The following is a 141170-nucleotide window of genomic DNA, read 5'->3' as shown; positions in this document are numbered from 1 at the left end:
GTCAAAACAGCAAGACCCTGAGCTCCCTCCGGAGTCAAAGGCGAGGGCTGACGCAGACCCCCCGCTGCACGCACTCTTGCCGGGGGTCTCCTCATCGTCTTCTCCCGATGAGGCGGTGGCAGGCACTTCTTCTAATAGCCCTCCTCCGCTAGATCTCAGGGCACATCAGGACCTCCTCAGGCGTGTACCACAGAACTTGAGCCTGCAAGCTGAGGAGGTCTCTGAGATCGAGGATCCCGTCGTCAGCATCCTCTCCTCCGATGCTCCTACTAGGGTCGCCCTGCCCTTTATTCAGACGATCCAGGCCCCAATACGATCTGGCAATCGCCGGCCTCCATCCCCCCTACTGCACGGGGCGTTGAAAGGAAGTACATGGCCCCCTCCAAGGGCTATGAGTACCTCCATGTTCACCTGACACCATACTCCCTCGTGGTACAGTCGGTGAACGAGAGGGAGCGTCATGGGCAAGAAGCCCCAGCCCCCAAATCCAAGGAGGCCAGGCGTATGGACCCTCCTCGGCCGCAAGGTCTATTCGGCGGGGGCCCTTCAGCTCAGGGTTTCCAACCAGCAAGCCCTTCTTAGCCGCTACGCCTTTAACTCGTGGGTGGCAGCAGATAAGTTCAAAGAGCTGTTACCACAGGAGGCGCGTCAAGAATTTGCGACAATTCTTGACGAGGCCAAGAAGGTCGCAAGAACCTCGTTGCAGGCCTCCTTGGACGCTGCGGACTCGGCTGCCCGTACCCTCGCCTCGTGGGTGACGATGCGCCGCATCTCCTGGCTTCAGGTTTCTGGCCTTCCACCGGAGCTCCAATACACCATCCAGGACCTCCCGTTCGAAGGCCAGGGCCTGTTCTCGGAGAAAACAGACCCCAGACTGAAAAGTCTCAAGGACAATCGGGTCATTATGCGCTCCCTTGGGATGCACACGCCTGGGACGCAACGCAGACCCTTCCGGCCGCAACAACAGCAGCAGCGCCGGCCATACCCCCAGTTCCGCCAGCAGCAGGACCTTAATAGGCGCCGTGGCAGAAATGGCAGGCGCAGGCAGTCAAGGAATCAAGGGGGGCAAAACCAAAGCTCCTCTAAAGCCCCACCTGGACCCAAACCTTCGTTTTGAAGGTGCACCCGAGGGCGTAGTACCAGTATCCCCCATGGATCCTTCCCCCCCCCGTTTTCCAACCGCCTTTCGTTTTTCCTCCAGGCGTGGACCCAAATAACATCCGACCGCTGGGTCTTACCCACGGTGCAGACAGGATACCATCTGCAGTTTACATCTTTTCCTCCCTCCCGCCCCCCCACCCTCGTCCCTCTTTAGGGACCCCTCTCACGAGCAATTCCTCCACCAGGAGGTGCAGACGCTCCTCGACAAAGGAGCTATAGAGGCGGTTCCGGAGAACGAGAGGGGCAAGGGGTTTTATTCCTGCTCCTTTCTGATCCCCAAGGCCAAGGGAGGCCTCAGACCTATCCTCGACCTGCGAGAGCTCAACAAATATCTAGTGAAGTTGAAGTTCCGCATGGTATCCCTGGGGACCATTATCCCATCCCTGGATCCTGGAGACTGGTATGCCGCCCTCGACATGCAGGACGCTTATTTTCATATTGCCATATGACCACACCACAGACGTTTCCTTCGGTTCGTGGTCGACCGCCATCACTACCAATTCACGGTCCTCCCGTTTGGCCTCTCTACGGCTCCGAGGGTATTCACAAAATGCACGGCTGTCGTTGTGCCACATCTTCGGCGCAGTCGCATTCACGTGTTCCCTTACCTCGACGATTGGCTAATTCGGGACACGTCAGAGCTGCAGGTCCTTAGCCACGTCCACAGGATCACTGACCTGTTTGCTACCTTCGGCCTCATGATCAAGGTGAACAAGTCCACTCTGCTCCCCTCGCAGAGGGTGGAGTTCATTGGGGCCGTCCTAGACTCCACCTTGGCCAGGGCCCTTCTACCGTTGCCCAGGTTCCAGTCGTTGTCGGCGATTGTTCAGCGCTTGCTGGCAGCCCCCCTGACATCGATACGGACATGCCTAACCCTGTTAGGCCATATGGCGGCCTGCACGTTTGTGACGGGGTATGCACGGCTCCGCATGAGGCCCCTCCAGTCTTGGCTCATCGCACATTACCGGCCGGCAAGGCAGTCACTAGACACGCTTATCACAATCCCCCAGGGGGTGTTGGATCCCCTCAGTTGGTGGCTAGGCCAGTCCGTCGTGTGTGCGGGGCTCCCATTCCACCCACCCCAGCCCTCGGTGTCCCTAATGACGGACGCCTCAGATCTCGGCTGGAGGGCCCACCTGGGAACCCTGAGGACACAAGGCCTATGGTCCCCGCAGGAGGTGGAGCTACACATCAACATGCGAGAGTTGAGAGCGGTCCGCCTTGCTTGTCAAACGTTCTGTCACCAGCTTAGAGGTTGTTGTGTCGCGGTATTCACCGACAACACGACGACCATGTACTATATCAACAAGCAGGGCGGCACCAGATCCTCTCCCTTATGTCACGAGGTGATGCGACTCTGGGACTTTTGTATAGCCCACTCCATTCACCTCACGGCTTCCTTCCTCCCCGGAGTACGGAACACGCTGGCGAACCGCCTGAGCAGATCCTTCCTCGCGCACGAGTGGTCCCTCCGCCCGGACGTCGCCCTCTCGATCTTCCAGAGGTGGACCTCTTCGCGTCCAGGGGGAACAGGAAATGACAGGTGTTCTGCTCCTTTCAGGGCCGGGAACCCGGGTCTATAGCGGACGCCTTCCTTATTCTGTGGACGACCCACTTGTTCTACCCGTTCCACCCGTTCCCGCTGGTCCACAAGGTCCTTCTGAAGATGCGCAGGGACAGGGCCCGCGTGATCATGGTAGCCCCAGCGTGGCCCAGGCAACATTGGTGCCCCATGTTGCTGGACCTGGCCATAGCCAGCCCAGTTCCCCTGCCCCTTCACCTGGACCTGATCACCCAGGACCACAGTACTCTCTGTCACCCGGGCTTCCAGTCGCTGCACCTAGCAGCGTGGCTCCTGCGTGGCTGACCAGATCCGAGCTACGCTGCTCCACCCCGGTACATGAGGTACTCTTGGGCAGCAGGAAGCCTTCCACTAGAGCGACGTACTCGGCCAAGTGGAAGCGTTTCTCCTGTTGGTGCACGGAGAGGGGTTTCCTCCCGATGGAAGTTTCGGTGGCCAATATTTTGGACTATATTTGGTCCCTCAAGCAACAGGGCCCAGCGATATCGTCCCTTCGGGGCCACCTGGCGGCTATCTCAACCTTTCACCCGGGTGGGGATGGCCGCTCAGTTTTCTCTCACCTGACGGTGACTAGATTCCTTAAGGGGCTGGAACGTCTATACCCTAACGTCCGACCCCCTGCCCCTACCTGGGATCTTAACCTGGTTTTGACTCGGCTCATGGGGCCCCCATTTGAGCCGTTAGAACAGGGAGCAAGCCGCTATCTTTCTTGGAAGACTGCCTTTTTAGTAGCTATTACCTCAGCTAGACGGGTGTCGGAACTCCGGGCTCTCACGGTAGATCCCCCGTATACGATCTTCCATAAAGATAAGGTGCAGCTGAGACCGCACCCTGCCTTTCTCCCCAAGGTGGTCTCAGCCTTTCACGTCAACCAGGAGATCTTCCTCCCAGTTTTTTTCCCGAAGCCTCATTCTTCACGCAGGGAGCAACAACTCCACTCGCTTGATGTCCGTCGGGCTCTCGCATTTTATGTGGAGAGGACCAAACCATTCCGCAAATCCCCCCAGCTTTTCGTGGCAGTAGCGGGACCGCATTAAGGGGCTTCCCATTTCCTCGCAGAGGTTATCCTCGTGGGTAACGTCCTGTATCAGGACCTGCTATGACTTGGCTCACGTTCCTACAGGCCGTGTAACTGCGCACTCTACCAGGGCGCAGGCGTCGTCGCTGGCTTTCCTCGCCCGTGTGCCCATCCAGGAAATCTGTCGGGCAGCGACCTGGTCATCAGTCCACACCTTTGTTTCCCACTACGCCCTGGTCCAGCAGTCCAGAGAGGACGCAGCCTTCGGGGCTGCAGTGCTCTATGCCGCTACTTCTCACTCCGACCCCACCGCCTAGGTATGGCTTGGGATTCACCTAACTGGAATGGATATGAGCAATCACTCGAAGAAGAAAAGACAGTTACTCACCTTTGTAACTGTTGTTCTTCGAGATGTGTTGCTCATATCCATTCCACACCCGCCCTCCTTCCCCACTGTCGGAGTAGCTGGCAAGAAGGAACTGAGGAGCGGGTGGGCCGGCAGGGGTATATATCAGGCGCCATGGCGGCGCCACTCTAGGGGGCGACCTGCCAGCCCACTGGAGTTGCTAGGATAAAAAAGTTTCCGACGAACGTGCACGCGTGGCGCGCACACCTAACTGGAATGGATATGAGCAACACATCTCGAAGAACAACAGTTACAAAGGTGAGTAACCGTCTTTTTCTAGCCTTGCTGCGTGGGGAAAAAGCTGGAGTGGCTCCTACAGGCGGGGATGGAAACACCAGAAGGTCAGTGTAAAGAGCCTGACACTTTTAAAATCTCAGGATTTTGAAGGGCCTGATTTTTGATTCACACTATTGCCAACCGTAAGGGTTCTGATCATGAATCAGCAGGTGTTGCACAAAGTTCCTGCTGGAGTAGAGGGGGGCAAAATTTGGTGAATAGTAAATGTGCCCCAAAAAGTTGATGGGGGGTGGGGGGAGGGCACTGCACCTACTCACTAATCTGGATCAGATTCAGCCAATAGTTTCACCTGGAACATGTTTGGAAAAGTCATGGTTGGGTTTGGTTGGACATTTTTTTTTTTTTTTTTTTTTTTTAAATGACCAGTTTTGAGGTTTCAGTTTGCAAAACATTGTTTGGAAAATGTCAATTCAATGACATTTTTTAAATGAAATGTCAATTTAAATCAATGTTTTGTTTTTAAAATGTTGACTTGAATCCCTGGTCAGCGTTTCATGTGACCTGAACCTGGGGGTTTTTTATTTTTCATTTTGGGATGGAAAAACTGAAGCAAATGGGTTGGTTTTTGTTTGTGTCTGTTTTGGCCACTGAACTGAAACATCAAGTATTGTCCTGATCTGTCCTTACGTGTACTCCCTGTAAGCCCAGCCCCTAAGCATGTGTTCCCTGATCTACCAGGGAGCTCACCTAAAACTCACACTTCCAAATATAGCCCTCTCTCTAACCCACAGCCAGCCACAAACATCGTCCTAAACTGCTCCACCCTAAGCACTTCTCCAGCCCCTCCCCCACAAATTGCTGATGCTTCTCCCCCCCTTGCAAAAAAACCCCTGCTGTCTGAGTTCTTCCCCTAATCCACTGCCCTGGGCTCTTCACCGCAATTTCCTCCTGAACTCTCTTCCCCTCCGCTCAAGTGCTCCCCCTTCTTCGAGTAGCATCCCACTGGGTGTGCATGTGCACGTGCCCCTCAAGCCCTTATCGGAACATTCTAGCTACCGGTGCCCATTCAGCCCACACTTACTCCCCTATGCACTGAAGCCTCCTGCTCAGCCATTGGTGCTGTGACACACAAGTCATAGGTGGTGATGCAAGCTCAGCTGGGGGTGCCTGGACCCTCTGTACCAAGCAAGCGCGGTATCTGACATCTGCAAAGCCTGGGGTGTGCTCATTATTGGCACCAGCAGCTCCAGCCACAGCAACCTCAGGTGTGGTGTCAGTACCAGGGTCCTTTCCAGTACCACAGTTCTGATACTTGATGGATCGCTCGGTGTCGGATGAACCAGAGTCCCAGTTGCTGTCAGGTACTGAGCATCTCATGGTACCAAGATCTCAGTCTCTAAGTGACCACTCCTTGGCAGAGGTTTCTCCTCTGTCCTCAGTGGCTGCTCCCCCACAGGAAGATCTTGAGGAAAAAGAAGTGGACTCTGTCGTTCTCCTCAAGTTCTGTTGGAGGTTTTCCTACTTCACCCTGTAGGAACCTGCCCTCTTACAGTGAGGACTCTGCAGCTCCTCAGGTGTGGTGGAACCAGCCCTGTATACAACTTCTGCTCCCTTATGGACCCCCACAATGACTATACTGGGACCTGTGGGCTGCTTAGCTGCAACAATCCAGTAAACTACTGGTACTGTCCCTTAGGGAGACCGGGGTTCCACATCCTCCCTCTACCCTTCCAAGGCAGGAGATGTTGAAGGGCAGATGAGGAAGTCACCCCCGAAAGTCCCATTTTGTTGTCGCTACTGGATGAGGCAGTCATGCTTCCCCCTCTTTCCATCGCTGACAATTTCAGGGCCTTATTAGAAGGGTAGCGAGTGCACTACAGCACCCTCTGGAGGATGTCAAAGACTCGCAGCACAGGCTGCTTGATGTTTTGCACTTCAACACCCTCCAGAGTGGCACCACCTGTTAATGAGGCTCTCCTGGATCCAGCTCAGACAGCATGGCAGAGGCCATGCCACCAACATGCAAAAGGACAACAAGTATATTATGCGCCCTTAAGGACTCGGACTTTGTTTTCCCATCACTGACCTAACTGCCTCATAGTGGATGCTGCAAATGAGGGGGCTAGGCAGCATTTTTCAAGGGCTACCACATGGCAAGGATCAGACTTTTGTCCAGAGGTCCAGTCTTTTCTTACACGTCCCCAATCTTGCAGTTCTGCATCACACACTATCAGGTGGCCATGGCCAAAAGAACGTAACTACCAGTCATTACAAGACGTTTACAGCCTTTATTAAACACCTGCCATGTGACTGTAGTGAATTATTCCAGTCTAGTGTTGCAGAGGGTCAACTGCTGACCAGAACAGCTCTCCAAGCATCCTTAGCTGTTACGGATACGGTTGCCAGGTCTATCTCCACAGTGATAGTTATGCTCAGGGAGGTATGACACCAACTTTTGGGGTTTCCAATAGAGGTTCAAGACACAATAGGTGACCTCCCTTTGATGGTCATAAACTCTTCTCAGAGACCACAAATGACTCCCTGCACATACTTAAGGACACCAGAGCTAGCTTACATTCATTGGGTGTTTATATGTCTACAAGCAGGAAGCATTTCAGTAGGTCCCAGACTGCCCAGAGATCATGCCCTGCTCAGTTCTCAGGGCACCAAAGACCCAGGGAACTCCCCAGAAAGAGAGATTTCAGAGGAAGAGGGCCATCCAGCCTCTCTTCACAACCACCCAGGTGTCATCTAAACAGCAGCTTTGGTGGGTTGGATGAAGGTTCAATTCCTTCCATTCCTCTGATTTTATAGCTGCACCCTCATTCCCTCTGGGGACCGCCGTGTCCATTTTCACCAGGCCTGGGAGTGGATCACCATAGACCAATCGATTGTGATGGCCGGCAGTTTTTGCCACTCCCTTTCACACCCATTCCTGGCCCCTCTCATGGTCTTCTACTAAGGCAAGAGCTGGACACTCCTCCAGCTAGGAGCAATAGAGCCAGTCCCTTCCCCTCACAGGGGCAGGGGGTTCTATTCAGAATATTTCCTAGTATTGAAAAAGGATGGAGGTTGGAGACCACTCTTGGATCTAAGACAGTTGAACAAATCTGTGAAGCCTGAAAAAAACAGGATGGTGACTCTTAACAATCATAATTCATGCTCTAGAGGAAGGAGATTGTTTTTCTTCCCTTTACCTACAAAAAACCTCTCTCCATATAGCCAAACACCCATCACACAGGAAATATCTACAATTCACTGTAGGCAAAGATCATTTCCAATAAAAAGTGATTTTCTGTTGGTCTGTTTTCAGCCCCAAGAGTGTTCTTGAAGGTTCGAGTGGTAGTGGTGACTTACTTGTACTTCAGCGACTGGCTACTCAAAGGCTGCTCTTTCCAGGTGGAGTTGTCATCCAGTAAGAAGGCTCTGTTCTAAGAGTTGGGCCTATAGCTGAATGTAAAGAAACCCACATTAGTACCAGTGCAAGGAATACCATTTATAGGGGCATATATGGACTCAGGGACAGCCGGCGCATACCTTCTTTCAAACAGATTTGTGACTGTCAGGACTGGTAGGGATGATTCAGGGAAGCCCTCAGACATCACGAAGGAGCTGTCTTCAACTCCTTGGCAATATGGTAGCATGTACCTTTGGGATCAGTCATGCAAGGTTGGTTGAAAACTGCCTGTTCTCTGACTAGGGACAGCTTGGACAGACAGGTTGTGGTCCCCTTACACATGAAGAGCTCCCTGAACTGGTGGTGGGAGCAACACCATGTCTGGCCTGTGGTGTTCATAGATTTTAAGATCAGCAGGGATCTTTGTCATCATCTAGTCTGACCTCCTGCCTCATGCAGGCCAGAGCCCTGCCCCTACAATAATTCCTGGAGCAGATCTTTAAAAAAAAAAATCCAATCTTGATTTTTAAAATGGCCAGTGATGGAGAATCCACCACAACCCTTGGTAAACTGTGTTCCAATTGTTAATTATATTCAACCCTTAACAAGTCACACTTCATTTCCTGCCTGAATTTGTCTACCTTCAACTTCCAGCCACTGGATCATGTTATATCTTCTGCTAGACTGAAGAGCCAATTATTAAATATTTGTTCTCTATGTAGGTACTTCTAGATTATAATAATGTCTTCCCTTATAGAATCATAGAAATGTAGGGATGGAAGGGACCTCAAGAGGTCATCAGGTCCAGCCCCCAACACTGAGGCAGGACCAAGTAAACATAAGGAGGGTCTAACAGGTGTTTGTCCAATCTGTTTTTAAAAACCTCCAATGATTGGGATTCCACAGCCTCTTTTGGAAGCCTACACCAGAGTTTAACTACCTTTCGGGTTAAAGTTTTCTCTGCTATCTAACCTAAAATCTCCCTTGCTGCAGATTAAGCCCATTACTTCTTGTCCTATCTTCAGTGAACATGGAGAACAATTGATCACATTCGTCTTTATAACAGACCTTAACATACTTGAAGACTTTTATCAGGTCGTCCCCGCACCCAGTCTTTTCTTTTGACTAAACATATCCAGTTGTTACTGGGGCTTTTTTAAACCTCTCATAGGTGAGGTTTCAAAACCTTTTATCATTTTTGTTGCTCTCTGGATGCTCTCCATTTTGCCCACATCTTCCCTAAAGTGCGGTGTCCAGAATTAGACACAGTACTCCAGCTGAGCCCAAGTAGAGTGGGACAATTACTCCCCCATCTTCCATTCAATGCTCCTGTTAATACACCCCACAATATTAGCCTGCTGTGCAGCTGCGTCACACTATTGACTTGTATTCAATTCATGATCCACTATAACCCGCAGATTATTTCCAGCAGTACTATACCATGCCAGTTATTCCCACTTTGTAGCTGTGCATTTGATTTTTCCATCTTAAGTCAAGATCTTTGTACTTGTCTTTATTGAATTTCACCTTGCTGATTTCAGACCAATTCTCCAACTGGTCATGGTCATTTTGAATTCTAATTGTGTCCTCCAAGGTGTCTCCAACCCCTCCCAGCTTTGTGTCATCTGCACATTTTATAAACATACTCTCCTCTCCCTTATCCAAATCATTAATGAAAGTAGTGAATAGTACTAGACCCAGGATTGACCCCGGCAGGACCCCACTAGGTACACCCTCCCAGTTTAACAATGAACCATTGATAGAACCCAGGTCCTCAGACTCACTGCCATGGGGCTTCTTTGTAGGGTAGACACTCTTTATGCTATTACTCACATGCAGCTCAGAAACAGAAACACACGACTGCTCCACCTAGAACAAGGAGTCACCTTTATTAACCCTCGAGTGGGAAAAAAAAACACTTCGACCCAGCTTCCTCCCCTGAGTGACTGATGTCCACAAGGTTTGCAGAAGGAAACAGACCAATCCAGGATTTCACTGTTTAAACCCTGGATCACCCAGTAACCTGGGCACAAACAAATGTGATTTAATGCAGCCCAATGCAAAGTCATACATCTAGGAACCAAGAATATAGGTGACAATGACAGGATACAGAGCTGTCTCCTGGAAAGCAGGGACATTGAGAAGGAGTTAAATGTTCTGGTGGAAACCAACTAAGCGTGCTCCCAGTGCACTGCAGTGTATAGGAGACATCCTGTGATCCTTGGATGTTAAGCAGAGGAACATCAAGCAGGAGTAAGGAGATGGGATTACTTCTGTATATGGCATGAGTGAGACAGTTCTAGGAGAATACATCCAGTTCTGATGCCCACATTTCAAAAAAGGAGGTTGAAAAATTGGAAAGTGTTCAGATAAGAGCCACACAAATGACTTGCAGTCTGGAAAACCTACCTTCCCCCAGGAAACTAAAGTTCAAACTGTTTAGTTTGTTCAAGAGAAGGGTGAGATAAGACTTGATGACGGGTTTAAGTACCTCTGTGAGAAGATCTCTGATAACAGAGATATTTAAGTTAGCAAACCAAGGCAGGCCAAGGTTCAAGGGCTGGAATTTAAAGATAAAACATTCAAACGGGAAATAGGTACTGGTAGATTTGGAAGGATTTGAGATCGGTAAATGTCAATTTTACTGTACACACAAATGGGTGAAAAGATATTTCCATCAATAAAAAGAATTTACAGATAGGCAAAGTGAGGTGGGGAAGGGTAATGCTGCTTGAGAACTCATCAGTCAAAACCCAGTAATTTAGACTTCTGGGTCAGGCTTGTTGCAAATGGGCTAGTGAATGAATATTGAAAACAGTTATGATTTGACTTAAGGGTATTTACTTTGTATACTGTGACATGATGCTGACAATGGGTGTTTCAATGGTTTACAAAGCTTTACTTTTCTGAAATACAAAAGGGCTTCTGTCATGAAACAATTGTCTGACCCCTCCAATAATTCACCACAACTGTGAACAATTGGTCATAAAAATTCTTTAAAATAAATATCAACTTTGTCCAATGACATGTTTAAACCATCAAATTCTGCCAAGCCTAGAACTAAGTCACAAATTTTTAACAGAATAATTAGCCATTGCAGCAACTTACCAAGTGATGTAGTGGATTCTTCATCACCTGGAGTCTTTTTACATCAAGACTGGCTGTCTCTTTCTAAAGGATACTCTGTATCTCAACCACCAGTCATTAGGCTTAATTAATGCTCTAATAATACCATGTAAAAATTGTTAAAAGCCCATTAAGGCTGCACAATGAAGTGCTGAAGAGGCAGGAAATGTCAGTTATGTCCATGCAGCCTTTGCTCTGCCCTCTGGTTTCGTTGTGATACAGTCCTTAATTCTGTGCTCACAGACATTGTTCCTGCCAAACTCCGGCCTGTTCAGTGCACAAGATGGACTGGAAACAGTGGATGAGGCAGCTGAGTCATGTTTCTTTTATCCTCAGGCAGGAGCCCTGCCTTGAGCATTGCCCATCCGATGTGCTGCGTGATGTATCCCTGGGCGAGATGGAGCTTATCCAATATAGTAAATTCTAGAAGTGCAGGCAAGAGGCCTCTTGTTCCTTTGTGACATGAAACAAGGATGAGTTCAGGATCCCCTGTTGTCTTCCCACACTGGCATAGCCCTGTGCCATCCCCACGCGTGGCAGTGCAGGCATACTCCAGACTACATTCCTCTGGGACACCCGTGCGCTTGCCTTAAAGCAAAGACTGGAATATTGTCCGTAATAGATATAACATGGCATGTAAGAAATACAGCACTGCCCCTTGGAGGAGCCCAAGAACTGCCAGAGACCCATGGTCCATCTTGCCCAGGGCCTCTTTCCAACCGTGGCAAGAACCCTGCAGTGGATAATGGTGGACTAACTTGCCCCAGGGAAGTTTCTCACTGTACCCATCAGTGACATTCCTAGGAGTACCCAGGGTTGTGAGGCCCCTGCCCTTCCTGTGAGGACGTCTTGTCTGGCCCTGCTTTGGATTAACTCCCTGAAACCACCAGCCTCCAGTAGCACAAGAACTGGGTCCCAGGCCTCGCTCTCTCTGTACAGCGAGTGCTAGAAAGGCCCCAAGTCCTCCAAATGTTCCCTTTAGTATCCAGCCCCTGCTCCCCTGAACACTGAGTTACCAGGACCGCTGTTCCCAACACACCAGCTTCTTAACTGGGCCTCAGAACCCAGCTCTGCTAAACACACAAGAGTGAAAACAAGAATATTAGCAAAGAACAGTCTAGAGTGAGTCAGAACATTGGAAACAGATGGTTACATATAAAACACAATAACACTCTTTCTGGAGCCTAACTTAACTACCAGGTTTTTGACCCTCCTGTCTAATGAAGCTTTTCTCACCCAAAGTTCTCTCCAGTGGTTTCAGCCAGGCCTGGCCAACAGCCCTCTTTCATGCTGTCCATTTACCTCCTAGGTGAAGGATGCCAGGGTGTGAGGTTCTGCAGAGACCACAACCCAGATGAGCAGGGTGCGGGATGGCCCGTGCCTCCATGCTGTTACCCAGCAGTGTTAGCACATAAACCCTATGGACGTATCTACCACAGAAAGTACCACCCCAGATGGCCAAACTGACAGCTTCTCTCATGGCTCCTTGTTGGTCCAGGCTCCCTATTTCAGCCCAGGAGGGGTTCCCGGAGGCGTCTGTGCAATAAGATAGACTCCTCCACCAGCTATAGCTACAGATCTGCCTGCCAGCTTGCCCTTGGACAACTGACCTCAGCTCTGAGCCTTGGCTCTGACCCTTGGTTCCTGACTCAGGCTCTGCCCTTTGTCGCTGTTCTTGGCCGTCACTGGTCCAGTCACTATGCCTGACCACCCACGCCCCAGTTCTGAAAGTTTGTACCCCTAACTCCCTCTGTGGAAATGGCCTCAGTGAGGAACTGGAAGCAGCAGGCTTACCGCCCCCCAGCACATCCCAAGGGACACCAGGACCGCAGGAGCAGGCTGACCATCTCCAGGCAGAAAATCATGCATGGTGAGCTCAGGTGATGCAGTTTCTGGCTGAGAATCAGCCCCTTCAGGAACAAGTGGCCCACTTGCTCAAAGAAACCTCAGCCAGGCATGGGTTGTGGCCCTGCTTCCCAAATAAGTTCCCAGGTACCCCCTGCTTGAGCATTTTGATAGAAGCAGCCAAAAATTCCGAGGGTTCCTCAGTCAATGCCACCTATTTTTCCTGCTTCACCCCAGACCTATTCCACAGAGCAGACAAAAGTGGAAGTGTTGGACTGGCCTTCCCTTCTTGGAACAAAATACCCCAGTGGTGTAGGGTTGGAACACTTCCCTGCAAGCCTTCTCAACTCTGCAGTGCTATTCAGCCGAAGCCACCCTGTGGAGGATCTGACCGGGCCGGGCTACCTCGTACACCTCACCTCTCCAATGGCTCACTGCTGACACAGAATGGAATGGGACAGCTCGGCTTTATCTGTTTTGAGGCAGGCTCCAGGAAGAGACCAAGGATGAGCAGGTCTGAGCAGAAACACCTACAAGTCTGGATGCCTTCATCAACTTGTATTGACAGCCAGTTGTGTGAGTGAAGGGAGGAGAAAAAAGGGTATCACAGCTGCCCTGTCAATACCCCAGCCCCATCATCCGCAGACCAGACCCCTGAGTCCAGGCAGGTCAGTCTGGCTCAGTGGCATCTGACCACCAAGGAGGAGGCGCAATGATGGTGTAATAACCTATGTTTTTGTGGCAGTGAGCCCAGCCCCAACTGGCTGCCTGCCCTTTGCAAACACTAGCCCGGAGAGACGTGACTGGAACGTGCCCTGGGCCACATAGGTCCTCAGCATACTTTCAAATACAGATACAGTTACACATTCAGGGTGAGTCCCGACAGATAGGTCCACACTGGGCCCTTGTTGATTCTGATGCTGATGATAACTTTATAGACACCAGCACAGCTCAAGCTGTGGAAATCCCCGAATGGCTGAAATCTACCCTGGACCTCCTAGAGATGATAGTCTGGTCACTCCTGTCCCCAGGTCTGATGGAGGAAGAGACTGCATCCCTGGAAGTCACCATCCAAGGAAACCGAGCGACACTAGGATTCAGTGCAATCCATTACCTGCATTTCCCACTGATACTCAGTGTCTTGTTTCTGGCTCTCTAAAACGCCCAGGTCGTCTGGTGGTAACAAAACATCAGCTTCCCCTACAAATTTTGCCAGCAAGTCTGTCTGCTCACAGCCGGCTGTGGGTCTTTGGACCTGGATAGACCATTCTAGCATGAGGCAGTGATCATCTCAAGGAAATCCCAGGCACTGGTGAGGGGTCAGGTGGGTCCATGCTCAGGATTGACCCTTGATCTACCTGTCAATAGCAAAACTAGGGATGTTTTTGTGAAAAATAATGCAGCTACCCTACTCTCGCACTGGGACTACAACTGTCCCATAAATATGTGGTCTGGGGCCCAGGCCTTTTAGGGTCAAATCTACACAATGTCTAAACCAGAGCCAGCCACCCTACATATGTACCCCTTATCTCTGATCCCTGAACTGCTAGACCATGTAAGGTCTTCTTGGCTATCTACGAAAATGGACCTTTGGGGGGATGGTTGTAGCTTGGTGCACATCTGAGCAGGGGATGAATGGAAGACCACCTTCCAAATCCATTACGATCACTTCGAGAACTTAGTGATGGCGTCTGATCTTACAAACACCCTGGCAACCTTCTAGCACTTTAACGACGTGTTCTGGGACCTCTTGGACCAATATGTAGCCACCTATCGTGACAATACACTGTCAAACTGCCTGCAGTGACTCAAGAGTGAGAGTAGCAACCTCAGGGCAGACTGTTCGGAACCAGGGCACAAACACCAAATTGGTTGTGAATTCTGTACATGGATTTCACCCACCAGTTATCAAGTGTAAACTCCTCAGGCCCTATAACAGCTAAACATGGAGTCACAGACAGTCCTCCTTGGGTACTCCAGTCTATCTGGCTACCCAGGTGAGCTTACCTTTGTGATAGATGGTCCCTTACACCAAGAATCAGAGAAATATTCAAGTTATTCCCAGTCCTAAAGGATCAGTCACTTAACACAGGTCAATCACTCCTTAGATCTCACACCAAAGACAATGCTCGTTGCTAATCCTATAATCCATGTGAAGCTTTATTAATTAGGGAAAGGAAATGAGAGTTATGTACAAGATTAAAGCAGGCAAACATACACACACCCAAGTTACAGTCTTAAGTTTCAAAAGGTAAGAGAAGTTTCCATAATAAGCAAGCTCTATATGTCTGTTTGCCAGAAGCTGGGAATGGGACACGAGATGGATCACTTAATTGCCTGCCGTGTTCATTCCCTCTGGGGCACCTGGCATTGGCCACTGTCGGCAGACAGGATACTGGGCTAAATGGATCTTTGATCTGCCCCAGTCTGACCATTCTTAGGTTGGCTCACTGAAAACCTGTTTTTCACCTCAGCTGAAACAGGCCTTATGACCATAATTTTCAGTGTATATAGATCACTCCTCACAAATCAGGCTTGCATGCCTTTCACTGTGATAGTGTGACCCACACCCCAGTGCTTATGTGAGTCCTCCCATCACCTGCCAGCCCGAGGATACCCCTGCAACCCCTCAGAGCCCCTCGGTGCCCCTTGTCAGGTGGCACTAAGAGGTGTCTGGGCCCACCTCCAGCTAATCTCTGGCTCGTGCCCTGAAGCAGGAGGGCTTAAAGCCCTGATCCACTTGTACGTCGGGTCTAGTATGTGAATGTGGATTATCTACAGCCATCATTGAGCCTTTGCGTGACTCTTCCAGACACGAGGCTTGTGTGCAGGCTGACACAGGACCATCAGCTTTGCCTCATCTTGCAGCTCAGCAGCATGGCCACAAGGGGGAGGCAGTGCTACGTGCCTGGTACAGATCTGGAGCATCCTTCATGCCTGCTAGCAGCGAGCTGGGGCTATGCTATGGGGAGCTGCACCAGCCCCAGAGCTGCCTGCTGGGCCCAGGCCTTCTGTACTGGGAACCTGCCCTCAGCCTTGCCTTTCTCCCTCAACACAGACCTGCTGGCAGCACTGGCACATCACCCCTGCCCATCCTCTGCCAGTTCTCCCGCCCAAGCTCCTGGACTCTGGCCTAGTCGGGGGGTGGTTAAGTGTCTGTGTTTCTGTCCGGGGATTGGAGACCTGCAGCAGGGTTTGGCATGTCGCCTGAGGAGAACAGAGTGGGTATGAGGGTGGGTCTCAGCCGGGTGAACCCATCCAAACTCACTCAGGCATGAATCCAAGTCGTCACCCCAAGGACCATAAATCCCCCTCCTCCTCCTCAACACAGCATCCCCATGGCTTCTCCAAACCCTCAGCAATTAGCCAGTGTCAACTGCCAGGGACTAGCTAGTGGTCTAGCCAGTGGGCCGTACTGAGGACTAGCCAGAGGGGCAGTGCTCTCTCTGGCTAAGGTCCATTCATACAGCTGTGGGAACCTCTGCTCTGCAGGAATCGGATAATGTACCGACTCCACACAGCCCCAATGTGCCTGGGGGGAGAGATGCACCAGGTCAAGCCTACCCTGAGCCCTCAGTAACCAATGTAGATATTAACCTGCCTCTTCGTGTAAATATCTACTGAACAATGAACACAGGGTTGCTGTATTCATGGCCCTGTGCTGGGGTGATTGGTGACTAGGGTGTGGTGAGGAACCAAGCAAATCACAGCTTCTTTTCAAACTCTTTAAGACAGAAATACTCCCAGGAGGTGCTGGTGCTGCCTCTTGGTGCTGTCTGCAGTAAGCATGCCCTGTGGGTGCAGTGAAAGCCAGTGGCAGGTTATAACTGGATGTAAATCTTGCCAGGGTCCCGTTCTCCTGACGGGGAAGTGGAGGCCTGGTGCTAAATTGGAAAAGACTGAAAACTAGGGAGATCCAGCTTGTTGGGGATGGGTCCTGCTTTGAGCAGGGGGTTAGACTAGATACCTCCTAAGGTCCCTGCCAACCCTGATATTCTATGATTCTATGAAAATGAAGGGGTCGGGGGAGAATAGGGTGACCAGATGTCCTGATTTTATAGGGACAGTTCCGATATTTGGGGCTTTTTCTTATATAGGCTTCTATTACCCCCCACCCACACACCCCCGTCCTGATTTTTCACACTTGCTTTTTGGTCATCCTAGGGGAGAATCACAAAGAAAAAAGAAGAGCAAACTCCAGTGGCTGCTTGCCACAGAGCCCAGGTCCAGAGGACAACGAGACAGGCCATTTCTAGGTTAAAGTTCCTGGAGTTGAGACTCCCTGGATCCCATATTCATAGGGGGCTAAGGACCCAGTAAATGCTGGGTCACACATACAGCCAGCCACGGCCCAAGGGAGTTTGCCTTCCAGTGCAGAAAATAAAATGATGCAGAAAATAAAACTTCCCAGCCAGAGAAGAAATGGCTGAGCAGCTGCCTTTTGCTGACAGCAAGACACTGCCTGAGAATCACAGCACTGATGATCCCAGCCACTGGCACTGGAAGGGATGGGGATGCAGGCTGGTGAATGAGAGGCACGTGATTCTGCTGCCCTAAGAGTCAGTGAAAAGCCCCATTGATTTTCATGGCAGCCGGAGCTTCCAGCCCTGCATGCCGGGTGTCATAGAAGGAAGGCAGGGAATACAAGAAGTCCCCTGAAAAGGACTCCAGAAGTCATGTCTTTGCATGACAAGAATGCAATGGAGAGGAAGCAGCCAGGAGGACTTCAAAAGGGGCTGCTCAAAGAACAGGTAATAAGGAAAACTCTGTACTGGAAACAGGACAGCAGAAAGGCAACCAGATACAGGGCCACACTGTCAGAGACATAAGTTCATTCCCTCTTGCTGAGCAGAAGCAAGGGTCAGGGCAGGGCAGCTTCCCACTGGAGCAGAAATCAGGGACTCAGCATCTGGGTATATTCTTAGGACAACTTGTTTATTTAATGCTATAGACACCAGTCCTGGAACAGAGATGGTCACAAATGACTCACATCTACTCCCTTCTTTCATGAATCTCAGCCCAACATCAGTGCCTGGTTCACAGGGAGTTAATCTACCTCCAGAATGACTCTAGCTGGAAGGATTAAGGCAGAGAGCACACTCCCTTGCTGCCTGCCATAGCTCCCCAGACACACAACTAACATTAACACATCATTTCTTCAACAATTGACCAGCACTCACACACTGGGGAAAAGAATGCGCAACATTATGTGTAACAGCACCCCCTGGTGACTACTGCATTACAGCCCCCAAAGGAACAGGGAGTAAGAAGGGATTTCATGGTCTTCAGGGAGGACGCAACATGGGTGTTATAAAAGCAGCTACAAAAATAAACTGCTTTCTAAAATCTAGCTTTGGAATACAGAAAAGGTTGGACCATCAAGAAGCCAGTCAAGAATTGGCCAGCAGAGTGGCATGATCAGGCCTAAATTTACTTACCCACAGTCCATTGCTCATGTAAAATCCTGGAGCATTTGGGTTGTAGCACATGCCTGGAATGAAGCAAACACAGCACTGACGTCTGCTCAGGGATAGCACTGACCCTGAGAGCTCTGTCTGGACACCTTAATGCTTGCTGTGATATAAGGTATAAAAATTAAGGGGGAAATCTCTGCAAATGTGTTGAAGCTAATGGAGTAAGCAGCAGTGGGTTTGTGACTGGTACAGAGAAAGTAGATTAGGTGTTTCTATTCATTCTGTCATCTACCTAAGAACAAGGGGGCACTACATTAAATTGAAAGTCAGCACATTTTAAATGGTCCTGTTTGTGCAGTGCACAATTAGCCTGTGGAACTCATTGCCACAAGATATCATTGAGTGCAAAAGTTCAGCAGGATTCAAAAAATTACTGGGCATTGCTACTGATAAACATTTTCTATAAACAAGAGTTTGAGAAGGGATAGATGCCATCAAGCTTCCAGGCAGGAAACAGCTTCTCACTGACAGGAGTTAGGGAGAAACTTTCCCTGTGGAGAAGTTAGCCCATAACTGCAGGCTCTTGCACCTTCCTCTGAAGCAGATGGTGCTGAACAGGAGACTGATCTAGATGGACGTTGGGTCTGATCCGATCTGGGAATCATTTCTCTTGAATGCTGTGGGGCCTTGTTTAGTGGTCACAGATGACAGTCATGTCTTAGAGAGTGATTCTGCTCAGAATGACGGAATCCTGCCTGAGGTTTATCAGAGTGTTTGTTGAAATTGGCTACAAGGACTTGGGATGTCTTGGTCCCAAAGATGAACAGCACACAAAGCTATTCAGAGATTCAAAGACCAGAAGAGACCATTGTCATCTTTTAGTCTGACCTGCATAACAGGCCAGAGAACCACCCAGAAATAACTCCTCCTCGAACTACAATGTACCCATTAGAAAACCATCCAATCTTGATTTTAAAATGGCCAGTCACTCATCACAACCCTGGGTAAATTGTTCCAATGGTTAATCACCCTCACTGTTAAAAATGTGTGCCATATTTTCAACCTGAATTTGTCTACCTTCAGCTTCCAGCCATTGGATCTTGTTCTTCCTTTGTCTGATTGAAGAGCCCATTATCAAATATTTGTTCCCTATATAGGTACTTACAGAGTGTGACCAAACATGCACATCAGTGTAGTCCCATTTCAAACAATCCTACATTAATCTACACTGGGGAACTTTTCATGCACACCAGCGGAGTTCATACAGACCAGTAAGTGTGCAACACACTAGTGCAAATTAAAATTTACACACCTCTGATATGGACTAAAGCCATGGTTCTCAACCACTCAGGGGTCTGGGGCAGCCACGAGCAGGTTTCAGGAGGCCTGCCAAGCAAGGCCAGCATTAGACTTGCTGGGAGCTCAGGGCCATAGGCACCGACTTCCTCTCTACCTGAGGGGTGCTCAACACCCCCTCCACCCCAGCATCACCCCCACTCCGCCCCAGCCCCACCCCTTCCCCTAGGCCCCAGCCTACCTCTTCCCACCCCCGCTCCACCTCTGCCTCACCTTTTCCCTGCCTCTTTCCGTACTCTCCCCTCAGCACACCCTGTCCTCGCTCCTCCCCCTCTCTCCCAGCGCCTCCTGCATGCCATGGAACAGCTGATTGCAGCAGGCAGGAGGTGCTGGGAGGGAGGGGGAATAGTTGATCAGTGGGGCTGCTGGCAGGCGAGAGGCACTGGGGGGAAGCGAGGAGCTGGCTGCCAGGTGGGGGCTAAGAACCAGCTAATTTTTTTCGGTGCCTATCCCCAGGGCAGAAACCTGAAGCCCCACCGCATGGGGCTGAAGCCTGGGGCCCTGAGCCCTGTGGGCCATGGAGTTTTTATAGCATGTTAGGGGGACTCAGAAAGAAAAAAGTTGAGAACCCCTGGACTTAAGCACTGTCTAGGTATGCCCAAGTCATGCCTTAAGTTTCTCTTTTTTAAGCTAAATCATTTGAGTCCTTTGAATCTATCAATGTAAAGCAGGTTTTCTAACCCTTCGATCATTCTCATGGCTCTTCTCTGAACCCTCTCCAATTTATCAACCTCCATCTTCAATTGTGGGCACCAGAACTGGACACAGTTTTCTAGTAGCAGTCACACCAGTGCCAAATACAGAGGTAAAATAACCTCTCTGTTTCTACTTGAAATTCCCGTTTATCCAACTGAGGATCATATTACCATGTTTGGGCACAGCATTGCAGTGGGACCAAATGTTCAGCTAATTATCCACCATAACCCTCAAGTCTTTTCAAACTCACTGCTTCCCAGGATGGAGTCCCCCATTCAGTAAGTATGGCCTACATTCTTTGTTCTATCATCTGCAAACATGATCAATTATGATTTTATGTTTTCTTCCAGGTGATTGATAAAAATGTCAAGCAGTGTGGGGCCAAGAACTAAACCCTGCAGGACCTCACTAGAAATACACCCACTTGATGATAATTCTCCAATTGCAATTACACCCTGAGGCCTGTCCATTCGTTTTTAATACGTGTGTCCATGCTATTTTTGTGTTATTCTAGTTTTTTAATCAAAATGTTGTACAATACCTAGTCAAATGCCTTACAGAAATCTAAGTATATTACAAACATTATTACTTTTATCAACCAAATTTATCATTTGCTCCATTGTTTTGCCCAGGATAGGTATCAGGCTGACAGGCCTAGAGTTACCCAGGTCAACCCATTTGCGCTTTTGAAATATTGGCACAACATTACTTTTCTTCCAGTCTTCTGGAACATCCCCAGTGCTCCAGGAGTTATTGAAAATCAACATTAACAGTCCAGTGAACACCTCAGCCAGCTCTTTTAAAACTCTTAGATGCAAGTTATTTTGACCTGCTGATTTAAGAGCATCTAACTTTAGCAGTTTTTCTTTAACATCTTCCTGAGTTAAAATCAGCCAATTGAGTACATTAGTTAAGAAATAGCAGATACCCATATGAAACAAATCAGCAATTCAAAGTTTCTGACTGTTACTGTGGTTGAAACAAAAGGCAGTGGGGAGAAAAGAAATGCATAATCATTTTGATTTAGATACTTGCACCACAATATACTCAGAGAGAACTTGTTCCAGTTAACAGAAAGCAATGATATGCCTTGCAGAGACACAGCAGAGAAGATATTGCCTGAGCTGCACATTTTAGGAGCTGATGATCTCAATGGATTTTTGGATTTGGGCTTTGATGGAGCTAAAGCAAAGAGCAGATGATTTTCCTGGAGCTCAGGCACTCAGTTTTCTGTAAGGCCCCAGTTTTGGTGTATGCCCAAGTCAGTGGCTAAAATTAGTTACTAGTAAATCTAGTGAGGCTCCTGCAATTCATAACTGTTGGAGCACAATTGCAAAAAGAACAATGTTCAGCCAAAACATGATCTGTCTGGAACATCATGTCAAAGGCCCACACATTCACGGGCAGTTGGGTTGATCAGCATGCCAGCACCATTATCCCCATAGTTGGCATACTGCGGAGGAGGCCAAAGGTCAAAACACTCAGGAGATGCAAATATTCTCCTTCATGTTTTACAACATAGAATTTACCATCTCGCTCAGCATTCTGGAGGCACCTTTGCATGAGGTAGTGTCAGCACTGCACTACCGTGCACCAAGGTGAATATCCATGCCAGCCATGGCCAACGATCAGACCGAAAAGGTGAAGTGATGCCTCCAAGAATGGCAGCCAAAGGGTGATGCATTCAACAAACTCTGCAAAAGCCAAACAAGTAGGAAGGGATGCTGGCCTGGAGCTTTCCATGTCCATGTGTCAAGTGACACCACCACCAGCAGGGTTTGCACCTCTGAAGTCTGGGCTGTCACATTACAAACGATCCCTGTTTCTTCCATTTGTGCTCTACCCACACAGCTAAATAACACATTTGGAGCTTGTAATAAAACTCTGTTTTTCTGCCTATTTATTTCAACAAATACAACTACATTGTACTACTTGGAAAATGACTTAGCTACTATATACTGTATTTACCTGATGACAAACATCGGGAGTAAAATCTGGCCCCACTGAAGTCAATATGAGTTCAGTTCATCCAGGATTTCCACCCAAGTCTTCACTGACTACCAAGCTCAACATGACCCAATATTCTTTTCAAGCATCCACATGTCATTAAGAATACTGACTACTCTGCCTGTGACTGCAGCTACTGGGGGATGTTCTTTTTCCTCCCTTGCTTGCCCAAAAAACTACTGCTGCATCAAAGTGACTAAGGTCTGGTTAGCCATGTCAGACCTAGGGGAAAAGGTGTGTTTTAACATATGTTAGCTAACACGTGTTAAAATTCTAATTCAGACAAGGCAAACTATTCTGTTAGCACTTCAGCTGTCAAGGGAACCCCCCTTTAAACCTAAAATTTGAACAGGTGCTTGAAAACTCACCTTTTTTCCCCCTAGGGAAGACAACATTAATTGCTCTGAAGGCCAGAAGGAATCATTATGATTGTCTCATCTGACTTGTATAGCTATAGCACAGGCCAGAAAATTCACCCAGTAATGTTTGCATCAAGCCAACCACCTCTGTCAGAACTATGACAGATCTTTTAGAAAGACTTCCAGTCTTGAGTTAAAGAGTTCAGGTAAGGGAACAACTTCCTTCCGGATTGCCAATTGTTAATGACCCTCACTCTGAAAAACATGCCTCTTATTTCTAATCTCAATTTCTCTAGCTTCAGCTTCCAACCATGGGATCTCACTGTGCCTTTTTCTGCTCAATTAAATAGCAGTCTGGTATCAGAACTGTATTCCCCACGTTGGTATAGGTAGACCGTGCCCAAGTCACCTTCTCTTGGCTAAACTAAGCAGATCCAGCAGGAGCAGAGAGGTTACTTTCCCTCTGTTTTTGGCACTGGTGTGACCACTGCTGGAATCCTGTGCCCAGTTCTGGTGTCCACATTTTAAGAAGGCTATTAATACATCAGAGGGGTTCAGAGAAGAGCCACAAGAATGATTAAATGATTAGAAAACATGACGTATAGTGAGAGGGTCAGAAAGCTCCATCTATTTATCTTAACGAAGAGAACATTCGGTGATGACTGGATCACAGTCTGTAAGTAGGACTTCATGTGTCATTATATAAGACCTGCATCTGTAATTTTGACTCCACGCATCTGAAGAAGTGGGTTTTTTTACCCACGAAAGCTTATACCCAAATAAATCTGTTAGTCTTTAGGGTGCCGCCAGACTCTGTTAAGTGATGATGGGATCACAGTCTGTAAGTACGGAGCTAGGGAACAAATGTTTAATGGTGGGCTCTTCAATGGACCTGGGAAAGTTATAACATGATCCAATCATTGGAAGTTGAAGCTAGACAGGCCGGAAACAAGGCATGCATTTTGAAAGATGAGAATAATTAACCATTGGAACAATATATCAAGGTTTGGTGACTTCTCCCTTGCTGACTATTTTAAATCAAGACAGGCTGTTTTTTCTAAAAGCTCTGCTCTGGGAATTATTGTGAGGAAGTTCTGTGGCCTGCGTTTTAGAGGAGGTCAGACTAGATGATCATCAGAATGGTCCCTTCCCTGAACTTCTTTCATCTCTCACTATCAGGCAGGTTTGCCAGCCTGGGAGGCTCTTTTCGAACTCTTTTAGTTGGGAATTTGTCCTGCTTTGAGCAGGGGGTTGGCCTAGATACCCCCTGAGGTCCCCTCCAACCCTGATATTCTGTGATTCCATGATCCCTTTCCAATTTTTCAGCATCCTTTTCTGAAGTGTGGACCCTGTTTAGACATCCAAGGAGTGTGTTTGCCCTTTGTCACGTTCAGAGTCTGCTCTCCAGGGTACAGTCCCCCTGTGTATGGCTTGGCTTCGATGTCTGGAAAGGGCTGGCTGGCTCTCGTGCCATTCACCGTCTCTCATAGAGATGCAGTTAATGAGGACAGCTCATTTGCATGTCACCTTGCCCCCCTCCCTCGATCTGCGGCTGGCAGTGACCTCCCAAGTCTGTTCTCCAGCCTAATTGCCTGGACAAAGCGCTTCATCCCCCCCTCTGAACTGAACCTCTCCATGGGCTCTCCGTTACTATAGGGTCATAGCTGCCCCTGCTTTCCCACCCCTGCGGGATGGGCTACCGCTAACCTGACAGACCATCTCCGCTCCCCTCCTTGTCTCTTTCCCACGCCGCTGCTGCGAGAGCCTTCCCCTCCGCAGCCATGGACGGGCAGCCTCCCCCTCTCGCTCCCCAGCAAGCTTCGGACACGGGCTGCGGGGAGGCTGGGGACGGCGCCAGGCAAACCCCGCAGACCAGCGAGCTCGGACCGTGCCCTCCTGACCCGCTAGGAATCGCGGCACCAAGGGACGGTCCCGCTCCTCCCAAACGACCCTACAATAACAAACGCCCGCGGGACCTGGGATGGGGGCGGCCGCGCCCCTCGCTCTGCCCCCGAGCCCTAGGGGGAGAAGGGCTCGGACGGGGACTGGGCCGTGGCGGGACGAGGAGCCGCAGCCCTGCCGGGCACAGGGCGGGGAGGCCCCGGGGCGGGCAGGAGGCGGCGGCTCCGCGTCCCCCAGAGCCTGGCCCGGGATCAGGGGAACCAATGTGGAATTTCCTGGCTGGCCGGGCGCCCTCCCGCTGCTGCCGAGAGGGGCGCGGAGGAGGCGGCGGCGGCGGGGCAGCTCCGCGCTCGCACTGCAGCTTCCGGCCGGGACCCCGCAGGCAGCCGCCGCTGGGGAGCCAGGGTGGCCGCGCTCGGGCCGGAGAGCGGAGCGCGCTGCCCCGCGCGGGACCCGAGCGGAGGAGACGCCGATGGAGGCGCCCAGGGGCCGGGCCGCCCGGCTCCGGGGGCTGCCTCGGCCCGGGCGGGCTGGAGCGCTGCTGCTGCTGCTGCTGAGCTGGGGAGCTGCCCAGGAGCTGCGTCCCGGCGGGAGGAACGTGTGCGGAGCCACCGGGTAGGAGCAGCCGCTGTCCCGCCGCGGGAACCCGGAGAGAGCCGCCTCTGCCTGTTGGAGCGGGGCCCTACCCTGCCTCCCCCCCGAGGGGGGCAGCTGGGGGCGAGGGTCCCGCTAGCCCTGAGATCCCCCTCCCCCGAGGGGGGCAGCTGGGGGCGAGGGTCTCGCTAGCCCTGAGATCCCCCTCCCCCGAGGGGGGCAGCTGGGGGCGAGGGTCCCGCTAGCCCTGAGATCCCCCTCCCCCGAGGGGGGCAGCTGGGGGCGAGGGTCTCGCTAGCCCTGAGATTCCCCCCCCCCCCGAGAGGAGCTGCTGGGGGCGAGGGTCCCGCTGGCCCTGAGATTCCCCCCCCCCCCGAGAGGAGCTGCTGGGGGCGAGGGTCCCGCTAGCCCTGAGATCTCCCCCCCCCGAGAGGGGCTGCTGGGGGCGAGGGTCCCGCTGGCTCTGAGATCCGCCCCCCCCCACATCCCCAGAGGGGCTGCTGGGGGCGAGGGTCCCGCTGGCCATGGCCTGGCCCCCCGCGGATTGGGGCTGCTGGGGAGTCCGGGAGGAGGTGGGGTGCCCGTTCCAGGGGGTGGGTTACTGGCCGCTGGGGATCAGTGGCCCCTCCGGAGGAGGCTTTGGGTGGCTGGGTCCCGCCTGTGGCTGCGGAGACTGGGCAGGCTCTAGCTAACGATCCCCGGCCCGCCGGCCTGGCTCCGACCCGCAGGCACCTGGCTTGGCAGGCTCGGGGTGCTCCTACATCTGTGCACAGCTGCCCTCGGCACCACCTGGGTCCGCGGGGGGGGTCACCTGAGTCGCCCCCGCTGCCACACTCGGGCTGGCCGAGCCTGTAACTTTAGTCGCACGTTTCTCGGCATCCCTGCGTGGAGTTTGCCAGCTAAGAGCTCCGCATGCCTTTGGCTCCCCCCCACCCCTTCCAGCGAGCGCCGCTTTCGGGAGGATTAACCCCATCCTGGGCTACGGTTCTCGGGATGCTGCAGCACCCGCTTCCCCCGGCCAAGCCCGAACCCCGCCAGCAACCGTGTGCGGCTCGCCCCAGCCCGCGGAGCGCCCGGGGCTGGCAGTTCTGGGGAGAGTCCATACAACCCCGCGGTTCCGAGGGAGAAACGCAGCCCAGGCGTAACCTAAAACCCAATGGAAAGGAGGCTCCATCTGCTTTAGATTTATACTCTTGCAAACAAACCCTCCTAGACAAGAGACTTTCCAATTCTGTGGAATTTCTGCACCCCCCCCCTTCCAATGGAAGCATCTGGTTTGTTGGGTTTTTTTTTGCAGGACAAAGTCCCTTTTGTGTGGTACTGCAGGGCGGTGGGGTCTGACACCACGGGTCTGGGGTGGGGGGCTAGTCAGGGGCTGAGGTGTCTCATGAGGCGCTAGGGCCCATGTCTGGGGGAAGGAGAGCAATTGGGTGGGGGTAAAAAAGGGCACCAGAGCTGGTGAGAAGCCCGCCTTGCCCTGCCCTCTGCTGACCGTGAGCACACAGTACGTGGCGATTGGCGACTCCTGGCGCGGAGAAGACAGTCTCCTCTCTGGGGTCACTGGCCCACTCTTGAGCAGGGGCTGGAGGAGGGGCGTTCGGGGTTAGATCGCCCATGGGCTGGAGCAGTAGAGAATTAAGGATACTTTAATTTTGGTTCGAAATGGCCTGACTCTCCTAGTCACTAGATGAGCTGTGGTGGAGCCCACGGAGGGCTGGTATGCCGAGGGTTGGCGCTGTTTCCCCTTCTTGTCTTGCCAGAGTGTCTGACTCCTCTTGCAAGGCCCAGGAACTCCAGGGAGTTGCTAGAGTCCCTGCCTCGCTCTCCAAACAGCTGCTTAGAGGCCACCACTTCCTCCCATTTGATTGTATCCCTGACGCTGCAGATTGTTTTCACAAGCCCAACTGCTCCACAGCGCTGGGTTTGAAGCAGGAGCTCATTTTCAGCGTGCGGCTGGAGGGGGAGGAGGGAAGGGGGTCAGAAGAACTGCCAACAAATCTGACATTCAAGCAGCAGGTTGGTTTGTGGCGCAGGAGCCGAGACCTGCTCTTTGCGGGAAGGAAAAGCCCCTCTCTTTTCTAGCCCCTAGCCTGTGCTGGGAGTGGGCTGCTGCCTGGGGATAGTGCATAGATTCACCTTTTATGTCACGGCCTGTGAGGTCAAGTGAGTCCACAAGCTACTCCAGGAACAACACGCACCTTTCATGGGCTCTCGAGGGGCTTGGATAATGGGCTCATTGAGCAAATCTTCCCAGCTCTAGTGCCCTCGCCTCAAATTACAGGCTGTGTTTTCTAGTGAGACAGTTTATGAACCAGAACAGGCTTCAGACCCCAGCCACGTGCTCTCTTCGGAGTTGGCCTTCTTGCTGCAGGGGGACTAGAGGGTTTCACATTTGCTATTTGGGGGGGGAACCCTCCAATTTTCTGAAAAAAATACCGAGTATCCGCCCCACACCTTCCTTCAGCCGCCTTCATTCCAAAAATGGAACAAAAGCCAGCGGAGAGACCACGTCCAGGCTGGCTCCCCACCACCCCTGGTGTTTTCCAGACGCACTTAAAAGGAGGGACTTGCCTGGAGCCTGCTTCCAGGCGCAGCAATAGCCATATTGTTGTAAAGAACCAGTGCTTGGGAAGTGGAAACAAAATCCCTGCTCCAGGGCAGGCCAGAACTGAGGGAGCCCTGCCTGTCACCTCCCCACTCTCTGTAGGGAGGCCACATCTCACCTGGTGCCCTTGCTACCAAAGTAAACTACATTCCACATGAGGCCTTGAACTTGACCCTTCCCCACCTTAGTGCCTTATTCTGGTTCTGCCTGGCAGGCAAGGTGGATGGGTAGCTGTCTCATTTCCTGGTCTCTGCAGTGGGATTAACCTGTGGAAGCTCTTCTGGGCAAGACCTGTTTATTGCAGAGCCTGTGAAGTGCCTGGTGCCAGGGGCCACAATCTCAGCTGGAGTTTCCAGAACCTAATAGAAATAATCAATATAGGAGGCAGGTTGGGTGGGAGCGTGGGGAGGGGGGCAGCACCCTGGAAAGGGACACTAGTAAATAGTCATTCTCCCCTACCCACCTCTGTAATGAATCCCAGTATCCAATCTGAAAGATAGGAGAGTTGATGGGGACAGGGTGTGTGGGCTGGGACAGGGTAGAGGGAAAAAGGTGGCTCCTCTTCTTCCAGTCTAACTTTCCAGCCTCTCCCCGCCCCCCAATGTTCTGTCCTGATCGCCCACTAACCCTCTGCCCTGCATACCCAGTACCAGTGCCCTGCTCCCATACCCAGCCATCCCCCCACTCTGCTGCTGCCCCCTCACCTAGTCTACCTGAGAGGGACCTGATCTGTATATTTTTTAAATCTACTCATCCTAATGTCAGCGGCACTTAGGAACCCCAGAAAAGGAGGCATACATTTCATGGGAGCTTCCCACCCCTATGCACTGTGGTGGTTACCAGTGGAGTTCCTCCAGGATTGGTCTGGGTACCCATTTTATTCAGTGTTTTAGTAATGATATTGGCACACAAAAAAAAAGGATTGTGACAGTGAAATTTGCTAACGATACAAAGTTAGGCATTGTCAATACAGAGGAGGATGGGCAGGTTCTCCAGGAACATCTGGATGACCTTGAAGTCTGGAGTGACAGAAATGGAATGAAATTCAATAATACAAAGTGCAAGGTCATCCACTTAGGGTCTAATACAAATATCTGCTACCAGCTGGGGGCATTTGGAAGTGACAGAGGAGGAGAGAGACCTGGGTGTGTGGATCAGTTACAGGATGACTCTGAGCTACCAATGTGATGCAGCAATGAAAAAAGCAAATGCGACCTAGGTTGTATCAGACAAGGCATTTCAAGCAGAGATATTGAAGTATTAATGCCATTGTCCGAGGCACTGCTAAGACCTCACCTGGAACACTGTGTACACTTCCGATCGTCCGTGTTCCATTCCACATTAGATGTGTGCACCACGAGCACAGTCCCGGAAATTTTTCCCTTGGTGGTACCCGTCAGGCTGACTCTAGCACCCTCTGGTGCCGCACGCTCATGCGCTGGTATAAGGGGTCTGGCTGACTCCACATCCTCTCAGTTCCTTCTTATAACCCATGACTGTTGCTGGAACTGTTCTTGTTTTGACTGTACTTGGTGGTCTCTGTTTTATTTCATTTTCTCTGTTTTCGTTCTATCCCAGTCGTTTATTTCTCGCTTGGACTATTGTTAGTTTGTTATACATAGTTAGTTGGTGCTTCTTGCTGTTAGCGAAGTTTCATCTGTCCCCAGTACCTCATGAGGCATGCCTCAGACTTTGGGCTTCAAGCCTTGAGCCTTCTGCGTCAAGGCCAGGCCTGTGGGTGACCCACTCTCCAGTTGCCTAAAGTGCTTGGGTGAGACTCATATCGGGGATCACTGTTAGATCTGCTGTTCGTTCAAGCAGTGTATAAAGAAGTGTATAATGGAGGCCAGGTTGAAGTTCCTCCTGATGGAGGTGATGCTCTGACCCTCTTCGGAGCCAAGTCGGTTGGACTCAACACTGAGTCCCTCCGTGTCAGTGTGGAGTGCTCTTCCCACTGTGAGAGACTCTCAGCGCTGTTCCCCTTCACTGGTGCCAAAAAAAAACAGAAGCAGCAGCTGGCCAAGAGGTGGTGTTCCCGAACTCGAAGGAAGGCCAGGCACAGGGAGTGCAGTGGAGTCTGGCCACTCCTCCGCGGGCAGTACCATTGATTCCGTTCTGTATGTAGGCTTCGTTGAGTCTGATCCCCATCATCAGCACCGGAGGGACAGTGCAGCACCAGTGTAATCATGGTACTGTGCCCTCTGGAGGCCTTTAGTGCATCCAGAGAGGTGCTGGTGCTTCTGGTACCTCTGTTGCTAGCAGCACAAGAGCCATTGCTGGCAATGCCGGTGGGCAGAAGGGAAAATGTGTCCTGTGGTCTCAAACCTCGAGCTGGAAGTGGAGGTAGTCAGAGTCCTCCCACAGCTTGGTCGATATATTGACCATGGAGGCCCCCTCTAAGGTGGCTCTACCTCTCAATGAGGCCATCATGGGAGCTGTTAAAGCTCTGTGGCAAACCCCATCCTCCCTGCCTCCCACTCAAAGAGGGCCAAAAAGAAGTACTTTGTTCCCGCCCAGGGGTATGAGTACTTGTATTCCCCTCCAGACCAGGGCTGCAAAGAGCAACCCCCTTCCCAAGGTGAAGGACTCAAAGAAACTAGGCCTCTTTGGTAGACAGTTTTATTCTACATGGGCCTACAGTGCAGTATCTCCAACCAGCTGGCGTTGCCAGGAAGGTACGATTTCACGGTCTGGGGCTTTGTCAAAATTCAAGGACTCGCTTCCCCAAGAGTCCAGGCAGGACTTCTCCGCTCCAGTGGAGGAGAGGAAGTCTGTAGCCAGGGCTTTCTTGCAAGCCACCCTGGATGCAGCAGACTTGGCGGCTAGACCCAGCGCCTCTGCAGTGGTCACGCGCAGGTGCTCTTGGTTTCAGTGCTCAGGCTTGCTGATGGAGGTCCAGCCATCCCTTCATGATCTCCTGTTTGAAGGTGCTTCACTCTTCTCAGAGCAAACAAATGCAAAGCTCAATGGCCTGAAGGACTCCAGAGCCAGCCTCAAGTCCCTGGGTCTCTATGCTCTGGCGCCTTTGAGGAAGCACTTCAGGCCCCAGCACTCCACCCATTTCTTGGCTCTACCACCCCATCAGGACCTGCAAAAGAAACAGAGCAGGGATTTTAGACGCAGGCAACTGGCCCCTTCTGCCTCAGCGTCCCTACACAGCCCACTCAGATACTGAGGGGCAGCTAAGCAGAACTTTTGACAGGACGCCCAAGGGCATTATACCAATTGCTGTGTCACCAGATTCTGTCTCTCTGCTGTTTTTGGACCGGCTGTCCCACTTCAGCTCGGCATGGTCTCATATCACCACAGACCACTGGGTGCTGAGCACTGTGGAAAGGGGTTATACACTCCAGTGTATTTCCACTGCTCCCCTCCATCCTCTCTCCCCATCCTTCTTCAGGGACTCATCTCATGAACAACTGCTAGCCCAGGAGGTGCCAGCCCTTCTCTGAGTGGAAGCCATGGAGAAGGTTCCCCAGGACTTAAGGGGGAAGGGGTTTTACTACTGCTATTTCCTAATTCCAAAGGCCAAGGGTGCTCTCCAACCCATTTTAGACCTACAATGCCTCAACAGCTACCTCAAAAAGCTGAAGTTCCACGTAGTCTCCCTGGCCTCCATCTTTCCCTCCCTGCATCCAGGGGACTGCTATGCTGCCCTCGATTAGAGAGATGCTTATTTCCACATCTCACTTTTCTAAGGCCACAGAGGGTTTCTCAGGTTTGCTGTAGACTATACTCGCTACCAATTTGTGGTTCTCCCGTTCAGCCTGTCGGCAGCCCCATGGGTTTTTACAAAATGTATGGAGTTAGTGGTGGCCTTCCTGAGAAGATGAGAGGTCCAAGTCTACCCAGACCTTGATAACTCGCTAGTCAAAGGCCGGTCGGAGGCCCAGGCGGAGGCTAATATCTACCTCATACAGCCAACCTTTCAAGCACTGGGCCTGCTTATAAACGAACAGAACTCTGCCTTGGCCCCTGTGCAGAAGATAGAGTTTACTGGAGTGGTGCTTGGTTCCTCCCAGGCCAGGGCCTTCCTCCCAAAAACCCGCTTCCAGACAATGGCATCATCGACAGAGCAGGTCAAGGCCCACCCGGTCACAATGGCCTGGTTTTGCCTCAGATTGTCAGGTCACTTGGCCGCGTGCACATATTAGTGCAGTACGTCTCAGACCCCTCAAGTTTGCTTGGCCTCAGCGTACTCACCAAGCCACCACCACTTGGACACGGTGCTCACTGCACCTGCTACGGTCCTTGCCTCCCTTGACTGGTGGAGGGATCCTCTGTACCTCTTAGGCATCCCCTTCTCCAGGCCTCAGCCCTCATTATCCTGAGTCTTGGATGTGTCAGAACTAGGATGGGGGGTTCATCTGGGGCCTGTCAGGTGTTTTTACCCCACATGGCGAACAAGAACGTGCTAATGCTCACAGACAACATGGCAGCCATGTTCGGCCTCAACAGGGCAAGGAGGCGCTCGCTCTTCCTCCCTGTCAGGAAGCTATCAGCTTGTGGAGGTTTTGGATAAAGCACTTTATCCACCTCAAAGCTTTTCACCATCCGGGAGCCCAGAACGAGCTGGCAGATCACCTCAGCGGGTCTTTCTTCAGTCACCAGGTGTGGTCTCTGAACCCCAATGTATTAAGGGTCATTTTCCAGTGATTAGGGACTCCCCGCATAGACTTGTTTGTGACCAAACAGAACAGGAAATGTCACCAATTTTGCTCCTGCAAGGCCACAGCCTAGGTGTGCTCACAGATGTTTTCCTGGTCCCTGGGACACAGCACCTTTTCTACACCTTCCCTCTCATTCCTCTCGTGTACAAGGCCCTGCTGAAGATCAAGCGGGACAGAGCACAGGTCATTCTCATAGCCCCGGCCTGGCTGCACCAGCACTGGTTCGCCACACTTCTAGGCCTTTCACTAGCGACTCCGCTGCTGCTCCTTCTCCTCCTGGACCTGATCTCCCAGGACCATGGTCAGATACTCCACTCAAACTTCAGTGCCCTCCACCTGACAGCTTGGGAGCTGCAGGATTAAATCTCAAGGAGCTGGCCTGTTCCAAGCAAGTCCGCCAGGTGCTGCTACCTAGGAACCCTTCTACCAGAGTTACATACTCATAGACTTTAAGGTCAGAAGGGACCATTATGATCATCTAATCTGACCTGCACAACGCAGGCCACAGAATCTCACCCACCAACTCCTGTAACAAACCCCTAACCTATGTCCGAGTTAGTGAAGTCCTCAAATCGTGGTTTAAAGACCTCAAGGTGCAGAGAATCCTCCAGCAAGTGACCCGTGCCCCACGCTGCAGAGGAAGGTGAAAAACCTCCAGGGCCTCTGCCAATCTGCCCCAGAGGAAAATTCCTTCCTGACCCCAAATATGGCGATCAGTTAAACCCTGAGCATGTGGGCAAGACTCACCAGCCAGCACCCAGGAAAGAATTCTCTGTAGTAACTCAGATCCTACCCCATCTAACATCCCATCATAGACCACTGGGCATACTTACCTGCTAATAATCAAACTGAAGCATTTTTCCATTTGGTCTTCCCAGCAAGGTCTCTCACCCGCCCGGCTGTCACTGCAGACCATTCTGGAGTATTTGTTCCATCTGAAATAGCCAGGGCTGGCAATCTCATCAGTTAAAATACCCTTGGCCATGCTCCATGGATGGCTGATCATTTTTTTCGCATTAGATGTCCATTCGTTTTATCAAGGGCCTAAAAAGACTATACCCTCAGATTCAGGAGCCCATTCCCCCATGGACCTAAACCTGGTCTTGTCAAAACTCACAGGCCCCAATTTGAGCCACTGGCAACATGCCTCTTATCTTACCTTTCTTGGAAGGTGTCCTTTCTGGTGGCTATTGCTTCAGCCAGGCAGGTCTCAGCGATCTGGGCCCTTACATCAGAACCCCTGTACACAGTCTTCTTTAAGGGCAAGGTACAGCTCCGCCCTCACCCCACATTCCTCCCAAGGTGGTTTCACAGTTTCACAATAATCAGGCTGTTTTCCAGCCAGTTTTGTTCCCAAAATTGCACACGAGGAGGGAGGAGCAATGTCTCCACACACCAGATGTTAGATGCGCCCTGGTTTTCTATATTCAGAGGACAAGAACGAGTACCAGAAGGCGCTAGACCTGACCCGATGGGTACCACCGAGGGAAAAATTTCCGGCGTCCATGCTTGCGGCGCATGCACACCTAACATGGAATGGACATGTGCAACACATCTCGGAGAACAGCAGTTATACAAAGGTTAGCAGACGTCTTTTCTAACTGAAACAGATGCAGAGAAGAGCTATAGGTCTGGACGGGGGAATGGAGGAGCTGTCTTTTGAGAGGAGATGGGAGGAGCCTGACTAGTTTAATTCACCAAAAGAAGGCTCAGAGGGGGGCTGATTACTCTCTCTATAAATATGTCAGGGGGATAAACACCAGAAAGAGAGAAGAGCTATTGAAGCTAGAGGACAGTGTTGGCACAAGAACAAATGGGGATAAACCAGCCAGGGACAAATTCAGGCTGGAAATTAGAAGAAGGTTTCTCCCCATCAGAGGGGTGGGGTTCTGGAACAGCTCCAACAGAAATTGTAGGGCAAACAACTTACTTGGTTTTAAGAGGGAGCTGGACATATTTATGAGTGAGATTGTATGAGTTGCTTATGATGGTGGGGGTCAGGACTCAGCAGCCATGGGGCTCGCTTCCAGTATATGTCTTATGTTTCTAAAGCTCATGCTTCAGGGTTTCAGCCAGCGACCAGCAGAGGTCATTAAGGGATTCTGGCCCCCCCACCCCATGTATTCTGTGGGGTTTTTTAAATCTATTTCCTCTGAAGCATCAGGGATGTCCATGGCTGGAGAAGGGACATAGGAGGAGAAGGGCCAGGGCTCTGAGGTGGTACCAAACATTCTCTTTCAGGTGCTTGGCTGGCTAGTCCTTGCTCGGGGTCTAAGTGATCTGCATCTATGGGTTGGGCAGGAATATCCCCCCAGATCTGATTAGCCTTGGGGTGAAGGGTGTCACTTGCTAGGATTGTCTCAATCATTTCCCTGCCATTGTAGGGACCTCAGCACTGGTGCACCTCAGTCCCCCCGTTCGGTGCCTGTGGCACACACCAGTCTGCTTTCCTGTGGGCTGAGATACTTTGGTCTCATTTCAGTTGTTGGGTTAGTGTGCGGGTGCTGGGTGGGGCTGGTGGCCCATGCTATACAGGAGGTCAGACTGGAAGATGTGGCGGGCCCTTCTGGCCTTTAACTTTGTGGCTCTGAGGCTATGCACATGACATGATAAAGCAGGGCCTCACCTGGTCAGAAGATGCCATGCTGTCGTGCTGTACAGTGCGTAGGCCTTGCCTACACTACACAGTTAGGTCGACGTAAGCTGCCTCGCGTCGACCGACTTATGTCAGTGTGTGCTACAGCCTTGTCCCGCCGATATCAGTGCTCTGCTACACCATCATCAGAACTCCACCTCTGCAAGGGACACAGAGCTTAGGTTGGTCTAGTCCTTACATGGGCTGTTGGCTGTCTTTCAGCTCCATGCTGGCTGCTACCCAAGGACTCCCTGTTCTGGGAGCTGAGAAGCCCAGGTACCCCCTCTTCCTCGGCTGGGCAGTCAAGAAGCTGGGAGACCAGAAGGGCAGCTGGGCTCCCGGTGGGGAGCTGAGAGCCCCTCTGCCCTCCCCCCGCTCCTCTTCAGTCAGTGGAAGCTCTCCCGGTGAGGACGTGCCCTGCTGACAGAAGGAGGGTAGTGTGGACATGCCCTAACATAGGTCAACCTAGGGCTGTAGTGTAGACCTGCCCCAGGCCTCTACATTCCCGTCACTTGTTACTCTTTGGTGTTTAGCAGAGGTCCTGTCCACGTCTGCTTGTTAGAGTCCCATAGTGTCTCTATCAGCTGTACCACGGGAGCGGCTGCATGAGCATGTGCTCTGTGAACCCAGTGTTCCTTCCCTATGTCCGGAAGTTGCTTATTGAGATCTTGGATATTATGATGCCTTGTTGTTTTCTTTTTCTGAAAAGGAGAATAATGTTGTTTGTAACCCCCCTCTGCCTTTTCCTCAGAGTCGGGATATTAACCCTGGCCTATCCAAATTCCACCGGGACTGGAGTAGTCACATTCTGCATCCTTAAATTCTCTCTGCAGTTTTAACTAGACAGTTTTCCCCAAACTTCTGAATTCCCTGCCTCCTCTCTTGTGTTGCATCGCAGTGCACTATGTGCAAGGCCACGTTCCCCCCCAGAGGCGGCTGCATTTCAGTGGTGGGTGAGAGATCCCTGGCTAAAGTATATAGTTTGTATACTGCTTTACGTTGATGAGGTAGCAGGCACCACATAACTATAAAATGTTCCTTCATCTGCTCCTCAGGATTAGAACTTCTCCCATCACTGGGGTTTTCTGGAGCATTGTCTTTGAAGTGGGTGATTCTACTGTGGTAGGAGCAAGCTCTAGTTTTGTACTAGCCTTAGAGTCCAATTTTCATTATAACAAAACGAGATGAATTTTGGGGAAATGCAGCAAATAATTGGGAGCGGGGAGGGTGGTGGAAATTAATCCCAATCCTCAAATCCTCCATGGGAGGGAGACAGCTGGAGTGACTGCATGCAGCAAGTTAAACACCATCGAGGGGGTATTGTTTTCCAAATAGAAGGGGGAATAATGAGGAGAAGTGGGATGGAAGAGTAAATTTAGTCTGACTGTCAGGATAATCCACTTCTCAGACTGGGGCAAGTGCCTGCCTGGGGTCGTGATGGGGATCCGGTCATTTGGAATATTGAAAAGTGGACTGATCACAATGCTAGTATGTCCAACAGGGAGCACTCTTGCACTAGCCAAGTGGGGTGACCTATATGATTGAGCCTCTACACAACCTGGTTTGGCAATCCAAGTTATAGAAAACTTTTCACCTTCTCTTCTTCACACACTCCCATGAGACTCCTGCATTCTCCTCACTGCCAGGAGTAACCTCCTGGTTATGGCTACATCTGCTCCCTTATAGTAGTGGAGGGTCAAATTTGTCCACATCAGTTAGCCTTACTTCAGGACCAGGAAAACGGGCTCAAACAATAACTTAAAGTAGAATTACAAAACATCTGCCTGACCATGATACAACAAGGATTAATCTGAACAGTTTCTGCAAAGGAAAATCCTGCCTCACTAATCTATTAGGGTAATAGATTTGCAAAAATGATGGCGTTACTTAGGGCCTTGAGTGACCCAGGAACTTAGGTGCAGCATGACAGTGCCTAACTTTTAGGTACCTAGAAAATCACATCACAAGAGCACACTATAATTCACAAAGCCTGATCTCCTGTACAATGAATGGGGGGAGAGAGGTGCCTTAGGCCTATACTGCACTAGAAGCACTACAGCGATGTAGCACGTGTCCAGAAATGGATGATAAACATGATCAGAGGCTGGGAGAGACTTCTGTATGAAAGGAGAGTGAAAAACAACTGCCCTGCTGCAAGCAGAGACTGTTTGATCCTGAAAAGGAGGAAGAGCCAGAAACCCCATAAAGTCCACTCGATTCTTCACTGTTGCTATTTATTTTTAGATTCTACAGTGATGGGTGGCAGGGTAGACCCCTAAGGGAGTGACAGAAGTGATTGTGACTGCTTAGTTAGAAAGGAGATGAATAAGAGGGCTCATATTAGAGGTAAATGAGATAATGAAAGACCTTGAAATAGCAAATCCAGACAAAGGCATGTCCAGTGAAATTGAAAGGCAACAAATTTAACACTGATAACTAAACATTCTCTTACACAGTGCATTATTGGCCATTGGAACTCACCACCACATGATACTGCTAAAGCTGAGAGCTGAGCAGGAATCAAAAGCAGATTAACATTAATATTGGTAGTGCAACATCCATCAAGTTCCCCTATGGCCAGTATTGTCCACTAGAGGTTTATTGCCCTTTTCTCTAAAGCAGCTGGTACTGGCATCTGTCAGAGACAGGCCACTGGGCTAGACGGGACACTGTCTGACCCTGTCTGGCAATGTCTGTGTTCCTGTGTGTCTACTTCTGCCACTGTCCTGCCCATCCCACAATTAACTCCTCCAGCAGCAATGGAGGCTTGAGAACGTGCCTTGGATTCTGCTGCACATGGTGCTTCAACAATTGGAGCAGGAGTGAAGCTGACACAGGTCACATCAGATTCCTGCTGCTGCTGTGGAGATGCTGGCACCAGGGAGTCGAATCTGATAAGTAAAATCCATGCAACTTTAATGATGAGTTATAGAGAACTGATGTTAGGCTGGAGCTGGCTTATTCTTCACTACCTGTGCCTTGTATGAGTGCAAACTGCCACAGATCCAGCCCAGAAGGGGCCTTTGAGCTGAATTAAAACAAGCTGTCCAGAGTCTGACGTTTTGGTGTGAGCTGGAGAAATTCCTCTGCTGGCCATAAGGGATGCAGTGTTTCCTGGAGCTCACTCCAGGCCCTGCACTGGTGTGCTGTGTGTGTGAGGACGACGGAGGGTCTGGTGGTTTAGTTGCTGCATTTGAAAGAGACAGTCTTAGAACTGATTTGATATTTTCATCTCAAAATGTTTTAACTGAAAAAAAAACCCCGGAAACAGATTTTGTTTGTTTGTTTTGGTAAAAATGTTCCATTTCTGGTAACGTTTGGGGGTTTTGGAAGCTGAAAATATTTTGTTTTGTGTTTCTGTTGAAAAAAATGAAAAATTATTCATAGAGAACTTAGAAAAAAAAGCATTTAAAAGTATTTCCTGTGAGAAAATTTTTCAGACCAGCTCTAGAGAGGCTCCTGGTGCCATTAGAGACTGTGCTTCTTCCCACCTCCAAACTAGGGGGAAGAGGGGAGACACTTCTCAGCTGGCTGTAAATCATCACAGCAACATACTTCTGTTCTGCATTTGGGAGCTTCTCTCTGACATTTAAGGTCTGACCTTCCCCTCAGCTGCATGCAGCTGTGCATGAAAAAAGTGTTGCATCCAACATGGAGGAACTCTATATTAGACCTTGTCTTGATGGATAAAGAGGAACTGATCACAACTAAAAATTAATGGTAGCTTAGCTATAAGTGATAATGACTTGAGCACATTTTTAATGTGCAAACAGAATAAAGTCTAGATCAATGATGTATATACTTGGTGCTTTAAAAGAGCCAATTTCACAAAGCTGAAAACAATTATAAGCCAGATCAGATGAGAGGAAGAATTTAATCAGAAAAACATGAATGATGTTTGGGAATTGTTGAAGATCACTTTACTAGATGCCCAAGAGCCACAATCGAGGAAGAAGGCCATATTAATTAAAAAATGGCCTGACTAGGAGGGGAAGTGTGAGGCAAGTGTGTGTGTGTATGTGTGTAAACAAATGGAAGAATGGAAAAGTTGAGAATAGTGAATAAAGATCAGAAGTGTTTTGTGACTTTAGATCAGAAGCTAGAATTGTAGAAAATTGATAAGGGAGGCAAATGGACACACAGAGAAATTATGGCCAACAGAGTTAAGGACAATAAGAAGGAATTTTTAAAGTATATTAGGAACAAAAAGGATCCTGAAATGATACTGGTCCATTACTAGATGGAAATGGCAGAATCATCAGTTAAAAGCAGAAGTGTCCATTAAATATTTCTGTTCTGTATTTGGGGAAAAAACAGATGATGTAATCCTACCATAAGATAACACGCTGTTCCACAAATGTCTCAGGAGTATGTTAAACAGCAACTACTAAAATTAAACTTTTCAGATCAGTAGGTCCTGTTTTAAAACTTGCATCCAAGTGTTTTAGAACAGCTGGCTGAGGAGCTCACTCAACTGCTAACGTTGATTTTCACTAAGTCTGGAAGCACCAGAGAATTTCCAGAAGACTGGAAGAAAGCTCAGTTGTGCCATTGTTTAAAATGGTCATAGGATGACCCAAGTATTATAGGCCTGTTGGTCTGATGTTGATAAGATAATGGAGGGGCTGTTGCAGGACTCAATTAATAAAGATTTCAAGGAGGGTAATATAATTATTGCCAATCAACATGAGTTTATGGAAAATATATCTTGTCACTATCTTAGTATCTCTTTTTGACGAGATTACAAGTTTGGTTGATAAAGGTAATAGTGTTGACTTAATATACTTAGACTTCTGTAAGACATTGGACTTGGTACCACATGACATTTTGATTTAAAAAACTAGAAAGATATAAAATGAGCGTAGCACACATTAAATTGATTAAAATCAGGCTAATTGACAGGTCTCAAAATGTAATTGTAAATGGGGAATCATCATCGGATAGGTCTGTTTCTAGTGGGGTCCCGCAGCAATCAGTTCTTGGCCCTATGCTATTTAACTTTTTTTATGAATGTCCTGGAAGAAGACAACATAATTACTGATGAAGTTTGCAAATGACACAACATTTGGGGTAAAAAATGAAGAGGACAGGTCACTGATACAGAGTGGTCTGGGTCACTTCCTAAGCTAGGTGCAAGCAAACAATATGCCTACATGTAACTGTATACATCTAGGAACTAAGATTGTAGGCTGTACTTACAGGATTGGGGACTCTATCCTGCGAAGCAGTGACTCTGAAAAAGATTTGGGGCTCGTGGCAGATAATCAGCTGAACATGAGCTCCCAGTGTGACGCTGTGACCAAAAGGGCTAATGTAATACTGGGATGCATAAGCAAGGAAATCTCCAATATGAGTGAAGAGGTTATTTTGCCACTGTGTTTGGCACTGATGCAACCACTGCTGGAATCCTGTGTTCAGTTCTGGTGTCCACAGTTTAAGAAGGAGGCTGAAAAAATTGCAGAGAGTTTAGAGAAGAGTCATGGGAATGATTAAAGGATTAGAAAACCTGCCTTATGGTGACAGACTCAAGGAGCTCAATCTGTTTAGCTTAACAAAGAGAAGGTCAAGGGGTGACTTGATCACCATCTATAAGTACCTACGTGGGGAAGAGATATTTAATAATGGGTTCTTCTACCTAGCAGAGAAAGGTATAACACGAGCCAATATCAGGAAGCTAAAACGAAACAAATTCAGCCTGGAAAGAAAGTTTACATTTTTAACAGAGAGAGTAATCAGCCACTGGAAAAATTCACCAAGGGTCGTGGCAGAATCTCTGTCACTGACAATCTCCAACTGTCTCTCTTTCACACACAAACACGCACAGGGGATGAGAGCTATGACAAGGCTGTCAAATATGTGTGACAGAAGATGTCTCCCACATGGTCCGCAGAACAGAACTTTGCCTGAGAGAGCAACAGATGAGCAACTGCCCTGTGAGTCTCAGAAGGGGAACCTCTGGCTGCTCCAGTCTAGCGCTTAGAAGAGCAGCTGAGCTGCTTTGAAATGGCCTGACTCCAGGAAGCTGAGCTAGGACCATTGCAGAAGCTGCTTGTTCAGCTTCTAGATGCCAAGTTTGGAGAGGGAGGAAACGGCCGACTGGAATGGGGAAGTTCTGGGAGACAAGGGCCAGGCAGAATGGCTGGCTGGCTCAGCTGCTCCCTTCTAGCTGCTTGCAGTTCCCACTTGTACATAGGCTTGAAGCAGTGAGAGTTCAACGTTCCTGGGGCAGTTTCTGTAATAGCAAGTGGGAGCTGCAAGTGACGTTTGGGCCACAGCAGGAGCTGAGTTTAGTCCAGTCTCATCTCGGTAACGAAGGCCTGGGTCGCTGTCTGATGGTCTAATAGAAAATGACTGACCCCTCTCGCTAGGTATAGACTCAGAGGGTATGTCTACATTGCTGTAAAACACCCACGGCTGGCACAGGTCAGCTGACTTGGGCTTGCAAGGCTTGGCCTGTGGGGCTATCAAATTGCAGTGAAAACAGTTGGGTTCAGGCTGGATCCCAGACTCTGAGACCCTGCAAGGTGGGGAGGGTCTCAGAGCCTGGGCTCCAGCCCGAGCCCCAACCTCAATACTGCAAAGTTATAGTTCCACAGCCCAAGTGCCGTGAGCCCAAGTCAGCTGCAGGTGTGTTACTATAGTGTAGACATACCCAGAGTGCTGTCTCCACTGCAGCTGGTCTCTGCCATGACTCTAGCTTCAGACCTGTGTAACAGACCCTCTCCCCTCCCTGCTGGCTGACTGGAGCTGGTCAAGAAGTTGAAGGATTCTATGGATCTGGATGAGGTGAAGACGTTTGGGCTCCGTGTGTTCCACCAAGCTCCAATTTTTCATTATTGTGCAACTTTTTGTAGAAAAAATGTATTTCGTTTTCAAAAGGGGGATGCTGAAAATGAGATGTTTTTGTTTAGAAAGCACGTGACCGAGTTAGCCAATCAAAACAGGCCATGCAGAAAAATGGGAAGCCTCCCCATTTCCCCCCCCATTTCATTAGACCAGGCATCAGGTGGCGTTTCTTCTGAAGTATCAGAGGGGGAGCCGTGTTAGTCTGGATCGGTAAAAGCAGCAAAGAGTCCTGTAGCACCTTATAGACTAACAGAAGTATTGGAGCATGAGCTTTCGTGCATGCATCCGATGAAGTGGGTATTCACCCACAAAAGCTCATGCTCTGTTAGTCTATAAGGTGCCACAGGACTCTTTGTTTCTTCTGAAGTTTCCATTGAACAGTTTTCAAAATGGAGATTTTTTGGAAGAAATGAAACCATCATGGTAACTCCATTTGCAAATGGGAAATGTGGATGACAAACTTTTCCTGTCAAGACGGTGGCCCCTCTGTTGCTGGTATCCTCTCCAGCTGCTCCTGCTTCTTCCCCCAACCTAGCATCACTTCAGGCGTGTCTGGATTGGCCCTTTACTCACACGCCAGCAGACCCCGTCTCATGTAGACACATGGTGGTTTGTTCCTCTGCACCAGCTGGGGCAGATGAGACTGAGATATGGCTGTGAGTGGTGGTGGCATATTGAAAGCATCATCCCTTGCTTATCCTCCGACCAGCCTCATACAATACATCTACACTGCAAAGAAAAACACCGTGGAGCAAGTCACAGAGCCCAGGCCAACTGACGCGAGGGAGGGTGTGGAAGCTCCTTTGCTGGAGATTTTGAAAGGAGACTGGCGCCATCTGTCTTGTATGGTTTAGACCCAACAAATCCTGCATCTTGGTAGGAGGTTAAACTAGATGACCTTTGTGGTCCTTTCAGGGCTGCCTGGGGGGGGGGCAAGTGGGGCAATTTGCCCCGGGCCCTGCAGGGGCCCCCACAGGAATATAGTATTCTATAATATTGCAACCTTTTTTTATGGAAGGGGCCCCCAAAATTGCTTTGCCCCAGGCCCCCTGAATCCTCTGGGCAGCCCTGGGTCCCTGTGGTTCTATGATGCGGGTTCGCGGGGATTGTGCTGTGGGGCTAAAATTAGCAGTGCAGCCGTTCCTGCTTGGGCTGGAGCCTGGGGTCTGAAACCTGGGGAGAGTCTTGGAGCCTGGGCCCCAGGTCAAGCAGGAATGTGTCCACACTGCTCTTTTTAGCCCCATAAGGTGAGCCCACGTCAGTTGACTCAGGCTCTGAGACTCCCTGCAGCTGCATTCTTTTGTTTGGTTTGCATTGTAGCCGTCAGCACCCTGCATTGGACAACCCTCGAGGAGAAGGAGATTTGCCCCAAAGTATTCTCCAAGGGGTGGGGGGAGCAGAGCAGACCATGAGTGAGTGCCCCAGCCCCTGTGTTGGCCAGGACTTGCAGCCGCTGGCTGTAGATATTTGCCTTCCTCTCCAACAGGCCTGCCTGCTGGGTATAGTGGAGGCCTGGGCCTTCCTGACTCACTTCAAGCCCTTGGGGTGGGGTGGCTGTCTCAGAGCTGTGGCCCATCATGCAGAAGAGCGAACTCTCTCCAGAGGAAGTGGAAGCCTTTGGCAGAGGGACCGAGGCACATGAGAATTGTAACCGGACCTTTGTGTTTTCCTTTGTGCAGCTTCTCTGGGTCTGTGTGCTGCCCAGGATGGCGACAACAAGGAGACGAGTGTTTGATAGGTAAGCACCAGCATCCCTTCTTTAGACACTGCTTCTTCCTCCTTCCTCAGAGCCACCTGTCCTCCCATCCCTGAAGGGTGTTCTCAGCCCCCTTGTATCTGAGTGTGGCTCCCTCAGAGCCTGCCTTACTCAGAGCTCTGTGTCCAGGGGTTTCCTTTGGGAAGGTCCCACCTTTCCTTCCTTGATCAGAACTAGCCCTAGGGGCAAGAAAGGGACCAGCAGCGAAACAGTGGATGTCTGCAGGACACCAAGAGCACCCAGGGCAGTGGGCATATCCCAAAACTCCTGTTCACTTGGTAAATTGGCATTGCAGCCGATGGATTGGAGCTGGGCTCCCCTCAGACAGCTAGTCACAGCTGGCGTCCCTTCCCAGCATGGTGCCAGCTGCCTCCGGGAGACAGCAAAGTGCAGATGTCAGTTCCACAAGCAGTGTCTGGCTTCTTCTGTGAAAGGTGGGTCCGAGCACTAGTCCCTGCCCGTCCACCCAGATTTGGGGTCTCCTCGCTCTTACTGCTGACAGCTGTTTAGCCGTGCACTCAGGGGAAGAAGCCCACAGCAGTTTGTCCTGCATGAATCATTTTGAAGTGTTCCTCATTTTGGGCCCTTGTCACACACCAGGTTCCTCATTTGGGCCTTGGCAGGAGAATGAAACTCAGCTTCTGGGCTGGCCATTTATGCTCTGTGCAGCCCTTGGGAACAGCCCTTTCTGCCCCTCAGATTCCTCCCACAGCTCTGTATTGGCCTGTGTTTGGATAGTCAGGGGAGTAGATTGATGGGTTTCAGAGTGTACTGCCCAGCCCCCGTGGAGAGATGATGTAGCTCCCTGAGAGGCCTCATTTCTGAGGGAGGGAAGAGGAAGAGAAGTGAAGGAGGGGGTACCGAGATACGGGGCTGGAAAGAAAAGAGAGGCCGCATGTGTGGAACATGAAGCGCTTCAGTGAACGTTGCTACAGCTCCAGTGCCTGACGTTCAGCCTGAGCATGTCTGCAGTGAGTGGAAGAAGCAAGTAATGGGAATTTGGGGCTCTGTTGTGGACACTCACTGAAGTCCCCTGTGGAAAGCAAGGCCGTAACCTAAGGCACGTCCTAGATATGGCAGGATAATAGTGGGTATTCCACGACGCGCTCTTCGTTTCTGCCAGGAGAGCTCTAGCCAGGGCTGCTCCAGGGTCGGGTCATCGGAAGGTACTGTTACAATCAATCGGCTATTGTCTGTGGTTCAAAGCTTCCCTGGGGGCTGATGCTCGGCTTTCAGCGTCTCAGTCTAGAGGGCTTTGTCGAGTTCAGTTCTGCAAGAGTGAGTGTGTGGGGATTGAGAGTTCTTGGAATCTGCATTCCCAGAGCGCGGCTGTGAAACTTTGGGAGGCTATTTTTGGATTCCTGTAAAACTTCCCGCAGTTCCAGCTGGCCCCAGTATCCCTGACTTCCTGTTGTGTGGTATTGCTCTGCGCTGCTCAGCTGCTGCGTTGTTAGTGCTGGAGGAAAGGCTTCCTGCCTATGTGTGTTCTGTGCACAGCCTCACTTGAATGCAACATCCAGGCTGAGCATGTATCACATGACTCCAGGGAATTCAGAGGTTACGGTTCCTGCAGGAAAATTAAGAGAGCCCCTTTTCATCTCCTGCATATACGGAGGTAACAATATAACAAACCAATATCTCAAGGTTTGCATTTAATGCTAATTGTGATACTTTGTTTCGTGACTTTTATCTGACACTCTCAAAATGCTTCATGAGGTGGGGGACTCATTAACTTCTTAGTGTCTCCATCTGGAAGCCTCTTTCAAGGTCTCACAGCAGTCGGAGTCAATCAGGAAGGCAATCCAGGTTTCCTCAGCCCTAGGCCTGTTCTCACCACTAGTCTGGTTTATCTAATCTAGCTGTCTCTTTGAGGGCTTTCAATGTCATCACCACAGCATCTGGGAGTTTCCCAGGGAGGATGGACTGTATGGAGTCCTCTGCTCTTCTCCCTTCCCTGGGTGAGGAGGCTCTGCTGGTGACTGACAACACTTCACCTACAGCTCTCGTGGGCTGCGGCTGGGGCTTGTGAGCTGTGTTGTGCATAGCTGTTGGTCATGGGTGCAGATGTGGTTGCTGAGGTAGCTGAAACCTGGCTTTACAGGCTGTGGACTGGGAACCAGTGGAAGGAACTGAGCCCAAGGGAGAAGTGCTCACAGCAGCCTGGCCCACTGAGGGGCTGCTACCCTGTGTTCAGGCTGCAGCTCTTGCATTTCGCCCACACTCAGCCCAACGCACAGTGTGCGACAGTAATGCAGCCTGGAGGTGACCAGCACAGGGATCGATGCAGCCTGGTTCCCATGCAGGAGGAAGGGCGGAGGTGCCTAGCGAAGACGCACCCAGACTAGAGAGCACCATGGAGTCATGCTGCCCCTTTCTGAGTGTGGGTCAGCTGCTCCGGGGCCAGTGAGGTTCTGCCCCTGTGGGCGGAACACCGCAGGGATGCTGGTCAGGGCAGGCAGGGCTCCAGCCAGGCCACCTTGGGAGAACAGGAGCCAGGCACAGCATCAAGCACTGGACAGGATACCTGTGCTTTCTCCAGCCGGAGCTCTCCTCAGCCTCGGGCTAGCCCCAGGCAGCGACATTGCCTCCTTGTTGGGCGCCCCTCCACGCACTGCTGCTGGCTGCCAGGACGGAGGAGGAGCAGCTTCCTCCCAGAGCAGAAGGGTCAGAGCCCGCGCTGGCAGGGAGTTATCTCCAGCAGAGGACATGGAGAGCCTTTTGCTAACCCTTGCTGGCTTTGCTGGACCCAGGTGGCTGAGGAGAGGTGTCTGACCCACACTCTGCCTCCTGTGTCATGCCCCAGCCAAATCTGTGTGGTGTGCTGTTGCCGGGGCAACCAAAGCTCCATGAGATGTGATACCTCCTGGAGGTCAACACCTGTGACAAAGGAGGCAGGCACTCTTCCCCTCCTCGCCCTGCGATGCTCCGGGGGGTGCCAACCTGGCCGAGTCAGCTGGCACTGTGCTGCCAGGCGCTGCCTTAGCTGTGTCTGCCAGAGGCTGCTTTGCATTCCTAAGGCCTGGAGGCTGGCATCCCCTCACCTCCTGAAGATGGCCGGCTGATGCCTCTTTTGATGACTGTGTTCATTTAGGTTTGTAACAGGATTGGCCCTTTCTACCTGTAGCTGCCATGTTCCATCCAGAGTTTTGCAGGTGACTTTGATCCTTCCCTCTTGCAGCACCTTTGGCCTGTCGCTCGCCCAGAGGCAGGGCAAGGCCTCCCTGTCAGCTAGGCCTCTCCCCCTCCACTTCCCAGGCAGAGCTCCTGCTAGATCCCAGAGTGTCATGGCACCTGCTTTTGCCAGCTAAGTCCTCACTGCGGGGTTTAGTGTGGCACCCAGAGTCCTGTGAGACTGCCGTTGCCCGATTCCAGGGCAAGAAGAGGCTAAGGGGGAGCAGCCCCCTTCTCTTAGACCAGCACCACACCGCGGGTGACCAGACAGCAAGTATGAACAATCGGGACAGCGTGTGGGGGGGGGGTCATAAATGCCTATATTAGAAAAAGCCCAAAATATCGGGACTGTCCCTATAAAATTGGGACATCTGGTCACCCTGACCACCCCAGGCTGGATTCTTGCCTTCTCCCACCCTGGTGTCCTTGATCTTCCACCCAAAGCACCTTATCAGGTGGCCAGAAGGCAGCAGTCCGCAGAGCACTGAGGCACCAGTTGCTGTTCTGCCACTGACTCCTGGCTCCATCCAGGATCCCATCTCCACCCGGGGACTTGCCCTGGTGCCACTGGCTTCCTAAGGGGAGCTAGGGAGGAGAGTGGTGGTGCTGCCTAGTGCCGACTCTCCCAGACTGCCGGAGGACTTCCTCCCTTCCCTTCTCTAGCGGAGAGTGCCAAGCCCCGGCTTTGCCTTTCCCTGCCCCATCACTGTATCACGTCTCTCCCTGTCTCTTGGCAGCCGTGTGCGAGGGGAATTTCACCTGCAAGGAGAACGAGCTGTGCGTGAGACCCAGCGAGTGCCGCTGCCGCCATGGATACTTCGGGGCCAACTGTGACACCAGTGAGTATCGGGCGTCTGTTGGAGCTGGCCTCAGCAGCTCTTACCTTGGTCCTGGCACCATCCCGTAGCTGAGTGACACAGCCCCGCCGAGCTCGGGTTGGTGCATACACAGTAAAGTCAGTGAGTGCCAAAGCTCTGCTTCTGCAGTATTGATGATAAAAGCAGCCAGGGAATGCAGGGTTAACTCATCCCACTGCACACACCCTCTAAGAGTTTGATGTGGTATTGGCCCCTTGGCATGTTGTGCTCTTTCCTTTATAAATTGCACTTGGGATAGATGCCCGCTGCCCCCTTTGCTTGGGACGTGCCCAGGCTTGGGCATTACAGGTTGCTGTTAGGGAGTCTCTGCTGCAAATTGTTCTGTTTGCTCCTTGCCTGAAAGCTGACATGTTCTAGCTGGATTGCATCTTCTAAAGAGAAGCATGGAGCAGGGCGGCCTCTGTGCACTCTGGGAGCCCATGCTGGGTCCTACGAGGGCCACGCTGGTGTGTGGGTGACAACATGCTGCTCCAGCTGCTTGCTTATACATGCTTACTGAGTTACAAGCACAAGGCTGGAGCCCTCCAGGGAGTCAGTTTGGGTCCAAGTGCCCAGGAGTGATCACCCCTACCAACCCATCCCAGGAGCTGTGGGCGAAAGGGGTGGCAGGGCTAGAAGTAGCAGTTGGACAAAACTTTCCCCTTTCAAAATCCTTGTTCCCGCTCCAGTGGGGCCGCTTCCCAGGGTGCAGGCTCACTGCAGTGTTTTGCAAAGCTTCAGAGCTGTATTTTTCCCCAAACCAATCTGACACTTCACACAGCAGGCTCGCCTCCCCCAGCCGCCCAGCGAGACACTGGGTACAGAATGCAAATCACCCAAACTCTCTTTGAAACTGACAGCGCTCTCTAAGCAAGCGACAGAGCAGCAGCAACGTATTCCTCGCAGGCAGAAGTGGTGCAGGCTTTCCCCCAAATTCCCTGCCCCACGTCTCCTTCAGGCTGGCACCAGGAATGGAAAGTTTCAAGCCACAAGGGGGATTTCTGGGAAAGCAAACTGAGACGTTTCGCTGGCTGCTGAATAACGACAAGCTTCTCTCTTTCTTTGTCCGTACCCCGGAGAGAGCACGAGAATGAGGCGTTAGCTGACACTATTGGTCCCCACAGCCTCTTGAAATCCTCATTTCATTTACCTGCTGCCAGGGCTTAGCAAAGTGCAGAGTCTCTCAGCCTGCAGCAAGATGCCCGGCAATTCTAGGGGAATGGTTGGGGCCGAAATCTTTTTGTTCATTTAGTGTGGCCAGTAGAGTGACTAATGGTCCCGTCTTACTCCGCAGATCAGCTTCTGCTGGATTTGCAGTCAGTCTGCTCATGCCACTGACGTAAACAGGCTTTGATTCCTCCTTACTCCGGTTATCCCTGTGGAGCCAGCCCAGCCCAGGCCAGGCCAGAAAAGAGGCAGCTGGAGTCTGTTCTGGATTAGGCATCATCAGTAGCATTGTTAACCGTGTTCGGATTGCATAGGCTAAAGTCTGCTTCCATTAAGGGTCCCGCAGTTAAACATCTGGGGCTGGCCCGGGTCAGTTGACTTGGGCTTGTGAGGGTCAGGCTGTGGGGCCGTAAAATTGCTGTGTAGACATTCAGGCTTGGGCTGGAACCTCGCAAGGTGTGTTGGGGAAGTCTCAGTCCCAGAGCCTTGCATTATAAAGAGCCTGGAAGGGCCAGTCACTTCAGGGTTCATTTATTGCTTCCTGGGGGAGAGGTGGAGTTATGTGTGAATCAGAACCCTGAACCAGCGGAAAAGTCCACATGTCTCATAACCAGCCTCTGCTCACTCGCTCCTGGTGACAGCTCCAGTGCTTGACAGTTCAGAGCCCCAATACTGCTGGGCTTGGCAGTTCAGAGCCCCGGCACCGCTGGGCTTGGCAGTTCAGAGCCCCGGCACCGCTGGGCTTGGCAGTTCAGAGCCCCGGTGTCCCTGGGCATGGCAGTTCAGAGTCCTGGCACCACTGGGCTTGGCAGTTCAGAGCCCCGGTGTCCCTGGGCTTGGCAGTTCAGAGCCCCGGTGTCCCTGGGCTTGGCAGTTCAGAGCCCCGGCACCACTGGGCTTGGCAGTTCAGAGCCCTGGTGTCCCTGGGCTTGGCAGTTCAGAGCCCCGGCACCACTGGGCTTGGCAGTTCAGAGCCCTGGTGTCCCTGGGCATGGCAGTTCAGAGCCCCAGCACCGCTGGGCTTGGCAGTTCAGAGCCCCAGCACCGCTGGGCTTGGCAGTTCAGAGCCCCAGCACTGCTGGGGTTGCCACATCAGTTATGAAAGTAAAAAAATTGCTTGAGTCCCAGCACCTCTTTAATTACAAATTAAGCACTGGCCAGCCCCTGTAGCTAAGGAATGGCAAACACACCAGACCTCTCTCTCTGAGCCTACCCAGATTCTGCTGCCTCCTTGTCTAGGCAGGAGGCCTCCTCCCCACCTCTGAGCAGCTGGGTATCAGACTCCGTGTCAGTCACAGGGGAAGGTGTGTTTGATTGATTGACCAGAAGTTGCTTTTGTTACAAAGCTACGTGTGCAGGGTGAAGCAGGTAAGGATAAGGACGGAAGTCATGCAACAGAACAGACACGTTCACCTGAATAGGAACAAACTTCTACCAAGGAGAAGAGGCACTTTGCAGTGGGAAAGCCATGAGAGGAGGGGAGGGAGAAGCCAGGCTTTGCCTGTCCTGAGCTCAGCCAGGCGGCTCTTGGAATTGTTGCCTCTGGAAGCTGCATCAGTGCTGGCTCCCAGCCCCTTTCCCTGGGGCCTGCCCAGGCCTGCGTGTTACAGGGTGCTTTAGGGGGTTCTGCTGGAAATTGCTCGGCTGTCTCTTCCGTTGGAAGCTGACATTGTTTCCAGACTGAGACGGCTAGAGATGCTGGCACGGCTACTGCGTTCTTGTCTCCCTGGCCGCCTCGTCTCGGAATCGCATGGTCGGTGGCAGCAAGAGCAGCAGCACAGGCAGCAGGCACTATAGACTCCCGCGGGACCTGCTGGGTTGCTTCCCCTGCCAGGGCAGACCAATGTGCAGATACAGAGCCCATGCACAATGTGCTGGGGAAGCGAGCGTGCAAATGATGCTCGGCTGCTGTTGCTGACTGTCGTGCAAGGGCCCTGCACTGCTCTTGGGGCCGAACCAGGGGTATTCAGACCTACAGTCAGCAGATGAGTATGCTGGGTGGGGCGCCTTGAAACTTGGGTTTGGAAGTGCAGTCCTCTAAGGAGCTACAGCTGGTATGTAAGCTGACAGGATGATGGCAGGAGGGGCCTGGTGACCGACCCAGGGACCCCTGCACCCTCCTCTTGGGCTCGGTGGCAGCTCAGTAAGTCCTGGTGTGTTGCTTGTTTCGCAGAATGTCCCCGCCAGTTCTGGGGTCCAGACTGCAAGGAAATGTGCAGCTGCCACCCCAATGGCCAGTGCGAGGACGTCACGGGCCAGTGCACGTGCAACCCCAATCGCTGGGGGCCCAAGTGTGAGAACGCCTGTCTCTGCAAGCACGGCAAATGTGACCAGAAGACGGGCAAGTGCACCTGTGAGCCCAACTGGTGGGGTCCCCAGTGCTCCAGCTCTTGCTACTGCAGCCTCAACTCCCAGTGCGACCAGCAGACGGGGACGTGCCTCTGCCAGCCTGGCTGGTGGGGTCGGGGCTGCAACAACCAGTGCGTCTGCAACAACTCGCCGTGTGAGCAGTTCACCGGGCGCTGCCAGTGCCGGGAGCGAATGTTTGGCCCACGCTGCGACCGCTACTGTCAGTGCTACAAGGGGAAGTGTAACCAGGTGGATGGTACCTGTACCTGTGAGCCGGGATATCGGGGCAAGTACTGCCGGGAGCCCTGCCCAGCGGGCTTCTACGGACAAGGCTGCAGGAGGCGGTAAGTGTGCAGGGCTTTGGGCAGGTTCAGGCCCCCATGCTGCACCGGGCCTTGCCCGCCTGGTGTTCTTGCAAGTTGAGGACGGTCCCTGTTTCACCTGCCTTGTGCAGTCACGGCTTGGTCCTGCCCATGATGGGATGGGAGGGAGGGGTGAGCCCCAGGCGCACGAGACTAGTGCGGGGGATGTTCAAATGATTGCTCATGTTCTGGGTTGTGCTCCCTGTTGGCATCTGTAGGTGTGGGCAGTGCAAAGGGCTGCAGCCCTGCACCATCGCGGATGGCCGCTGCCTGGCGTGTGAAGCTGGCTGGAACGGCACCAAGTGCGATCAGGCATGCTCCTCAGGCTTCTACGGAGACGGCTGTGAGAAAATCTGCCCCCTGTGCAAAGATGGCCACACCTGCAACCACATCAATGGCAAATGCTCGCACTGCAATCCCGGCTGGATTGGAGACAGGTGAGTGGAGGCTGCTTTGTGCGCAATCAGGCTGCACGCTCCTGTTTTTCTTCAACTGGCCAAAGCGACTAAGGCTACGCAGGAAGGCTGTGGCACTACCTGCTTTAGATATGTGGTCCCCTGACTCCTAATCTTTGCCTTAGCCACTAGACGATGCTGCCTTCCTCTGAACACCATTTAAAGCCTTCTTCCAGGATTGGCTCTCCCCTCCTCCTGGGGCATCAACATTCTGGCTCTTTGTGTAGCGCTCGGTCAACATGCCCCAGTCCTGCCATGGAGCCGCCCTGCTGGAAGCTCTGGTCAGTCACAGACTGACATTGTCCTGGCTGGTCAGAGCATTCTGGCCCCAGCCTGCTTCCTCTAAGGTCAGGAACTGCAAAATGTTTCCCTCAGTACCTGAAAGCCCCCAGCTTGCACCTTTGTTGCTGTGTGTGAGCCTGTGGGATGCAGCACCCCAGGGAGAAGCGTGTCGCCCTGAGGGAGTACAGGATGCATCATCTGAGCCCAGTACAATGGAAACACATCAGAAAAACCAAACCTGTTGCCCACTGGATGTTCCTGATTCTCTGAGGCCTGGCCTAATCCAGCCTGCAGGGAAACAGGGCCCTAGCACCTCTGACGGACCAAGAGAGAGAATGGCAGCACCCTCCTCGATGCCCAGAAGCTGCTGGCAGAGGACAGAACTGTGGCCTCTTGCCATGCATTGCAGAGGCTATGGTGAGCTCTTCCCAGCTCTGGCAGCTCTGGCTGCTTCAGGGCACTGCTCACTCCAGGGACCCCAGCTCCGTCAAGTCATTCCTTGTCCCAGTGCACTGAAATGTGCCCAGTGCTTGCTGCTACACTGGAGCAGGTGGTCTGTGTGGGCAGCTCCGTGGGGATGCTCATACAGACCCTTTCTTTACACTCCATGTAGTCAGTTCTGGAATTCACTGGGGGCTTGTAAGCCCAGCAAATGGGAGGATCGTTAGCAGGAAGACGAGTCGTGTTTTGCTGGGCTGTTGTCTAACCGGATGGGTCACTGTCTCATCAGGTTGGCAGGATATCCTGTCCCACCTCTAATCCTGGCAGAAAGTGCCATCCAAGCAGCTCCTGCTCTGCGTTCTCTGCGGAGGAATTTATGGCTGTGCCTGGGCTCCAGCTAGAAGCCAGTCTCAGAGCGGAGCATGGGCAGTGACCCGTGGGGACGTCCTGGGGCATAGTGTGGGCAGTGGCTGGGGGGACGTCCCTGGGGGCCAGTCTCAGAGCACAGCATGGGCAGGGAATGGTGGGGAAAGGTATCTCAGGCAGAGCATGGTTAGTGAGGTGAAGAGAAGGAGAGTGTCCCAGGATGGTGTTGAAGGCTCTGCCAACTCCTGTCTGTGCTGTGTGGTCTCGAGAGGTGCCTCTCTGCTGCAATCACAGCTTCACCTACCAGACAGGCTGTAATCCGGTAGTAAGAGTGCCAGGCCAGCACTAAAGCTGCCTCCCCCAATGGCCACGGGTTCCACCAGTGATCATGGCACCTGCATTCACAATGTGGAGCTCTCAGAGCGTTTGTGGTGGCCTTGTGCTTTGAATCCCGGCTAGCGTGTCACGTGGGCAGCACTGTGGGCTGGGGTTGACGTACGCTGCTGCTTTCCCAGGAGGTCTAGAAAGAGCCCAGCGTGTGGAGAGAGGCAGCAGAACGTTTCCTTGTGCTGCCCACATACCTCACAAACATTGTGAGCAATATGTGACCCTGAGCCCGGCACTCCCTGCATGGAGCCAAGGGTCAACTAGCTGAGGTGGAAAATGGCCTGGCCGCCCCCCACAGCTAAGCTCAGTCCTTCTACCGGCTAAAGGCTCCTGGTGACTCCGTCCGCACAGCCCCTGTACTCGGAACAGGGAGGGACCACGCAAGGGCAGTGGCTTTGCAGCACTCCAATGTGTTTGTCTGGAGAGTCCAGCAGCTGCACCAGGCTGCCTGACCCTGCCAGCATGGCTATGCCAGCTCCCAGGGCGTGCTCTCCTCCGGTGCCCGCCCTGTGACCTGCTCCTCTTGGCCCTTTCCTAGGTGTGAAACCAAGTGTCGCAACGGGACATACGGCGAGAATTGCGCCTTTGTGTGCAGCGACTGCTTCAACGGGGAATGCCACTTTGAGACGGGCCGGTGCCTCTGCCGGGCAGGATCTCACGGCGCCTAGTAAGTAACTCTCGTGTTTCGCGCTCTGTGTGGCTGGGCGTGCTGGGTGCTCCAGCCATTGCAGACAGGTCTGGATAAACACACCTGGATTTGGGCACAGGGGTGGGGCTGTCTCTGACATCCCCAGGAGAGGAGGGTGTAGGTGAGAGTCCAGAGGAGTATGACACTGACCGGTGCTTAATTTGTAGTGAAAGATGTGCCAGGGCTCAAGCAATTTACTTTCGTGACTGACATGGCAAACCCAGAGGTGCTGGGTCTATGAACTGCCAAGTCTAGAGGTGCCGGGGCTCAGCCTTAGGAAGCACTGACAGTGTCCCCTAAATAATCTCTTTGGAGCCTGCAGAAGGAGGACGGTGCCTTTTGATTGGAAGCACAACTCCCTCCAGGGGGAGCTAATTGACTGCTGTTCGTTTTTGTACTAGCTGGGGTGGCAGGTGAAAGGGACTCTGTATGTCTCAGATCAAATGAACCCGCAATGTATCAGTGCAAAGTTATTCTTATTTCTTCATTCCCGGCTTCCATCTGCTTGAACCCCATCAATGAAATTATCTTGAGCCTGTTTCCTATTTTCAGGTGCAGACCAAGCACTATATATTTTTCTTTTTCACAAACCACCCCTTCCAGGCTGCCCGGTGTTCATCTAGACATCAAGCAGAATTTGCTGAAGAATATACCTGGATTTTGTGTGATATTTTCTGTTTGTTGTTATGCTGGTTTTCACTGGGAGATCCCAAAGTAGAGGGATAAACTGAACGCAATTCTTAATGCAAGAGAGTAATTGCAAGTAAAGCAATAGCTTACGTTCCAAACCCTTGTCATCTGCCTCCATTCCAGAGACAACTCAGTACTGTTGCACATTCGTTATGATCCTTCATAAACCTTGTAAATGTATGACTCGGAAAAAGCCCCGAGTACACCAGTGCCGCTTTTAGACTTTAAGGTCAGAAGGGACCATTATGATCTGACCTCCTGCACAGTGCACGCCACGGAATCTAACCCACTCACTCCTGTAAGAGTGTTCCACCCAGTCCAGGGAAGGTGGGGCTTTTTGTGTTTTTCACCAATCAAAAACCAGCCAAACACAAACCCAACAACACAAACCCACTGAGAAATTCAGCGGCAAAGCAAATAAACAAGCAGAACTCTCAGAAGGGTTTTGAAATGGAACAGAAAACACATCCTGTGTTGTTCATGTCACACGCACATTCATCCCTCAAACATAAACAGGCACACCTCATTCAACACGAAAAACCTGCCGTGCTGTGAGGAAAACACAAAAAGCCCAGAATCCACTGGTGTGCTTGGTTTGTAATTAGATCGAGCCAGATTCTGCTGACACAACGACAGTGGTGTCATGAGTCTGCCAGGTCCCACCCAAAGCACCTTGAATTGCTTAGGGAAGCCTCTCTGTAGAGCCCCTTGCTGTGGAAAATGTCCACTGTGGTTTTTCTCAAAGTCCTTCTGGTGGTAACTGGCTGAGAATATAGAGACATGCTCTTCCTGAGAGTTCAACCAAGAGTCACTGGAAAATTTTCTTGTCCAGTTAAGCAGCCGGGAGACTGACGGTGATTGCAGAAGCAGGTGTGAACTTCCACAATGTGCTTTAGGAGAGTGCTGGTTGTTTTTTCGGTTCACGGAGTGGTTTCAGCTAAGGATGATCCTGCGCCTTCTCTCCTCCCCTTCGTTATATTTCCATGGTCAGCCCTTGTGGTGTATATAACAACCTTGGGAATAATTCATGGTCACCAAGCTTTGCTAATAGTGATTCACTGCACGTTTTAACGGTAGGTAGTAAGTGCTCTAGTCAAGGATCCTAGGGGAGGTTTCATTCACAGGGTGAAATTATTACCTCTTGTAGTTTACCAAGCCTGAAGATTACTGGAAATTCAGGTTTCTCTTTCAATTAATTGGTAAGATCTCTGTCTTGGAGAGGCTTATCTTGAATCCTAAGAGCATTCCCTCTTCCTGTATGAGAGCAGATAGTGTTTGGAGGGAGGAGTATGAATTGCTGCACGTAATAGGGAGGGAGAAAAGCTGCCATATTCCTCGTTCTGATGGGAAGACAGGTTTAGTTGTTATGCGAATGACACAAAAATTAGAGGAATGGTAAATATTGAAGAGGACTGGTCAGTGATGATTGGGATCACTGGGTAAAGTGGGCACAAGCAAACAATATGCGTTTTAGTACAACTAAATATAAATATATACATCTAGGAACAAAATATAGGATAAAAGGTTTAGAAAACCTGACCTATGAGGAAAGGTTACAGCAACTAGGCATATTTAGTCTGGAGAAAAGAAGACTGATGGCAAACCTGATAATAGTCTTCAGAGCTGTTACTTACAGGATGGGGAACTCTATCCCTGGAAACAGTGACTCTGAAAGATTTGAGGATCATGGTTAAGGCTACGGTTTAGTCACGAGTATTTTTAGTAAAAGTCATGGACAGGTCACAGGCAGTAAACAACAATTCAGCCTGTGACCTGCCCATGACCTGTACTATATACCCCTAACTAAAACAGGAGCTGGGGCATCTGAGCTGTCCTCATGTCATTAGTTATTAGCTCTCCTTCCCTGCTAAGTAGAGGATCTACACTTCCCTTTTTCTTGCTCTTGCTCCTAGTGTATTTAAAGAACCTCTTCTTCTCACCTTTTATGTCTTTTGCTGATGTAACTTATTTTGTCTCTTTGTCTCTCTGATTTTGTCCCTACATGCTTGTGCTGTTCTCTTCCTCCTTTGCAATTCATCCATGTTTCCAGTTTTTGTAGGATTCTTTTTTGATTTTCAGGTCGTTAAAGAACTCCTGATGGACCCACATTAGCCTTTTACTGTTCTTCTTATCTTTCCTTTGTATTGGGATAATTTGCAGATGTGTCTTTAGTATTGTCTCCTTGAGAAACTGCCGGCTCTCCTGAACTTCTTTATCCCATAGATTCTCTTCCCATTGGACCTTCCTTACCAGTTCTCTTACCTTAATTGGCTTTTTTGAAGTCCATTGTTCTTATTCTGCTGCTCTCACTCCTTCCTTTCCTTAGAATCACCTTCACGTTTGCAACCAATTCCTCCCTGTTGGTCAGAGTCAGGTGTAAAATGGCTGTCCCCCTTGTTACGTCCTCCACTTTCTGGGACAAAAAATTGTCCCCCATGCATTCCAAGCACTTACTGGAAATGTTGTGCTTTGCCATGTTACTTTTCCAATGGATGTCTTGGTAGTTAAAGTCCGCCATTACTACCAGGTTCTTGTGCTTTGGATATTGTTATTTGTTCTAGAAATGCCTCATCCACCTCCTCTTCCAGATTTGGGGGTCTAGAGTATACCCCTCCCATGACATCACCCCAATTTTCACCTGCTTTTAGCTTTACCCAGAGACTTTCAACCGGTCTTCCTCCCTCCTCCTTCTGGACCTGAGAACACATGTATATATTCTCCCTTTTTCCTTGCCTGTCCTTCTTGAAGAAGTTATACCCCCCTATACCAATATCCTAATCATGAAACTTATCTCACTAAGTCTTTCTGACACCAGTTATGTCATAATTAGCTTATGTACCCATACGTCTAGTTCTTCCTGTTTTCCCCCACACTACTTGCATTTTTGTATAACAGAAATTTATGATGTTGAGCAGATTCCCTCCCTGATTTCCCTCTTGATGTTCCTATGAGCCTCTTGTAAATTTCCATGTCCCCTCCCCACTGCCCCCAACATTTAGCTCTCTCTTAGATTTTGTTTTTATGCTTACCTGTGACCTTTTGTCACCTGCCCCCTTTGAAAGTAATTTACAACCCACCTCAGCAGGTTGGCAAGTCTGTGTGTGAAGATGTTCTTCCCCTCTTTGGTCTGGGAAAGGATCAAACAATTAGAAAACCTGCCTTCTAGTGATAGACTCAAGGAGCTCAATCTGTTTAGCTTAACAAAGAGAAGGTTAAGGGGTGACTTGACCACAGTCTAGAAGTACCTACATGGGGAACAAATATTTAATAATGGGCTCTTCAATCCAGCAGCTAAAGGTTGAACACAATCCAATGGCTGGACATTGAAGCTAGATCAATTCAGACTGGAAATAAGGCACATATTTTAATAGAGTAATTACCCATTGGAACAATTTACTAAGGTTGTGGTGGACTCTCCATTACTGACCATTTTAAAATCAAGACTGGATGTTTTTCTAAGAGATCTGCTCTAGACATTATTGTGGGGACGTTCTATATCCTGTATGATACAGGAGATCAGACTAGATGATCACAATGGGTGCCTTGAATCTATATCAGCTGAGCCAGTGCTGATTTTGCTTTAGATTGGAGCAAGTCCAACCCAGGTGGAACGTAAAATTCAAAAAGTTGGAGGTAATTTTTTTTTCAATTTTTTTGAAAGGTGGGTTGTTTTTACTTATTTGAAATTTGATACCAGAAAAAGTAATCAGAAAATTATTTATTGGGGGGGGGTGTTTACCCCCCCAGCCTTCCCTGCCACCATTGTGCACATACAGTCTCTCCCTTTCTTCCCCTCCGCTTTTCCTTTTTTTTCCCTTCCTTTTTTCTATTTTCCCACTGGAAAAGGGAGAAACAACAAACTGAGAAACCAAAAAAGTCCTAGGAAGGTTTTTTCCTTCTCTGCCAAAACTGGCCCAGGAAGTGCTTTCCATTCAATCTAGCTGCGTGAATGACTTGCGTGTCTTGTGCTCCCCTCTTCGAATGAGTTCTGTCATGCAGTGCAACTCTATTGTGCAGGCTGCTGTCTGCCCAGTGAGCAAAAAATGGGGGCCAGGTTAGATTTTCACTCTTTTCCTAGAGGTTTTGTTTTTCACAGCAAATGATAATTCTCATGTGTAAGCCCAGGGCCTTACGTACTGCATAGATGAGCATTGTGACCATTTGTCTTGCTTACCCAGCTCACTGCATCTCCAGCAGCACCTGTAGTGAAATCACTTGTTTGTTTCAACTCTTCATTTTCCAGACTCCCCTTCAGTGATTGATGGAACCGCTAACCTGAGGGAAATATGCTGTCTGACTAATCACTGTCTGCCTCACCGCTCTGCTTTGCTTCCTCAAAACCACACCGCAGTGATTAACTCTGGACAGCCAGGTCGCCGATGCTAAGTGCTTCTTGTTGGCCCTTATTAAACAGAGTTGTGTTGATGTCTCCCTCAAAGGGTCTTATCAGTCAGACTGGGAGATTTACTACTAAACTGAGAAATAGCAGCCAGGATAGAAATAATCTCTCCTTGTCATTATGGCAGCTGCCAGAGATCAGGAGCAAAAGCTGCAGTACTGTCTCCAACCCTAGTAGAGGCATGTGGGCCATCGTCTTCTCCCTGAAGTTGGGGAGAGGGGCTGGTGGGAAGTTGCTGATGGCCTGGCACAGATCAGTGGGCACACATGCATGCACACCTATGCTGCAGCTTCGCAATTCTGATTCTCTTGATGTTTGAGGCATGTGGTCCAGTTTTGGGGCTGGGGCTAAGACACTCATGGCTTCCCAGATGTCCTGCTGCAGCCTGCATTCCCATGTGTCCCATGGAAACCGTGCTAGCCGTGGGGTAGAGATGGGCTTATGCTTCCAAGGAGGGCTTTGATGGCTTCCTTAGGGATCTGGAAAGCAACTCTGTGATTGACCGGCTGAGTCCAGCAGGGGGCGCTGGAACATCCCTTTTACAAATTGCACCATGTGGTTCCAACCCTGGCTGCGGAAGGTCAAGGCCAGAGTCATGTCTGATGCATAGCACCTGGCAGGGAGGGCTTTCAGGGTGCCCAGATGTTCGCTGACCCAGCAGAGCTGTCCAGCTTGCTTTTTCAAGTGGAGGAAAGGGGAAGGCAATGGTGTTTAAGTGCCAATGCCCCCTGCAGTGTCACCCACCCCAAGGGTTCAGGCCCCAAAATCATGAGATTGGCTTAAAAATCAGGCGCTTTTAAAACATGTTTTTGGTTTATTTATTTGCCTTTTGGTCTTAAGCCTGGAAGATTCACATTTTCTAGCTTTCTTCCTGATCCCCAAAAACTAGAAATGTGCTTTCTGTAAGTGGAAACTGAGAGTCTCTCATAATCACCTGACTCCAGAAGCTGGGGCTTTAAGCAAAACACCAGCTATGGTGCCGATCCTGTTAACATAAGAGTTGGTGACGCTGCCAGAGCCTTGTAGGGAAGAGCGTTGGGCTCAGTCAGACGTGCTTCTCCTGGTGTAGTCGCATTGTGGGGGCCCATTTCCCTAGAACCTCTCCAGCATACTCAGACAGGCGCAGGCTGCTTAGGGAGGCATGGGACACAGCATGCACAAGCCACGGGCTGCCAATGGAAGGTTTATGTGCACATGCTGCAGAGACTTGGTTTGTGTCCTAAAGCCACAAAGAACAAAAGTGTCTCCTAGCTGTACAGGTCCAGGCTACACTCACATTAGTGTAATGGGGTGAAAGCAGCATAGCCAGACTTTCCCCTTCACTTTTTGTGCACAGAGACAACCAGGTCCTTTTTCACCTTTCACTATGCTGATGGCTGGAAAGCAGGGTGGTATCGTGCTGGGTGGAGTCCTGCGCTGACCCTTCCACACTGTCTGCTCTCTTTATGAGGCAAGAGCTAGTTTTCTTGGCGCTGTTCTGCAGACTCACCTGGGATCTGACCCTCGTGGGCTGGGTTTTCTTTGATGTTCCCCCCTGGAGTGTAGGCCCTTCTAATTATAAGAGCATCTTAGACCTTTGTTTCAAGTCAGGCCGAGCTGATGTCCTGTGTGCTTGTGTCACATGGAGGACTCTGGTAGCTGAACGAACACCCTGACTCCAGAAGAGCCATCCCATCCAGAAGGCTTTGTCAGCAGTTTAAACCCCTGCCAATGGGTTAAATATAACTTTGGTCAGAAGTTACTCATTGCCCCTGGCTTACAGACTAACTTCAGAAACGGACTTGGCTTCACTTTGCTCAGGACAGAAAACTTTGTGGTAACTTTCCCGAACAGCATGTGGGAATTTCTCTGCAGGGCACCCGCTGACGTCAGTGAGGAGTAAACCTGCATTTATTGCTGACAGTAACGTTAAAGAAATACCAGTAATTACAAGAAGGGAAGCGAGCTGAAGAACAGCTTGGAGACTGTTCCACCATCACCATCCCCCTGGAACTGAAAAGCAGAGACTTAGGTAAAGGGTGATACCAAGATTACTGCAGGGGTCCTTCAGTCTCGCCTGTTGAAACAGTTCTTGGAGAAGGGGGATTAGACCCGGGTTCTCCCACCTCTTAGGTGGTGCCATAACCAACAGGCTACAGAGTCATTCACTCTCTGGCCTGGTGAATGTTGAAGTATTTATCCAGAGTGAAACCATTTCAACAGGAGAGATGGGGGCAGCCCCACATCAGCCTATCCTGTGGCCCAGTGGTAAGAGCTGAGAGACCTTTCTCCCCTCAGAAAGAGGGGGGAGTCCCAGGTAAGCGCTGTAACCATTGGGCACCACTCCTTCTCTGGCCCTTCCGTGTGAAGTAACGTGTTCTCCCCAGAAATGCCTTCGGCGCCTGCCTCCAGGAGAGGGGGCCTGGCTGTGATTGCTACCAGCGGGAGGCACCTCTCCGCAGCCCAGACTTAGGCGCCAGTCTCTGGAGGACGGGGCTTAGCACACACCCCGCCCGTTGGCTGCCCCGCCTGCTGGCTTTTATGACTCGCAGTCTGAGGTGCCTACTTCTCCCCATTCATTGTATAGGAGCCTAGCGACTGAATTCAGGCTTTGTGACTCTCAGTGGTGTCCCTGTGATTTTATAGGTGCATAAAAATTAGGTGTTGTGATGCTTGAGGCCATCCTTTCTCTTCCTGTAACCCCTTGCCTGGGGCACAAGGCACCTTCCAACAAATGGAGCAGGGGTCCTACACACAGCAGCCTCCTTCACTGCACAGCCCTGAACAATGCAGAATTCATATGCACAAGCAACCTTAGTTCTGGCATTTCTTGACTTTGCAATCTTACTAGTGTTCTGTTAACAGTTCTGTGGCATTTCCTAGTTTGTTAAAAAAAAAAAGCAACCTGAACAGATTCCATCATGTGGTCTCCTCTTCACACCCACATGGGTCATCAGCAGTGTAGAAACCTTTAAATCCACCCCACAGACCTCTGCCACGTAAGCTAATGGAGTAACTGATAGCAGTAGTAGGTTATCATCCTCTATGTGGACCAAGCACTAGGGGGAGATGAGACACTTTGCTAATGAGCTTCACAGATGTTTGTTGACATTAGAGGAATGGTGCGATTTTGAACCTTGGATTCCTTTGCAGGCTCTGGAGAGGAGTTTAGACTAGTGAGCACCCCAGTTCCATTCTCCTCACCAAGGTAGTCCCACTTTCCAATCCGCAGGCATTGCAGCCCATCAGTCCTCTTGCCCAGCTATTCCTAGTCCTCCCCCAACACTGATAGCTACTTTCCCCCATGTTCTTGCCCAGCCAGTCCTAATTCCCACCTTTCCCCTCTCTATCTAATCTGTTTCTCTTCTTTCCCCCCTCCAGTAACCTGCACACTCCACTTCCTCGTCCTTTCTGTCTCCCTCCCTGGGCTCCTTGTTCAAATCTACTTCCCTTGCCCCCGCACCCAGGTCTGGTGCTTGCCACCCCCCTGCAGATTTCAAATCCCTGCTCCAAACCATGGGGTGTGAGAACTTCTCAAATAATTTTTTCTCACTACGATTTCACATGAGCGAAATAAGGAATTTTTCACTAGCCTCCTTCTTGGAAATGGCTGAACCACTCAGGCTGAAATTTTCCAAAACAATTCAGCCGGAGGCAGGCACCCAGCATCAAAAATGTCATCCCAAACAGTTAACGTTTGGCACCATTATATGCAACTGGAAATAGGGTCTTATAACAGAAATGTCAGGCAAGTTTAATCATAGGTAATGCTACCCGCCTCGTCGATAAGAACGGAGAGCAGCACTACTTCTAACAGCTGACATCCAATCCCTGACCCAGCTGCTCTGTGTGGGTGTGACGCCTGCACTGACTCTGTGCTAATCGCTGTGTTTTGCCTGGCACATGGTGCCACATGGGCACAGAGCTGGCCGGGGGAAGCTTGGTAAGTTTAAAAGGCATGAAATGTGCTAAGGCCAGGCTAGCCCAGCTGAATCCCTTTGAGGCCTGACAGCGCAGCAGCTGCTGGCAGCAGGCTGGAACGTGCCAGCTACGCTCTGCCTGGTGGAGACAATGGGCGCTTGAGAGTCTGTGTGTTTTATCATTGCTGAAGGGGCTACGGTCAAGCCAAGGGACGTGGCACTGAGAGAGGGCTGGGTTTTATGGTGGGGAAAGCAAGAGGAGGCAGAGCCAGATGGTGAATCCCTCAAGCAGATCCTGTGCATCCCATGAATGAGGGTTATCACCGCTTCATATCAGACCTCCCAGGTCATGAGCGTCTGGGAGCTCATCCAGGTACAGAGAAGCGGGAACCCTTAGACCAGGGGTGAGCACACTTTTTGGCCTGAGAGCCACATATGGGGATGGGAATTGTATGGCGGGCCATGAATGCTCACAAAATTGGGAGTTGGGGTGCAGGCTCTGGGGTGGGGCCAGAAATGAGGAGTTCAGCGTGCGGGATGGGGCGCTGGGCTGGGGCAGGGGTGTGGGTGGGGGGGTGAGGACTCCAGCTGGCGGTGCGGGCTCTGGGGTACAGGAGGGGGGACCGAGGAGTTTGAAGGGCAGGAGGGGGATCAGGGTTGGGGGAGGGGTTGGGGTGCAGGAAGGGGTCAGGGGTGCAGGCTCCAGGCGGTGCTTACCTCAAGCAGCTCCCAGAAGCAGTGGCATGTCCCCTCTCCAGCTCCTCTCCAGGCAGCTCTGCGCACACTGCCCCATCCACAGGCACCACCCCTGCAGCTCCCATTGGTCGCGGTTGCCGGTCAGTGGGAGCTGCAGAGGTGGCGCTTGGGGCAGGAGCAGTGTGTGGAGCCTCCTGGCTGTCCCTACGCGTGGAGAGGGGATGTGCCACTGCTTCCGGGAGACATGGCACTCATGGAGTGGGGCAAGCCCCGGATTCCACTCCCCAGCAGGAGCTCAAGGGCCAGATTAAAATGTCTGAAGGGCCAAATGTGGCCTCTGGGCCATAGTTTGCCCACCCCTACCTTAGACACTGGCAAACTTCACAGAGGAAGGCAGCCTGCGCAGAGCACATTGGCAATGGACAGACCCAGTTCAGAGCATATGTCTGGAGGGGACAGTGGACCCAGCATAGAGTGCACTGGGGGCAGCTCAGAGCTCATGCCTCATTGATTGGCTTGTTGTTTGCTACCCACCGCACCTGTTGCTCTCTAGACACCAGAATAAGTTCTCACACACTCAGATCTGCACAGCAGACAGGGGATCCCCATCCCCTCTGCATGTCACCTCCTCTGCTAAAGTGCTGGCCCTTCACCCCACCCCTGGAGAGAAGCTGCTAACATGGCAGGAAGGGCCGTAGATTCAGGTTCTGCCAGGTTAGGGCCCAAACTATGAAGGATTTATGGCTCCAAGCTAATGTCTTCACTTTCACCAGAAGCAGAGGCAGCCTGTGCAGCAGAGAGGTAACACGTCAGGTTGCCACCTGTAAGATACAAACCCCAGGACATCCGGGATGAGCCTGAACTCAGAACTGGACAGCCGGCAGCATGTCCTGAGCACCCTGACTGATTTCTCGAGACAGCTACGTCAAAAAAGGGATGATCCAGGGAAAACCTGGACAGGCAGCAGCCCCAGTGCAGCTCTGCTAATGAGCAGGTGATTGCATCCCACGCCTGGCCACAGCTCATGTAGATTCAGGCTGATTCAGGCTGCAGGAGACAAAGGAGCCTGGAAAGGCCAACTTCTCTTTGCACTCGGGGCCACCCCAGCTGTCTAGCCACTCAGGCACTGTCAGAGGGCCAGCTGCAAATGTGAGGTGGCAAATCCCCACAACATGGTGGCAGCTGCCATCTCTGCTCTTTCCTTGGCTTACTTCCTTAGCTGTGTCTGCACAGAGCTACAGGCACCTGCTCGCATTTAAGCCCCAGTCTGGACTTGCAGCAGGGGAAGCTGGGAACCTGCCCCATCCAAGGTGAGAGGTATAGAGCTCTCCAACTCCTGGCACTTCAAACCCCCCACCCTGAGGCTACAGGTGTGCTGCAGAGAGGAACAGGTGACAGGGCAGAGCCCTCAGGTGAGATGAGCCACCACCTAACAGAGCCCTTTGGGCTGGTCCTCCTGTGAGAATGGAACAGAGCCACTTAAGCACAATTCTGACTATAGAAGCTGAGCTCCACAGGCATGGCACCAGCAGCCAGGGCACCGTGGTGATGGGCACCATCTGAGGCTCTCTATAGGACAGGACCTCACAGTCAGCGCTGTCTGTGGATGCTGTCAGATCCACAGTTACTCATCTTGGTCCACCACCAGGAGGAAGCCATCTGCCGATAAGACCAGCAATCCCTGCTTACCCAATCCTAAAAGCTGGAGGGATGGGCTCCAGGGAATCTGAGGGCCCCATGTATTGCTGTCAACACCTAAAGGCAACCTGTAATTTCTGGGGAATTACAGACCAATCATCTTAACTTCTGTAACCCGGAAAGGTAAGGGAGCAAATAATTAAGCAATCAGTTTGCAAATATCTAGAAGAAAAATAAGGTGAGAAGTAACAGTCAGCATGGATTTGTCAAGAACAAATCTTTAACAGGGTCACAAGCCTTGTGGATTGTGGGGGAAGCGGTAGACGTATATCTTGACTTTAGTAAAGCTTTTGATACTGTCTCGCATGACCTTCTCATAAACAACCTAGGGCAGTTGTTTCCAACCCTTTTATACCCAAGATCACTTTTTGAATCTAAGGGCAACCCAGGATCTGTCCCACTCCTACCCTAAGGCCCTGCCCCTTCCCCAAAGCCCCGCCCCACTCACTCCATCCCCCCCTTTCTCCATCGCTCACTCTCCCCTAACCTCACTCGCTTTCATGGGCTGGGGCAGGGGGTTGAGGTTTGGGAGGGGGTGCGGGCTCTGGGCTGGGGCTGAGAGGTTTGCAGGGTAGGAGGGGGCTCTAGGCTGAGCCTAGGGCAGGGGTTGGGGTGCAAGAGGAGTATGGGGTGCAAGCTCTAGGAGGGAGTTGGGGTGCCGGAGGGGGCTCTGGGCTGGGCAGAGTGTTGGAGTGCAGGAGGGGGTACAGGATGCTGGCTCTGGGAGCGAGGTCAGGGCTGGGGTGCAGGAGGGGACTCAGGGATGGGGGTTGGAGTGCAGCTTCCCACCGAGCAGCACGCAGTTCTGGCAGCTCCTGGTCAGTGGTGCGCACAGCAAGGCTAAGGCAGGCTCCCTGCCTACCCTGGCCCCACACCACTCCTGAAAGGGGCCAAAGCACCCCTGTGGCCCCTGGGTACGGCATGGAGGGCACATGGCTCTGGCCCCTCTCTGCAAGCACCACCCCTGCAGCTCTCCCAGCCAATGGGAGCTGCAGAGGCAGTGCTTGCAGGCAGGAGCAGCACACGGAGGGAGACCCCTGTCCCCTTGCCCCCGGGGCCACAGGGGTGCATTGGCCCCTTCCAGGAGCGGCGTGGGGCTGGGGTAGGCAGGGAATCTGCCTTAGCGGCAGTCACACTGCGCCACTGGAGATCACGATGGACTGGGAGATGCTCTAGTATCGACCAGTCGATTGCAGTCAATCAATTGGTGACCACTGAACTAGGGAAATGCAACCTAGATGGAGCTACTATAAGGTGGGTGCAAAACTAGTTGGAAAACCATTTCCAGAGAGTAGTTATCAGTGGTTCACAGTCATGCTGGAAGGGCATAACGAGTGGGGCCCCGCAGGGATCAGTTCTGGGTCCGGTTCTGTTCAGTGTCTTCATCAATGATTTAGATAATGGCACAAAGAGTGCACGAATAAAGTTTATAGACAATACCAAGCTGGGAGAGGTTGCAAGTGCTTTGGAGGATAGGATTAAAATTCAAAATGATCTGGACAAACTGGAGAAATGGTCTGAAGTAAATAGGATGAAATTCAATAAGGCCAAATGCAAAGTACTTCATTTAGGAGGGAACAATCAGTTACACACATACAAAATGGGAAATGACTGCCGAGGAAGGAGTACTGCAGAAAGGGATCTGGGGATCATAGCGGACCACAAGCTAAATATGAGTCAACAGTATAACCCTGCTGCAAAAAATGCGAACATAATTCTGTGATGTATTACCAGGAGTGTTGTCAGCAAGACATGAGAAGTAATTCTTCCACTCTACTCTGCTGATTAGGCCTCAACTGGAGTATTGTGTCCAGTTCTGGGTGCCACATTTCAGGAAAGATGTGGACAAATTGGAGAAAGTCCAGAGAAGAGCAACAAAAATGATTAAAGATCTAGAAAACATGACCTAGGAGAGGAGATTGAAAATTGGGCTTGTTTAATCTGGAGAAGAGAAGACTGAGAGGGGACATGATAACAGTTTTCAAGTACATAAAAGGTTGTTACAAGGAGAAGGGAGAAGAATTGTTGTTCTTAACCTCTGAGGCTAGGACAAGAAGCAATGGGCTTAAATTGCAGTAAGGGCGGTTTACATTGGACATTAGGAAAAACTTCCTAACTGTCAAGGTGGTTAAGCACTGAAATAAATTGCCTAGGGAGGTTGTGGAATCTCCATCATTGGAGATTTTTAAGAGCAGGTTGGACAAACACCTGTCAGGATGGTCTAGATCAGGGCTGTCCCTACTCATACACAAACTATGCAGCTGTGTAGGGCACCAGGAAATTTGGAGCACCAAATCCCCCCAGATTTCATGGTGCCCTACGCAACTGCGTGCTGCAGCCAGTTCCAGCAGCCAGCCCGATCCCTCAGATGGCTGAGCCAGCCCCTCGTGGGCTGCGCACAGCAGGGCTCAGGAAATCTGCCTCAGCCCCTGCCCCAACCCTTCCCCTCAGCCCCCACATCTGCTCCATTCCCACCCCCACTTCTTTCTGCCCCTGCTCCACGCCATTCTGCCCCTTTCCCCACAAACCCTGTCCCCTGAGCTACATGTCCCGGGGCACTGCAGCAGGGGTCGGGCCCTCCCTGCAGTCACCGGGTGACGGGAATTGGAGCGACCCAGCCCCAACCTGCTCCGCTCTGCCACGCCGGCTCCCAGCCACGCCACCGGTGAGTGTTGGGGGGCAGTTCTCCTCCTTCCCACAAGCCCAGGAGCAGAGTGGAGTGGGCTGGGGCCAGGTTGCTCCACCTCCTGCTGCCTTGTGAGTGCAGGAGCAGGCCCAACCCCTGCTGCCTTCCTGCACTGGCTGCTCCTGCCTCCCAAAGCCCTTGGGTGCATCCTCCCCACCCCTCAGAGGCCTGGAACACCTCCTGCAGAGGCCTGGGAGGCCCCCCTTCTGAGGCTCAGGGCCAGTCCCTCCCCCCCCGCAGGGGGGCTGTATAGGGCACCACAATCTCTAGGGACAACCCTGGTCTAGGTAATACTTAATCCTGCCATGAGTGCAGGGGACTGGACCAGATGAGCTCTCGAGGTCCCTTTCAGTTCTATGATTCTGTGATCTATGATCTTCCTCACAAAGGATTTGAAGAGCATGTAGTAGTTGGGGAGGGGGTCCAGTTAGCAGAATGGCTAATTGGAGCTGGCACCTTGGCCTCACTATGGCCCCAACTGAGCAGTCACCAAACCATGTACAAGGCAGGAGTACACTGAGAATGGGTTGACTAGTCCCATTGACTTCGATGGGATTCCTTACATGCTGAATTGCATGGCTGGAGGCAGACCTAAGGAGAGGCATTGGCAATCCCAACAGATGACAAAGCCAACACTGGGTCTCCCCACTGGATTTTATTAGCCAAAGAGCCATGGGTCCAGCCCACATGTTGTGGCCCCAGCTCCCTGAATGCCCCCAGAGCTTTAGTGAGCACTCCAGGAACTCAGACCTATGTGAACGGGATGTTCACAAGGGAGGATCAGGTGAGGCATTTCCAGCAGAGCTAGGGAAATATTAATGCCGTCATGCAAAGCTCTGGTAAGACCTTATCTGAAATACTCTGTACATCTCTGTGTTTGAGAATGATGAATTCCAACTGAAACCGGAGCAGAGAAGATCTAGTAGGATGATGAAGGGAGTGGAGGGCCCGTGTTACGAGAGGAGACTGGAGAAGCTTTGCTTTTATTTAGCCTAGCAAAATGAAGGCTGAGAAGGGACCTGGCTGCTCCCTATAAATACGTCGGGGGGTAAACACCAGGAGGAGGGAAGAGCTATTGAAGCTAAAGGTCAGTATTGGCACAAGAACAAATGGCAACAAACCAGCCAGGGACAAATTGAGGCTGGAAATTAGAAGAAGGTTTCTGACCATCAGAGGGGTGAGGATCTGGAACAGCCCCAATGAGAGTTATGGGGGCAAACAACGTACTTGGTTTAAGTGATAACTGGACACATGTATGAGTGGAATGGTATGATGGGGTTGCCTGGGATGGTGGGGTCAGGGCTCAGCACGCCTTGTTATGTCCCTAAAGCCCATGCTTCAGGGTTTCAGCCACAACCAGCAGGGCTCAGGAAGGGATTCTGCCTCTCTCCTGTGCCCCCCTGTGTTCTGGGATTGTTGTCTTTTATTTCCTTCCTCTGAAGCAGTTGGTCTCTCCCTATTTACCACTGTGAGCTGCATATGCAGCTCTCTCTGTGCTATGTGGGCTGCATCCACACAATATATCTTCTACCTGTGTAGCTACAAACAAAAGCATGTTTCGTGTTTGTTATATGACAGCACTACGGTTCAACCCACCTGATACCTTTCGTTTCAACGCTGGGCTGAGCATCTGGAAAACGCAGCTGTGGAGCCTGGGAGCCCAGCTGGGGACTGCCCCTCCAGTCAGGGACTGCCCTCTTCATCCAACCCTGCAGGGATTATCCCCCTAGCATCCAGGAACCCCCAATGCTGGGCTGGCACATATGCCTGCTCTGCAGAGACACGGGGCCTTGTCAAGGGCAGAACGCCCCCCACCAGGACTGCCCTGTCTGGCAGCCAGCCCCCACCCAGGGACTGCCCCCCATGACCCAGCCCCCCACCTAGAGTCTGTCTCCCATGCACCAGCTGCACCCCCCTCCTCAGCCCCCTGCACATTCCTCCCTGTGTCCCCCGCAGCCCTAGCCTTCTGCAGTCTTTCCCCTCTCCACAGCCCCCATGCCTCCCTGCCTGTGCCCCCCTTGGCCCTAGTCCCATGCACCCCCTTCTACACACTCACTGGTCTCCTACCTCAGCTGCACATCGCTCAGCTGTGCAGCCTACCCTGCCGCTGTGGTGCTAGTGCCCGAGAGCTGCGATGCCCCAGGATGGAGGCTGGTGACTAGCAGAGTGTGGCAGGGATCAGTGTGAACTCCATTCTCACAGTACATTCAGTCAAGATCAGCAGTGGCAGCAACTAGCACATTCATGCATTTGCAGGGGATGAATAAACGGGGAGCCGTTCAGACCCCAGTGAGGAGAGATGAGGAACCCAGCGGGACTGTTGAGAATGGAGAGGAATAACAAAGTGGGATTGGTTCTGGAGAAATGTGCCCAACCTCCCGTGAAACACGCGGGTGGGAGCAGAGAGCAGTAAGCAGGGAGTTGCAGACAGGGCTCTGTGATTTGGGGCTGCACAGTGGATGGTGTGTGTATGGGGGGGCCGTGTTGGCTATGTGAGACTCCGGGGTGACTGCACCTGGCACTTTGTCTTCAGTGCTGGCACTTGGTTACAAGAACAATCCTGAAGGCTGGAGGAAGCTCAGAAGAAAGCAAGGAAGGACCAGAAAGCTGGCGATTTGTGAGAGGAGGTTAAATAGCTAGCTATGAATGAGTAGTTCCTACAGGGGCAGGATACCACTCAGCAGGTACCATAGGTGAGGGCACAGCAGGGGCATACAGGCTGCTCTGAGAGGGTCACCCTATGATAGAAATGAGATGAAAGTGAGAAAGGGGAAATTTAGGCCAAATCCCAGAGCAAACTTTGTGTCATCAGCAGGGATCCTAGAAATCCGTTTGCCACAGAAAAATGTGGAATTTGCATTTTTACAGAGAACCTTTAGTTTCTACCTTTTGTGAAAAAATAAACACATATATTAACCAGTAACTACATTTTAATGAAAGCACCAGTGTCATTTATTCAATGTGCGTAACCTCCCCCTCTTGTGGTTGATTTTTGAATGCCCGTTAAATTTACATCACTAAACAGATTCCAATAAACTCTTTCCGGCGTATAGAGGTTACTCAATGGCCTATAGGGGGGTTCGTGTGTTAATGCATCTCAGATTTCACTTCAGCCTCCAGGACTAACTCAGAAAGTGAGTATTGTTAATATAAAAGCAATTTTCACTTTATTTTTTGTGCATTTAAAAAACAAATCTGAAAATATAGAATACAGACATAGAAGTATTTGGAATCTAGAAGAAATACAAATTGCAATTCTATTTTATTAGAATGATTGGTGTCACAGGTAGGCTTCGAACTTGCTTAAAAATTGTAAATATATCAGTAAAACATTGTGTTCAGCTGATACTGTATATATTGTGGCTAGGAAATCTAAAGTTAGGTGTTTCATTTTAATCACAAAAAAAACACAGATTTTTATGTTTTTTTTATTGGAGAATTTTGGGGGTTTTATCACGGAAAACTAGGATCCCTGGTCATCATGACCTGGCCCCTTGAGGGACGTGATGGCCTCCCAGTGTGAACAGGCAGGACCAAGCATTGGGAAACACCCTGAGGGACCATGCAGGCCCTACGGAGTGATGCTTTTTCTCTTATTTCTGGCTCGTTGCCCACTCTGCCCTTCCAGCACCAGCAACTGGTCCAGGAGAGCCCCATCATCTCCTGCTAGAGGGAGGTACATGGTTGCTCAGGCTGGAGTAGCAATGGAATCTACCTGCCAATGCCCCAGCTGCAGCCCTCAAGTGTCTGCTCCTTCCCAGGACAGATGGTATCCTGGTCCCTGGGACAGTGTGGGGAGCCATGGTCCCTTGGGTGCTTTGGGTGCTGATGGCATCATGGACTGCTGCACGAAGCGTGGGCCCAGAGCACAGCTTCTGGTGGATAAATACCAGATGTTAAGACCTGTTGGGTTGTGCACTGTGGGCTTGGCCCGCACCTGCAATTGTGACAGGAGCTGGGATCTCAGTCCAGGCCTGTATCCCCATTCCTCATTTACCCTGGGCCATTCCTTCACTGGCCCCCAGGATGGGTGCCACAGAAGTTAGCAGGGCTTTCCCATCTATAACCTCCATGGCTGTGGCCCTCTGCTTCCCTGACCCAGGCTGATGCAGATGGTTGTGTGTCTGGCCGGTGGTGACCATACAGTTCCTCCCTGTCCCTTCCAGCCAGCAGCTCAAGCCTGGAATGGGGAGTAGGGGAAGCCCTGAGCAGCTCCACTTCTTTGTTACACACACGGCTCTTGTTGCTTGAGCCTCCAGGTTATGGGAGTTTCCTCCCAGCAGAGCTCCACCCCCAGTCAGAGATCTAGGGCAGGTGTTGTGGCTCCAGGGGGTCTGATCCACAGAGAGGGCTGTGGGGGGTTCAGAACTGCTGATGTGGGACTCTCTCTTTCCTCTCCAGCTGTAACCTGACATGCCCAGCTGGTCAGTACGGAGTCAACTGCGCCAAGTCCTGCAGCTGCCATGATGACACATGTGACCCCCTGACTGGAGCCTGCCACATGGGTGAGTGGAGCGGTTGTGTCTGGGTGTGGGGTCAGATGGGGAGGAGGACAGGGCCCGTTTCTGCTATATTATCTAGAAAACAGAAGCTGTGGGTGTGGGGCTTTCAGCTATCCTGGTGCTTCCCTCCCCAGGCACTCCAGCCCCCCTTACCCACTGCACCCAACTCTGTTGCTAAGAGGACATAATTGAGATGTTCCCCATCTCTTCCCTCACCCACAGTCCAGGAGAGCCCCCCAGTTCCTCCCCCCCTCACTGGTTGGCTTGGATCTGGTAGGTTCTCACTGCACCAGATGAGCACTGCATGTGCATCTTAGAGCCACCGCCTGAGCTCCGGCACAATTCTTATACGGGGCACACACCAGGCCCCTCAGTCTCTCTCCTGTGCAGACCTCAGGGTTCATTGTCCAGGTTCCATAACCAGAGGATGGCCACTGTGTCCAGGGAGGCCAGGCATTGTAGGCCACTCTCCAGATGTCAGGTTGGGCACTCTTCCACCATATGATTTATTGGCTGCAAAGCTGCCCCACCATCACCATGTGGGAGGAAACCAGGACAAGCTGGTGCATGGGTGCCGCAGCTCTGGTGGAGCCAGAGACTCGCCTGTTGAGCCTGACCCAGGATCTGCAATCAGGCGGACAAGGAAGCAGGTGCAGCGATAGATTCTTGAATGCATTTAGTGTTGTAGACTCGCTTTCCTGCTGATGCTTCGAGTCTGTTAGGACCAGCAACAGTGAAGATGTTATCAGCCTAGGCTGCCAGGGTGCGTGCAGTGACCACAGCAACAGGAAATTTTCATGTAGGGAACAGTCTAACTGCATTGTGTATAAACAGTATGGACTCAGCCTGGCTTTGCAGCAGCTTCTCCCCAATTGTTCCACCATTGCCTATAAATCTCAAGCCACAGTGCCCTGATCTTCTGGTCCTGGGCACACCCTCAGACATGCAGGGAGCTCTGCTGATTTCCCTCAATCCTGACCTACAGCCCTCCTGCTCGGCCAGTTCTATTCCCTCCCATGCACCCAACTCTGTCAATACCTCTCAGTCCTGACCTGCAAAGCACCTGCTACCCTAGCCCTGGATCTGCTGTGATTGAAATGACCGGTCATGCCAGACTCCGTGGGTATTGTAGCATGAACTCAGACCTATGGGGGTTCATCCTCGCTAAGCAGTGAAGTGGTGTTTAATGACACGTGTTTAACAGCGGAGCCACGGGACATGCTGCCGAGTGGTCAGTGTACGTGTCCAGTGAGGGGGTGACCAGAAGTGAAAGCCATGTGCATGGGCTCACCCTGGCAATTCATATGCCTCTATCCTGCACCATGGAGCCTGTCCTGTCCCACCCTGCCCGCCCTTCCTAACGTTAGCACATTGCCATGACCCTGCCCTTTCCCAGCATCCTCCCTTGTGCTGTGCACTGCTCTGCTCCTCCACACCTGCTTCTGCTCTGCACAAGTGTACACACTGGTAGGCGCCAGGAGAGAACTGGAAGATTATACAGGGAGCATTGGATGGCCTAGAGGCCTGGAGTAGTAGAAATGGGATGAAATTCAATAGTATAAAGTGCAAGTTCGTGCACATACGGACTAGTGAAAAGAATTTTTGCTGTCAGCTGAGGTCTTATCAACTGGAATGGACAGAGAACGAGAAAGAGCTGGGTGCATTCATTCATCACAGGCTGGCTCTAAGCCACTAGTGCGATGTGGCTGTGAAATAGGCAGATGGATTCTAGGCTGTATCAGGCAAGGAATTGCCCCTAGAGTCAGGGAAGTATGAATGCCATTGCACAGGGCACTGATGAGAGCTCATCTGGAATACGGGGTACAGTTCTGGTCAGCCACCTTCAAGAGAGATGAACTCACACTGAAGCTGAGGCAGAGAAGGGCTGCTCGGCGGAGCAGGGGAAGGGAGCCCCTAGCACATGAGAAGAGTCTACAAGAGTTCGGTTGTGTAGCCTAGCGAAACACAGGCTGAGAGGGGGTCTGGGTGCTCTCTAGAAATACATCGGGGGGTAAACGCCAGCGGGAGGGACGAGCTATTGAAGCTAAAGGACAGTGTTGGCCCAAGAACCAATGGGGATAAACTGGCCACAGGTAAATTGAGGCTGGAAACTAGACGATTTCTCACCATGGGAGGGGCGAGGTTCTGGGACCAGGTGTGGGGCAAACTGACTTGGTTTTGAGATGGAGCTTGATAAATTTATGAATGGGCGTCTATGATGGGCTGCCTGTGAGATCCGCTCGGTCACCTGGCTGAGGTTTAACCAGGGGCCTCTTTATTTGTGCCTTGTACAGCGCTGAATCCATTAGGAGTGTGATCGGCAGGAGAATCCCCTGGCCCTCTGCACAGAGAGCTTCGGGCTGGGCTGTGGGTCAGCCCCCTTGTGCTGGATGCTGGCACCTTTAGAGGAGTCAAGCTCACTGGGGTGCTGCTTTCTCTGCTCTGCATGCCAGGGGCTGCCAGCTGTGCCAAGCTCTGTGCCGTTCCCTTTGATTCTCTCTGGGAAGTGGGACGAGGCATGCGGCCTGCCTGAGCCCCCACATCTGGCTGTGAAACCCATGCACCGATGTGAGGAATGGGGGATGCCCGGAGCCAGTAGGCCGTGGTTCCTGTTTCCTGGCAGCTTGGGCAGGGCACGCGTTGGGGAGTGCAGCTGGCTGCCTGAGAGACCTAACGGCTCAGGGCTGAGCTCCAGTTCCTCGGGCTGGGTGTCCTGCTTGCTCCTTTTCCAGAGTCGCCATGTTCAATCTAGCGACTCCATTGGCCTCGGTGTTGCCGGGCCCCGTGCTGCTCTGCCAGCAAATGCCCTACTCACCCCCTCATTCCCATCGGCAGGTTGTTCACTTCTCTGAGATAGCAGCTCTGTTTGCTGTCTCCCCTGGGGGACCCCGGTCAGTCCAGTGGTTGGCACAGACCATTCCATCTGGAATTTGCACAGAGCGGTTCCCTGCACAGGGAGGGGCGGGAGGGGAAGCTGAAGACTCCTCATTGTTGGTCACCTGGGCCCTCTGGCTCCAACTCCCTGCTCTGATCTGCTTTTCTGTTGCCCTCAAGCCCCATGTGAGGGTCTCTTTGGAGCCTGAAAGAAGCCACAGTTGGACTGAGCCCTGCTGGGCAAGACGGCTCCAGATCTCACTTTTGCTCAGGCATGGGGGACCCATGATGGACCCCCAGAGAATGATGATAGAGGCCATGCTCCAAGGGGTAGTGACTGAGAAGCCTGGCTGAGCCGCCTTGCAAGCAACACTGGGGAACCCGAGACAAGAGATCAAGACAGCCATGGGTTGAGCAGCACCAGAACCAGTCTGAACACCAGCAGAGAGATGCGTAGGAGCAGGAGCAGTGCACCATTATGCGCAGAGTGTCAGGGATCTGCTAGCCCAGGGGGGCTCAGCCACATTCTGCCTCCCCTGCACCAGTGGCTGGGAGGTTCCTCTCTTTCTGCAGAGCCCCAGCCCCAGCATAAGGGCCACGACTGAAGAATTGCTGCTCTCTGGCTCTTCCCTGCAGCTGGAAAGGCCCCTTGGGAGCCAGAGTGGAACTGGCTCCTGGCTGGCTCCATCTTCATCCTCCTTCCTCCCCAGCAGGATTCCCCAGGAATCGGTCCCACCACATCACAGCCAAGCCCGGTAGCAGCCACTAGATTGGAGACGATTCTGTGGCATTAGGAAGTGAAATGCATGGAACGCTCCAGCTGAAATCCTGCAGGGCCAGGAAATTCCAGGCTGTACAGTGCAGACGGCAGCGCCAGCCTCTTTGCGCAATGGGAGCAACGCTCATTCCTGCGTCTCTGATTACACAGATGGTTTAAAATGATTCTTCTTCCTGTGGGACCCATGAAATGTGCCAGATGCTTTCTCTCCCATGCCACCCCGTCTCCTTTCTCCCTTTTATCTCGAAGCTCATTGAACCTGCTGTCTGCAACTGCTGATTAGAGTTCCTCTCCTCCAATGCCATCTTCAATCCAGCATCCTCCCTCTGTGCACCACTAAAACAGCTCTCACCAGAATGTCCTCTCCCTGGCCAAACCCAAAGCCAGTGCTCCATCCCCCTCAACCTTCCATGCCATCAACCATGCTGATCTTCTTGGAATGCTGCGCCCCTTGGGTTCTGAGCCACTTGCCTCTCCCAGGTCCCCTCCTCCCTTTCTCATCACTCTGTCCATGTTTTAGATGGAGGATCCTCTTCTTACCTGCCCAGAGGGTCCCCCAGAGCTGTTTGTTGTCGCTTCCCCTTCTCCCTTTAACCTGGTCTGCATAATCTCACTCAAAAACATGTGTTGACTACTGTCCGTCTGCTGACAATCCCCAGATCTTAGGGGCAGCCCTATGAATTCTGAGGGAAGATTGGGTAGGAGCAGGGAGGTGACATATAGGTTAGATGAGACCATGACTGAACACTGCATCCAGTTCTGGTGTCAGAATTCAAAAACATGTTGACTAAATGCAGAGGATTCAGAGATGAGCCACAAGAATGATTCAAGATCTGGAAAACCTGCCTTATAGTGAGAGATGCAAGGAGATCACTGTATTTACCTTAATAAAGAGCAGATTAAGAAGTGACTTATCACAGCCCACAAGTACCTACAGGGGATGAAGATTTCTGATAGTAGATGGATCTAAATCTGCAGCTCCAGAGAACTTTCATCTAAGAGTTTTAAAAGAGCTGGCTGAGGACTGTGCTGTACCATTAATGTTGATTTTCAAAAGTCTTGGAATAGTGGAGAAGTTCCAGAAGACGGGAAGAAAGTGAATAGTGTGCTAATTTCTAAAAAGGTAAATGACCCATATAATTATAGGCTTGTCAGCCTGACATCAATCCTGGGCAAGACAATGGAGCAGCTGCCCAGAACTCAATTAATAACTAAATGGGAAGAATGCAATTAATGCCAATCAGCTGGGTTTATGGAAAATAGATGCTGTCAGGGACAATGGGTCTTGAACACTGGCTCTTAAGAGTCGATAAGTTCTGACCTGTCACCTTGCGTCCTCTTAATGACCCCCAGAACTACATGCCCAACACTGATGGAGAACTCCAGTTCTGGGATCTGATTGGTGGAACTCCAACAGTCGCCATTAGTCCCCTGGTCTATTTAAACCAAGCAGAGGAATAGGAAGTTGTCTGTGCAATGAGGTTTCTCCTATTTAGGATGCCCCTCCCCCCGCCGAACGACCTGCTCCTACTGCCTGACTATGGTCTCTTGGAAACATGACCCTGCCTGTCTCATGACGCCTGATTCTCTATCTACCTGCTGGCCTGTCTTGGACTCTGATCTCCTGGTGTGCGTTTAGCCTGGCCCCAACTCATGCTGCATCCATTAGCTCAGACCACCCACATGCTGGTTGTGCCACAAGCTAACTTGAGATTTTCTTTGGAGAAGATTACAGGTTTGGCTGATACAGTGTTCATGTAATATCTTTAGGCTTCTGTAAGGTGTTTGACCCAACACTACATGACATTTTAATTAAAAAACTACAGCAATATAAAATGAACCTGGCACACATTCCATGGATTAAAAACTGGCTACCTGGTAGGTCTCAAAATGTTACTGTAAACAGGTAATTGTTGTTGAATGGATGTGTTTCCAGTGGAGTGCCACAAGGATCAGTTCTTGCCCCTATGCTATTTAACATCTTTATCAGTGCTCTGGAAGAAAACTTAAAATCTTCCCTGATAAAGTTTGCAGATGATACAAACTGGGGGAGAGGTAAATAACAAAAAGGACCGGTCACTGATTCAGAGCACTATGGATCAATTGGTAAACTGGGCACAAGCAAACAATATGCATTTTAATATGGATAAATGTAAATATGTACATGTAGGAACAAAGAATGTAGGCCACACATATGTGATGAGGGATTCCAGCCTGGGAAGCAGTGACTCTGAAAAGCATTTGGGAGTTGGGTGGTTAGTCAGATGAATATGAGCTCCCAATGGATGTGGTGGTCAAAAGAGCTAGCGCGATCCTGGGATGTATAAACAGGGGGATCACCATTAGGAGTAGAGAAGTTATTTTACCTCTGTTTGGTACTAGTGGGACCGCTGCTGGACTACCATGGCCAGGTTGGGTGCCCACAATCCAAAAAGGATGTTGATAATTGGAGAGGATTCTGAGAAGAGGCTCAAGAATGATTTAAGTGTTAGAAAACCTGCCTTAAAGTTGTCATAACTTAGTCCCAGATTTGGACCTTAGCGTCCAAAATATGGGGGTTAGCATGAAAACCTCCAAGCTTAGTTACCAGCTTGGACCTGGTAAAGCTGCCACCACCCAAAAAATTAGAGTGTTTTGGGGATTGGACCTGCTTCTTGGACCTTGGGACAGGCCACTTTTGGATAGCATCCACCTTGGCCTGTAGGGGGTTTATGGTTCCTTGACCCACCTGGTGCCCCAGGTAAGTCACTCTGTTTTGGCCTATTTGACACTTTTTGGCCTTAACAGTTAGTCCGGCCTGCCTGATGCGCTCAAAGACCTTTTCCAGGTGTAGTAGGTGTTCGGGCCAGGAGTCTGAAAAAATGGCCACATCATCGAGGTAGGCAACTGCAAATTCTCCCAGTCCAGCTAGTAGACCATCTACCAGCCTCTGGAAGGTGGCGGGTGCATTTCGAAGGCCGAAAGGATGGACATTGAATTCATACACCCCCGCATGGGTGACGAATGCTGACCTCTCCTTGGCAGGTTCATCTAGCGGTACTTGCCAGTACCCCTTGGTTAAGTCTATTGTAGAGATGAACTGGGCACGTCCCAACTTCTCCAATAGCTCATCGGTGCGTGGCATTGAATAGTTGTCCGGACGAGTTACCGCATTTAGCTTACGGTAGTCCACGCAAAAGCATATTTCCCCATCTGGTTTGGGTACCAGAACCACTGGAGATGCCCATGCACTGGCAGATGAGCGGATTATACCCATCTGTAGCATGTTCTGGATCTCCCGTTCTATAGCAGCTTGGGCATGAGGAGACACCTGGTAGGGTGGGGTTCTAATGGGGTGAGCATTACCTGTGTCAATGGAGTGGTATGCCCGTTCAGTCCGTCCTGGGGTGGCTGAGAACAATGGGGCAAAGGTAGTGCACAGCTCCTTGATTTGTCGCTGCTGCAGACGTTCCAGGGTGGTTGAGAGGTTCACCTCTTCCACGCCACCGTCTTTTTTCCTGTTGTAGTAGACACCGTCAGGCCACTCAGCATCATCTCCCTGGACTGTAAACTGACAAACCTGTAAGTTTCTGGAATAGAAAGGCTTGAGAGAATTAACATGGTACACTCTGGGCTTTAGTGAGGAATTGGGAAATACTATGAGGTAGTTCACAGTTCCCAGGCACTCTTGGACCGTGAATGGCCTTTCCCATGATGCTTCCATCTTATGGGCCTGTTGCGCCTTCAAGACCATAACCTGGTCTCCTACCTTGAAGGAACGTTCTTTGGCATGTTTGTCATACCAGGCCTTTTGCTCTTCCTGAGCATCCTTTAGGTTCTCTTTAGCAAGGGCTAAGGAGTGTTGGAGGGTGCTTTGTAGGTTGCTTACAAAGTCCAGAATGTTAGTTCCTGGAGAAGGCGTAAACCCCTCCCATTGCTGCTTTACCAACTGTAATGGCCCCTTAACCTCGTGACCATACACAAGTTCAAACGGTGAAAACCCTAACCTGGGATGTGGTACAGCCCTGTAGGCAAACAGCAACTGCTACAACACTAGGTCCCAATTATTGGAGTGTTTGTTGACAAATTTACGTATCATGGCCCCCAAAGTTCCATTGAACCTTTCCACCAGGCCATTGGTTTGATGGTGGTACGGGGTGGCAACCAAGTGGTTCACCCCATGAGTTTCCCACAGTTTTTGCATGGTCCCTGCCAGGAAATTAGATCCTGAATCTGTAAGGATGTCGGAGAGCCAACCTACTCTGGCAAAAATGTCTGTTAGGGCCAGGCACACAGTGTTAGCCCTGGTGTTGCCTAGAGCTACTGCTTCCGGCCATCGGGTAGCAAAGTCCACGAAAGTCAGTACGTACTGCTTTCCTCTGGGTGTCTTTTTTGGGAAAGGACCCAGAATATCCACAGCTACTCGCTGAAATGGGACCTCAATTATGGGGAGTGGCTGGAGAGGGGCCTTGACCTGGTCTTGAGGCTTTCCCACTCTTTGGCATACCTCACAAGACCGGACATACTTGGCAACGTCCTTGCCCATCCCCTCCCAGTGGAAGAACTTCCCTAACCGGTCCTTGGTTCTGTTCACCCCAGCATGGCCACTGGGATGATCATGGGCTAAGCTTAAGAGCTTCCCCCGGTACTTAGTTGGAACCACCAACTGTTTTTGCGGCTGCCATTCTTCCCGGTGTCCACCAGAAAGAATCTCCTTGTATAAAAGTCCTTGGTCTATAACAAACCGGGATCGATTAGAAGAGCTGAGAGGCGGTGGGGTGCTCCATGCCGCCGCCCAAGCTTTCTGAAGGCTGTCATCTGCTTCCAGCTCAGTCTGGAACTGTTCCCTTGAGGCTGGGGTCACCAGTTCTTCCTCAGACTGGGGACTTGGGCTTGGTCCCTCTGGAAGCGATGTAGGTGATGGGGTTGTTTCCGTTGCTGGTGAACCGCTCTCCGCTGGTGCACCTGAGGGTATTTCAGGCTCTGGCTGAGCCTTTTGGGTATGGCTGTCTGTTACTTCTGCCAGTTCTGGCTCGCTGGTGCCCTCTGGTGTTGAGTTTGAAGATGTGGTTGCAATTGCTGGTGCTGGTTGCTGTTCCAGTTCCGGGCCTGGGACTGGAGGCGCTGTGGCTGTTTCAGTGGTTGGCATGGAATCCGGGTCCACTACCTCTGTCTGGGTCTCTGGTAACACAGACGGGGCGTCTGTGGACGGCTCAGGAACAGGAATGGGTCTGGAAGCTTGCCTGGTTTGGCTACGTGTAACCATTCCCACTCTCTTGGCCCGCTTCACCTGGTTGGCCAAGTCTTCCCCCAGTAGCATGGGGATAGGATAATTGTCATAGACTGCAAAAGTCCACATTCCTGACCAGCCTTTGTACTGGACAGGCAGTTCAGCGGTAGGCAAGTCTACAGCTTGTGACATGAAGGGGTAAATTGTCACTTGGGCCTTTGGGTTGATGAATTTGGGGTCTACGAAGGATTGGTGGATAGCTGACACTTGTGCCCCCGTGTCTCTCCACGCAGTAACCTTCTTTCCGCCCACTCTCAAATTTTCCCTTCGCTTCAAGGGTATTTGAGAGGCATCTGGGCCTGGGGATCTTTTGGGTGATGGTGGTGTAATGAACTGCACTCGGATGGCGTTCTTTGGACAGTTGGCCTTGATATGTCCCAGTTCATTACACTTAAAGCATCTTCCATCTGATGGGTCACTGGGTCGAGGTGAGTTACTGGAGACTGGTGAGGTGGAAGAATAGTGTATCTGTGGCTTTACTTGGGTTGTAGGTGGGGTTTTTGGCTGCCCTCGGTTGTAGAATTTATGGTCGGTGTGCCCTCTGGGGTATTCGTTCCCCTTGACAGTAGCTTTCTTGCTTTCTGCCACTTCCATCCATCTGGCTCCAATCTCCCCCGCCTCGGTGAGATTTTTGGGTTTTCCATCTTGTATGTAACGTGTTATGTCCTCAGGAACACCATCCAAGAACTGCTCCATTTGTATGAGGAGGTGCAGTTCATCCAAGGATTTAACATTGTGTCCTGATATCCAGGCCTCATAATTTTTCCCAACGTAGTAGGCGTGTTTGGGAAATGACACATCTGGTTTCCATTTTTGGGTTCTGAAACGCCGACGGGCATGATCCGGGGTTATCCCCATTCTGTATCTGGCCTTGGTTTGAAAAAGTTTATAGTCGTTCATGTTCTCCTTAGGCATTTCAGCTGCCACCTCTGCTAAAGGTCCACTGAGCTGTGGCCTCAATTCTACCATGTACTGGTCTTCAGAGATGCGGTACCCAAGACAGGCTCTTTCAAAATTTTCCAAGAAGGCCTCAGTGTCATCACCTGCCTTGTAGGTGGGAAATTTCCTGTGCTGTGGAACAATCATTGGCGCAGGGTTGTTAGGGTTGGCTGTGTTTTGCTTAGCCTTTTCTAATTCCATGGCCTGTCGGTGGGCTTCCCTCTGGAGTTCCCACTCTTTCTCTTTTATTTCCAGCTGTTTTTGGTGGTCTGCATCTTTGGCTTCTTGCTCTCTTTTGTAGGCTGCCTCTCTGGCTGCTTGTTCTCTTTTGTAGGCCACCTCTTCTTCTTGTAGTTTTCTGAGGTGGGCTGCATTTTTGATCTGTTCTTCTCTTTCTTTCAGCTCCATCTCTTTTTGTTTTATTTCTAGTTCCTGTATTTTTTTTCCCATCTGTCGCCTGTGCTCAGCGTCTTTGATTTGTCCTTCGGCCTCCATTTTTGTCTTGTTAGGCATGGTTCCTGTTTTCTTGTGTTGGGGTGCCCTCTGGTGTTTATCTTCTGAATTGCAGGTTCTCTGTTGCCTCCTGGGGTCTGCCTAGCAACAGTGCCTTTTCCCCTTTCTTCCTTTAGCTAATCTTTTCAATGTAAAGTAAACCAGAAAAATCACTTTATTTGCATGTGTATAGTGCTGGTATTTGACTCCTAATGGGAGTGCTATTGTCTGACAAAAGACCTGTTTGTCACAGCTTAATGGTTCCTTGCTTAATATGCAAGCCAAAAACTGCAAGAGAGAGCAGAGAAAAAAAATTATCTCTGGTTGCTTTTAAAACCAAACCTTCTCTGCTAAAAAGCCCCTAGCAAAGAAAAGAAAAATATAATATTCCTACTGGCTTCTGGATTCTATCCATCTCACCACTGCACACCATGTCATAACCTAGTCCCAGATTTGGATCTTAGCGTCCAAAATATGAGGGTTAGCATGAAAACCTCCAAGCTTAGTTACCAGCTTGGACCTGGTAAAGCTGCCACCACCCAAAAAATTAGAGTGTTTTGGGGCACTCTGGTCCCCCCAAAAAACCTTCCCTGGGGACCCCAAGACCCAAATTTCTTGAGTCTCACAACAAAGGGGAATAAACCATTTCCCTTCTCCCTTCTCCCTTCCAGGTATTCCCTCCCTGGGTTCCTGGAGAGATAAACAGAAGCAAACTCCGTGAATCTAAACAGAGGGATTCCACCCTCCCCGTTTCCAGCCTTGGAAAACAGAAGTACCGAGAGCTAATCTCTCTTCCCCCCTCACCCAGAGGGAATGCAAAGTCAGGCTAGTAAATCTAACACACACAGATTTCCCCCTGACTTCTTCCTCCCACCAATTCCCTGGTGAGCACAGACTCAATTCCCTGGAGTTCCCCACTAAAGAAAAACTCCAACAGGTATTAAAAAGAAAGCTTTATATAAAAAGAAAAAAAATACATAAAAATGGTCTCTCTGTATTAAGGTGACAAATACAGGGTCAATTGCTTAAAAGAAATATGAATAAACAGCCTTATTCAAAAAGAATACAATTTAACACATTCCAGCAACTGCACACATGTAAATACAAAAAAAAACATATAAATCACTATCTGATCTTTTGTACTTACCACTGGGAAACAGAAGATTAGAAAGCAAGAGACAGAAATCCTCCCATAGCCGAGAGAGAGACAGGCACAAGACAAAGAACTCAGACACAAACTTCCCTCCACCCAGACCTGAAAAAGTCTGGTTTCCTGATTGGTCCTCTGGTCAGCTGCTTCAAGTTACCTCTTTCCAGGTGTAAGAGACATTAACCCTTAGCTATCTGTTTATGCAAAAGCTTTGTTTAGCTTAACAAAGAGAAGGCTCAGGGGTGACTTGATCACAGTCTTTAGTTATCTACGTGGAGAACAAATATTTAATAATGGGCTCTTCAATCTAGCAGAGTAAGGTATAACGCAATCTAGTGGATGCAAGTTGAAGCTAGACAAGTTCAGACTGGAAATAGGGTGTTAATTTTTAACGGTGACAGTAATTAACCGTCGGAACCATTTACCAAGTATTGTGGTGAATTCTCCACTACTGGCCATTTTTCAATCAAGATTAGATGTTTTATTCTAAAAGCTCTGTTCTACGAATTATTGTGGGGCAGGTGTCTGGCTCGTCTGATACAGGCGGTCAGACGAGATGATCATAAGGGATCCTTCTGGCCTTGGAATCCATGAATAATCTGTGTGACAAAGACAGAACCAGATGTAAGTGGAGGGAGCTGCAGCTAGAGAATTTCAGGCTGGAAACAAGGGACACATCTTTAACAGTGAGGATAATTAAGCACTGAACATCTCACCTAGGGGTGCGGTGGATTCTCCGTCACTTGGATTCTTTAACACTGGGATTCTCAGAGGGACATCAAGGCCTGAATTACAATGGGCATTGGGCATCTAACTCTCTGAGGATCCTTTGAAAATCCGAGCCTAAATCAAGATTGGGTGCCTCTTTCTAAGAGATCAGCTCTGGCAGTTCTCTGGGTGTGGGAATTCTCTGGTCTGTGTTATAGGGGACGTCAGACTAGATGATCACAATGGTGCCCCTGGGTTTAAAATGTCTTGTACGCGTTCACCAATTTGCCCCACTCATTTCCACTCAAAATGATGCTGGCTCGTTGCTTTGGCCGTGTCACTCCTCTTTTTGCATCCCTCCCTTGGTTCCCACTTCTCCACCATATCAAACACCAACTGCTGGGCTTCACTTTCAGGGCCTTTCATGGCTGTCCCCACCTACCCATCATCTCTCAGATGCTATTGATGCCGATTCTGCTCCACCAGTGACGTCAGCCCTGGGGCTCACCGTGGGGCAGAGGTGCCCAGGGTTCACCGTGGGGCAGAGGGGCAGCTCAGGAACTGTCACCCCCAAAGGGGAGATTTGAGGAGAGATTTTATCATGGTCTCTGCTTGGTGGGAGTGCTGGTGATTGGACTCAGTGAGGGCGTCTGAGCTGCCTTGGCGTTTGGTGGGGAGGGGCAGGAAACAGGGGAGGTGCCTTCTCTCCCTCTTTCCCCACTCTGACTGGCCAGCTCATAGGATCTGGGACATGACTGGGATGGGCCACTGGCTCTCCACCCATCCCCAGGGCAGTGCATTAATGGAGTGCCTTGTGTGTCTTTTCAGAGGCTAATCAGCGGATGGGGGTGATCGCAGCGGGGGCCCTGCTAGCTTTGCTGCTCATCCTTCTCCTCTCGCTGCTCTGCTGCTGCTGTGTCTGTCGCAAGAAGGAGGAAGCTCAGGGGTAAGTGTCTGTGCCTTTGCCTCAACAGTGAGAGCCCAGCGTGCGGCCTTCCTGGAGCCGCTGCCATCCATCCCGGAGCTGCCGGGCTCCCAGCCACCGAGCCTGTCCAATGAAGCAACATGTTCTCTTCAGCTGGAATCTGCCATGGCATTTTTCAGGTTTGGGATGAAAACATTTGAGAAAAAAATTTAAAAATTTCCTTTGAGTTTTGGAAACCATCCATAGCCTGAAAACTCCCACAGGAGAGGCTATCCTAGATTAATCCCCCCTGAGAGAGAGATCCTAGAATGTCCTTTCCCCCACCCCTGCAAAGGTCACACACTCCTTACAAACTGATCAACAGCCAGGATGGCTTAAGGTATGTCTGCACTGGAGCTGGAGGAGCCAGTCAGCAGCGGGAGGGGCAAGCTGTCCTGAGTACATACCCAGGATCTTAGACAGGATCGCACCTGGCCAGATAGCCCCAGCTCCCCTCCCCGCCGCTCATCCAGGTGCGGCTAGCCTCTGCTTTTAGTGCTGCCTTGGTCAGGAAAGAAGTGGCCAAATTGGAGAGACTCCAGAGGAGAGTGACAGAAACATCCCAATGTTTACAAAACCTGACGCAGGTGGAAAGGTTAAAAAACGGGGCGTGTTTAGTAGTGAGAGAAGAAGACTGAGGTGGGGAGCCTGACAACAGTCTTCAAATATGTTAAGAGCTGCTATAGAGAGGATGATGGTGGATTGTTGTCTATGTCCCCTGATGGCAGGATGAGAAGTAATGGGCTTCATCTGCAGCAAGGGAGATTTAGGTTAGATATTAGGAAATCTTGTCTAACTAAAGAGATCGTTAAGCCCCTGTACCAGGTTTCCAAGGGAGGTTGTGGAATCCCTGTCCCTGAAGGTTTTTAAGACCAGGTTGGACAAACACTTGTCAGGGCTGTTCTAGGTTTACTTGGTCCTGCCTCAGCGCTGGACGACGTGACCCCTCGAGGTTCCTGCCAGGCCTGTGTTCGGGATTCTATGTCTGTTGCAGTGTAGACGCTCCCTTAGCCTGCCCCTTGGGTGCAGCTGCTGAGCAAAGGGCAGGGAGGTGCAATGCAGAAGCTGAGCTCTCAGGGATCTGTTAATACAACGCATGGGCTGAGTTCACTGAAGCCAGGGAGGGCAAGTGTAGAGTTTCCAGCAGTAACAATGGGACCTTGTTGCCTCTATGTCCCTGCGGAGCAGCTGCTGGGCCAGCTGAACCCATGGCCTCATTAGCAAGCGTCCCGATCCCTCTCCTTGTGCAGCATGTCTGGGCCCCAAAGTGCCAGGCTCTGACAGGCCCGTTTAAATCCCCACCCTGAACGTCACCTCCCTGCAGGGTCAGCATTTATCTTGCTGCCTGAAAAGGAAAAGTGGCAAAGAGCCGGTCCTGATGGAGTGCGGTCCAGGAGCCTGCCTGGCCACCATGTCCTCAGTGCTGTACTGAGGTACCTGTGCCCCTGAGTGGGGAGCAGGTTCTGAGCCCCCTGCTCTACTGGCCTGGGCCCTGGCATCTCCATGGGTAAACTGCACTCAGCATGGCCATATCAACGCTTGTGTGCGCATGACCTTAGCCTCTGCTCCTCCCACCATCCCCTAGATGGGTCATAGACCCTTCCAGCATGGGCCCAGCCATGCACTGGGTAGTGCCAATCAGCCTCTTGCCATTGACCCCCTCATGCCTGTGGGAGCTCAATGGGGATTCCAGCCACCGAGGTCAGGCTCTGCTAGAGGTCGGGCTGCAGCCAGAGCCCCGTGAGCCTGTGTTACCGTCTGTCCCTAGTCACAGCTCTTGGCTCAGTCTCTCATTTTATTTACACGGTAGATCATCGAGTGATTCTTACTGCCACTCAGGATACACGTGTAGCACCTGCCCTGGGCGTGTGCCATGCAGTGTACACCAGACAGGCAAGGGCGTGGCAGAAATAGCATGTGTCCAACTGTTCCAGAGCATGTTCCGAGCTGGACGGTCTTGTGATCAAAGAGCAGCTCTGGGGATCAGAGGTTGCACGGGCTAAGCCTGGGCCCAACACTGACTCTGTGATCTTAGAGGGGTCTCGTCCAGTGGTAGAGTGGTGTAAGAAAAAAACTGAGTACATGAACCTAACTAAACTCCACTTTCCAAGAAAGAGAAACAGAGAAACTGTTTACCCTGATCTATGCTACTGGTCTCATCGCTGTTCTGTGTCTCAGCATCACCATCTGCAGACTAGGGGGAAGTCCCTGCAGAGACATGATAAGGCACCATGCAATAGTGGTTGTAAAGTGCTTTGAGATCCTCCCTATACAAGTGCTCTCAGCCTCTGGCTCATGCCCCTAGGCCAAAGGGGCATTTGGGGGCAGGAAGGGGAAAATGCAGCATTGCCAGCAGAGGGAAGATGCCTTTAACCAGACCAAGGTGTTCCCCGACCTGGTTGGAAATGGCGCCTTGCCCATCATCCAAGGAACCAAGGAAGTGAGTGTGCTCTTTCCCTAGCTTTCCCACAAAGCAGTCACTGGTGGAGGGCACAGAACCAGATCAATGAGAAATCTAAGTGATGGGCACTACGCTGCGTGATTGCCAAATGCTCGGAGATCCATCAAGTGGCCTGTTCACACAGGGAGATGAGAGCTGGCATAGGAGCTGGTTAATCCAGCGGACAAGGCAGAATGGGATCTGACGGCTGGGAGCGAATGCTAGGCAAATTCAGAATAGAAACACGGCACAGATTTTCAACAGTGAAGGGAAGTAGCCATTGGAACAATTTATTCAAGGACATGGGGGATTGTCTATAGCTGGGAGGCCTTCAGTCAGAACTGGGGGTCTCTTTCTAAAGATCTGCTCTGGTTCAACTAGAGGTTATTGGGCTAAAATCCCTGGGTGGTTCTCTGCCCTGTAAACCCAGGTCAGACTAGATCAAAATGGGCACTTCTGGCCTTGGAATCTGCGAATCCATGAGAAAAATCCAACTGGAATGGGAGCACTTTTGCTCAGCCAGGACTCTAGCCCCCTCACCCCTCCTCCTCCTTCCATTCTGCTCAGACCTGTCTCTAGCCACCCCTACCCCTCCCCTCCCCTCTGCTGCTCAACCAGGGCCCCCAGTCGGTGCACTCCCACCCATTTCCACAGTAAAGCTGGTTAAAATCAATATAAAATGTTTCCACAGCAGGGGAGTGCGTTTTCCCTCATTCTCTGCAATGACTGAACTACTTTTGCAGACACTTTCCAAACATTTTCAACCTCAGACACAGACTGAGCCTGGAAAATTTCAACCAAAAAGGCGAAGATTTCTGAAAACTCTAGGTAATTGCAAACAGGTTTTTTGTAATGGCCACTCTTAGCAGCCTTGACTCCCCTGGCTTGGGCCCAACCACAGGGCTTTGCCATCTGCCAGTGCAGCCATCCTGTAGTGCAGGGTGCTGGTGGGGGGATGGTGCAGCCACCTGTGGGCAGAAAGTCCATCCAATACTACACTGCAAAGAGGCCCTGGGAGTCAGGGATAGCACTGCCAAGCAGAAGCTCAGGGAAATGTAGGTAGGAAGAACATAATTACCTTCACAGAATTTGGACAAGACATCAGGGTCAAACTCGTGCTGTTTCAAGTGCCATGAAATCTTTGATACCCACAAGGGATCAGGTCTGGAACCTCCCCAACAGGCATAGCAGCAGAGTGACACTGACTTGGAGAAAAGTGAACGACCTGCTGAGTAACTGGTGCCATTACGCCCTCAGCTTTCCCTAGGGGCTTCCCGACCAAGTACTGCCCTCCTGACTTGATAGCTGGCCAAGTACACACGTATGTGAGCAGATGGGCTCACCCTTGGGCAGCACGTGTAGGTCTCTGGCAGCTTCCTGCTGAGTGACCAGATCTGCCACTGCAGGGACCAAGGAAACTATGGGTAACACTGGGTGGAAACATGGGTGGAAGCCAAAGTTGGCATAGAACCGGGCTGTGTTGGGTAGAGGTGTGGCCCAAATTGTTATAGGCAAATTCTACAAAAGGCAGCAGGGAGACCCAGTCATCCTGTTGACAATTTAAGAAGCAACAGTGGTGCTTATGGCAGCGTTAGGCACCTGCAATCCAGGCAATCGCAGAAGGCTCCAAGGAAGCTAGAGAGTCCCCTGAAAGCCTGATCCAGTCCATAAGGGTCTTCTGTTGGCCTGCTTGACAGCTGCTCTGTCATGCTCCCCAATGGGGGCTCTGATAGAAGGACAGCCCTGCTACCTGGCTCCAGCTCCACTCTTGGTGGCTCCAGCACCTGCTCTCCCTTTCTCATTCCCAACTACAGCAGTTCCCACGCTGACCCACCTCTGCGTGCCCCACCCAGGGGACTGCCTCGCAGCCAGGGAACACAAGGGCCAGAGCTAAGAGGAGCCCAGGGCCAGCTGGAGCCAGGTAGCAGGGCCACCTTTACAGCAGAGCCCCCAGCTGGAACAAGAAGGAACAGCTTATTCCTGGTGGGCCAAACAGAAGGCCTTTGCCGGTGGCTATTGTACCTGTGCTCCCTTACCAGACGGCCCCTTTTCCTCCCCTGAAGAGCATTCTCTGAGCCAGAGGTGCCAATGCCGGGCTCAGGCAGGAGTGGGGGGTTCTCAGAGGTGGGCCAGGGCAGGAGACTTTCAGTCCAGAACTGGGCAGGGGAGTGCAGGGGCTGGAGGTGCTAGGAGTTCGAGGTGGACTCGGGGGGAGGGGTCAGAGCTGAGTAGCAGAGCTGCCTGGACATTGGAGCCCACAGCTGGAGGCACAGGGAAAGGATGGGCTCTAGGGGGAGTCACTCGCTACTTCTCTGGGCTTCTCCCAGCTCCACCACTACCCCCATCTTCCTCCCAGTCCCAAGCAGGGGCCCCAGAATTGAACTGTTCAGGAGGCATCTATGAGACAAACACTACAATTGGGAGGTACTGCTCCGGGATCTGATTTACCCATTCTGTCTGTCCATAGTGTGTGGATGGTACGCTGGTGAGATAAGAAGTGCTATGCTTAGGAGCTTCAAAAAGTCATGCCAGAAGTGCGCAATAAATTGCCTCAATCTGACACAATGGCAGTTGGAAGACATGTTCTAAAAGAGATGGACTGTCTCTGAGGTGGTTGGTACTGTGCAGGAAGGATAAAATGTGCAATCTTGATCAATCACTGTGCACTACCGAGAACGAATCAGATCCATAGTGAAGTCCAGAGACACAGTGGACCAGGGCTAGGGCAGGTTGGGCAGTGTCTGGAGAAGGTTGAATGGCTTCACATGTGTGTTTCTGATTCAGGAGCAGAAGTCACAAAAGCTAATGTATTTCTTGACAGGGTGCTCACCCAGCCACCAGAAGGTCCATAAAACTAAGCTCAAAGTTTTAGTTTGGCCAAAGTGACCATTGAGAGGTGCATCGTAGCAAAGTTTCAGGACTTCGCATCAAGGTAGACCATCAGGGACATAAATGTTTTCCCCATGGTAGAGTAAATGTGAGCCAGGCTGGGTATTTGCATTGTCCAAAGCCTGGTCGATCTGGGTAGCAAATGGGTCATGAGGCAGCCAGGACCAAATGATGGACATTAGGCTCTTCGCCACCGTTCCATTGACAAAATGTGACGGTTTAAGGACTCAAAAAAGGTTCTGTGTGAGATTTGACGTAGTCATCCTTGAGGGACGAGGCATCCACCTTTCCATTTCTAGCACCCAGGCAGTAAGTCATGACAAACTCAAATTGGGCAAAAAATATTGACCAACAGATCTGATGCTGATTTACATTTTGAGCCATAGAAAAATATTCCAAGTTCTTGTGGCTAGTATTGACCTGCACCAGGATCCTTCCAGGAGGTGGCGCCACTCTTCAATGGTTGCCTTGGTCACCAATAGCTTCTTATCCAAAATGTTGTAGTTCCTTTGTACCAGGGTTAACTTTTGTGAATAAAAGGCATGTGGGTGGAGCTGATTATGAGACCCATTTGTTGTGACAGTATGGCTCCAATGGTGAAATTTTGATGTACTGGCCTCCAGAGTAAATGGTTGGCTGTGATCTGTATGGACAAGGATGGGCGCCATGGTGAAAGCTCTCTTTAGTTGGTCAAAGCTGAACTGAGCCTCAGAAGACCAGACAGATCGTTCTCCCTTCTGGAAGGGCGCCCTCATAGGGGCTACCAGGTGGGGAAAAGTTGACAAAACCGAGGAATCATTATACCTATTGCACGTCCCTCGGAGCTGCCCGCTTGGAGATGGCAGATACCTTACATGGATCCATAGTCAGCCCTTCAGGCAAAATGCTGTATCCTAAGAAGCTGATTGTGCTCTGGTCAAATTCAAACTTCTCCAGTTAAGCATAAAGGTGGTTCTGATGGAGCCCTTCCAAGACCCAGGTCACATATTGGTCATGAAGGACCTGGGTCTCAGAGAAGATATCATCAAGGCAGATCACAACAATCTGGTCCAACATGTCTCTAAGAATATCCTTGATTATATGTTGGAACATCGCAAGGACAATGCACAATCCAAAAGGCATTACCAAGTACTCAAAATGTGCGAACCGGGTGTGGAAGGCAGTCTTCCACTCATCCTATTCCTGAATACAGACAAGGTTATAAGCTCCATGGAGGTCCAGCTTGGTAAAGATCTTAGCAGAGCGAAGTGTCTCAAGAGCAGTAGAAGGGTATCGATTCCAGATGGTGACCTCATTCAAGGCTAGATAGTCCATGCAGTAGAGGCTTTGGAATTGACTAGTGCTTCTTGACTGGCCAGCATGGCAGGGTGCCGTAGACAAAGTGGAATCTGCGGGGATGTTGGCTGTTGGTTGGATGGTGCAAAAGCCCTGGTGGACAGATGTGGGCTCTGCATGGCCAAATGAGGGAGGAAAACTGGCCCAGCTTAGATCCCTCTGTTGGAGCTGGGGCATTTCCTGATCGAGGTGTGGGTTAGGCCTTACATGGACAGAATGAAGCAAAATGCTCAGGTTGTCCACAAAACAGACAGAGGTCTTCTGCCTGGCATTGAGCCTACTCCCCTTTGGAGAGGTGGGTCTGGGCCATATCAACCTGCATGGGTTTGGACTGCAGTGTGGGCACGTGAGATTGGCTGGTCAGGGCCATCAAACCGGGCATGGCTCAGAGTATCATCCACCTTTCTTGGTGGCGTTTGGGTAGGCGGTTGTTAGCTTTAATGACTAGGCCAGCCATAGCTCTATCCTGCTGCTATGAAGGAGCAAAGAGGGAAGTAGCAGCTCCTTTCCAACTGAAATAGCTGTGGAAAAAATCTCCCTGCAGTGTGGCTGCATCTCATACTGTCGACTGCTGCAGGAAACCTCCATTTGGCAGTAGTGCCAATTAAATTCCAAACCCGTACATCTGGTTTGGAGAACGTGTGGTCTGCATCTAATTATTGTGCAGATAAAAGAAGCCACTTCACAAACACAGACTCATTGTCAGAAGTATTTCTTGGGAAAAGTCTCGAAATAGTTTCCTTCATCCGTGATTTGTTGGGCTCTCTGGCTCTTTGTGGCTGTGCTGGCGCATTGCAGGATGGGGTTAGCTCTGGAAAGCACAGCCTGCTGCTTCCCCGGTGCAGAGCTCCAGGAGGAAATGGCAGCACCCCTGCTAGCAGCAGTGGAATGGCAGAATCTCTTTACAGTGAGTGGGACAAGTTTAGGTTGTGGCTAATTCTAAACTTTGGCAGGTTTGCCTCGTGTTCTGTGCAAAATCCTAGATCAGTGGTCCCCAAACTTTTCATCTTGTGCCCCCTTTACCTGTGCCCACCCCCCACCAGCCAGGAGCGGGAGACGCAAACAGGGGTAAGGGGGCTCAGCCTGTGGGAAGGAGCAGCTGATGCCAGTAGCTAGGGTCCCAGGCATAGGGATGGCAGATGCAGCCAAGAGCAGAGCCCTGGGCAGAGGGCCAAGATCATGGGGTTGGCAGCCAGGGCCCTGGAAATAGATCCCCGGGTGCAGGGTCGGCAGCCAATCCCCGGGACCAGAGCCAGGACAGGGCCCAACCACACCCCCGCAAACACCTCCACAAACATTCTTCCACGCCCCCAAGAGGAGCGCACTCCACAGATTGGGGACCTCTGTCCTAGATGAATATGGAGTGTCACTGTTTAGCACCCTCTAGTGACAGCATGACAACATATCACAAGGCAATCAGCTGTGGGCTCCTGTAGTTAATGAAAGTGTGGGAGGGCTAGAGTAAACTCTGGTGAACACACAGACTGTCTTCTGTGCTTCCCTTTCTAGGTGTCGCCTTGGCTTTTCAGCCTGCTCACATCACAGCGTTACTATGGTTATTTATTTATACTCCCATAGCACCTAGAAGTCCCAGTCATGGAGCAGGGCTCCATTGTGCGAGGTACAGTACAAACAGAGAACTAACCGTACTACCTATAGCCATGCTAGAAAACACTAGTCAAGGACTGTTTTGCTTAAACCAAATTAGGGGAGCCCCACACTACAAGGCTGCATCAGGCAGAAAAAACAGCTACTAACCTTCCCATAACTATTGTTCTTCAAGATGTGTGGCACATTCCACTGTAGGTCTGTGCACGCCTTGAGCACAGCTGCCAGAAATTTTTCCCTCACTGGTACCCATTGGGTCATCTCTGGCACCTTCTGGGGCTGCGCACGCGTAGCACCAGTCTAGAGGGCCCAAACGACCCCGCACCCTCTTAGTCCCCTTTTTCTGTCCAACTCCAGAAGAGGGGTAGGAGAGTGGGTCGTGGAACAGACGTGCAACAGATCTTGAAGAACCACAGTTGCAGACAGGTTAGTAACTATTTTTTCTTCTTCAAGTGATTGCACATGTCCATTCCGCTGGAGGTGACTCCCAAGCAGTAGGATTGGAAGTGGGATCAAAGTTCATGGACATGCTGACTGTAAAACAGCTTGACTGAACTGACATCATCCCTAGCCTGTTGAGTAATAGCGTACTGAATAGAAAACATGCACCAATGACCAAGTTGCGGCTCTGCAAATGTCCTGAATAAGGGCCTGGGTCAGGAATGCTGATGATGATGTTTGCACTCTTGTGGAGTGGACAGTCAGGATAGTTGGTGGCAGACCATCTGCCTGCTCATAACGTGTGAATGCACAATGAGATCCAAGATGAAATTCTCTCAGCAGAGATGAGGAGGCCTTTCATCCTGTCAACTACCGTTACAAAGTGTTGGGTGGATCTATGAAACAGCTTGGTCCTCTCTGTGTAGAACACTGGGGCACATCTAATGCCCAGAGTGTGAAGATGTTGCTCCGCCCTGTTCATGTGTGGCTTTGGGTAGAAAACTGGCAGGAAGATTGTCTGATTACTATGAAATTGAGAAAGCTTCAGAAGGAAGGCAGGTTGAAGACACAGCTGCACCTTATCCTTAAAGAAGACCATGCATGGGGGTTCCAACATGAGGGTGTGGATCTCCAAGACCCTAATGGACACCAAGAAAGCCATCTTCCGTGAAAGGTATGACAATGGCCACATTGCCAGCAGCTCAAATGGGGGACTCATATGTTTTGATAAGACCATGGAGGGACAGGTTCTCATATTTGGGGGTATAGTTTTTCCAGGCCCTTGAGGAAATGGATGGATATTTCATGTGAAAAAATGGACTGATTATTCACCGAGGGATGGAATGCTGAAATTGCTGCAACGATGACCTTAATTGATGAAATTACTAAACCCTGCTGTTTCAGGTGTAACAAATATTCAGGAACACCCTACAGAGAAGACTGTGTGGGCGAGATTCCGCATTGGGAAGCCTATTTCATTTGGAGAGATATGTAGCCCTGGTGGAGGGATTCCTGCTACCTAATAGGACTTGGCGAACCTGCTCCGAGCAGGCCAGCTCTGCATTATTTAGCAATTGGAGCTTCCAGGCCATTGGGTGGAGGCTGCTGAGATTTGGCTGGAGCAGTCAACCGTCGTCCTGAAAGATCAGGTCTGGAAGTAGAGGTAGTGCAGTCAATATGGAAAGGCCCAGGAGTGTGGCAAGCCAGTGCTGACAGGTCCAAGCTGGGGCTATGAGAATGACCCTCATCTGATCCTGTTTGATTTTCAGTAGGACCTTGTGCACAAGTGGGATGGGCGAAAGCATAGAATAGGTTCACTGTCCATGGGTGTAAGAAGGCATTTGTGAGTGAACCCGGGCTGTGGCCTCATAGAGAGCAAATCTGGTGACACTTTCTGTTGTGTCTGGTTGCGAACACGTCTATCCGGGGAGTCCTCTGCTTCTTGAAAAAAATCCCTCATGATTTCCAGGTGAAGGGACCACTTGAAAGACCTGCTGAGGCAATCTACCAGCTCATTTTGTGCTTCTGGAACATGAGAAGCCTTGAGGTGGATTGAGTAATGGTCTCAAGTTGCAGTGGAGGAGGTTTAGGTTGGATATTAGGAAAAACTTTTTCACTAGGAGGGTGGTGAAGCACTGGAATGGGTTACCTAGAGAGGTGGTGGAATCTTCATCCTTAGAGGTTTTAAAGGTCACATATTGAAGTCATATCTGCCCAGCAGCAGTCGCACAGTACAGTAAACTTCTCTGCAGAAAAGGTCTAGTTTCTTGGAGTCTTTTGCTTTAGAAATCACCCCTTGCAGGCCCTGCCCTTTTCTTGGCTGTGGACACCACCAGACACCCAAGGAGGGGTGAGTGAATAAGAACTCATAGCCTTGGGCAAGCACAAAGTACTTCCTCTTGGCCCTTTTTGAGATGGGGTAAAGAAGTCAGGGGTTTGCCAGAGGGCTTTCACTAGGTCCATAATGGCCTCAGTCAGAGGTAGGGCTACTTTTCACATGTCTGCTGCAGTCACAATGCCAACTAGGCTGTGGGAGGAGTCCCTCGCTACCTCCACTTGTAAGGCTAAGTCTGAGGCCACTCTCTTCAGCAGCTCCAAGTGGGCTTTGTGGTTGTCTTGAGGAGATGACATTCCTGCCCCGACACAGCGTCATCTAAGGAAGAGAAGGTCTGCACTGGCAGAGGGCCATCCTCCTCCCCTTTTGCGCCAACAGGATCCCACAGAGCTGGATTAAAGCTGAACCTGAACGAGACAGAGGTGATGCTGGTGGGCAGAGGAAAGCATTTTGAAGAGCTTGCAGCTACGGTGCAGTCTCTATTATTTAAAGATACACAGCCACAATTGGTCAGTTCGGACCATACTCTCTGATGCTGAGCTCTCACATAGCAGCACCCACAAGTAAAGCTATCTATCATCTCCACTTGGCTATGAAACTCCATCACATCCTGGTGGACGAAGACCTGGCCTCAGTTATTCATGGCTCAGTTGCCTCTCGGCTGGACTACAGCAATGGGCTATACCTGGGCATGAAGCCTTCAGCACTTGAAAAACTCCAGCTAGTTCAGGACACTGAAACATGTCTCCTTAGCAACACAGGCTAGTGGGAGCTCATCAGACCTGTCCTTCCCTTCGTACACTGAATTTCAGATCAAGTTCAGGACTCCAGTCCTTATTTTCAAAGGGACCAGGGTATCTAAAAGATCATGTGAAGCTCTGGGTCAAAGACCATGGTCAAAGACAACTCTACTCCTCTGATATACTCTCAACAATAAGAGTAAAGCTTGTCTGTGTGGGGGCCAGGACCTTCTCTGGGTTCAAGTCAAGACTCTGCAATGAACACCCCTAGTGTGATGGGGTTGACTAGACCCTGAGGCCCCCTGCTGGAGGCCTTGTGGCCCTGCCACACCCTGCCCCAGAAAAGGGCAGTAGAGTGGTCCTCCAAGTTGCCTAGAGTGGCTGTGTGGGAAGCAGCCAATCAGAGCCCAGCATGCTACTATAAGAAGAGCTGCAGAGCAGGTGTGAGTTCAATACCTTTCTAGCCCTGGAGGAGAGTGGAGGGTGTGCCTGGCTGGCTGAAGAGCTACAGGACCTCAGACATAGCAGTGCTGGCAGAGGCTGAGGGGAATGTGAAGGAGCTCCAGGCTGGCTGCTGGGACTCCACCAGGACAAGGCCCTCAAGTAAGGATGAAGAATGTGCTGGAGCCACAGGGGGAGTGGCCCAGGGAATTGTAGCAGCAATGTAGTTTATTTAAAGGGACAGGGCAGATGGCTGCTATCTATAGGGTCCCTGGGCTGGGACCCAGTGTGGGCTCGGTCCCTCTGCCCCTCCCCCAGCCACTGGGGAAGTCGCCTGGATGTTAAGACACCCCAGAAGGGGAACTTAACCATAGGAGTTGGAGAGCAGCAGCCAGAAAGGCCCTAAGAGGGCGAAGACATTGCCTCCAGGGAAGGAGCCCCGGGACACTGCTCTATACCAGAGCAAGGACAGCTTGAGAGAGATGTTATGGAGGACACTGAGAAAGGCCCCTATTGGACTTGTTGCTTTGCTTTTACCTCACAGACTGGTGATGATTCAGCCGGAGGGCTGAGTCACCGAAGACCCACCACAAACACACACAGGCCACGTCCAGACTACCCGCCGTATCGGCGGGTTAAAATCGATTGCTCGGGGATCGATATATCACGTCTAATCTAGACGCGATATATCGATCCCCGAGCGCGCTTATATCGATTCCGGAACTCCATCAATGCCATCGGAGTTCCGGAATCGACAGGGAGAGCCGCGAACATCGATCTCGCGCGGTGTGGACGGGTGAGTAATCCGATCTTAGATATTCGACTTCAGCTACGTTATTCACGTAGCTGAGGTTGCGTATCTAAGATCGATTTCCCCCACCTAGTGTGGACCAGCCCACACACACAGAGGGTGTACACACTCGGCCAGGGGGCGCTCATGAGAGGTGAGTGCACCCCATTACACCCGGGAACACAGGACCATCACAAACCTCACCATTTTCTGCTCCATGTGCAAGGCACATTTCTTTGACCTTGTCTTCTGTGGCATATACACAGAGCAACAGTATACTTACCATAATGACAGTTAATAAAAGGAGACAACCTACCAGAGCAAGACTCTTCACTGGAACTGCATCTCCTTCCGGGGAGAGGATGAAAACAGAAAAATGGGACAGATCTATTAGTCATGTTGCTTAATGTACTACTGGAAGATGCTCAGATGCTATGGTGATGGACATGGTATAAAAATCTATCTAGAACAGAACAGCCCTCATGGCTGCAGAAGTGTCAAGCTGTCTGGAGTGGCTGGAGAGTGAGGACCAACCTGTTAAGAAGCAGGGCACAGACCCCAAATTGGCAGTGAGTTCTGTACTTATATTTCACCAACCAAATATCAACTGTGAACTCCTTGAGCATTATAACAGCCTTAACATGGAGTCACAGACAGTCCCCTTGGGTGCCCAGGTGAGCCTGCCTGTGTGATAGCTGGTCCCTTCCACCAAAAATCACAGCAATATTCAGGTTACTCCCTGTCCCAAAGGACTGGTCACTTACCCCAGGTGAATTGCACTTTAGATCTCACAACAAAAGACAACTATTGTAGCCAGTCCTATAATAAACTATCTAAAGATTTATCAGCTAAGAAAAAGAAATGAGTCATTTAGAACGTTAGAGCAGCTAAACATACACCCACACCCACAGGTGAATTACAGTCTTAGCTTCCAAAAGTTGATAGGCACTGCTGTAATATGCAAGCTCCATATGTCTTTTAGGGCTAATCCAGGCTAAGCAGCTGGGGATCCCTCGCTTATGCTTAGAAATCTTGTTCTCCCAAAGTCCAAGTCACACAGAGACACAGTTTCTTCTTGTCAGGGATTTTTATTCCCTTCCCTCAACCCCCCCGCCAGAGTTCAAGCTGATGGGTGAGTGCGTGCACTCATTTCCTCTTCATGGGTAATGGAGAGGAGGAATGCAGTTAACAGAGTCTTTGTTCCTTCATGTTTCACAATGGCTCATTTGGTTTCCAGGCCTTCTTGATGGGCAGGATCTAACACCTTGTGTGGGAAGCCAGCATTGTACATTGATTAATGTCTTTCCTGTTTGATGTGGGGGAAAGATAGCTCAGTGGTTTGGGCAGTGGTCTGCTAAACTCAAGGTTGTGAGTTCAGCCCTTGAGGGGGCCATTTGGAGGCACAAAAAAAGATAGTTGGGGATTGGTCCTGCTTTGAGCAGTGGGTTGGACTAGATGACCTCCTGAGGTCCCTCTAACCCTGATATTCAATGATGACTTACAGGATTATAATGCAAACATGTAATGTCACATTATAACCCAAGGTATAGATGATGTAAGTGAGATTAATACACATAAAGCCTAAATACCAAGCACATGTGTATAACTCTAATACATAGATTAACAACACTAACACACAGGTGAACCTGAGTGGTTCCAGCTGTGTATTTGTCATTGTTCAGCTGAGGCCTAGGGGACTTGGCATCAGCTAGTGCCTGCTCTGCCAGCATCACAATAAGCTTAAAAACATGATTCCTGAAGCAAAGAAACAGAACCAACATTTATTATTTTTTAAAATGTCGTTATTTGAGGGGCCCAACCCTCAAACTCTTGTGGTCAGTGATGCTGATGGCTGCAGCAAGCTGTTTTCCTGAAATTGCCAGGTACCTTATGGTTCCTGACCTGCTTTGAAGATCATGCCGGCTATGCCCAGCACTGATTCATAAACTACAAAGTCAGAGGGACCATTGTGGCCACCTAGTCTGACCTCTCGCATAACACAGGCTGTGGGAGATTTTCACACTTGAGCCATTCTTTTTAGGTGGCAAATCTGAGGAACTGTCCCAGATTGAGGGGTCAATGGAGGAGGTTTTGGAACATATCGATACATGAATAAGTCACCAGGACCAGGTAGTATTCACCCAGGAATTCTGAAGGAACTCAGATATGAAATTGCAGAACTAACAACTGTGGTATGTAACCTATTGCTTAAATCAGCCTCTGTACCAGATGACTGGAGGATAGCTAATGTAACACCAGTTTTTAAAAAAGGCTCCAGAGGCAATCCTGGTAGTTACAGACCAGTAAACCTAACTTCAGTACCAGGCAAATTGATTGAAACTACAGTAAAGAACAGAATTATGATATGCAGAGGAAGAGTCAGCATGGCTTTTATTATGCCCAAGCCTTTGTTATCCTGAGTAAAGATTCCACGGACACTTCAGCCAAAACACACTGGTTTAGATAAAACACTGAACAAGTTTATTAACTGGAGAAAGATGGATTATAAGTAATAAAACCATAAACGTCAGAACTGGTTACAAAAGAAATTAAAGATAAACACACACACTATCTTCTAAATTTTACCAAGCTAAATAAGATTTGAAACCAAAACATTGTTTCTCACCCAAAAGCTTTCAGCAGTCCATACTTACTAGAAAACTTTCCATCTAGGACCACTACCCCCACTTCAGTGATGGCTCTTTGTCTTTCAGACGATCTTGCTGCCATCAGTAGAGGTGAGAGAGGAGAAGTGACCAGAGCCATTTTCCCCACTCTTCTTATATTCTGTGCTAGAAAAACCCTTGCTAGGTCATGGGTTAGGCTGTTCCATTCCGTACGTGCTCTGCAAACTGTCCTACAGGTGAATTGTAAATACTTGTTTACATCCTTCCTGTCAGAGAATAGCCACTTGTCTAATATAGTGAGATGTTAGTGAAAACCCAATTCACCATATCTGAGAGTCTACCAATCCCAATCCCAAAGGATCAGACATTTACCCCCAGGTCAGTATGTATCTCAGAGCTTACCCAAACATCATGCTGTCAGCCAATCCTTAGTAAACTAACTAAAGATATATTAATAAAAGAAGGAAGAGTGTATTCAATAGTTAAATAATCATATACATATAGATGATTTTCAGTGTTCATAGATCAGGTTCATAGCAGTGATAGAGCAGTCTGCTGGTTTGCAAAGGCCCCTCTGGTAACTTCCGAAAGATTGGAAGGGCCTCAGTCCATAGTTCAAAATACTCTATTTAGTTGTAAATCCACAATCCAGAGAATTGGAGTAGGAATGAGGCAAAATGGAGATGTCTCAGGTGTCTTTTATATCCTCTGCTATGTGCATGGAAATTTACTGTCCCAAACAAAGCCCACAGCCCCTGCATACAGAAAGTTACTTACAAAGATGGGGTCAGAGGTCACATGTCTGCATCACATGCTCTTACACCCCAAGAGTAAACACATTTGAGATACAAATACATAGCCAAAACTCATAACTTCAGATATAGTGACAATACATGGATTTCATGGAATCATAGAATATCAGGGTTGGAAGAGACCTCAGGAGGTCATCTAGTCCAACCCCCTGCCAGGATAATCATACTTGACAGAGTATAACTTTTCCATTGACACCTTACATTATATACTTTGCATCATAATTTAGTGCAATTGTAGGACAGTGATAGCAACAATGATTGATGTGGTCATCTTCAATCATACAACATCAGGCACAAGATTCATGGTCAAACTGTGAGTTTGCAACATGGCCTCTTCCCTCAGTTTGGAAGCAAGTTCATTATCTGCAGTGTTTTTACTGTTGCATTTGTTAGATTTGCTGTTCACTCAGCTTGGACACCAAAACTAGACTGGTTGGCTTCACTTTGTGGGTCTCCTGCAGGAGTCCCATACTGTTGTGTTTGGATTGCAAATACTGTAGGGGAACCCTTGCCTGCCCACCCACCTGCCCAAAATATCCTCCTCCCCCCCTGCCCAAAAAATCTGTATTTTAGAACATTATTAGAGAGACAGATCTGAGATCTTGGAAGTATACTGAGATGTGCACTGTAGGCACCAGGCTTATTCGTACACATGTATCTCTATGTGTTCTCTGTGTCTTTGGGAACTAGGAATTGTATTCTGCCTCCATGGGAAAGGGGTACAGAGCTTCATGGAGGAGCTAAAAACAGTGAGGAGATGAATTATTAGTGCAAATGCCCGGACAGGTGAACAACTCCAGAGAAGTCCCACCCCAGCATCAGGGGGAATTGCATAGACTGGCTCAGATCCAGCAGACAAAGAACAAGCTTTTGGTATAAGGGGTGTGTGTGAACTGACTCAAGTCCCTCATTTGGTTCCTCAAATTGACATGAGATTGCATCCCTGGTGAACAAGTTGAAAGGCCTGGAACCTGCCAGGGTCTCCATGTGGAAGATTGGTGACACCTGGAAAGCTAGCCTTCATGTAGACTGTGTATTGTGCTATGATAGGTTTCCTCTGTAATGTTTTTGTCCTAAATAAAAGGACTGTGCTCTGTGAAAGCTGGTTGCTCATTGCTAACCCTGTTATAGACCCCGGGAGATAAGACAACAGCAGGCGCTGGACACACATGCTTGGATAGTTACCGTGAATTGCATGGAGACTGCAGCCTAAAACCCCAATCTGGAAAATGAAGCACATGGGTCCTTACTCATAGGGAGATGACAGGTGGCCTGAGATGTAAACGAGGACCCGTGAGCAGACCATGGATGGGGGCAGACTGCGGTTAGCCCCAGATCCACCAGCCTGGGTTACTACTAGCAGGGTAACCCCAACACACTCCAAGTCCTGAATTTTCCCCAAAACCTGTGCTCTGCACTGTCCAGCCCTTTTCTGGACAGTTCAGATATTAAAGGTCCATTGCCCTTGTAAGGGGTCAAGATTCAATGGCTTGCTCTCTAACTGGAGTGACAAAACAGTTCAGTTTAAACACAACACGGGATTAGTTTCCATTAAAAATAAAACAAGTTGGTTTTAAGTGGATACTTAATAAGGTATTAAAGTCAGAAATGGTTACAAGAGAAATAAAGATAAAATGCTTCCTAATAGCTAAAACTTAACAAGCTAGACTTGGTTCAAGGTAAAATCCTCACTGCAGGGTCCCAGCAACATGGCTGGCCAAGTTCTCAGGCAGAAGTGGTGCTAGCCCATTGGGGCCCTAAGCAGGAATATTTCCCCCAATAATAATAAATAAAAAGTGTATAGTGGGCCCTCTTGAGCTTCTTGGGGCCCTAGCAATTGCTTCATCTGCTTATGCCTGGCACCAGCTCTGTCTCAGGTCAAGATCTCTTCCCAAAGTCAAAAGGTTGGTTCCTTTGTCTTCTTAGGTCAAAGAGAGAGAAAGAGAGAACATGATGTGTTTTTGCCCCTCACTTTTATAGTCCAGTCACCTCTTGAAATGGATTTTCCTGAGGGTTACTCCTAGATAAAGTTCATTCCACTTGTGAGGACAGAGACATGAAGTCTGGTGGTTCCATGGTGGCTCTGTTCTTGCCCTGATTCTTGCCAAAGAATGGTCACTTGACAGGTGATTGCCAGTCAACTTTGATGGCTAGAGATGTCGACTTGTCCTTCATCCTTGAGAAACTGGTTTACCCCCACTCCAGACTTGTCTGATAAATGCATTATAGTTATAATTTCAGCTTATGTTCATAAGGCTTAATATGCATTTTTTACACACATTACACAACAAGATTGATGATCAGTGTGTCATTAGTTTTTAAATACTTCACAAGACATATTTTGCACAAAGATTATTACAGTAGTGGGTAGGATGTGAATACAGGGATGCTTTCGGTACCAACGATGACACAGCATGCAGAGGAGGGAGACGGTAAAGGAGATGCACTGGCATACAGGTGTAGTCTCAGCAGCTGCAGGTGGTTCCAGTGAAAGCACTGCCAAGGGGTGGGATTTGGGGTCCCAGCCAAAGCACTGCCAGGTGTTAAGGAGAGGCTGAAAGAGGACTTGAATTAGACATCCACTAAGAGTGTGAATGCCTTCGGGAGTTCCCTTCATGTTCAAAGGGTGGAATGGGAGAGCACACGTGTTTGTGGGAGAAGCAGCTCTCCAGGATGGCGCAGCTGTGGCAGAGTCAGTGCAGTAATAATAAATTCAATTACCTGCCATTGTACCTTTGAATGGGATTTCTGAGCCCAGCCTGGATTGGAGCATAGAGGCGGGAGGCCTCATGTGAGGTCAGGAACGATGGATAATGAGAGAGGACGTGGTGGCAGAGAGGAGCAAGTGGGAAGAGATTTCTTATAACCCCCAGCAGGCTGGTCTCTGAGGATACAGGTGCCAGCACCATTAGCAAGCTTTGTAGAGGCCAGTGAGTTACTGAGCCTCAGGTACCCGTCAGGTCAGAATTGCACTTGAGACTGAATTTACCACCCAAGGGCAGGGCTGAGCTGCTGGGAGCACAGATGCCGACACACATGTCTCACTGTCCAGCCCCAGACTGCTCAGGGCTAAGATTGTAAACCCATGTCTAGTCTGGCACCTCGCTGGCGATGGCTCCCCCTGGGGTGGTGCTGCACCTGCATTCCCAGTCTGTGCGACTGCTGACCCTGCTCAGCTCAGCTCTCTGGGGACCTGGGGCCTTCTCGGGACAAATGAAGCCACCTACACCATACACTTTACTTTCGGGCTCTCAGCATTGGCTCCATGCCCAGGCTTGGCCCATCTGAAACATCTCCAGCATGCGGCTGTTGGGATCCCTGTACTTGCCCCTGCAGGCCTGGTGTGGCTGCACCTGCTCTTGCTCTGCCAGCTCTCTGACTGATGCACAGTATTTTCTTGCAGTGGGAACCAGGACCCAGCAGCAAGCAAGAAATCGCCAGGGCGCTTGTGTGGCCGGTTCAGTCGAATTAGCATGAAACTCCCCCGAATTCCTCTGCATCGCCAGAAACTGCCTAAAGTTGTCGGTAAGGTGGTAGGGCTCATTAACTGCTCTGGTGTGTGTTTTCCAGCCCCTAACCCAGCTGTGGAAGGAGCAGAAGGCTCTAACCTAGACAACCACTATCCCCCAAGGCTAGCAACAAGCAAATCAACAGCTAAGGGGCCCTCCGCAATCAACAGCCAAGTATCAATCCCAACTCTGTTGCCTGCTGCTCAGAGTACGCCCACCCTGTGCTGCACAGGAAACTTCTCTGTCCTGCTGCAAGGAGCTATTGGCCCCCTGACTCCAGCTGCTATGGGGCCCAAGTGTGGAATGTGTGCCCTTCTAAAACTAGCTTATGCTGTATTTGCTGTTGTGATGTCTGAATGCATGGTATGTATATGTTGAAGGAGGTGTAACGTGTGTTTGTTGTGTTGCGTTGCAATGGATAAACTGATGGGATTGTATGTGGTTCTGGATGTAAAATATGTGTGTGGTATGCTGCACGTTGGGTTGTGCTGTGTGTGGTTGTGTGTGTTCCAGAGTATTACCCTTCTGTACTCTGTGCAAAATCCCTTTGCCTCCATTTCAGTCTGAAGAAGAGAGTGCAGGGCCTTGTGTGGCAATGAGAGCAGTGAGTCTTGCAGTGGGATTGCCGGGCTGTGTACACCAATAAGAGCAGAGAGTTTTGCAGTAGGATTGCCGGGCTGTGTGTAGCAATGAGAATAGTGGAGTTTGCAGTGAGGTTGCAGTGCTGAGTGTAGCAGTGAGCTTTGCAGTGGATTGCAGGGCTGTGTGTAGCAATGAGAGTAATGAACTTTGCAGTGTGATTGCGGGGCCATGTGTAGCAGTGAGCTTTGCAGTGGGGTTGCAGGATTGAGTGTAGCAATGAGCTTTGCAGTGGGGTTGCAGGGTTGAGTGTAGCAGTGAGCTTTGCAGTGCATTGCAGGGCTGTGTGTAGCAATGAGAGTAATGAACTTTGCAGTGTGATTGCGGGGCCATGTGTAGCAGTGAGCTTTGCAGTGGGGTTGCAGGATTGAGTGTAGCAATGAGCTTTGCAGTGGGGTTGCAGGGTTGAGTGTAGCAGTGAGCTTTGCAGTGCATTGCAGGGCTGTGTGTAGCAATGAGAGTATGATTGCAGGGCCATGGGTAGCAGTGAGCTTTGCAGTGGGTGGCGGGGCTAGGTGTAGCAATGTGAGGAGTTTTCAACAAGTCTTTAATTTCTTCTTGGAGGTTGCTTGCTGATGCTTTAGCTGTTCTCTGTCTTGGCTCATGTTTGTGCTGGTGAGTTAAAACCTTCCCGCTGTCACAGTGTGGTGGTTCATTTATGAATCTCCTGCTGTTTCCATCGTGTGTCATGTGTGATGTGGCGGGAGACACAAAGAAGTGCAAATTGTACGTTGGAATGTACTGTTCTTTGACAGGAGTGAGGTCTTGTTTAGAATTTAAATTCTCCAAATACAGACTGGGGTGTCAGCGAAGCACCTTGTTCATGTTAAAGATGAAGACCTTGCTCAGCCCTGCCCAGGCACTCAGAGGGTGAAGGTGGGAGAAGCCCAGCTCTGGGTGTCCATGCAGGGCTTACCCTACCAAAATCTGGAGCAGGAGAGATGGCAGAATCTGCACATCTATCATCCAGTGTGCAAGAATCATGACATGGGCTTAAATATCACAGGATTTTTTAAAAATAAATGTTTATTTGCCTTCTGGTGTTTGAGCCTTGAAGGGTCACATTTTTCTCCACAGCCCGGACAACTTTCACATAACACCTTGCTGATGGAACATGCATATATAATGAGCGATGCACAGAGTTGATGCACCCAGACCCTATCCTGGCTGCAAAGTTTTGTGTGGCTTCATGCGACACTTGGTGCAAATTATTCAGTGAGCTTTGCACTGTTCTTGTACCCATGTTCTAGTAGCAAGGTGTAATATGAAAGCTGCCATGGCTGGGGAGAACATGTGACCTTAACCTTTGTTAATGCAAGGTGAGATTCTCCTGTAATCACCTGACTCCAGGAGCTAGGGCTTTTAGAAAAACACCGACTAGATTCCCCTACCTGCAAACCCATGCACTCACCTACTGCAGCCTCTCCCAGACATCCCAGCACTTACCCATCTATCTGCCTGAGACCCTCTCCAGAACCCACTCACTTGCTCCAACCATAGCTGCCACAATTTGTGCAACTCAATGCCATGTCCCTGTCACTGCCTGGAAGTTTATGGTCACATGCAAATTATGTGGAAGTCTGCCAAAGAGCTCCCTGAATAATTTGCGCTAAGTGTCCCACGGAGCTGCCCGCAGCTTGGCTGCTAGGATAGCGTCTGGGCAACGACAGGCTGTTCGCACACATCCCACTAGTGTTTGTGCAGGGGGTGGGAATGCCTTTCTGGACCTTTGCGCTGCTTCTTGTACCCATGTTCCATCCACGGAACCTCTTTTAAAGTCATCCCATGCTGTACAATGGAGCTAGAGTGAGGTGGTGGGGATAGGCTGGGAGTCTTACCTGCAATGCATTTGGGTTGGTTTGTAACAACTGAGTGATTGCCCCTGTGCTGTGGTTGGGGTATAACTTCCTCTCCCAGCCCTGCACTGAAGGAGAGCTGAGCCGCCCCATTCCCATCCCATCCTCAGCCCAGGGCACTCAGGTGCCAGCTCTCCATAAGAGCTCACGGCACGTGAGCCTTGCTGCTCCCCTCCACTGCGGGCGGCTGCGCTGAGTGCTGCTCTCCTGAGACGCTGCTTTCTCGTGGCGTAGCTGTAGCTCTAGGACTGTGGCTGGGAGCCAAGGGAACCAAAGCGGGAGGACCATTACCCCGAAACGATAACAAATGCTGTGTTTATGGGAGCGAGTGAAGCAGGCCTTTCTCGAAGAGCGGCAGCTCCGGTGGGGAAGGATGAATGGAGCTGTGTGCACTTCCTGGAGCAGGCTGCAAATCAGACATTTGTGTAAACAGGGAGACAGAGGGAGAGCTCCTCTTGGGCCCCGGCTGTATGAAAGGCGGCTCCTTACGGCTGAGCTCCTGAGCGTCACTCGCCCATTCAACGGGTATTGCCCCAGGCTGACTGGCACGGCTCCTCCTGACCTGTCAAGGGCAGAGTCCCCACTGTCTCTCTGGATGGCTAGTGGACTTTAATTAGCGGAGCGGCAATGCACCATTACAGGAAGGCTCTTCTGCCTGGGAGCATGGCTGAGCAAAAGGCCAAGGAGCCATGATCGGCTCTCACACATGGTTCTCCCGCTAAGGCGAGGGGGAGGCAGGCAGCCGCAGAGACTGTTTGTGTTGCCAGGGGCCTGTTAGTTCATTGGAATGAAATGCTTTGGTCACAGGCTGCTCTGTTTGCCTTGGCTCGCAGACCTTGCCATGTGGTCTCATTATTATCCTGGCTTCGGAGTGGGCTGGAGGCCGATCCCTCTGCAGCTCCTCAGCAGGATGAAGGGGCAGTGCCAGGAGTAGAAGTGCAGCCTTTTGGGAGGAAGGGGCAAACACGCCCTCCCACTGGGGAGTCTGGCTTCAGCCCCTCGAGGAACTGGGCAGAAGCACAAATCCAGTCCGAGGTTTGGGAGCTCCAGGAGAGGCTGGGCCCTAACCCAGCCCTGTCGCCCGACCTCCCCGCCCCCCCCCCCCCGCTGTGATTTTGGGCACAGCCCAGGCAATGCCAGTTCGTGGGCCTACAGGGTCCAGTTGTGCCTCTTGCCAGATCCAGCTTGGTGTGGTTCTTCATCCACGTGAGTGGAGAAGGGCAGAGGGTGTGTCAGTGAGGGGAAGGCCAAGGCTCAGAGCCGGGCTGGCTGTAGCCATTTGCACCTATGCGCAGGAGAGCAGGGTGCTCCCATTGTGATGCAGTCGTGTTTTACACCTATTCTGCACTGAAGTGAGTGAGTCCGCAGGGGCCAGCAGTCAAAAATAGAGTGATTCTACTTGGGCAGAAGCTAGTGAACAGGAGCAGCGAACAGGAGGCTGCGAGTTAGTTCTCCAGGGGAAGGAGGCACACGGAGTGGGTTTGCTTGCTGTGGGCCTGCTTGATTGAGGTTTATAGTGTGGTCTGTCTGGGGGCCGTGTGCTCAGCCAAGGGTGACCAGACAGCAAGCATGAAAAATCAGGACGGGGGTGGGGGGTAATAGGAGCCTATGTAAGAAAAAGACCCAAAAATTGGGACTGTCCTTATAAAACTGGGACATCTGGTCACCCTAGCTGATCCTAGCAGCCCACTAGGCTCAGCTGAGAGCTTCCTGACCAGGCTCTAACCCGCTTCCTTTGATCCCCTTTAGGATCCCAGACGAAGGGGTGGGGCTAACTCAGGGAGAACAAGGGTTTTTAAAGCCAGCTCCTAAGTGACCAGAGGAGCTAGAAGATAGGAGCAGCAAACAGTGGAATTTTGTAGGGGCATTTAGAGAGGGAACATAAGAGCCAGATATGCCTAACAAACATTCTCTAAACTTATGTCAGTAGCCCTGGTCCCTCAAAGAAACACACACACAGAAACAAAAAAGAAACCCTGCCAGAGTAAAGAGAACGCAGGCAGAAGTCCAGCAGCAGAGTGGGGGCTATGCAGGTTATTGCCCTGAATGCAGCGTGTGGGATTACCTGCCCTGTGGGCTGGTGGCATATGTGTGTATTCAGTGTAAGCAGCTCCTGGCCCTCAAGAGACACAGTATGGGCTGTGGAGACCAGAGTGGCTAACCTGGAGATGCTAAGGGAGGCAAAGAAGTACATAGAGGAGACTTTCCAGGACACAGCACCCCCGGTCTGACCGCCTCTGTGCTGTTGAGGAGGATGAAAGTTTCAGAGGAAGGGAACATTAAGCTGGAGCAGAGGGAAGTGATCCTGTAGTCGGGATCCTCCTTGCAGATGATGTCATGGTCTCCTCTCACACTGAGAACACCTCGCTGAGGGAGGGGACCTGCAGCGATCTATTAACAAATTCTCTGTATTCTAGTAAGGAGGAGAGGATAGATGCCAATAAAGTACTGATAGGAACAGAAGAGAAACAGTCAAACAAAAAAAGTCCCATTGAATTACATCACATGAAGGCAAACAACTAAATATTGACAAATTCTGTAAGTGCCTGTATGCAAATGCAAGAAGTCAAAATACTAGGATGGGTGAGCTTGAGTGCCTGGGTTTAAAGGAGAATATTGATATAATGGGCATCACAGAAACTTGGTGGAACGATTATAATCAACGAGACATGGTAATAGCCAGGTACAAAATATACAGGAATGACAGAGTGCGTTGAATGGCACTGTATGTGAAAGAAAGCACAGAGTCAAATATAGTAAAAATCTTAAATGATTCAAACAGTACCACAGAATTGCTATGGACAGAAATTCTGTGCTTGAATAAGAAGAGTATAGCAGTAGGAATATACTACTGACCACCTGACCAGGATGGTGATGGTGATTGTGAAATGCTCAGGGACATTAGAGAGGCTACAGAACCAGAAAACCTAATAATAATGGGGGATTTCAACTATCCTCTTATTGACTGGGTACATGTCACCTCAGGACAAGATGCAGAGATAAAATTTCTAGACACCATTCATGACTGTTTATTGAAGCAACTAGTCTGACTCCTGGAACCCACAAGGGGAGAGCAATTCTTGATTTGGTCCAAGAGGTGAATATATATGAACCACTTGGTAATAGCAACCATAATGTAATTACATTTAACATCCTTGGGGGGGGAATACCAAATAAACCCATGAGAGTAACATTTAACATCAAGAAGGGGAACTACACCAAAATGAGGAGGCTAGTTAAACAGAAACTAAAAGGAACAGTCACGCAAATGAAATGCCTGCAAGTTGCATGGGAACTTTTAAAAATACCATAATAGGGGCTCAAACTAAATATATACCCCAAATTAAAAAAAAACAGTAAGAGGGCCTAAAAAAAGTGCCACCATGGTTAACAAAGTAAAATAGGCAGTTAGAGACCAAAAGACATCTTAAAAATTGGAAGTCAAATCCCACTGAGGAAAATAGAAAGGAGCATAAACTCTGGCAAGTCAAGTGTAAGTGTATAATTGGACAGGTCAAAAAAGAATGTGAAGAGCAACTAGCAAAAGACACAAAAACTAACAGCATCAAAAGCAGGAAGTTTACCAAACAATCAGTGGGGCCACTGGATGATTGAGGTGCTAACGGAGCACTCAAAGAAGACAAGGCTATTGTGGAGAAGCTAAATGAATAATTAATTTGCATCTACTGTCACTGCAGAGGACCTGAGAGAGATTCCAACGCCTGAGCCATTCCTTTAGATGACAAATTTGAGGAAGCGTCCCAGATTGAGGTGCCAATAGAGGAGGTTTTGGAACAAATTGATAAATTAAACAATAATAAGTCACCAGAACCAGATGGTATCACTCAAGAATTCTAAAGGAACTCAAATATGAAATCGCAGAACCATGAACTGTGGCATGTAACCTATCACTTAAATCAGCCTCCGTATCAGATGGAGAATAGCTAATGTAATGCCGATTTTTAAAATAGGGTCCAGAGGTGATCCTGGCAATTACAAGCCAATGAGTACTAACTAAAGTACCAGACAAATTGATTGAAACTATGATAAAGAACAGACTTATCAGGCACACAGATGAACGCAATATGTTGGCAAAGCATCAGCACAGCTTTTGTAAAGGAAATCATGCCTCATCAATCTATTCAAATTCTTTGAGGCTGCCAACAAACATGTAGAGAACAGCGACCCAGTGGCTATAGTGTACTTAGATTTTCAGAAGGCCTTTGACAAGGTCCCTCACCAAAGGCTCTTAAGCCAAGTAAGCTGTCATAAGATAAGAGGTGAGGTTCTCTCATAGATCTGTGTATAAACAATAGGGGGGAAAGGATAGGAATAAAAAGTCACTTTTCACAGAGGAGAGAGGCAAATAGAGGGATCCCTAAAGGAGCTGTTCTGGGACCAATGCAGTTCAACATATTTGTAAATGACCTGGAAAAGGGACAAAGTTTGCAGATGATGAAAAATTACTCGAGATAATTAAGTCCAAAGCAGACTATGAAGAGTTACAAAGGGATCTCACAAAAATGGGTGATGGGGCAAAAAATGGCAGATGAAATTCAGTGTTGATAAATGCAAAGTAATGCACATTGGAACTTATACACAACTATACATACAAAGTGATGGGGTCTAAATTAGCCGTTACAACTCAAGAAATCTTGAAAAGAGAGAGAGATCTTGGAATCATTGTGGATAGTTCTCTGAAAACATCCACTCAATGTGCAGCAAGGATGAAAAAAGCTAACAGAATGTTAGGAACCATTAGGAAAAGGAGAGAGAATACGACAGAATATATCATAATGCCACTATATAAATCCATGGTACGCCCACATCTTGAATTCTGCGTGCAGTTCTGGTCACCCCATCTCAAAAAAGACATATTAGAATTGTAAAGTACAGAGAAGGTAAACAAAAATGATCAGAGTTATGGAACAGCTTCCATCTGAGGAGAGATTAAAAAGACTGGGACTGTTCTGTTTAGAAAAGAGACAACTAAGTGGGGATATGATCGAGGTCTATAAAACTATGACTGATGTGGAGAAAGGGAATAAGGAAATATTACCAGGGGTTACCCAATGAAATTAATAGGTGGGAGTTTAAAACAAACATGAGGGAGTTGTTCTTCACAGAACACGCAGTCAATCTGTGGAATTTGTTGCAAAGGGATGTTATGAAGGCCAGAAGTATAACTAGGTTTAAAAAAAATTAGATCGGTTCATGGAGAATAGGTCCATTAACCAAGATGGTCAGGGGGGCAACCCCATGCTCTGGGTGTCCCTAAACCACTGATTGCCAGAAGCTGGGACTTCACTTGATAATTGCCCTGTTGTGGTCATTCCTCCGAAGTGTCTAGCAGTGGCCACTGTTGGAAGATGGGATACTGGGTTCTATGGACCCAGCAGGGCCACGCTTATCTTCATATGCTGGAATAAGCCCCTCAACTGCTCTCTCCAACATTGTATCTGCCCTCCCTTTTGGGTGTTTCCAGAGGATAGGATAAAACCTAAACCCTCCTGCTTCAGGCCATGAGCCACCAACCACTGATAGGGCTAGGGAGAAATTTCCCCTCTGCACATGCTGTTCCAGAATTGTCTGGTAGGGGGTTGTTCTTACTCCTTCCTCTGGACAGCTGGGTGTGGCCTCTTTCGAAGATAGGACACTGGGCGAGGTGGAACCTTGCTGTGACCTGGGCTGTACAGGGCCTGTGTTCCTATGACAGCCCGTGACGGACATTAGCACTTCAGTGCAGGAACACAGGTGAAAAAGCTGCGCAAGACCGTCCAGTCTGCCTGCTGGAGGTCTAATGTAATGCAAAGACCTCTACATATTCTGTATAGAAATTAGAGATAGGAATTCTTTTCCAAGCCCAGGTCAGAAGGGTCTCTACTGGCCTTCTCTAGAGTCTTGTCCAGGATAATTTGAAGGTCCCAGGCGAATGCATCAGTTCAGGTGGAGTTCCCATTTCAGGCGCAGGGCAGTGCTGGGAGTGCACAGGGGCACCTTGCAGGGGCCTTAGAATTAAAACAAACACAAATATTATTCAAACCCCAGGAAGTGCAGTGACAGGTGCATGTCTGAACACTAGGCACCCAGCCTAATTCTGCCTTCTGCCCCAGGAGGATTGTCTGGCGACTTGTGCTACAAGTGCAGTCGTAATCCCGCCTTGCCTGGGTTTCTAGTATGTGTGTTTTTCCTGTTCTTGGAAGGTAACATGTGCTCACCCTACTGGTCTGTGCCAGCAACCGCAACCAAGTTGGTATGTGAGAATTTCCTCAGGGTTTGTTTGTTTTCTAATGTTCCTCAGTTCCGCTGAAATTAGTCCTTCTCGGCTTCTCCTGCGGCCTTAGGAACTCAGTGACCCATGGAGGTCCAAAGGTAGGCAATGCCTGTGGGTCTGCTGGCCAAGCACAATCTCTTGTGGCATGCAGTCCTTGTGCTGCAGATCTTCTGTCTGCAAAATAGGAGTCTCAGTCCTGCAAATCTTTGTAGGGCCTGACAATCAGGGCTCCTGTCTTGCGAAGCTAAGGAGGACCTGTAAGAAGCAATTTCCTGCCCTTTGACCTTTAAAAGTTCCACGCAAGTTCCCTGTTCTCTGCGAGGTCTGTGTGTGTGTCTAGGGGAATGCCCAGGTTACAGAAGGGAGGAGGATCTGAGATATGGGAGGGAGTACAGGAAGGAGGAGGAGTTTAGGGGGTGTGCAGGGGGATGTACAGGAGGGAGAGGGAACTGGGGCATACACTGCAGTTGCTCTGTATTGCTTTAGGTCAGGGGTAGGCAACCTATGGCACGCCTGCCAAAGGCGGCACGTGAGCTGATTTTCAGTGGCACTCACACTGCCCAGTCAGGGGGTTCTGCATTTTAATTTAATTTTAAATGAAGCTTCTTAAACATTTTAAAAGCCTTATTTACTTCACATGCAACAATAGTTTAGTTATATATTATAGACTTATAGAAAGAGGTCTTCAAAAACATTAAAATGTATGACAGGCATGCGAAACCTTAAATTAGAGTGAATAAATAAAGACTCGGTGCACCACTTCTGAAAGGTTGCCGACCCCTGCTTTAGGTGATACAAAGCAGTGTGCACCCACTGAAGTGGCTTATGCTATGGCTGCATTGTGCTGCTCCAGAGTGTATCAGTGAGTCTGGCCCTGGAAGTTACAATAAATATGACCTGAGGTTGACACTTCATATAATCACGTCATTAAAAATAAACCCTGGGGACATTCTCTGGGAGTTTCTTGTTTCATGGATGAAATTTTACAATAAGAACTCAAGGAAATTCCCAGAAAAAAAAATATGTTAAGAGGAGTTACGGTTGAGCCCATGTCGGTAAGACAGGGTAATATACAGTGCAGGGATATTGTGATAATCCTCAAAACAAACCATATAAACCCAGGAAAATAAAATCTCCACATTTTAAGATAAGCAAGGCACAGCGAGGGCCAGTCGCTGGTCAGAAAGGGTAAGTATTTGCTGCAGAAAATTTTGAATAGAAACTAGAAAGTGAGAAACGGAGCAGAACCATTTACAGAGTGAAATGCACTTTGGCTTTGTCTAGACTGGGTTTGTCCAGACACGTGCTAATGTGCTTCTAAACACCACTCAGCATTTAGTGTAGACGAAGAGAGAGTGATGTATAAAAATGTGTTACGTGGTTGTGATCAATCCAGGGGGTCTGTCTCCTCAATAACAAACAACCCTAATTGCAACCTCAGCAAATACTCTTGTGCTGAGAGATGTGCAGAGTCCGAGCTCCAATGGGCTCCATGTTTGTGGGGGGAGCATGACGTCATCACTAAGAACCATGCCATACTGCGGAGGGGACTAATGTGTGGTGGGTTTCCTTAGCTGGTGAAGTTCTGTGGGAAGAAGTAGTGTGTTACAGCTGGTGGAAATGTACCATGAGCCCATTAGGGTCTGTCCAACAGCTTAACGTTACCTTGCTTCTACAGGTGTCACTGGGGGATGTTGCACTTACTGAACCTTCATCCTGGGTGTACAAAGTGTTTGTTGATGTGACTTCCTCGGGTTTCGATACGGCGAATGTAGGAGGGTGTGGGGGGAGGCATGGAAGGGGGACAAGGAAGCCTGTTTCATCCCCTATGGTGTAGAGATATGGCGATAGGAGGAATGTCGGAGGTGCAGGGGAAGGTGACACAGTGTGGTGGGAGCCTGGCAAGTTGGTCTCTACCCTCTTTAACTCCCAGAGAATGATGCCTGAACCTGCCAAGTGCCACAGCTGCTCCACAAGGTAGCCACAGGTCCTCAGAGCACAGGAGCCTTGCCTAAAGCTTCACAGCCCCCGCACAGGGGCCTGTAGCTCCAATATCTAGGGAACCCCAGCTGCAACTCCTGATCTCAAATGCGGTTTGTGGTACAAAATGTCTCCTCGCAGCTCGACAGGACACCGCCGTGTAGCCGAACCAAGCCGTGAGCACGCCCCTTTGGCTTAGGGAAAGGTGGCCTGAGCTGGAGAGCGTGAGTTCAAATCCCTCCTCTTCCTCGCTGCTGGAGGAACATGCTAAATGTTCAGGCCATGAGCCCAGCTGCATAAGATCCTGACCCTCTGGCACCACAGCGGCCTTTCCCCACTGTGCTGTCCCTTCCAAACAAGCACCACCAGGGCCAGTCTCAGAAACCTCAGAGCTGCTGATTTGAGAAAACTCACCTAGTCCGTGCTGCCAGCAGCTGGTGCCAGAAGAAAGGTTCCTGGGGCCTCCTTGTGCATCTGCTCTGCCAGGGGTCTTTTGTTACATATAAATAGCCCCAGCCCCAAGACACACTACTCAGCACGTGTTTATTTCACAAATAGGCATCACGCCTCAGGCTAGTTGGGGCCTGTCTTGACTTGGGCTCCTCTCTCCCCTGCAGCTGCTCACAAATGCTCCCTCTCACCGGCTGGGCTTCATTTCCCTGTTTGAAATCTCTGGACGTTTAAACAACAATGAAGGGAGAATTTCATTCTGTCACTTCTAGGGACTGAGCAGGGGAAAGGAATGATCTGAGAACAGCCGAGAGCTAAGAATACTCAGCTCTGCGAGCCAGCTGCTGCTCAGCACCGGCCCTCTACAGTCCATCCCAGCCTTCCTCTCCATGGGCCTGGCACTGCTTGGAGGAGACTGCCTTTTGTATGGGCAGCATCCTCCAGCTTTGAAGATGGTTCGGTTGTGAGTAAGTTTCTGTTCACCCAGCCGCTGGGAAAGCTGTTTTGCATCCCTGCTAAGCTGATCCAACGGGGCGCACTGGGACTTTGCCACAGACGCAGCTTCATCCCCCAGGAGGCAGGGCCATGCTACTGCTGGCTTTTCCGTATGCAGCGAGGAATGTGAAGAGTGGATGGAAGCTCAAAGGGAGCCTCCTGCGTGCAAGAACAGGAAGCTGAAGTCAGAGCCACATGGTACCATGCACCAAAAGAGCAGGGATCTGCCTTTGCCTTCGCTTCCAGTCCTGATGCTGAGCTGGCCTGGCCTCCGTGCAGCTTCCTCACAGGCTATGTAGGAGTTCGGTTGGGATGGCCCCTCCTGGCCCACATGACTCCATGAGCAGCAAGGGAAATCCCAGCAAACCTTTCCTCTCACTGCCCTGCCCACGCCGCACAAAACCTACCCTGTCTAGGAAATCAGCAGCAACACTTGGCATTAAAATGCAGGAAGTATTCAACATCCTATGCGCTTTCCGCCCCACTGCACATGTCTCTCTGTACACACTGACATCCTCTCCCCAGACCTGCACTGCCCTCCCACCTCCAGACTCAACCCCGGGGCCTGCCTCCTCCTGCGGAAATGTGCCAAACGCAGCTTTGTGTCCTTGCTCCTCTGGCACATCCCACCTGAAGATCTGAAAGTGCTCTGTAAACACTCATGCAGTCTCTCAACCCTCCCTCCCACTGCAAAGTAAGAAATATACAGCGATCATGTCACCTGCCACTAAAATGCCACCTCAGGAGCAGGACTTGGCAGCTATGTTACACTACACAGCCATTTAGGAGAGGACATGAAGGTGAATATCACAGTGCAATTGCTACTACAGGGAAAATTTACAGAGGCTGAGTGGAATTGCCTGAGTAGGAGTTTGGCCAGGATGTTGGGCATAGCACCCAGGCTCTTACAGGAATCTGAATGGGGTCACAGCCTTTCTTCTCTATATTTTGCAAACATATGCCTGCAATTTTTGTGCCCAAAAACTAAGAGTGCAAAAAGGGAGGCCGGGTGAAAGCCTAGCCCCATCAAAGTCAGTGGGAGTTTTGCCAATGCTTTAATGGGACCAGGAGTTCTGAAATCCGCCCAAAGTGTCGTGGGATCTTTAAAGAGAACACCTTCTAGCAGGTTAGCACTCTCTAGCCTTCCAGTGGGCCCATGCTTAGGCAAGGGCACCCCCTGCTTATCCCCAGGACCCAGCTGTTCCTGTTCATATACGTACCCAGGCTCTCGAGAGCTGATGGTGCAAGGTGCTCTGGCTGAGTACATGACAGGGAATAACCTGCCATTTCAGGCTGAGCCTGGAAGCTTTGCGGGGCGGTATTGTCCCTCCCCGTGTTTGCCACATGGATGATATTCAAGTGAAACCTCTAGCACCTCCTGGGAACTGCGGCAGCAGCGGCGGCTCAAGGCACCAGCACGCCAAGCGCGTGCTTGGGGCAGCAAGCCACTGGGGGCACTCTGCCTGTCGCTCTGAGGGCGGCAGGCAGGTTGTCTTCGGCGGCGTGCCTGCGGAGGGTCCGCTGGTCCCGCGGCTTTGGCGGACTCTCCACAGGCAAGCCGCCGAAGGCAGCCTGCCTGCCTGCCGTGCTTGGGGCGGCAAAATGTCTAGAGCCACCGCTGTGCAGCAGGAAAGACCATATATAACAGCTGGCCCCTTGCCTCGGGTGAGTGGGGAAACCTCAGTGCTGCTGTGCTCTTTGAGTCTAAGCGAGAATTCGGTGTGTGTTTAGTGGCTGAACCTCCAGCAGCGTGGAAAGAGCCCATAGGAAGTGGCCAGCTTTCTCCCAGCCAATGTCAGCCTATGATTTATCTGAAAGTCACTCAGAGCCCGATCTGTGAGCCAATCAGCTACAGGAAACGCTGTTCCCTGGGGGTTTGTTCTGCACAGGACCCTCCTGTTCTGGAGCTGGCACTGCATAGCCTGCTGGCTCACTCCCAAGGCAGGACCCAGTGTGTCTCTGCAGAGCACTTTCAGTCAAGGAGCCAGCTACTTATAGGTTGCACTCTGGTGAGCTGCTTTCTACAGCCCTTCTCTCTTCATTGAGCCTTGCTCTCATGCACTGTTCAGCTGCTGAAGAGGAAGGGGCAAGAACACCTGCAGCTGGCAATTACGGGATATACTGTGCACGTGGGGAGTTCCTCCTGACCCCCACCAGTTAGGGCTAGGTTATTTTTATCATATCTCATCTTATTTGTCTCCTTTCAAACAATCCCCATCATTTTAATCTCTCCTTATCTGGAACTTTTCCCACACCTCTAATCATTCTTGTGTCTGAACCTCCTCTATTTCCACAATATCCTTTTAGAGTCATGTGGACTGGAACTGGGCAGTGTTCCATAGGAGATCGTATCACTGAATATCTACACTGGCATGCCAAGATTTTCAGTTTTATTCTCCATGCCAGTCCTTATGCACCAAAATATTTTGTTTGTTTTCTTGGTTGCTCTTGCAAATGGAGCAGAGCTCTCTACAACAATGCTCATGTCGTCTTTATTTGGCGCTGGTGTGGCCAGTTTTGGTGCCCACAATTCAAGAAGGCAGTTGATAAATTAGAGAGGCTCAGAGAAGAGCCATGAGAATGAGGCTTCGCTACACGACATGTTTTCTAATCAATCTGTTTTGCTTAACAAAGAGAAGGTTAAGGGCCGACTTGATTACAGTCTATAAGTAGCTACATGGGGAACAAATATTTAATAATGGGCTCTCCAGTCTAGCAGAGAAAGGTCTAATGTTATCCAATTACTGGAAGTTGAAGCTGAATAAATTCAGACTGGAAATAAGGTGTAAAATGTTAACTGTGAGGGCAGTTAACCATTGGATCAATTTACCAAGGGCGGTGGTGGATTCTCCATCACAGTCACCGTTCAAATCAAGATTGGATGTTTTTCTAAATGTTTTGCTCTAGGAATTACTTTGGGGCAGTTCTCTGGCCTGTGTCATACAGTAGGTCAAACTAGATGACCACAATGGTCCCTTCTGGCCTTGGAATCTGTGAATCAAGGACCCAGTGAGGAGTATGAGGGGTTTGAATTATTTCTCCGGATGTAAATTACCTTGCATTTCAATACATATTTGGTAAAAATATTCAAATGAATAAAATATTGTTCTGGTTTGGATTCTATAAAAAGGAAACAACTTCAACATTTTGAAAATTTTCACACAGTTTCTCTGCTTTTTGATTAGCTCTAGCCATTGTCCATACTGCAGTAAATCATTAACACTGGGCCTGTGTCTGCCTCCAACCCAGTGGTGTCCTGTGTAGCTCAGTACCAAAAGTACATTCTGCAGATAGTTACAGCTTGTTCTTGTCTTCACTATTCCAAGCGGCGAGGGCAGGGGGGGGGGATGCATTTTCATCGCATAACATACAGGGCTTCACTATATATAATGCAGAGAGCATTCGATATATAAATTCATTAACATCATTAATATCCACAATTGTTCTCTCATGACTAACCTAAATAATGTGTAATCTGCAAATTTTGCCATCACCCTTCTTCCCCTCCCCATTTCCAGACCATTAATAAATCTATTAAACAACACAGGGCCTAGTATGGAGTCTTGCAACACCTCCAATTAACCACTTAGGTTGAAAATTGACTGTTTATTCCTACTGTTTGCTCTCTGTCTTTAGACTAGTTTCTATCCATGACAAATTTCACCTTGCAACTCATGACAACTTAGCTGTCTTAAAACTTTCACGAGAGACTTTCTCAAAGGCTTTTTGAAAGCACAAATAATTATGTCAGCAGGTTCTCCCTTTACGAGCTATTTTTAGTGACACATTCAAAACATTGTAATAGACTAGAGAGGTATGAGTTTCCATTTTAGAAGCCACCCTGGTTAGTTCAGATCATACCATGATAATCGAGATGTTTTACTACTTCATTTTTAATTATTATTTCAACCACTTTCCCTGGTATGTAGCCCTTGTTGGAAGTGCTCGGATGGCTCTGGATGGACACTCTCTGGAAATTGAACTGGCTTTCTGAGAGTGGGAGTCTCTCTCTCCCCCAAGGTTGTACAAGGAAGATTGCACATGGAGGTGATGTGAGAGTGCTGCTCTAAACTCTCCACTCTCTCCCGTTGCAGTGGCTCACCATGACCTGGAGAACACCATGAACTGCAGTTTCATTGAGCCACCATCAGTAGTGGAGCAACCGTCTCCCTCCTGGTCCTCCCGGGGCTCCTTCTCCTCCTTTGACACCACCGACGAGGGACCAGTGTACTGTGTACCCCATGAGGGTGAGTGGATGTTGGGCAGGGTGGGCAGAGCCAGGAGCCTGGTAGTGCGGCTGGATAGGATGATCCCCACTGCCACTGCTAATCAATTTGGGCTCTCCAGCTCTGGGTTGTTCCCCTGGCAGAGCATCCCCTGTGATGCAGGGGGGTAACATGCCTTCACAAGTGGGGAGTGATACAGAATGTCTGTCAGTGCACACTGGGATTGGCACCAGCCCACCCATCCGCCGAAAGACAGCCCTGCCCAACAGATGGGAGCTCAGCAGAGATGCTGCCCCGCCTTCCCCCCGTTGCACTCTTTCCTCCTCTGTCTAGTTGACGTCTCAGAGGCACGCTGCCAAGGCTCATCCTGGAGGTTCCTCTGCTCTTGGAGCTGTCCAAAGTGCGTACAATGCTTTGTGTGGTTCTCCCAAGCCAATGGGACGATTCTTTCTCCTTCAAAAATAAAGGAACCAAACCAACACCCTGACAACACCAAAGCAGCTCTAAAATAAAAGCCATGGTTATTTTAGAAACCAAGAGAACACATATCTCTGCTCAGAATGGACACTGTTCCTGCAGATCCTCATTCTGGGACACTGGGCCCAGGACTCCTGGATGCCGCACCAACCTTTTAGGAGGGCCAAGCATTTCACCTCGTGGCAATCCATGTCTCAGCAGGCTCTTGTCCCAGAAGCATGATTTTCTTGGACCTTAGTTGTAGGTTGTCAGCTTCCAGCACGTGGCCTTGTTATTGTACTGAGGGGTTTTGAGCTGTGTTCTGGCTGCTCCATTGCCCTAGGTTGTCTGATCAACCCCTTCAAGAGAACCAACCCCAACATACAAATGAGACTGCTCTGCTCTGAGGGGGTGGCTGGTGGGGACGGTATGGCAGGCCCATGTGAGGGGGTGGGTATAAGGCCTATGGAACAATGGATGTGTGTGGGTATATAACAGGACTATGGGAAGGGGTATAAGGTCCATAGGGCAGTGAATAGCAGGGACAGAAGGCCCATGGGCGTAGTATAAAGCATTGCCTGATTATAGCTTGTGTCCCAACCCTTTCCTCCTGTCGCTTCGCTGTGGAGCCCTCATGCCCCATCCTGGCTCCTGTGCACCATGGTACAGTGTAATGTATCTGTGCTTTCTCTTTTGCAGAGGGTGTGGGTGAAAGCAAAGAGCGAGGCCCTGCCTGCAGCCTGGTGGAGAAGCTGGCACCCCCAATCAGCGCGGAGGAGGCTGGAGAGTATACCTTCTTGAAAGAGACAGGCTCTGTCAAGGCCTTCCAAGCAGACAGCAGCGAAACACCCCTGCTCAAATCCTCTGACAGCGAAAGGTCATCCTGTGGCTCCGGCTCCACCAGCGGAGCCCTCTATGCCAAAATCGCCCGCCTCTCCAAGCAGTCCAAGGACGAAGATGAAAATACAATGGACACCAAAAGCCCTGGAGTGAATGGTAAATCCCCCTCCCCGGAGAGAACCAAGCCCCCTCCCCCCGATCCCTCCACAAAGCCTAAAGTGTCCTGGATTCATGGGAAATACAACTCCAACCAGTCCAACTCGCTACCCGCTCCCAGCAGGTCGCCCGAGAGAGCGGCCATGCAGCCTGATTGCTCTGAGCACACTCAGGCCAAGAGAAAGAGAAGCCCGAGTGAGACCTCGGCTGGTCTCCATGGAAAAGCCGATGACAAGGGCAACGCGAGGAGCAAAGAGAAAGCGCAGAAACATCTGAAAGAGCTGAGCTTCCCAGAGGGCAAAGCTTCTTTCTCTGGGGAGCCCCAGTCACCATCCAAGCCCAAGCAGAAGACCAAGGCCAGTTCGGAGCAGATGGAGAACATCAATGGGGCCGTCCAAAATGCTCTGAAAAAAATGGGAACCTACCACCCAGACAGGAAAGGGGGGGAAGGCAAGGAAGCCCCCCGGAGCCCCAGTCACAGCAAGCTACGCTCCGAGGCTGTCCACCCCCATTTGTCTTCGGAGGCAGCCACTTTACTGGCCGCTCAACTGAAGGAAAAGACTCAAAGCCTCAACAAGGGCGATGGCAGCACCCGGCAAAATGGGGTGAGCCCTTTGCAGTCCCAGAGGGAGAAGCCCACCCCTCCGCAGAAAGCCAAGCGCTCTGTGGCCACCAGCAGCAGCCAGAAATCCAGCAAGCCTGCACTGCCAACCTCCCCCAACCTGCAGAAACTGATCAGCCCTGTATCGGAGACCGCGGTCAATGAGGCCAAAAGGGCAGAGAAGCAAAATTCCAGCAGCAGCAGCCAGGAGCACGCGCCCCCGAGTGACCAGACCAGCAAAAAAACACCCATTAAAAAGCCCCCTAGGAAGAAGAGCAGAGAAGCCACCTTGGAGCAGCCCAAAGCAGCCATAATGCCCCCTCAGACAGTTCAGTAGAGGAGTCCCGTGGGCCCCAGGTGCTGACCTCTTACTGCACCAGACAAGTGTTGGCAGGCAGAGGAAGCCTCTCTGCTCTCAGCAAGTCTGCAGGAAGGGTCAGTGGAAATGGAGGTCTGAACTGGGAAGTGGGCTCTGGAGAAGCCTCCGAGCCATCTCTGTCCCACACTGGGGCCTCGGACTCTTTGCCCATCACAGATGCCCACCTCCAAGTTGCGCTGCGCCCTCTGCCATGTATCTTCTCCTCCCGGGGGCTGGAGCAGCTTGCGTCCCATGTTTCTTTTGCAGGGAGAAGGACTGCATGGAGCTCCCCAGATGTGGAAGGGTTGGCCGGGTTGCATTGGCCTGCCCTGAGTTCTGAGGGGGTAGCTGCATGAGACTCTGAGCAGGGCCCCTTGTCCTTTTTGTAGCAGTATTATTGGTTGCATAAGCAGCGCTTGTTTACTAGAAATCCCCATGTTGTATTCTGCAGTAACGGATTAGCTTGCTTCCTGTATCCTAATCCGGTCTGTCGCATTCACATTGGCGAATGGCAGCCAGAGGCCAAGGCTCTTGCTCCATGTATTAGAGGGGCAGACAAGGCCAGTGCCAGTCTTCCCTTGTTGCTAGCCATGTGCCCAAGGCCAAGGGCCCCTGTGTGGTCCATCCTGAAAGTGGCTGTGGCAGAGAGGAGCCGGCTGCGGAGCCTGCGTGATCCAGAGCAGTGGAGCACGGGGACCAGCGGTGCTTACTCTCCTGGGTTTAGTTTGTGTTTCTTCCTTGCCATGTAGCTTTTTATCTTCTGAAGATGTAAACTCCCCCCGGGCATCACCTTCCTCTGCAGGCACGCTGCTTCGGTCAGCGTGGGGTCGAGCTGGTTTCGACTGATGCCCCCTCCGGTGTCTGAGGATGTTGCTGCTGGTGGTGGCTGTGAAGAAAGTACTATTTATGGCCTGACGCCATTCAGAGAGGCTGTCCCAGTTAAGGGGGTCCATTCCACTGGAGTTGTGTGGCGTGATTGGTACTACAGAATTTGGCACATCTGCAGAAAGCTTTCCTAATAAAAGTGTATTTCTTCTCTATCCTTGGTGCTCTCTCCTCCCGTGCCCTCTGCCGATCACTGCCTGCTGCGTGGCTGCATTAAGGCTCCCACCGGGCTCCTTTCAGTTTATTTTAATGCTTAGTGGTGTGAGACCCTGCCCCTTGACCTAGCCCTGCTCCCTCTGGAGGGGATGTGGAGTTCCTTGCAGATTACAGGGAGGAGCCACACACCTTCAGAAGAGACCTTCAAATCCAAACATCTCAATGACACAGACCAAGTCCCTGCTTGGCACCCCTGTGCAGGGCAGACTGTATGAAATGGCTGCCCTCTCCCACCCCCAAGGTGGCTGCTTTTCAGCAAGGCACAGTTATGGGAATGGCATCATAAGCTGTTAGCATTATCATTAATTTGCTCTGTCACTTCAGCCTCAGGGCCTCTGAGCTGGTCAGATTGAACCTGAAGCTGCTTCTCTGCCCACTCAGCCCACGGTCTAGCCACTGATAAGTCCTTTATGTATAAAACAAGCACCATATTGAAATGAGGAAGCAAATAAAAGGGAAATGGAGCTGGTGCTGTATGGCCAGCCTAAATCTTCCAAAGTCATGAGCTGGACCCCAAAAATTCATGCAAGCCAGAATTTCCAAATGAGCTAAGCAGGTAGGTGCCCAAATCTCTCTAGTGGTTACAGACAGTATAGCCATGTCTGACAAAGCCCCTCTTTGGGGTCCCAACAGGGATGGAATCCTAGACCTCTGGATGTAAAGTCATAAAACTACCCTCTCCCCTGAAAACTAACTATACGGAACCCTAACTTACAACTAGAAACTCCCTACCTGCAAGAAAAACCAGGAGGCTGAGCAGTCTAGGTGGACATGCGTGGGTTCTGTCTCAGGCTGTGGTGGGAGCGAAGGAAGTGAGGGCATTTTGCCTGTGCACCCCCAGAATAGCCTCGGTATCTGCCGTGAGAAGGCACAGGGCGCCTGCCGGGGCCAAACAGGCGCTGCTAGCTAGACTGCACCAATGAAGGGCTCAAGAGGCATAGGCACACCTGAAGTGGAGCACCCGTAGACACTCCTTGAAGAAGAACCAGCTGTTAGCGTGGAGACAGTCGCAAAATCAGAAACCTTCATATGCAGTATAGCCACTAGAGGGTGACATAGCCACGCTGTTAGCAGGGGTTATGCAAGCACATAATTTGGCACATTCCTTCTGACAGGCAGTGTGGCAAAGCAGATGAGATGTGGGTCTGTTATATTAGAGGCCTGTGTTTCATTTTCATCGCTACCATTAGTGACACTGGGCATAACCCTCGTTTTTGTAGCTGGGAAAATAGATGAGCTATTGTTATCTCCCCTCAGACAGCAGTATGAGGCCTTGGTTAATAAGAAGAGGAGCAGATATATTATCAACTGGCAGTGGAAGAACTAGGGCTATCACTCATGATCTCTTGACTTGCATCTCACCACATCTGCCCCTAGGCAATCAGGCATTCACTCATGCTGTGTTTCCCCCATATTATTGATGGTAGGAGCTTTCCATGAGAGCTCCTGCAGCAGGGGCCAGAGTCACAGCACTGGAAGAGTTAACAATGCTGTGAAGCCCCCCTGAGGTGCAGTGGGATGGTTGTAGCTCTTCTATAAGAGCAGCAGGGAAGGGAAGCAGGTGAGCCACAAAGGTGTGAGCTGGGCTAGGTTGGGGGGGGGGGCTTGCCTTAGCTTCTGGGGGCCTTTCACAATTTCACCAAGGCAGAAGAGCCTGAACTAGCCCCCAAGACCCTTCTATAACTGGGGAGGCAGTGGACACAAACTGTGCTGTCTGTCTTCAAAAGAGTCCTAGGCTGGCTCCCTCAGCAGGCCCCTTTCAAACTGGTTTAAATCACCCCTGGCACCAGAGGACAGTGAGGCTAGCCAGGAGGCCTGTAGGACCTAAGGACCAGATTGGTAAAGGCATAACATGCCTGAGGATGCTTTTGGACACCTAATGGGAGTTGCAGAAGTGCCTAAGCACCTAATTCACATTGCTTTCCACAGGAGTTATGCTAGGCAATAATGGCTCTCTCACAGCCTAGCAACAGCTTAGGAGCCTGAATACCTTGAACCATCCCGCCCTGACTGCTCACTCCACAAAGAGGACTGCGGCGTTGCAAGGCCCAGTTCCTAGGCACCCTGCACAACACCAAGGAAGGCACCAAGGCATTATAGGGAGCGAGTGAGGTGCCCAAGAGAGGGCTTCACAGAAGCGGGCAAGCTGAGCAGGGAGCCGCTTGCGCTGGCCTGTAGGAAATGTAAAGGAGAGGGGTCCAGAGATATTTAGGGTGTGCCTACACTGCAATTAGAAACCCAGGGCTGGCCCATGCCAGCTGATTCGGGTTCACAGGGCTGTTGAATTGCAGCGTAGAGGTCTGGGCTTGGGCTGGAGCCCAGGCTGCAGGCTCCTGGGAAGGGGCTACACTGCAGTTAGATGACCCAGCAGCCCTTGAGACCGAGTCAGCTGGCACGGGTCAGCTGAGAGTGTCTAACCACAGCGTAGATGTGCCCTTAAGCACATGGCAAGCCGGAGGGAAGCAACAAACTCTGCTGAGGATGCTCAGCCTCAGTCCCTCTCGGTGCCAAAGCCAGGTCAGCCTGTCCCCAGCATAGCAGACCAAACCCAGCCCCAAAAAATGCAAGAGCGCCACCTAAGTAGCACAGAGGTCATTAGGGCACTGGCATGGCAGGCTCACTCCTGCCTACGTTCTCGCCCCCAAACGGCTCGGAGACACCTTGTGCGGTTTATTTACAGTGTTCACTCCCGCCAACTTTACAGCCTATGCAGCATTACAGCTACAGTGCCATTATAGCTACAGTGCCAGAGACAAGGCAGGTCGGGGAGCACGTGGCTGCGCTGTTCCTCTCTTTCACGTCCTTCTTGTGCCGTTGGTACCTCTGGGCTAATGAGTTAATTCACCTTTTACCTCTCTCCAGCCAATGCCAAGCTCTCAATGGGGCGCAGTTCCCATTGTGAGGGGTGCACTGGGGTCTGATCATGGGGAGGGTCAGTCTCCCTATCCTCTTCCTTTGTATCAGGCAGTGGATTGAGGACCCTCCACTCACCTCCCTGATTGCTCCAGGCCTGGGATTCTCCTGACTCTCCAAAGAGAGCCTGTGCTGCTGCTCCTTGGGACTGCAGTGGGGTGGGGCATCTGCACGGGTCCCTCGACCGCTCCGAAGGAGCCTGGGATGTCTTTTTCCACCGTCCCTGCTTCCTTAATTATGATCGGCTCCCGCTTGGCCGACTCTCCTTTCCTCCCCTTTCACTTGAGTTAGGCTCTGTCTAGGAGTGTCTACATCTGCCCCCCCTCTGGTTTGGGGTTTTTCATCCCCTCAGGCTCCATTTCCTCTTCTTGGGCTTTCTGTTTCTCCACCGCCACCTTCTCCCTGCCCCATTATAGTGTTGCCACTCACGCAGTTGGATCGGGCTCCGTAGTGTTTCTCTTAAAGCCCTGCCCCTGGAGTCCTCTGCTTCTAAAGCCCCAGCTTCTACTACAAACAAAACTGACCAGCCAGCAAGCTGGAAAACAACCCCTGAAACTAAGGTTCTCAAACTTTTTTTTCTGGGACCCCCCCCTTTGAAAATATTTCAGGGTGTGATGACCCCTCCTCCCCCATACCATGCCACCCTTACTTCTGCACTGCTGGTGATGGTGGCGCTGCCTTCAGAACTGGGCGCCTAGCCAGCAACTACCGCTCTCCGGGTGGCACCCAGCACTGAAGGCAGCACAGAAGTAAGGGTGGCAATACCACAACTCCCCTGCAATAGGCTTGCGTCCCCCCTTTTGGATAGGACCCCTCCCCCCTCCAGTTCAAGAAATGCTGCCCTAAAAGTTCAAAGACCAGCCAGAAAATGTACTTATCCCCCAATGTTATTGTTTTAAATCTCGTGATTTTTAAGCCAGGCTCGTGATTTTGGGGGATGCGGGGTGCTGACCTGGAGCTGGTAATGCTGCATTAAACCAGAGCTTTGAAGTCTCCTTGCTCTCACCCTGGCTGGCTGGCTGGGGCTCCTGGTTCTTCTTCTCCTCCCCTCACCCGACTGCTGTTGAGCAAAGAGTTTTGCTCTGCCTCTCACTGCCTCCCCCAACGGCCCCTGTCTGCTCTGACCTGAGAGCATGCGGTGGTGGCCAGGGGAAAGCTGTGCCTCCCCAAACAGCCTGGCAGGGCCCTGCCCACACTCCACCCCCAGGCCCCCACGTGCCTGCTTCCAGTTCCCTTCCCGAGGGCCGAGAGGTGGGGCAGGCAGGCTGGGGCATTGCTCGTAAGGCCCAGGGCTGGGGCCACACTGTGCCGCCCACCCGGCCACCCTGAGCTGGGGTTGGGGACACTCTAGCCATGCTGCCCACCTGGCACTCCGGGGCTGGGACTGTGAGGGTGGGGGCGGTGGCCACACGCAGAGGGGGATGGGCTGGGGGCTAGCCTCCCCCAATGTTCACCCGCCGGCCATGGCTGAGAGAGAGGCTCTGGGCTCCCATTTGCTTAGCCCCACCTCAGCAATTACTGTTTTTAAAAGGTGCCAGCAAACAAGGGGGCGGCTTAATCTTGCTTTCTGCAAAAGGGTTGGTATAAATTAAGAACACATATGAAGATTTATAAAAGAGCAAACCAGCCTCAATCCACATAACTAAACCCTGGATGCAGTGCTGCCAACTCTCATGATTTTGTCATGACTCTCATGATAATTATTGTTCTCCTTAAAGCCCCAGCTCCTGAAGTCATGTGGATGTGTGATTATTTCAGCCATTGTTCGTAAAAAAAAAAAAATAAGTTTCTAGCCCTCGTGACTGTGGAGAAAGTTTCAAAAATGTGACCTCAGCACATCCTAAAGTTTCAAAAAGCAGAAGGCAAATAAAAAGAACAGCAAACCTATTATTTTTACATAATCTCATGATTTTAAAGCCAAACTCATGATTTTTGGTGAGCCTGACTCATGATTGATTTTTCACCATTTGGAGTTAGCAATACTGTAGATATGAGTAGCCTCCAGTGGAGACAGCGTTGAAAAGTATGAAAAGGAGAAAGGTGGTGAAGGCTGCTGCTAGATGCCCTATTTTGATAGGGTTATACCAACAAAGGAATATAATTAAATGGAAGTTAGTTGGTCTGTATCATACCCAGACACTTCATATAGTTACAGCATACTTGATGGGTATAAAGTTGTCACTATTTTAATGTTGTGGTTCTTAGGCTTTAATAAACAAAGTCAATAATAATTTAGCACAGGACCCAGCCCTCTTCCAGTGCAGGCAGCAGAGTCGCTCGGGGGGCAGGGGCAAGTGGGGCAATTTGCCCCAGGCCTCAGGCCCTGCAGGGGCCTTCACAAGAGTTTTTCGGGGCCCCTGGAGTGGGGTCCTTCACTCATTCCAGAGGCCCTGGAAAACTTTTGGAGCACAGGCCCTCAGAGCTTCTTCCGCTCCGGGTCTTCGGCGGCAATTCAGCAGCAGGGGCCCCCCCACCGCTGAACACCCCAGGCTTCTGAATCCTCTGGGCAGCCCGGGCATGCAGCTTCATTCTAGATCTATTAATAACAGAATATTTGTAACTGTCTTTGCAGAAGGGTCACTTATGGTGGGAGGTTTAAGAATAAGTGAGCTCAAGATTTTAGAACAGTCTTGTAATGGCATATGTTACAAGAAGTTTTGTCAAGTTGGAGTTTTTCTTAAGTATCTAGGTCATTCCTTGATCATTAGCTACTAATGATAAAGGTCAAACATTTAAAAACATTGACTGGGATGCATATAAAACAGTAATTTGAAGGTAATTGATTAGTCTGGCATCCTGGGGGGTGAAGGGACAGAAAAATCAAAATTAACATTTTAAAAGAGACTGAAAAAAAAAAACTGCAAAGAGTCCTGTGGCACCTTATAGACTAACAGATGTATTGGAGCATGCATCTGATGAACTGGGTATTCACCCACAACAGCTCATGCTCGAATACATCTGTTAGTCTATAAGGTGCCACAGGACTCTGCTGCTTTTACAGATCCAGACTAACACGGCTCCCCCTCTGATACTTGAAAAAAACCTGCAAACCTTGCATAAAAGAATGGGACATTCATTTAAACCCCTCTTCTTCCACAGAGGACCAGTACATGCCATACTTATAGAGAAACCTGAAGAGATCTTTAGGTGAACTAGAAGTATTATGAAGGGAAAATAAGTCTTATAGATAAAGAAAACAGAAGGAAAAGAGTCAAATAAATACACACACAAAAAGTAAAATTTGAAACCAGGGAGATCGCTGAAGAAAGTAGGAGGTTTTATACAAATCTTTACATTTCCATCAATAAAGAGCCTATGGGGAAGAATATGGAATATATTAATGAGGCCAACATACCAAAGTTAACTCAGGACCAGCTGATAGATGAGTCGAGGAAGAGGAGGTTCTGGAAGTGATTGAATCAAAGCCAACAGGAAAATCCTCAGGACCGGATAGGATCCCAAGAGCGTTTTGTAAGACGACATTAGATATCACTGCAAACAAACTAGCCACTTTATTTAATGATTTTGTTAGTGAGGAGATTCCCCAATCAGTGAAAGAGGTGGAGAAGGTAGCAATACCAAAGCCACAAAAGGACAAGCTACTCTGTGGCTTGTGCAGTCCAAGCTCATGTCTTAATGTAGACAGGAAATTATTTTCAAAGACTGCTGACAGAAGACTAGAAGCTGTCCTTCTTCAGCTAAAGCAAATTGATTATATACATAATAGACAGCACATGTGTAACAGACAGATGACTAACAACATTAGACAAATCATAGGAATGAGTCATAATATGCAGAATAAAAGAGGTTTACTGCTGTCCTTAGACAGTGAGAACGCCTTTCCTGAAGTAAAAAGAACAGGAGGACTTGTGGCACCTTAAGAGACTAACAAATTTATTTGAGCATAAGCTTTTGTGGGCTACAGTCCATTTCATCGGATGCATGCAGTGGAAAATTACACAAAGTAAGGGTATGGCTACATTTGGAATTTCAAAGCGCTGCCCCGGCAGCGCTGCGGTAGCGCTGCCGTGGCAGCGCTTTGAAGTGTGAGTGTAGTCAGAGCGGCAGCGCTGGGAGAGAGCTCTCCCAGCGCTGCATGTAAACCACATCCCTTACGGGTGTAGTGTGCAGCGCTGGGAGCCGCGCTCCGAGCGCGGCTGCCCTGATTACACTGACGCTTTACAGCGCTGTATCTTGCAGCGCTCAGGGGGGTGTTTTTTCACACCCCAGTTGCAGCACTGTAAAGTGTGAGTGTAGCCAAGGCCTGAAACTATTTCCCCATGCTTATTCCCCCCCCCCCCCACACACACGGTTCCTCACATCTTCTTGTCAATTGCTGGAAATGGGCCATTTTCATTACCACTACAAACAGTTCTTTTTCTCTCCTGCTGATAATAGCTCACCTTACCTGATCCCTCTCCTTATAGTGTGTATGGTGACACCCATTTTTTCATGTTCTCTGTGTATATATATATTGTGACAAAGTTCCTCCTTTACCTTGGTGGGTCCTGCGCTTATTGGTGGATTTGCTCACCTCAGTGATCTTCCTCTCTGGTGGAACCTACAGTCTGGATCAGCTCCTCCTGTGTCTGATCAGGAGTTGGGAGGTTTGGGGGGAACCCAGGCCCACCCTCTACTCCAGGTTCCAGCCCAGGGCCCTGTGGATTGCAGCTGTCTATAGTGCCTCCTGTAACAGCTGCATGACAGCAACAACTCCCTGGGCTACTTCCCCATGGCCTCCTCCAAACACCTTCTTTATCCTCACCACAGGGACCTTCCTCCTGGTGTCTGATAATGCTTGATTGTCTGATAATTCCTCAATCCTCCAGCAGCACACCCTCTCAGTCTCAGCTCCTTATGCTTCTTGCTCCCAGCTCCTCTCTCACACACTTCCTCTCCTCTGGCTCCTCACCCTGACTAGAGTGAGCTCCTTTTTAAACCCAGGTGCCCTGATTAGCCTGCCTTGATTGGCTGCAGGTGTTCTAATCAATGTAGCTATCTCCACTGCCTTCTAGAAAGATCTTAATTGGCCCCAGGTGCCTTGATTAACCTGGAGCAACTGCCATTTGGTTACCATGGTCCTATTGGCATCCAGCGGGGGTGGGCGGGCGATTTGGTTACCATGGTCCTAGGGATTTGTTTAGCCTGGGGCTAACATACCTGTTCCTTACTACTTTACTGTAGCCATCTGGCCTTGCTCCATCACAATATCTATCTTCCTACTGTATTTTCCACTGCATGCATCCGATGAAATGGGCTGTAACCCACAAAAACTTATGCCCAAATAAATGTGTTAGTCTCTACAGTGCCACAAGGACTCTTGTTCTTTTTGCGGATACAGACTAACCCGGCTGCTACTCTGAAACCTTTCCTAAAGTAGACTGGCCTGTTCTAAAAACACCGCTGGCAGAGATGGGTTTTGGCTAGAATACAAATTTATAGGGACACATCTCAAAGAATTTCAGTTACAAAGAGGAACCAGACAAGGGCAGCTGGTACAAAAAATATATATATCAGCATAACAGCCTGGCAGAAGTTACAGTTAATAAAACAGAACACAACTTGTATGCAAATATGATACTGGCTGCTACCAATCCAGTACAATGATTTACATCCGGAAAGAAGTTAATGAATTCAATGATATGCCAGGCTATGAAATGAATTACATTAAATATAACATTAAATATAGGTTTCAGAGGAATCTATGATCAAACAGCTTCAAAACACATTTGAGTCTGTGTGTCCTCAGTGGTCAATATTTCTCCTAACCTCAGCTGGCTCTATGAAATTAATGTTCATCCCTGTTATTTAGAAGTGAAAAAGGAGTTGTCAGACTGCAAAAAACGATGTTTGGCTTGGCTTGGCTGCGTAGCAGTGGTAAAAATGAATTGGTTGCCAAAAAGTCATTTTCTTTTTCAGGTCCCACCAACAAGATCTCTAGAGGAAATTCAAACAAGAATTATTAAATTTGTTTGAGACAATACATCCCCTAAAGTAAATAAGAAAACTTTCATCTGACCCATTCGGGGAGGGAGAATGGCAGTATCAAGATTACTAGCATATTACTGGGCAGCTCAGAGCAGATTGCTAACAGCCTGGCAGCATGGTGACCCCCATAAACATTAGATAAAATGAAACGGGATTTAAAATATACTGATTTTTTACCTACAAGATTTAGACCAACACAAAGGAATCAGAACAATACTCTGGCTATGGAATCTGACCCAGCTGAAAGGTAGCGCCCTCCCCTCTCCACTTGCAACTATCAAAATCAATACAGACTTGCAACCTGGATTGCCTTGTCCATGATATGATGCGGGGGAGGAGACAGTGCATGCACACGTCAGACAGCTGTTCTGTAATGATGACAAAATATGCGCTGGGTTTTTAAAGGCTCATTTGGGGTTGTTAGTGGCTATGCCCTGCCCTGCAGCTCAGGCAAGGCAGGACAGCACTAAGACGGGAGCATGATACCTGGAGTAACTCAACAGGCATCAGCCACTGAGAGACCCTTGTCCATTCACGGCAGTAGAAGGCCACCTAAAGGAACGACACTGGCAGCCTGAGGACAGCAAATTGTGAACTCCGCTGCTTCCCGCCACTTTCCTCTGAGGTATGGGGGCTCTGTCTGCTTCCTTGAGGCTCCCCAATGGTACAGAAAAGGCCCCCAAGGTCCACAAGCAATCTCCTGCAATCCTAAGGGTGGCTTTTGATGTCCATCGAGCCAGTGATTTGCTGTTGGGCCTCCAAAGAAAGTGCTTCCTCCATTGCTGTGTTCAAAAGCGGTGTGAGCTCCATCCGCCGGTCACCCAAAGCGCCCAGGCTAAGATGGTTTACAGTTATTCCTTCCTAAGTTCATTGCCATAGTAACTTGTCACCTCATCAGAGTCCCCGGAGTTCATCTTACTGTCATATTTTAGCCTAAACAAATGATAAAAACCAATAATAAATATTTTTTTCCACGGGCTTTGCCATTGGTGCCTGTATTTTCAAATATCTCCACACAAAAATGTTACGGGTCAAGCTAACACCTATTACCCACTTAACTTTCTATAAATGGTTTCAAGACAAGAACTACTGGTGAAGTTTCATTTAGTCATTGACATACTTAGCCAAGTGTCACGGAAGTGTGCGATGCATTTTCACAAGCACTAATTTGTTTAGCCTCGTGAACATCAGTATTACCATACTCCCCCTCTTTTACAGATAAGGAAATAGGTGAAGAAAGGGGGCTGCTTAAGGTTACAAGGGGATGCTCTGGAAGGCACCTGTCTTACTGTATGTCTGGTTCTGCAGTCTGTGGCTCTGCAATGGTGGAGTTTGCTTCAGACCTGGGCTCTAGAGCTGGTCCAAAAACCTGCTTTCGCTCCTCGAAAAATGTCAAATGAAAATTTTTCATTTGAAATTTTTTGTTGAAAATGTTTCAATTTTACCTGGGGCAAATTCAGAATGAAACAAAATGACTTTTTCCACTTGGTTTCAATTCAAATAACAATTTTCATTTTGATTCAGTTGTTATATACAGAAAAAAATGTATTTATTTTTGTCTGCTCTGCCTCCCCTTACTCCACTCAGAGCAACAAATTCAATATCTTCAGAGTATGGGGGTGAGAGTGGCGGGGGGGAGTCACTTTTTCCTTTTGCTGCTCTGTAGCTTTCAAGTTGGAGTTGTTTAGAAAAGTTACAGATTTGAAATTAAACAAAATGAAAATTATTCCTCATTTTTGGGTGAGAAAATTTTGCCTACTGTAATTCCGACAAAAATAGTCTGTTAATTCTGAGGCCTCGCTTACAGTTAAAAGGGCCATTCCTCTACCCCATGCTTCTTTCTTTGTGTCAGCTGGGCTGTGATACAGAGATCTCCCTCATTCTCCATAGGCAAAGGGAACAAGCTAGAGCAACCCCAAGGCTGTTCTAATTTATGCTCGGCACAGAAAATCAGAGAGATGTAATTGGCTCCCTTACAGTGTCTCACACACACTTGGCTGCACATAATGGAAGCTGGGCACAGCAGAAGATCTGGTTCTATGAGTCAACATTAACTATTTCACTTCTGAGTTTCTTAGCAGAAACATCCAGCTAACGTGTTTTCCCTCCAATCCCAAACTGCCTCCTACACTGTGCTGATTGTTCGAGTCCTTTTCATAGTTAATTCAACAAAAACTCTGTTGTTTAGTTGACTTGAAGCTGCCACAGGATTTCCAGTCTGCTGCACGGAGGAGCTGCAAATGACAGGAGAACCTGCCACCTTGCTGTGAAGTACAGGGGCCTTGGATATCACTGAGCCACTGTCTCCGTGGGCTTGGAAAGGGTGTGTGTGTAAACTTGCTGGCTGCGGCTCAGACAAGATGCTGGTAGGATGAGGCACTATCTGGCCATTTGGTACGGGTTACAGCAGCCACCCGTTGATGAAGTGCATCCACCGTTTGCGCCATTGGCTCATGTCCTGTGGCTCATATTAAACCCACGGGCTGCTTAAGGCTGAGCACAGATAACTGCAATGCCTGGGATGCCTTGTCTCCTTTCTGCTTGGTGAGAAGGGTAACTCATTTGCTTTCAAATGTAGAGGTATCACTACAATTACAATTACCCAGGCCTTTGCCATCTTATGTTTAGACTCCTACAATGCAAACACCATGAAACCACCCAGAAAGAAGCCAAAGTTAAATGTAGAAATTGGCTACCCCATTACGCAGCTGTTACTCTGTGATCCAGAATCTGGACTGGCTGCCTAATGCCTTCTGGTTGGGATTTAAAGAGTTGGTCTTAAGCTACAAAGTCCTAAGTGGTTTGGCCCTGATTACCAGGGTTCCTAGTTTTCCATGATAAAAAAGCCCAAAATTATCTAAGTAAAAAACATAAAAATCCACATTTTTCTGAAATTAAAATGAAATGCTGAACTTAGTTTCCTAGCCTTCCAGAGCTGGGTGGCTGGAGAGCAGCAGTTCGTGGCTGGGTGCCCAGCTGTGAAGGCAGCGCCATCACCAGCAGCAGTGGAGAAGTAAGGGTGGCAATACCAGACCATTCCACCTTTACTTCTGTGCTGCTGCTGGCGGCGGTGCTGCCTTTAGAGCTGGGCAGCCAGCCAGCAGCCACCACTTTAAAAACTAATGATTTTCTGTAAAAATGCAAATTCTGTCCTTTTCTGCCTTTTTTAGGATCCCTGCGGATTACCTGAGAGACCTGCCTCTCTCTGGAGCTGTTCAACCCCAGATGCAATCAGCGCAGATGCTTGAGCTGTAACCCTCTCAGAGCCCAGACTTTTTAACCATCCAGGTATGTTACAAAGGCCACTTTGTTCTGAGGTTTTGGAAAGAGGGAGGTTTGACACTTAGAGGATAATATGTTGCTATGTAATTATGGGTGACCAGGCCTGCGGACTCTAGGTTTTACATATGGGCAGCTCATTTGTCTTTTTTGTTTCATTTGTTTGTCAGTTGGTGTATTTTGTGACTATGAATGCTGTAGGGGTTAAGCTTTGTAAAGTATTTAGAATCTGGGATTGGTGTTCAAAATAATAAATCAATAAATACATGAAAACATGAATTGCTTCTCAGGAAATGAAGTAAGAGTCTTTTGTTTGAGGAACTGACGAAGCGTTTGTGGAACAGACACCCGGCACTCAAGCGGTTCTCAGTAATCACATGGCGATGCAGTGCTTTGAGCGGCACTCTTCACATGAAGATGCCGGAGCCAGGGGCTGATGTTCATGAAGTCATCTTTTCTATTGTTCACAAGTATTCGGACAACGCCATTTAATTCATGAAAATGGTCAGCAATCCCCAAGGCTTCGGGCGTTGGCACGTTCTATGTGGACAATGCAGAAGTCACTACTCATTTTTGTTCGGTTTTAAAAGTTCTAATAAAAAAATAAGGAAAAGGAAACAATACCACGTGTCTTAGGTGACAATTCATACCCTACCTGGAATGGACCAGTCAAAGTAAAACACCTGTGGACTGAAAGTTGTTTGCAGGCACTGTTCTGCCAACTCTTATAGTGAATAGATTAATACAAATCAGGGTCTATAAACAGATACCAGAGGCAGGATTCTTTGCAGCCCTGTAAAATATAGTGTAGAAAAGATATTTTGCCTAATATTTGCATTGATCTGCATTTGCCTCTCATACACCAACCTGAGCTGCTGCAAAAGACACACACGCTGAGGCAGAGAATGAGTGTCTGTGTCCCCACTCCTTATTTATATTTGCGTCTGTGCTCTCCTGGCTACAGCACAACATATAAAGCTCCTTTGCTTGTTTAGTCTGCATGGAAGCGCAAATCACAGCACTATGTCATCACTCCTCTAGCGTCTGGATTTCATTAGGAGCCACGTGACAGCTTGAGCTGCTGCTCACGCCTGGACCTCTCACTCTCCAGAGTGCAAATATTCTGCACAGGATACAGGGGCAACAGAGCCTCACTCAGCGGTGAATGGACTCCTTGTCCTCAAGTGAAGATCAGCAGTGGCTCCCTGAGTCCAGCTCCACTGCTGGTTCGATTTAGCTCCCAGACCTGCAAGAGCGAGTTCTGTACCTGGCAAAGGAGCAGAAGTGCAAAGGGACCAAGGCACCGGAGGCTCGGCTCTTTGGGGGGTGGGCAGGACTGGTAAGCCAATGGAGCTCTGCCAATTTACATCAATAGAGAGTTGGGCCCACTGTGCTTACTGTTGTATTCTCAAACAAGCAGGGAGTCTCAGGTTTCAGGGAAATGTTTGCATTTAACTCTTATGTCCACAGCGTAATGGATGAAACCAGACACAGAGAATCCCTACACTCTGTGAGCCTGATTCCCAGTGATGCTGCAGCCCTTTTCTGCCACTCGGGCAGTGTAAAGCCTTAAAATGGGTGTAAACAACCCCCTGAGAATTCCCCCAGTGTGGTGAGCTGGGGTAGAGCTCAACACTCCTGGTCTCGGCCCCTGGCACAGCAGGGGTGAGCTGGGAATGTCCTGGGGCCTGGCCAGTGGCTAGTCTCTACTTTCACAGACCAAAGGACTATGGGAAGAAGAATGTAAGTTGGAGCAGCCCCTGCGGTTGCTCTAACTTACACTGGGGGCTGGGCAGATACCCGCACAGCCCAAGAAAACAGGGAACATAAAGGTGCCCTGAACTCACTCTACCACCACCCCCACCTCCTTAAGCATAAGGCTGGGATAACTGAGAGTAAGTCCTAGTGTAACTTCGTGTTGTTCTAGCATATTTCCTCCCACCTCTGCACTCTCTGTTAGAGACAGGCAGCATCCTCAAGATGGCAGTATGCCACATTCCTTATTTTGAGGTGGGTGGGGAGCTGACTTACCCATCATTAAATCAAACATCAAACAGGCCTTTTCATAACTCTTCCACTCGTAGCAGTGCCCCAAAAACAAGGATCTCCCATGTTCAGACCCCAAAACCCAGCTCCTGAATCAGAACTTCAATGAGTTCCATCCTGGCTGTGCATTCTTGTCTCCTCTCATGGAGTCATTGTCTGGATTAAAGTCGGAAATCACTTGTTGAACTCTTTGTGAGCAGATGTTGTGAAGGCAAAGACTATAACAGGGTTTAAAGAACTAGATAAGTTCATGGAGGATAGGGCCATCAACGGCTATTAGCCAGGATGGGCAGGGATGGTGTCCTAGCCTTTGTTTGCCAGAAGCTGGGAATGGGTGATAGGAGATGGATCACTTGATGATCCCCTGTTCTGTTCATTCCTTCCGGGGCACCTGGCATTGGCCACTGTTGGAAGACAGGGTACTGGGCTAGATAGACCTTTGGTCTGACCCAGTATGGCCGTTCTTATGTTCTTGTGAGGGAGGCCTCAGATGTAGATTCAGATGGTGTTCAGCTCAGAGGCTCAGCATTGCGAATCAAAGCATGAACTCATTATCTGACAAATTTCTGATGAAACATTGCTCATTTCTGTAGGCTGAGTTCAGCCTTCCCAGGCCTGTGGTACTGGCAATATGGGACATGGTCTTCATTTTGTTAATAATCTAGGTCTGCAATCAGCATCTTGTTTTATCTTTTCTATATGCACTTGATGCTGTTAAAGTACATTGTCCATAGATAGACAACTGCCCACAGATAAATTCTCTGCAGTTTGGCGGTGAAGCATAGAGACTTCACAAGCCAGAAATAGGGTTGCAAGAGTTTCACCTTGGGCTCTATACACAGTTGATCAGGGCCATTAGGATTTTTGGCAACTTTTCCAGTTCTTTGGAGGCTTTTTTCAAGAATGACGAAAAGACTTAAATCTTTTAATTATTCTGGGACATTTGGGGGAAGCTCTTGTGTGTTTAAATCCAGTTTGTAAAGAATTTTTCAATGAAATTGCTGAAACCAATTCAAAGGGGTATCCATAACATGCAGACTGCCTCGTGTGTCCTTCCAAAGGTGGGTGATGGACGCTCTGTGATTAGACTCGAGATATGATGGGTCATAATCAATCATGATAATATTGTTGAATAAATTCAACCAGACCCATATCTAGTTTTATCCACAGCCTGTGTAGTAGCATTTCTTCTCAGTTGTTCAACAACCAATACAATGTTTGGGTAAATAACTTACTGCACAAAATGTGTTAAAATTGAACTATACCCGGGTGAGGCTCATGGGCAGTACTCTCTTAATCTTGGAGTTTTGGGACAATGATGCAGTTTCTTAATATAGTATTGTGACCACTTTTGACCTGAGTGGCTATCCTTTCTCCCAGACTTAAGCTTCTTTCAGCCCTAGTCAGAACTAGTCTGGGGGCTTCTCCCAGGCTTCCAGGCAGCTACTTGGCTTTCTTTCTCTGCTTCTGCACCTGGCTGTCCCTGTGTGTCTCTCCGTGTGCGCTCTCAGTTTCTGGTTGTACTACAGCTTGTCTATACCCTCACACACAAACAACTGGTCAAACAACATCCACTGGGACCCTCCACCATTATGGTGTTAGTTTCTAGGCAGACTCCATTATGCCTTGGGCTCATTAACTGTCTCTTATAGCTATCGTAAATTAAGGCCATGTTTACACTCGGCAGTTTCAATGCAGTTTTAATCCAACCCATTACAGCAAAGTTTAACTCAACCCAGAGTAATATCCAGGGTAGATAGTTCATTGCAGCTGTATGATGGAATAAGATTAACTTGTATTAGATTTGGCAGTGTGATAAAGTTAATTGAAGAGACTGTCTTGCTAAGACCCAGTCTTTAGTTACTCCATAATGTTTCTAAAACTGCTATACATACTGACACTGTCTTTCACACATAGTCTTCTGTTATTGGGCCAGACAGAGTATCTGGAAGCAGAAGGCATGACAAAGCACTGACAATATTGCTTTTTCCTGGGATATGTTCAATGGTATAACCACATACATGAAATAGTCACCCCAGATGCTAGATTCCATGGTAGATTTGCTAGGATTCAATTTGTGAATTAGGGGCTTATGATCAGCCACTAAAACAAATGTACATCCCCAAACATACATATTAAAATGTTATATGGCTCACACACAGCCG

At 50.0% G+C, this 141170-nt stretch overlaps 1 protein-coding gene across 4 annotated transcripts; it reads left to right on the top strand.

Annotated features, from left to right (window-relative positions):
• The first annotated feature begins 24978 nt into the window (after positions 1–24978).
• SCARF2 (scavenger receptor class F member 2) lies at positions 24979–124716 on the top strand. 4 transcript variants are annotated; one of them, XM_030583441.1, is made up of 11 exons: positions 24979–25121; positions 43536–43594; positions 47521–47622; positions 50981–51500; positions 51737–51955; positions 53988–54116; positions 72607–72710; positions 85746–85863; positions 105242–105363; positions 121136–121288; positions 122423–124716. In XM_030583441.1, exons 1-11 carry the CDS (start codon positions 24979–24981, stop codon positions 123655–123657), a joined length of 2904 nt encoding a protein of 967 aa, XP_030439301.1. In that variant the 3' UTR covers positions 123658–124716. The 4 variants fall into 4 exon arrangements, with proteins under 4 accessions (XP_030439301.1, XP_030439304.1, XP_030439302.1 ...); XM_030583444.1 differs by lacking the exons at positions 24979–25121; positions 43536–43594 and adding an exon at positions 44491–44583; XM_030583442.1 differs by lacking the exons at positions 24979–25121; positions 43536–43594 and adding an exon at positions 45131–45227.
• The last annotated feature ends 16454 nt before the right edge of the window (positions 124717–141170 follow it).

The sequence above is a fragment of the Gopherus evgoodei genome, chromosome 13 (assembly GCF_007399415.2).
Source record: "Gopherus evgoodei ecotype Sinaloan lineage chromosome 13, rGopEvg1_v1.p, whole genome shotgun sequence".
Taxonomy (NCBI): Eukaryota; Metazoa; Chordata; order Testudines; family Testudinidae; genus Gopherus; species Gopherus evgoodei.
Note: the sequence above shows the minus strand (reverse complement) of the source record. Positions and strands in the feature narration are given on the sequence as shown.

Bases quoted from the DNA above. Each gene is read 5' to 3' on its own strand.
- SCARF2 (XM_030583441.1), top strand. From the start codon at position 24,979: ATGGAGGCGCCCAGGGGCCGGGCCGCCCGGCTCCGGGGGCTGCCTCGG. The intron at 47,623-50,980 runs GTGAGTATCGGG...CTTGTTTCGCAG, and splicing joins CGGGGCCAACTGTGACACCA to AATGTCCCCGCCAGTTCTGG. The intron at 121,289-122,422 runs GTGAGTGGATGT...TCTCTTTTGCAG, and splicing joins GTACTGTGTACCCCATGAGG to AGGGTGTGGGTGAAAGCAAA.